We start from the raw sequence: 144,179 nt of genomic DNA, 5'->3' as shown, positions 1-144,179 counted from the left end.
TCCTCAATAACATTCTTACGGGAAATGTAAGCTTTGTGGCATTGTTTTTATAAGGAAGTGGATGAATGAGACTCCTATATCTACACATGCTAAAATAATAACATTTCTTATTTCTCAGTTTAAACTGCTTTTAGCATTGAGAGTAAGCAATTGAGTAGTTTAGATTGAGGTTACTAGGGGTTGAAAATAATGTCTGCGAATGGGACTCAGTCTCTCTAAATGCTCTTTCTTTGGATGAACACTTAAGGAAAGAAAGGTGGAATGATGCAATTGTACATTTCTTGAGTGGGACTAATTCTAAGGGAGGAACGGTTGGAGTGTGGAGGAGTGTGCAGGAGAGAACATTTACTTCTCTAAATTTCTATTATTGGTGGATGAGAAAGTCATGGATTTGAAACAGAGAACACAGAAAAGTGCCCTAAGGGCGCTTGAGACCAACTACATTTCCCTCATAAAAGAGGTTCTGAATCAGGAAAAAAAAAAAAAATCCCACAAATTTTCGTATATATTTTCTGGGTCAAGGACTCATTTAAGATTCAGATGAAAACTATGTATCTTCTCACTGGGGAAAAAAAAAACACATTCTAATGTAGCAAACATCAGCTCTCAGCCCATTCTAACCTTAGAAAATTTTTGATGATGAGGTTCTACAACAAGGGGGAAATAATTCCAGGCACTTTTATTTTCTCAGTTTGCCCATCTGCGTTAACAAGAGAGCTGGCAAGTTACAGGTACATACATATGGAAAGTATTTTGTCTAAAGAAAAGAGTGTAATAGTGTAAAAGTGACTATTAGTTTTAGAGTTGAAATGGTAACAGATATACAATGGTGGCAATAAGCCTGGGAAAGATCATTGGCAAAGGCCAGAGGAAAAAAGAGTGTATCAATGGAAACTAGTAGGGCAGGGTGGAAGGCATCCTTGGCAGTGACCATGACAGTGGTGCAGCACAGGAGGGCAGAACTTTCCTCACCTGGTTGTCTTAAACCTTTGCCTTTGTGCAGCATTGCCAGGAATTCAAGTACTAGAAGGCACAGAGAATAAAGAGTAGGTGATGGAGTTATCCCATCTCACATTTGGGACTGCAGAATGAGCTAGAGCATTCTCCCTGTAGTATGTCAATAGAAAGGAAGGTAAGAAGAATGAATCCTCTCCTAAGATTAGTTAAATGGAAGAGTGCAAACTTGAAGTCTTTAAGCCAAAATCAACTTGTTAATGCCATCTATTCTGCTAGCCCAATAGGTTTTTGTAAAATTAGTTTTCAGTATGTAAAACTAATATCTATATAAATATGTACATTTCTGGCTTCTTAAAATATATATATCAGATGACTTGACAGTGGTGGACTCCAATTTCTCCATGCAACAGTCATTCCCTCACAAGCACCAAACTTTGTTTTTCCAACACTGAGGCTCTTATCTTCAAGCTTGAGCATTGTTTCTTTCCAGTAGCCAGGTTGCCTACGTTGTTAATTTATATTACCTGCCTCACCTCTGTAGCTTTGAGTTTGTAATCCACTCCCCTCCACTCCTGAACTAATGTGTTATATTTTATTCATCTAATGTGGCAGCCATGAGGATGCACCTACAAACCTCCAATTCTAGGGAGCTTAATTGTCCACAGGTATCAACTGCTGCACTCTGAATCCACCACCATATCTTCACGAAGGCCATACTCCTTATTGGCTGCTCCCCACCAATGATTGAACACACCAGGAATCCTAAAATAGCTCCAGGACTCTCTAGTGATTTCGCTGAAGCTTCTGAACTTGCAGGGCAGACTAAGATCCTTTCCCCTAACTTTCCTTTACTATGGGTCAGACTTGCCTCCCCCAGCTTTCTCCAGCTCCCTCTCATTTTCTGTCTTAGAGGCATTTTCTCTAGTAAAACCCTTGCTTACTTAACACATCTCAATGTCTGCTTCTTGGTGAACCTAGACTAATATAAGTGGTATCAGAAGTAGGGTGATGTAAGAAAGCAGGCAATAAGATTAGGATTTGGGACTGGCTCACCCACCACCCAAAAGGTGAAGAGAGTGTCATTGTGTCTGATAAATGGGGCATGGCTAGTCACTGGCACAAAATGTCAGTGTACTTGCCAGCAATTTTACCTGTAGTGACTTGAAAATTAAAAAAGAAGAAAGAAAACAGTCCCAATGGAGACTTTCACTTGGCAGGTGAAATGATGTAGGCATTTAAAAAATTGGGGGATGGGAGGATACCTAGAAAGGCAGTGGAGTTTACTGGGTACTGCTAAATTATATCGATACCTTATGGAATGATAATGAGAGACAGAGGGCTATTTTTTTTTGCGGTACGAGGGCCTCTCACCGTTGTGGCCTCTCCCGTTGCGGAGCACAGGCTCCGGACGCACAGGCTCAGCAGCCATGGCTCATGGGCCCAGCCGCTCCGCGGCATGTGGGATCCTCCCGGACCGGGGCACGAACCCGTGTCCCCTGCATCGGCAGGCGGACTCTCAACCACTGCGCCACCAGGGAAGCCCTATAATGAATTTTTTATTTTCATATTATCTATTGCCCCTCAACCCTAATGTAAGCTTCAAAAAGACTAGGATTTTTGTCTCTACATATATTGCCATATCTCCATCCACAAGAACAGTGCCTGGTGCATGTTGGAAGATCTAATTGAATGTGATGAATGGTTATCATTATAGGCAGCAATTGTTATATATGTGAAGCAATGTAGGTAGAAGCTGGGTTGCAAAGGTGTTGCAGTGTAAATGCACATTGAGAAAATATTTAACATCATCATCATCATTGACCTCATCATTATTCCAACAACTGACATTTATTGAATGCTAATGTGCTAGATACTTTGCAGTCTGTTTTACATGCATTTTATTATTTAATCTTCCCAACTTTATGACATGGATTCTAGTATTATACTTATTTTCTCTACAGCTTAGAAACGTTAAATATCTTAATCAAGATAGAAATAATTGGCAGAGATGTTATTCTAACTGGATTTGACACTAAAGCTTCAATTCATAATTTGAACTCTCTGGGGAACACAAAAATCACAGAGAACAGTTTTAGAACTTTGTAGTAAACCAAAGAAATGGAAAAGGCCAGAGAAATATTAAAGTAACTCAGCAATAAGAAATGTAAACATTTCTTATTTTTAAAGTGTGATTTAATAAAAATGTGGATAATGTTTTTGAAAGAGATCAGAAAAAATAACACAAATTAAGATAAGAAAATTGTGTTTCTTAGACATACATAATCGTCTTTATTTAAAAAGTAGGCAACGACTTTGTTCCTCCAACAGTCTTTATAATCAGTTTTAACGGAAGCTTAATTAAGAGTTGTTACAATAATAGAGCAGAATCATCACAAAGACAGGCAATAGCAATATTCTAGGTTCAGCAAAGAAAAATAAAGGTTTTTATGGAGGCCTAGGTAATAATATATGTTCTAGAAAGCTACACTGAATTTTCGAGTCACTAGCTTTAGCCCACACTATTTAAACATACACACACACACACACACACACACACACATTCATGCACAGAATTAAATTTTATTGTGCTTTTTTGGCTTTGTCTTTTGAGGTGTAATTGAGACCCAGGTGCGGGATATCATAGAAAAGTCTGCTATCTCAGAAACAGACAGCTAAAGAGCTCAGTTACTTTAAAAACATTGAGATTTCAAGGACAGTTCTGCAGGTGAAAACTCTACAGAAAAGTAGCAAATCATAAAAGAACCACAGATATGAAAGGCCCTTGGGTCAAGGCTAAGGAACAATGGTAGATACATGTAGAGACTAATCTCTGCTAATATGGAAATAAAGGAACCGTTTCCTTTGAAAACTCTCACTGCATTTTTTGTTTCTCTCTGTACTTTCACATTTGTTAAAACCAATCTCCACTACATGAAAAATTATAGGAAACATTTACCATGCTTTGATGTGCACATATTTGAATTTGAATTTTACCACACTGCTAGCTCACTCATTGGTTTCTACACACACACACACACACACACACACACACACACACACATTAATTGAAAATCTATTGAGTAATAGATATTGTTAGGTTTTGCTGCAAATATGAACAAGAATTTTCCTTGTCCTGGAAGCCAAGTTCCAGAAACATACACAGGCGCTGAAAATTGCAATACAGTGTGAGAAGTGTATGGATCTAGGTAGAATCAGGATGAAAAACAGTTGATTTTAAAAGAAGGATTTTCATCCTATATAAATTTTCAGGAGTGAGGGATATTAAAAGATGGATGTTAGTCCTGAAAAATCTTGAGGGACTGAAAGAGCTCAGTGAGACATTCATGTGTCTAGAGCATGGGCTGCTGCAGTGAGGCCAGAGGCAGAGGATGGTATTGGAAAGTGAAGTGTTTGCATGAAGTAAAAAGGAAAACTAAGGACATTTTCAACAGGAAATGATGTAATCAGTTTGGTTATTTAGCTGACTAGTGTAGAGGCATGCAGAGTGTACTTGAGTTATTGGAGGTGGAAAGCAGAGACAGTAGTTGCTACAGGATAGATAAAGTGAGGATGCAGTCTAAACAAAGTTGTTAAAACTAGTCTCAACCAAGATGTGACCTGTTTGAGCTGTTTGTTATAAGCAGCAGTGAAATTAGGCAGATGCCATGCATGGGATTCATAAACACATTTATTGTCTGTTATTCTACCCTCTTTACCCATTTATGTTCCAGTTCTCTCAGGCATTTACGTTTGTGAGACCTGGACTAAATTTAGGAGTAACAGAGAATTAGAGAGAAGGAGCCAGTAGTCTTTTCTTTGCTGTCTCAGATAAAGCTGATTTTCCAACAGGATATTTGTGATGTTCTCATTCATCATTAATATACACATTAATTTCTTCCATAGTTTAGATAACAATATTTGAGCAATATTAAAATTATGATTGTCTGTGACTATAAGCCCTTTTTAATTATAAGGGTTTCAATGGAATTTGCTAGTTTCAGTGTTTTTTATGTCATGAAAGTTATCAATATTTCATTATATACCATGCATTTTATTCTTGGGTCATCATGGATATTGACCAATCCTACACAAGCTGTTTAGCATTTAATGGGTAAGCTACATTTTCTGGCAAACAATTACTAGAAGAAGCGCAGCGAGATGTATCACAATCAATGAGCCAATTTCAGGTCAGGCAGTAAAATCCAAATATAAGAAATCAGTGTACAATTTGAAGAAAACAATGGACAGCCTGATGCAAGTTCATTTTACGGTAGCTACTTTGTACTTCACAGTAAGAAATAGTTGAGAAGTATGGAGGTCATCACCAAAGGCATAAAATTTCATTCATCATGCACACATTTTTAGAGATATTGATTTTGATGGAAAAAAATCCATTGCATATTTTGAAACCAAAATCATCCCCAAATAGTTTACACTATCAATTCAAGACATGCAGTGAAATGATGCAAATGCTATAATTCTGTGTATGATCTCTAAATTGATAAAACAATTACCCAGTTATTTTCTGCTCTGAGACCCTCTGTAATTGCAAATGCCAATTAAACTTTTTTTTTCCAGTCTTTTTTTGCTCTTCTATTGGAAGAGAAAATGGACCCATATTTCCATTAATATTATCATCTTTAGCAAATATTTACTGACAGGTAAGGAGAGAATTAAGATGTTTTAGAAAAGGAAAAAGTTGTGTCTTTTTACCAAGCACAACCTGAAAACATTATTTCAACCTAAATTAAGTTGCTAATTGTATACATGCTTTGTTCTAATTGCAAAATCCATAATGTGAAGGAGACAATAAAAAATATAATAATTTGGAAGAAAAGGGTGAGGTAATTGGGAGCTAAGACAGTTTAGCATACAATATAACTACATCTGTGGCATATCTAAATGCTTTAAAAAGGAGGTTTAATGAGATTGACTTCTTACAGTTAAAAAACGAGTAATTTTTCAGTGGGTCATTAATATAAAACTGGTCCTTACAATTTGTTCATAAACCTTGATTATAGAGTGGTTCTTTTCTCTGTTCACTGAATAACTGATTAAATGTCTACTTCAGTTTACATTGACATGACCTAAAATAACAGAAATGTAACATTTTGAGGTTATAAAGGACTTTAAATTTTACAGCTGAAGAAGCTAACATGTAGTTTCCTGAATATCAAAACATAGCATTTATTGAAGGCTTTCTCTGTCACCAGCATTTTACATGTTCTATCTCATTTAAACATCACATCAACCTCTGATCAAGTACCATTATTATCCCCACTTTACATGGGGGAAAATAGATGTTCAGAGATAATCTACTAAAGGCCACAAAATTTAAAAGTGGCACATTTAACATTTGAATATCTGTAGTTTAACTAAAAAGCCTATATTCTTTTTTTGTGTGTGTGAAGTGTGCTACTAAGGAATGTCCTTTTTTTAATGTGTTAATTATGTTTTATTTATTGAGGTAACATTGGTTTATAACACTGTATAAATTTCACGTGTGCATGGGGCTTCCCTGGTGGCTCAGTGGTTAAGTATCTGCCTGCCAATGCAGGGGACATGGATTCGAGCCCTGGTCCGGGAAGATCCCACATGCCATGGAGCAACTAAGCCCATGCACCACAACTACTGAGCCTGCATGCCACAACTACTGAACCCCACGCACCTAGAGCCCATGTCCTTGGTAGCCCATGGTAGCCCAAGGTTACCAGGCTAAAATTTCAGACTGCTGTTTTGACTCTAAAAATACGGGTGTGATTTTCAACTACATTTCCATTATATATGAAGTCTAACAATGAGCTAATTATTTTATCACTCATAAATCTGACTCAAAATTAATTTCAAAAGCGTGCTCTAAAATATTTTAAACATGACATAAATATGTAGTCACCAACGGTGATTATTTTCTAAGTGAAAACTCACTTAATACAACTATTTTAATTCCATTTTTAAAAGTCTCATGTCTTCACCTTCTCACTTTGTCTACTTCTTCAGAAAAAAAAAATCAGAATCACAAATAAAACTATGTGATTGCTGAAGAAGTCTGATGATGTTTTTAATTAGTTGAGTGAATCATAAAAATTTGCTACATATATACATACGTATGTACATATTTATACATAGAGGTACTCTATGCATTGTTTTCCAAATGCACATAAAAATGTAAAAACCAGTGAAATGGAGTGATTCACAATTACATTTCATCAGTCTAGTTCTTTTATTGCTCATAAACTTGACTTTAAAAAATATATCAAAAAGGTACTCAAAATATTTTACATGATAACACCTTTTACATAAATATATAGGAAACAATTTACAATTTCATAAATTATAACCTAATAAAATCTAAGAATCTTAGAGCATTTTCCAGGTAAATAAATATACCTCTATTAACTAGAAGCAACAATTATTATAAGTGTGGTACCATTTTTGTAAACTAAATATTGTAAAGAGCCCATCCAAAATATGTAGAATATAATCCATAAAGAAAATAAGTCAAAAAATTCAAATAAACTTTGCAATAATCTGCCATTAAAATTGTGCAACTAGAATTGCCCATATTGTTATTTTCTTACAAGTTCCACATTTAGTTTATGAGTTAGCAGGACTCTATTTTGAGCTGGCCAAAGATATCTGTGAATTATTTATGGAATAAGCAGGCATATGACTTAAACGAGATATTTCCTCCCTATAGAATAATGTGTACCATTTATAGTACTTAAGATCAACTTCCTTTTCATATTTAACAGAATTCTTAAACAAATATACTGATGAATCTGAAACACAGCAATATGTCCTTTTTCTATAAAGGACAAGTGAGGACAGAAATAACAATTAGAATAAAATCTGTTTACAGGATCTTGACAAATAAATTATTGGAAGAGTGTATTTTCTATTGGGTAAATTTGCAACATCAGGCTTACCAATTATTTTATGGAATAGTATTTGGTTTTTCATTATGAAATCAAGGCATAAATAGATTTTTCATGAGGAAACTGTGTACAACTTAAGAAAAATGATTAGAAGCTAAAATATGTAAATGTGTGGCTAAGTCTGGGACAAATCATATTCTACTCTAAAAAGAACTAATTTGAAATACTGAGTTTTCCCCCAGCTTTATTGAGGTATGATTGACAGGTAAAATTTTATATACTTAAAGTGTAAAACCTGATGTTTTGATATACGTATACATTGTGAAATGATTACCACAATCAAATTCATTAACACATTCATCACTTTACATGGTTACTTTGTGTGTATGATGAGAACACTTAAGATCTACTCTCAGCAAATTTCTAGTATATAATACAGTATTATTAATTATTATCACCATGCTGTACTATAAATTCCTCAGAACTTATAACTGTAATTTTGTACCCTTTGACTAATATCTTCCCATGTCCTTCACCACCCAGCTGCTGGTAACCACCATTCTATTCTCTGTTTCTATTAGTTTTACTTTTCTTGGTCTAGATTCCACGTATAGGTGATACCATACAGTATTTGTCTTTTTATGTCTGTATACTTCACTTAGTATAATGCCCTCCAGCTTCATCCATGTTGTCACAGATGGCAGGATTTTCTTCTTTTTTTCACACTGAATAATATTCCATTGAGCATATATATCATGTTTTCTTTATCCATTCATCTGTCAACAGACACTCAGGTCGTTTCCATAGCTTGGCTATTGTGAATAATTCTGCAGTGAACATGGAAGTGCGTGTCTTTTCGAGATAGTGATTTTGTGATTTTGTTTCCTTTGGATACATTACTAGAAGTGGGATTGCTGGATCATATGGTAGTTCAATTTTAATTTTTTAAGGAACCTTCATATTATTTTCCATAATGGCTGTACCAATTTCTATTCCCACCAACAAAGTACAAGTCCTCCACATCCTCACCAACATTTATCTCTTGCCTTTTTGATAATAACCATCCTGACAGGTGTGAGGTGACATCTCACTGTGGTTTTTACTTGCATTTTCCTGATGATCAATAATGTTGAACACCTTTGCATGTACCTACTGGTTATTGGTGTATCTTCTTTGGGAAAACGGCATTAAGGCTAATGGGGAAAGAAATATTTTCAGACAGAAGAAATAACAATATATTTGTATACAATCCACTAGCAAGTAAAAAATCATATTGGAGATGAGAGGATTTCTGGAACAAAGGCAATGAGTATGTGACAGTAGATGGCATCTTGTGCATAAGCAGAGGGGTAGTCTTTAAATAGAAACACTATGAATACACATATGGCGACAAGCAGGAAGACTGGAGTATGAACGTGCTAATATTGGTAGATTGTTAGATGTAGTAGTGGCTTTCTGTGAAAATTCACTGATACTTGCTACAATCCTCTCAGTGAAGTAGTTAGTAAGGTGAGGATGAAGAGATGTTGAGAGTTTGAGGAGGAGAGAAAATAAATAGTCATCTAGAAGAGGAAATATGAAATGACTAGGGATACAGAGTAAGATTGCTGGGCATAATGAAGGATCCATCTGTGATTCAAAGTCATGAATTTAAAGTGAGACAAGTTAGCATAGTTGTGCTTTTTTCCCAGCCTTATGTTACACAGGTGGAAGCCTGGTATATAAGAGAATAGTTTAATTAGACAAGACTTATGTTTTGCTAAGGAAGTAAAATAAAGCAAGAATAACATAAAGTAAGGGAGTAGAGAGTATACACAAGGAATTAAAATCAGAGATCACAATTTTAAGTTGAGTGGAAGAAAAAGATATGAGGAGGGTGAAGAACAGTGAAATAATGGCCATATGAATGCAGTGAGGGTACTGGTTAGATTGAAGGAGGCTTGAGGTCTAGTTACTCGAGGTAAATAATAAAAAGAGGATGTGGTTAGAGAGTGAAATACAACAAAATTGAAATCTGGAGTGGCTGTAACTGTGGTAAGGACAGGGCCTTAGGGGTATTTCCATGGAAATATATGACTGAGGTAGGATAGAAGACAAGATAGATGAATGAGAGGTCAAAGCCAGAGAGCATCAGTTGGTGGAAAGATTATCTATTATTATTTTTTTTAATTTTTTAAAATAGCCATTCTTTTTTTTTTGATATTTATTTATTTATTTATTTGGTTGCTTGGGGTCTTAGTTGTGGCAGGCAGACTGCAAATTAAGTCACAAGAGAGTGACTGCAAAAGAAAAAATAAAATTATTGAGAAATGAATATCATATGTAACATTATAGGTTCTAACGATTGATGCAAAATTTGTGTTCTCCAATATCCATCTTAATTTAAAGCTTTGTTGTTGGATGAAAAGCTAATTTAGTTACATTATTTTGGACCTTATTTTTAAATGTTATTAAATAAAAGTTTATGACTTCGTGGAATCAATCCCCAAAAGAATTTGCTATATTTATAGTCAGTGTTCCCAATTGAAATGAAACAAAGTCTTCCCCCATGTTATAAACGGAGGGAGGGAAAAACTTCTTTTCCTAGTATGTGAGATCAGAGCAGCTTCTCAGAAGACGATACATCCCTGTATTATAAGCAGTGGCATGAGTAGGTATCAGGTACACCAATTTATGCAAGACGTTTATTAATTTTAAGAGTCAAACGTATGGTCAGTGGAGGCTCTCCTTAATGTTAACTGCTAAGGTTGTATGACATGACAACTAAGACAATAAAATCAGAGAAGATATGAGCATGATCTGAACAAGTGGTGGCATGGAGAACCAGGTACAAATTCTCTTAGAAGTAGAAACAAGGATGAGAATTTTGCGGAATGTAATTTAATGATATAACACCATATGATGATTGGAATAACAAAACTAATGTGTTCCAATAAGATATTTTGATAGAAATTTTAACAAATTAGAAATCATTCAGCAACCATGGGGATATATTTGGAAAAGAAAAATCATGAGTATTAGGATAAGCAAGGCCGGCTAAGTTACGCTGCAGTAACAAACAATCCCCAAATCTCTCTGGTTTGAGACAATAAAGGTCTGTTTCTCCCTCATGCTACATGTCCAATGCAGGTCAGCAGAGAGGCTGTTCATGGAGGTCACTTAACAGACCTATGCTGATAGAGTCTGCATCCCACACTGGTATGTTAACACCTGGAAGTTATGCATACAGTATCTGCTCACAATTTCTCAGCCAAGGCAACAAAGGCAGAGAAACGAAAGATTTGTGAATAGCCCTAATGACCACAACAAAATTATAATAAAATAATCCAGCTAAATAACAACAAATTTTCTCAAAAACTAATATACATATATGTACATATATAGTGTGTATGTGTGTGTGTGTGTATATATATATATATACACATATGTGTGTGTGTGTATATATATCTTTGAGAAAGGGAAAGACGTACTTCAACTAAGCAGGTAAAATCTCTAGTTCCTAACAAACCTATAATACTATCTTATGACTTGCACCCTCTGAAAAATCTAGAAATTGACACCAAGTAGTCCTACCCCTCTAGCTCATCATTATCAAGTGATTAAAATTGTCCCTTGCATAAAATTGAATGTAAAATACCGTATATAGGATCTCCCCAGTCAGGTGAGAAGGACTAAATCAGGCTTCCAGACCAATATTCTTCTTAGAATAATTTTAAGAACATCTTCCTGTGGCACCCCTCCCTTTTCTTTTCTTTTTCTTTCAGGTGACTCTTAATTCCTTATTAGACATAATCTGAGGGTTTGATTTCAAAAAGAAGCTGAGATCTTCCAAAAAACTTTCAAAATCTTAGTTACTTTTCTTTTCAGCAACATTATTTAGCTTCTGCTCTGTGAGGACACCTGGAAACTGTATATAGAAGTATTTTGGTCAAGCACAGCTGTACTCACAAACAGTTAGCAAAACGTTGCTATTGGGGAAGATAATGTGGGTCAACACTTCCACAACACTGATGAAGACTTTTTAGTAAAATCATGATTACTCTTTTAAAGGAAGGTTTGGTCCCAGAAGAGTTAACATATCGCTAAAAGATTCTTGATTTTGACGGGAAGGTAGGATAGAAGCCAGAAAGAAGAGCCCAATAGCTATCCAAATGTCACTGAGCTGAAGCACACAATGCTGAGAGACAAGAAGTCAATTTCCAGATGGATCTGCATGAGGCCGGAAGCTTGATGTTATAACTTTGTTTTTTCAATGCAATTTCTAGGAAAGTTGTGAAATGGCCTTCTTTTTATAGTATTGAAACTGTTGACTGTGTGTATTAAAGGAACACTTCTTTTCCATCTTTTATTTTTAACATCTTTGCATCAACCATTATCTAATTTTAAACTTGTCATGCAAAATTTCTTCAAGGATAGCTATTTTAAATCATTAGAGTTAACCCTAATATTTGGGGGTATTTTTACTTTTACCTATGTCCTATAAAAAGTATCTTAAGAGATATAACTTGCTATTTTGATGGATTCATTAGCCAAAACATTTGTGGAAACCATGTGCAGAATTAATTGCTTTATCTCTCTCAGAACAATCAAGCCATGTATGTTCATGAAAAACCTAATGAAGTTATTTTAGTAATTTTATAATCATGCCAATTATGGAAAAAGACATTTTCTGACTGTATAGAAATTTCAATGGTCTAATTAATATTTTTCTATACTTATAAGGAAATGGAATTTACTGTGAAATAAACTACATTTTAGTAAGTACAACTTAATGGTTGAACTGTAATAAATCTTTGTCTTTTTTAAAAGACTTTGTTTTTTAGAGCATTTTTAGGTTTATAGCAAAATTGAGAATGTACAGAGATTTCCTGTATACCCCTGCCTCCACACATACATAGCCCCTCCCATTATCAACATCCCCCACCAGAGTAATGAATTTGTTACAATTGATGAACCTACACTGACACATCATAGTCACCCAAAGTTCATAGTTTGCCTTAAAGTTCATTCTATGAGTTTGGATAAATATTTAATGACATGTATCCATCATACAAAGTATTTTCACTGCCCTAATGTAATAATATTTTGCATCCTCTGAAAAGTTTAGTCACAAAAAAACTTACATCTGACAATACTATTTGAAATACAAATTCCAAACTATTATTTATTTAATTAGTAGTGTTCTCTAGCATAGTAATATATAGGTTGAATATAATTCCCTGTACTATACAGTAGGTCCTTGTTGTTTATCTGCTTTATATATAGTAGTGTGTATCTGTTACTCCTAAACTCCTAATTTATCCCTCCCCACTCCCCTTTCTCCTTAGGTAACCATAAATTTGTTTTCTGTGTCTGTGAGTCTATTTCTGCTTTGTAAATAAGTTCATTTGTATCAATTTTAGATTCCACACATATAAGTTATCAGATGATATTTGTCTTTCTCTGTCTGACTTACTTCACTTAGTGTGATAATCTCTAGTTCCATCCATGTTGCTGCAAATGGCATTATTTCATTCTTTTTTATGTCTGAGTAGTATTCCATTGTGTATATATACTGCATCTTCTTTAGCCATTCATCTGTTTATGGACACTTAGGTGCTTCCATGTCTTGGCTATTGTAAATAATGCTACTGTGAACATTGGGGTGCATGTATCTTTTCAAATTAGAGTTTTTGTCTTTTCCAGGTATATGTCCAGGAGTGAAATTGCTGAATCATATGGAAAATCTATTTTTAGTTTTTTAAGGAACTTCCATACTGTTCTCCATAGTGGCTGCACCAATTTACATTCCCACCAACAGTGTAGGAGGTTTCCCTTTTCTCCACACCCTCTCCAGCACTTATTATTTATTAGTTGATGATGGCCATTCTGACTGGTATGAGGTGTTACCTAATTGTGGTTTTGATTTGCATTTCTCCAATAATTAGAGATGTTGAGCATCTTTTCATGTGTCTGTTGGTCATCTGCATGTATTCTTTGGAGAAATGTCTATTTAGGTCTTCTGCCCATTTTTTGATTGGGTTGTTTGTTTTTTTGGATATTGAGCTGTATGAGCTGTTTGTATCTTTTGGAAATCAAGCCCTTGTCAGTCATATCATTTGCAAATATTTTCTCCCACTCCATAGGTTGTATTTTCATTTTGCTTATGGTTTCCTTCGCTGTGCAAAAGCTTTTAAGTTTAATTAAGTCCCATTTGTTTATTTTTGCTTTTATTTCTGTTACTCTTGGAAACAGACCCCAAAAAATATTGCCATGATTTATGTCAAAGAATGTTCTGCCTATGTTTTTCTCTAGGAGTTTTATAGTATCCAGTCTTACATTTCATCCTTTAATTCATTTTGAGTTTATTTTTATATATGATGTTAGAGAAACTTCTAATTTAATTCTTTTACATGTAGCTGTCCAGTTTTCCCAGCACCACTTACTGAAGAGGCTGTCTTCTCTCCATTTTATATTCTTGCCTCCTTTGTTTTAGATTAACTGACCATAAGTGTGTGGGCTTATTTCTAGGCTTTCTATCCTCTTCCATTCATCTGTATGTCTTTGTGTCAGTACCATATTGTTGTTTTTTTGCTTTTTTGTGTGTGTGTGTGTGTGGTACACGGGCCTCTCACAGTTGTGGCCTCTCCCGTTGTGGAGCACAGGCTCTGGACGCACAGGCTCAGCAGCCATGGCTCATGGGCCCAGCCGCTCCGCGACATGTGGGATCTTCCCAGACCGGGGCATGAACCCATGTCCCCTGCATTGGCAAGCGGACTCTCAACCACTGCGCCACCAGGGAAGCCCCAGTACCATATTGTTTTGATTACTGTAGCTTTGTAGTATAGTCTGAGGTCAGGGGACATGATTCCTCCAGCTCTGTTCTTCTTTCTTAAGATTGTTTTGGCTCTTTTCTGTTCCCATACAAATTAAAAATTATTTTTTTCTAGTTATGTGAAAAAATGCCACTGGTAATTTGACAGGAATTGCATTGAATCTGTAGATTGCTTTGGGTAGTATGGTCATTTTAACAATATTGATTCTTCCAATCCAAGCAAGGTATATCTTTCCATCTTTTTGTGTCATCTTCAATTTCTTTCACCAGTGTCTTACAGTTTTGGAGTATAGGTATTTTGCCTCCTTAGGTAGGTTTATTCCTAAATATTTTATTAATTTTGATGTGATGATAAATGGGATTGTTTCCTTAATTTCCCTTTCTGATATTTTGTTGTTAGCATATAGAAATGCCACAAATTTCTGTATATTAGTTTTGTATCCTGTAACTTTATGGAATTCATTGATAAAACTATCACTGTTTGCAGATGACATGATACTATACATAGAAAATCCTAACGATGCCATCAAGAAACTACTAGAGCATAGTAATAATATAATAATATCAGAAGAAATGATTAAATATTAAAGCCTTTGAATAAATTGCTTCTGGAGGAAAATTATTGGTGTTACACAAGAAACCTCATGGCACTGTGCAGCCTAAGTCCATATTTATTTCAGACTTGAAGCAGAAAATTACTCTTCCTTCCAAAAGAGGTTTAAGTAACCCTTTAATTACCAGCATGAGCATAATGCTAATTATGCAGGAGAAAACAATTATTAGGTCAGAGGTAAAAATCAGTTACTAAGTGCACTTATAAGAAAGATGCTAATATATTTATTGTGTAGCCATTTGTGATAACAAGTAAAACAGGCCATTACTATTTTTACATAGACTCCTGGAGCATGTCACACTTCTGCAAAGTCTGTGAACTTTGAGCATTTGCTGTAACAAAATCAGATACAATGTTAACTCTAGGGGAATAACTGCCATGAAGTCCTGGTTACCTTGCACATATCCAAATAGGCAGAGGTTTGAATCACAGCTTATCTGAGTCTTGGCAGGATGCCTTATGATTCTTTTGGAGTACAAGAGGATAGTGCCTCTAAGGAGCTGTTATGAGGCCATTTCCTACTCACCTTTTTTCCCCTGGGAGGCAATCTACAAAACAGTTTCTCATGGTCTCTGGGTTTTGATGAAGTATGGGGCTTTCTACCCCATCCCCCTTAGAATAGTGTCAGAAATTAAACATAGCTACAGACTGTCTTTGGTTCCTCAGCAATGGTGTCTCCAACAGATCTCATTGCCATCATCCAGCCCCTTTTGTTTCAATATTATCCTTCTTAGTGTGTGGGACAAGAATCACAGGGAACTGGCACCTTTGGTTTAGTCTTCTTTCCATTGTCTATGTAAGTAGTAAATGGTATAAATCTGTAAGTGGCTCATTGTATCTTTACCAGTTGGATCAATCAAGCCTTGGGCTTGGCCTTGCCAATCTTATGTGTTAGCTTGACAGTAACAAGATCTCCAAATTGACTATGTCACATTTAAGGGCCCAACATGAGATGTCACAAGGAATATGGAAGGAGTCCAGGAGAACTGAAACAACAAAATGATAAAGATATTTTGGATGGAGATCCTGTAGTGGCCATGTAATATATTCTAGTTGATTATAACCATCACTTTAAAATAATTAAATAGAAACAAAAAGAGGGGAATATAAAAATAGCATAATTATAGAAAAAATCAGAATGCATAGTATTTCATTACATTAAGCTAGCATACAAAAGGAGTTGTTATGTGAAACTTATGTTTCAGTTATTTATGTAAGTATTCCTCTATATCTGTTAACTATGGCCACAATAATTCTATATTTTAAAAACAGCAACTAAATTTCAGCAGCATACAATAAATTTTTTTTTAGCCCACAAGTTGTGGGTTGGCTAGTTTGTCTGTTCTAGTCTAGGCTTCACTGAGTGCCTCTGCTGCTCATTCACTGGAAAGGATGGGGGTTGGCTGATCTGGGGTCAACCTGGTTTGGTTGGCTCTGCTCCATGTATCTGTCATCCTCCTCCTGGGACCAGCGTGCTGACCTGGCATGTTCTTCCCATGACAGTGGAAAGGAGGCACAATCACCCATATGTTTTTCATGCCCCTTTTTGCATTATATCTGCCAATATCTGGCCAAAGCAAGTCACTTGCTGAACCCAGATAAGGGACAGGGGAGGACAGCCTTCCCAGAGTGGGAGGGCACTGTAAAGTTGCATGGTAAAGGGTATGGATGTATAATCCTGTTACTGGAGAGAGTGAAGAGCTAGAACAAAAATCCAGTTAGCTACATTCTCTGTAGCTGAAGTTTCTCTATCTGAATATATGCTTCCATGGAGTACTGTCATGTAGATTCAATTTTCTGTATCCAAATCAAAAAGCTTTACAGTGAATCTATATGCATGTGTTAACAAAAATATTAATTGCCTGTGAGTCTGAAAAGAAAGTGTAGGATTAACTTGTCATCATATCTCAGCTTTTCTTCCAACAGGATCATGTTTTGTACTCTGTCATTTAAATGTATTTTGTATTTTGGCTATAATCTCCCCCACATTATTAAGTTAAAAAAAGTCTCCAAAAACAGGTAAAAGGCTTTAAGGAAACTAATTGAATTAAGAGCCCTAGAAAAGCTCATGTGCTAGAATAAAAACTTATATTGGAAAGTTAATTTAAAGTTGAAAGTTATAAAGATAAAGGAAAGCACATGAAAGTGGTAAACTTGGACCTACCTATGAGTAAGAAAGTTAGCAAAAATTGTAGAAATATATTTGATTCTAGAAAGCTTTACCATGATACCAGGGTACAATATAATCTTTTTGCAGTAACTAGGGAATATTGTGTGCTGTGTATCAATGGCCACAATTAGCATAGAATGCCTTCAAGCATCATGTTCAGACAGCAGAATACGTTGAACGTACTCAAAAATCTGAGGAAGGAGGAAATGGAGGAGGGAGTTGCTTTAGTGAAGGAGGTGGGTTTCAAAGGAAAAATTGGATGAATCAAGTGACCTACGAAATTTTCTAAACATGCGTCCCATGAAGAAGCCTGTAGCTTAATTGCCCCTGTGCAGAATGACGATTACCTCACCTTTTTCTTATCTCCAATCATCTTTCCCCACGCCTCAGACCACCCTGCTTCCTAAAGTCATATATAATCTTGAGCCCCTCTCCTTTGGGGAGGCAAATTTGAGACTTGTTCTCCCATTTCCTCACTTGGTTGCCTGGTGAATAAACTCTTTGCTGCAAACCTCGGCATCTCAGTTTGGCTTGCTGAGTGTCTGGCAGACAAACCTGTTTGGCAGCGCTATCAGTATTCCCTCAGACATAGCCCCCTTACGAACCAAACGCAGGCAGTCTCCTCAGCTGCCATAGATAACTTTTTCCCCACACGCAAATGCTTTTAAATCTTCCATCAGCCTAATACAGGGCATTTATAAGCATTTAAAGATAGGGTAAATTCACTGGTACTTTCCAGGGCTACATTCTTTAAAAATTCTTTAATAAGTACAGAGAATCTGCTCAGGTTATAAAACTGGAGCTCCTTACCTTAGTTCAATAATTTGGGATTTGTATGGTAGTTTCTTGAAGCTTGTTTATGCTTCAGAGACCTCATGCTCAGACAGAAAGAAAGGTTTTCAATATCCTTTAAGCTTTAAATCGGTTCCAGTGGAATTTCAACAGCACATAGCACTAACTAAAAACTAGGCTTCCAAAGATCAACAAGCAGTTTTTTCCTCTCTCTCTGGCTATGAAAAGAAGTAAACTGGAAAAAAAATGCTATGAATAAAAATTTCAAGCGTATTAAAATGTTCACATTCCCCAAGATAATTTCATTCAGAGCATTATAATTTGTATTTGACTGTTTACCTATGAGGATTTCTACTTAAAGTCTATTAACCTAAAAATCAACTTGCTGCAAACTGGGAGCAATGCTTGCTCTATCAGCAATCATTTCATTTTTAGTAAATTCCTAATAAATCAATATTTGTAATTGAAAACATTATCTAAACTCACCCAAGACTCAAGCTGATATAATGGAGGAAATATATATATGATATATATATATATATTTTGGTTGTGTCGGGTCTTAGTTGCAGCACACGGGATCTTCGTTGCAGCATGTGGGATCTTTTGTTGCAGTGTGCAGGCTTCTCTCTAGTTGTGGCACACGGGCTCCAGAGCGTGCAGGCTCAGTAGTTGCGGCTCACAGGCTTCGTTGCCCCATGGCATGTGGGGGATCTTAGTTCCCCGATCAGGGATCGAACCCCCCTGTCCCCTGCATTGTAGGGCAGATTCTTAACCACTGGACCACCAGGGAAGTCCCAACGGGGGAAATTTTTTAATGCAAGAATTTAGATTTAATGTTGAACTCCAATAAAAGAAAGTAGTCCCAACATTATTCTTCCTTTTAAGACTACTTTTGAAGGACAAAAACAATAAGTCCCATTTCTAGTTCAAGAATAAGCTTCTCCCCAAACTATATGGAAGCCTGTTAGATATATGTATTTGTTTCTTTTTATTTGTGAAAAGCTACTTAGAGTTCATCTCTCAAACCACTGAAAAAGATAGGTCCTCTTTGTCTAAAAAGAGGTTACTTTAAATGTGGCACTTGGAATAGTCCACTAGTTCCTGTGATCTAGGGCAATGAGGTGTGCCATGTTGTTTGGCTGAATAAAGCTGAGCAAAATCTGACAAATGGCAGAGGACCATACTTGGGTTCTTATGCTTATTGGATTCACTGAACCCTTTTCTTTAGTACCACAGCGAGGCAGGGTGGGGAAACATTTGTTCACAGATGAGTTGCCAGTATAGACTGTCACCTCCTATCTTACCACTGGAATCTAATGAAAACAATCTGAACTGTAATTTGATTCTTCACATTTTTCACAGTGGATGGCATTTCTTTTGCATTTTCAAAGAATATACTAACTGAACAAAAATCTAAATTAAAAGGCATATATCAAAATGTATTGAAGTTACCTGTATCTGAGACTAGATCTGCTGTTAGCCTCTGCAACTGGAGTGATGTAGCACGTAACTAACATTCAGCACCTAATTAGGCGTTTAATGAATGTCAGTGGAATTGAAAATGAGCCGCTACATTTCATCATTTTTTTAAGCATAATGATGATATAGGAAAAAAAATAGGATTTAGAGTCAGAACAACTAAGTTCAAGTGCCAGCTCTGATATTTACCAGCTTGGTGTTGTCAGAAAAGTCACTAAACCTCACCAAGTCTCAATTTTTCTCTTACATAAAATTATGATAAAAATAAGTTTCTAACAGTATTATTAGTAGGATCAAAAAAGGTAAAGAATATGAAAGTGCTTATCAAATGAGATACCCAAATACTCTCAAAGGTAGATAGAATATAAATAAAACATCAAAAACAAATTTAACTCACCAATATGATGAAAAAATTCTAATTAGTGTTACTTATACCACTGGTGTTTGCCTTCTATTGTACCCTGGAATAAGCATTACTTCAAATGACAATAACTTGGATTAAATAACTGAGTAATACTGGCACCAAAAGAGTACACTGAAATTAAATAACATAACAATATTCATAATCACTTGTCCTCTCATTGCAATTACTTTATTCATTTCCCCTTTTCTTTATTGGCAATTTTTCTATGTAATTTACTTTTGTTCTTAGGACATTAATGTATAACGAGACAAAATATTTCCATTCATTAAAGAATATGTGCTGAGGTTTGATGAAATCATGTTTGATTATGTTTAATTTTAGTTTAATTTTCATCTTGTACATTTCACCTACAGGGAAAATGGAATAATCTGAGGGAAAAAAAGAAAATGTTAATGCAATAATTTATAAAGATTTGAGGTTTGATAGCAATAAGGAAATGAATAGCAAATAAGAAAGGAGGATTTCTGGGTAGTACTAATGTCTCATAGCAACAAGAACATATAATAGCAATGAAATACATATATTTAAAAACACCATATCACATTCTACATTGTCAGAAAAATGTTAATATAGCAGTTAGTTAGGTTTGAACTAGCCAAATCCACTGTGTGTAAGAAAGAATCACTGTCTTCCTGAGTATCTTTGGCTAAGTAAATATTGTTTGTAAATAAAACCAGGAATGGAGCAAATTATGGCACTTCAAAAATCTCAAACAGCCTTTACATGTTGATCACATCTGAAGGCCATTTTAACATTTGATGTGTTGCCTAGAAATTATTTTTAAATACTGTTTATAAAATATTTCATTTCCACTGTGTAACTTATCAGGAAATAACACCTATAATTATAATCATGTTTGCATTTATTATGCTTTAATATTTTCTTCAAGAATTGTAGCTTCAGGTTGCATATGGCTGGTCTACTGTTTTTAGTGTGTGGTACTCCTGAATCTCTGCATTCACTCAATCACAAAGTCCTGCCGGTTCCACCTCCAGTATTTTTTTAACTTGTCCACTTGACTGGGCTATATGCTTTTAATCTTAACACCTTCTGCAACCCAATGCATCCTCCAAAGTTCAGCCAGAGTAAAATAATCTTTCTCCTACCATGTTCTGAGTATCATACTCCTCTTGAAGTATCCTAGCAGTTCACTGACTTCACAACTGAGTCCAGTCTTTTCAAAAGCTGTATAACCATTCCCCTCCACACAACTCAGGTCTTTTCTCTACCCATTTCCTATCACACACTCCCATGTCCCACTCCATACCAACACATGTATTCTGCTTCAATAATTCTCCATGCTCTCCTAAACCACTGAACTTCTACATATACTTTTTCCATTGTTTAAAGTGCTCTTCCTCTATTTTGTCTAGGTAATCCTCATCCATCAGATCTCAGGTTAGGTGTCACATTCTCTGGGAATACTGCAAACTAGAATGGGTTTCCTGCCTGTGTGCCCTCATCTTACCCTCACTTAGTTGCCACCATATCCCCAGTCTAGAAAAAAGATAATAAATTAGGCATTTAACAAATAGACACTGAAAAAATGGACAATGAAGGAAATGAATATTTCAGACAAAATTGTCATGTATAGTCAATCAAAATGTGGCTCTCATTACATTTTAAACAGGAATATTTATGAATCACTTTCTAAACTCACTATTTTATAGGATCACTTAGTGATAAAATAGAAAGGTGTGTACTGAAAAATTCTCAAGGTAAAAGCAGAGATTTTGAGGGGGGACCTTCAAGATGGCAGAGGAGTAACAAGTGGAGATCACCTTCCTCCCCACAAATACATAAAAAATATGTCTACAGGGTTTCCCTGGTGGCGCAGTGGTTGAGAGTCCGCCTGCCAATGCAGGGGACACGGGTTCGTGCCCTGGTCTGGGAGGATCCCACATGCCGCGGAGCTGCTGGGCCCGTGAGCCATGGCCACTGAGCCTGCGCGTCCGGAGCCTGTGCTCCGCAAGGGGAGAGGCCACAACAGTGAGAGGCCCACGTACCGCAAAAAAAAAAAAAAAAAAAAAAATATGTCTACATATGGAATAGCTCCTAAAGAACACCTACTGAACACTGGCAGAAGACCTCAGACTTCCCAAAAGGCAAGAAAATCCTCACATACCTGGGTAGGACAAAAGAAAGAAAGAAAAAAACAGAGACAGAAGAATAGGGATGGGACCTGCACCTCTGGGAGGGAGCTGTGAAGGAGGAAAAGTTTCCATGCACTAGGAAGACCCTTCACTGGTGGAGACAGGGGGTGGGTGGGGGGAAGCTTCGGAGCCACGAAGGAGGTTGCAGCATCAGGGGTGCAGAGGGCAAAGTGGAGAGATTCCTGCACAGAGGATCGCTGCCAACCAGCACTCACCAGCCTGAGAGGCTTGTCTACTCACCCACCGGGGCAGGTGGGTGCTGGGAGCTGAGGCTAGGGCTTCAGAGGTCAGATCCCAGGGAGAGGACTGGGATTGGCTGCGTGAACATAGCCTGAAGGGGGCTACTGTGCCACAGCTAGCTGCAAGGGAATCTGGGAAAAACTCTGGAACTACCAAACAGGTAAGAGACCATTGTTTTGGGTTGCACGAGGAGAGGGGATTCCTTCCCTGTCTGCCCACAGAAGACAGAGCACGGCCTAAAAGAGCTCCAGAGATGGGCGCAAGCCGCAGCTATCAGATTGGACCCCAGAGATGGGCATGAAATGCTAATGCTGCTGCTACAGCCACCAAAAATCCTGTGTGCAAACACAGGTCACAATCTACACCCACATCTTCCCCCAGGAGCCTGTGCAGCCCGCCACTGCCAGGGTCCCGTGATCCAGGGAAAAGTTCCCCGGGAGAATACACGGTGCACCTTAGGCTGTTGCAACATCACTCTGGCTTCTGCTGCCACAGACTCACCCCGCATTCCAATTATAAATACCATATCCCTGCCTCCCCCCGGCCTGAGTGAGCAAGAGCCTACTAATCAGCCGCTGCTTTAACCCCATTCTGCCTGGGTGGGAACAGAATCCTGAGGGTGACCTACACAAAGAGGTGTGGCCAAAACCAAAGCTGAACACCAAGAGCTGTGCGAACAAAGAAGAGAAAGGGAGGTATCTCAGTGCAGGCTCAGGAGCAGTGAATTAAATCCCCACAGTCAACTTGATGTACCCTGCATCTGTGGAATACCTGAATAGACAATGAATTATCTCCAAATTGAGGCAGTAGACTTGGGGTTTGCTGTCTGCCACTGATATGTTTTTGATTTTTATGTTTATCTTAGTATAGTTTTTAGTGCTTGTTATTGCTGGATTTGTTTATTGGTTTGGTTGCTCTCTTCTTTTTTTTTAATTATTATTTTTTTATTTTAATAATATTTTTATTTATTTATTTTTTTCTTTCTTTTTTTTTTCTCGCTTTTCTTCTGAGCCATGTGGCTGACAGGGTCTTGGTGCTCCGGCCTGGTGTCAGGCCTAAGACTCCGAGGTGGGAGAGCCAGGTTCAGGACATTGGACCACCAGAGACTGCCCAGCCCCACATAATGTCAGTTGGTGAGAGCTCTCCCAGAGATCTCTGTCTCAACGCTAAGACCCAGCTCCACCCAATGCCCAGAAAGCTCCAGTGCTGGATGCCCCATGCCAAACAACTAGCAAGACAGGAACACAACCACATCCATTAGCAGAGAGGGTGCCTAACATCACTAAGTTCATAGACACCCCAAAACATGCCACCAGATGTGGCCCTGCCCACCAGGAACACAAGATCCAGCCCCACCCACCAGAACACAGGCACCAGTCCCCTCCACAAGGAAACCTACACAAGCCATTGAACCAACCTCACCCACTGGGGGCAGACACCAAAAACAACAGGAACTATGAACCTGCAGCCTGCAAAAGGAGACCTCAAACACAGTACGTTAAACAAAATGAGAAGACAGAGAACTATGCAGCAGATAAAGGAACAAGGTAAAAACCCACCAGACCAAACAAAAGAAGAGAAAATAGGCAGTCTACCTGGAAAAGAATTCAGAGTAATGATAGTAAAGAGGATACAAAATCTTGGAAATAGAATGGAGAAAATACAAGAAATGTTTAACAAGGACCTAGAAGAACTAAAGAGCAAACAAACAATGAGGAAAAACAATAAATAAAATTACAAATTCTCTAGAAGGAATCAATAGCAGAATAACTGAGGAAGAAGAACAGATAAGTGACCTGGAAGGTAAAATAGTAGAAATAACTACCACAGAGCAGAATAAAGAAAATAAAATGAAAAGAATTGAGGACAGTTTCAGAGACCTCTGGGACAACATTAAACACACCAACATTCGAATTATAGGGGTCCCAGAAGAAGAAGAGAAAAAGAAATGGTCTGAGGAAATATTTGAAGTGATTATAGTTGAAAACTTCCCTAACATGGGAAAGGAAATAGTCAATCAAGTCTAGGAAGCACGGAGAGTCCCATACGGGATAAATCCAAGGAAAAACATGCCAAGACACATATTAATCAAACAATCAAAAATTAAATACAAAGAAAAATATTAAAAGCAGCAAAGGAAAAGCAACAAATAGCATACAAGGGAATCCCCATAAAGTTAACAGCTGATGTTTCAGCAGAAACTCTGCAAGCCAGAAGGGACTGGCGGGACACATTTAAAGTGATGAAAGGCAAAAACCTACAACCAAGATTACTCTCTCCAGCAAGGATCTTATTCAGATTCAATGGAGAAATTAAAACCTTTACAGACAAGCAAAAGTTAAGACAATTCAGCACCACCAAACCAGCTTTACAACAAATGCTAAAGGAACTTCTCTAGGCAGGAAACACAAGAGAAGGAAAAGACCTACAACAAACCCAAAACAATTAAGAAAATGGTAATAGGAACCTACGTATCTTTAAATGTAAATGGATTAAAAGCTCCAACCAAAAGACACAGACGGGCTGAATGGATACAAAAACAAGACCCATATATATGCTGTCTACAAGAGACCCACTTCAGACCTAGGGACACATACAGACTGAAAGTGAGGGGATGGATAATGATATTCCATGCAAATGGAAATCAAAAGAAAGCTGGAGTAGCAATTCTCATATCAGACAAAGTAGACTTTAAAATAAAGACTATTACAAGAGACAAAGAAGGACACTACATAATGATCAAGGGTTCAAGCCAAGAAGAAGATATAACAATTGTAAATATTTATGCACCCAACATAGGAGCACCTCAGTACATAAGGCAAATGCTAACAGCCATAGAAGGGGAAATTGACAGTAACACAATCATAGTAGGGGACATTAACACCCCACTTTCACCAATGGACAGATTATCCAAAATGAAAATAAATAAGGAAACACAAGCTTTAAAAGACACATTAGACCAGATAGACTTAACTTATATTTATAGGATATTCCATCCAAAAACAACAGAATACACTTTCTTCTCAAGTGCTCATGGAATATTTTCCAGGGTAGATCATATCTTGGGTCACAAAGCAAGGCTTGGTAAATTTAAGAAAATTGAAATCATATCAAATATCTTTTCTGACCACAATGCTATGAGACTAGATATCCATTACAGGAAAAAAACTGGAAAAAATACAAACACATGGAGGCTAAACAATAAGCTACCAAATAACCAAGATATATCACTGAAGAAATCAAAGAGGAAATCAAACAATACCTAGAAACAAATGACAATGAAAACATAATGACCCAAAACCTATGGGATGCAGCAAAAGCAGTTCTAAGAGAGAGGTTTATAGCAATACAGTCCTACCTCAAGAAATATGAAACATCTCAAATAAACAACCTAACCTTACACCTAAAGCAAATAGAGAAAGAAGAACAAAGAAATCCCAAAGTTAGCAGAAGGAAAGAAATCATAAAAATAAGAACAGAAATAAATGAAAATGAAAATGAAATGAAGGAAACATCAGAAAAGATCAATAAAACAAAAAGCTGGTTCTTTGAGAAGATAAACAAAACTGAAAAGCCATTAACCAGACTCTTCAAGAAAAAAAGGGAGAAGACTCAAATCAATAGAATTGCAAATGAAAAAGAAGAAGTAACCACTGACACTGCAGAAATACAAAGGATCATGAGAGATTACTACAAGCAAGTATATGCCAATAAGATGGACAACCTGGAAGAAATGGACAAATTCTTAGAAAAGCAGAACCTTCTGAGACTGAACCAGGAAGAAATAGAAAATATAAACAGACCCATCACAAGCACTGAAATTGAGACTGTGATTAAAAATCTTCCACAAACAAAAGCCCAGGACCAGATGGCTTCACAGGTGAATTCTATCAAACTTTTAGAGAAGAGCTAACACCTATCCTTCTCAAACTCTTCAAAAATTTAGCAGACGGAGGAGCACATCCAAACTCATTCTATGAGGCCACCATCACCCTGATACCAAAACCAGACAAAGCTGTCATAAAAAAGAATACTATAAGCCAATATCACTGAAGAACATAGATGCAAAAGTCCTCAGCAAAATACTAGCAAACAGAATCCAACAGCATATTAAAAGGATCATACACCATGATCAAGTGGTGTTTATCCCAGGAATGCAAGGATTCTTCAATATTTGCAAATCAATCAATGTGGTACACCATATTAAAAAATTGAAGGGTGAAAACTATATGATCATCTCAATAAATGCAGAAAAAGCTTTCAACAAACTGCAACACCTATTTATGATAAAAAACTCTCCAAAAAGTGGGCAGAGAGGGAACCTACCTCAACATAATAAAGGCCATATATGACAAACCCACAGCCAACATGGTTCTCAATGGTGAAAAACTGAAACTATTTCCACTAAGATCAGGAAGAAGACAAGGTTGCTCACTCTCACTGCTATTATTCAACATAATTTTGAAAGTTTTAGCCACAGCAATCAGAGAAGAAAAAGAAATAAAAGGAATACAAATCAGAAAAGAAGTAAACATATCACTGTTTGCAGATGACATGATACTATACATAGAGAATCTAAAGATGCTACCAGAAAACTACTAGAGCTAATCAGTGAATCTGGTCAAGCAGCAGGATACAAAATTAATGCACAGCAATCTATTGTATTTCTATTCACTAATGATGAAAAATCTGAAAGAGAAATTAAGGAAACACTCTCATTTACCATTGCAACAAAAGAATAAAATACCTAGGAATAAACCTACCTAAGGAGACAAAAGACCTTTATGTAGAAAACTATAAGACACTGATGAAAGAAATTAAAGATGATACAAACAGATGGAGAGATATACCACTTTCTTGGATTGGAAGAATCAACATTGTGAAAATGACTATACTACCCAAAGCAATCTACAGATTCAATGCAATCCCTATGATACTACCAATGGCATTTTTCACAAAACTAGAACAAAAAATTTCACAATTTGTATGTAAACACCAAAGACCCCGAATAGCCAAAGCAATCTTGAGAAAGAAAAATGGAGCTGGAGGAATCAGGCTCCCTTACTTCAGACTATACTACAAAACTATAGTAATTAGGACAGTATGGTACTGGCACAAAAACAGAAATATAGATCAATGGAACAGGATAGACAGCCCAGAGATAAACCCATGCATATATGTCACCTTATGTTTGATAAAGGAGGCAAGAATATACAATGCAGAAAAGACAGCCTCTTCAATAAGTGATGCTGGGAAAACTGTATAGCTACATGTAAAAGAATGAAATTAGATCACTCCCTAACACTGTATACAAAAATAAACTCAAAATGGATTAAAGACCTTAATGTAAGGCTGGACACTATAAAACTCTTAGAGGAAAAGATAGGCAGAACACTCTATGACATAAGTCACAGCAAGATCCTTTTTGACCCACCTTCTAGAGAAATGGAAATAAAAACAAATGGGACCTAATGAAACTTAAAAGCTTTTGCACAGCAAAGGAAACCATAAACAAGATGAACAGACAACACTCAGAATGGGAGAAAATATTTGCCAACAAAGCAACTGACGAATGATTAATCTCCAAAATATACAAGCAGCTCATGCAGCTCAATATCCAAAAAAGCAAATAACCCAATGCAAAAATGGCCAGAAAACCTAAATAGACATTTCTCCAAAGAAAATATACAGATTGCCAACAAACACATGAAAGGATGCTCAACATCACTAATCACTAGAGAAATGCAAATCAAAACTACCATGAAGTATCACCTCACACCACTCAGAATGGACATCACCAAAAAATCTACAAGCAATAAATGCTGGAGTGAGTGTGGAGAAAAAGGAACCCTCTTGCACTGTTGGTGGGAATGTCAATTGATACAACCACTATGGAGAACAGTATGGAGGTTCCTTAAAAAACTAAAACTAGAACTGCCATATGACCCAGCAATCCCACTACTGGGCATATACCCTGAGAAAACCATAATTCAAAAAGAGTCCTGTACCACAATGTTCATTGCAGCTCTATTTACAATAGCCTGGACATGGAAACAACCTAAATGTCCATTGACAGATGAATAGATAAAGAAGATGTGGCACATATATACAATGGAATATTACTCAGCCATAAAAGGAAACAAAATTGAGTTATTTGTAGTGAGGTGGATGGACCTAGAGTCTGTCATACAGAGTGAAGTAAGTCAGAAAGAGAAAAACAAATACCATATGTTAACACATATATCTGGAATCTAAAAAAAAAGAAAAGGTTCTGATGAGCCTAAGGGCATGACAGGAATAAAGACGCAGACGTAGAGAATGGACTTTAGGACACAGGGATGAGGAAGGGTAAGGTAGGATGAAGTTAGAGAGTAGCACTGACATATATATGCTACCAAATGTAAAACAGATAGCTAGTGAGAAGCAGCTGCATCGCATAGGGAGATCAGCTCGGTGCTTTATGACATCCTAGATGGGTGGGATAGGATGGATGGGAGGGAGATGCAAGAAGGAGGGAATATGGGGATATATGTATACGTATAGCTGATTCACTTTGTTATACAGCAGAAACTAACACAACATTGTAAAGCAATTATACTCCAATAAAAATGTTAATAAATAGATAAATGAGGAAAAAAGAGGAGTTTTTTTAAGGGGGAAATGGACCTCAAAATTTGTTGAATGTATAAAAGAATTGTTTATAATGCTGAATAAGCTTAGCCAACATGTTGATAGAATTTTAGTGACAAATGGCCCTTGAGGGAATAAAATAATATACATGGCTCAATGGGAAGCTAATAAAAATAACAAACATATGACTATTAAATTAGTGTTAATCTGAGTAAAGAGGAAATAAGTTGTCAAATGTCTGAACCTTGAAGCCAAACAAATATAGGATCAAATTCTAACTCTACCAGTTTTTAATTGAATGACTTTGGAGTATGAAAATTCTTTGAGCCTTAATTCTTTCATAAATAAAATGAGAATGATAGTAATGCATCCTCCCATATAAGATATGGAGAATAAACTTTTCTAAAGCACTACTATAATATCTAGCACAAAGTGGAAATGCATTCAGTGTTAGTTATATAGTTAATATTATGAAGTATAGTGGAATGAATGAGATCACTGTGAAGTATAGTCATGATAGAAGACCTCATGTAGGAAATTATTTTCATCTGGGCTTTGAAGATGGGTAACACTGAGAAAGTGATGGAGACAGGATGGGCAGGCTGGGTCCATAATTCATTCACACTTTTACTGTGGAACATATATTACAGATTAGCTTGTGCCATTGTTACTCATGAATAACAAATATTCTCTACTACATTGCAAATGTTTAGAAGAAAGGGAGCATATTTGACCAACTCTGCAAACTTCTTGGCAACTAGTATATAGTACGTTCAAAATATTTAATTGCTGTTATTAATTTAAATAGCTGTGTGAGTTACTCTAAGGAAAAGAGTCTGATTGATCATTGAGGCAACGTTAAATAGTTTGAGTGAGGTTCTATTATGGAGGACCTTCAAAACCAGGCAAAATATATACTCAGTTCTAATAAAAGTCTTAAAATAGGCCCTGAGTAACTGAGTTAAACAATAGAACTACCTAGTTTTACTAAATTAATATAAAAGATCACATAGAAGAAGAAATATGCAAGTATTGGCAGTAATATTTTAAAGAAAAATGCTGAAAGGAAGTATATACTAATATTTATTAAAATTGCCATGAAGTAAATATAATCAAAACCACATGACATAGACCAATAGATGGAAGATGTCTAAAGCCCAGACACAGATCCAAAAGTGGACTATGTTACCCACATTCTGAAAGACTGAAGGTCAGAGACTAAAGAAAATTCTTTCAGCCGGCGGAATATTAGCCATATATCTCATTGTCCACTTTATCTGCAAAGGTAGATGGCTTGAGGGAAGGAGCTGTACCAATTATTACTGGGCTGTGGCTAATTATTAGGGACTTGTAAGAAACAAGATTAAAGACTTGTGACTAGAACATTAGGGAAGAAATACTCAACAAAACACTTTCACAGTGAAGCAGACCATTAATAATCTGATGCATATGTTCACCTACTCTGGAAGTAGGTTAGCCTCCTTCCCAGCAAACTAGAGCTTGCTCAGTGGACTCATAACAAGGTGGGCAGCCATGCTGGCATGGATATAGAACACACATGGGCATAGCACCATGGAGTTCTCTTCATGAAGACTTAGCTCTCTTCCACCACTGTCACCTAGTTTTTTAGAAGTGGTGACTAAATCTAGAACCTCATCATGCTATCAAGCCTTAGTAAAATCAGCCAGCTAGAAGATGACAGATTGACTACACTGGATCTCTTCCATCATGAAGGAAGCAGTAAAAAATCTTTGAGGAAATAGACGCATTATGCTTTTGAATTTGCTTTCCTTACCCATCATGCTTCTATCTGAGCCACCATCTGTGGACTTACTAATGCATCAACATTTTGTCCCACACAACACTACTTCTAATCACCAGACAAATGACAAAAGACATAGACAAAGGGCTAATGTCCATGGGATTTATTGGTCTTATCACCCATAAAATGGTAGAAAGGCCTAGTGAAGACTTGATTATGTCCTCAGCTAGAGGACATAATATCAAGACATTGCTATCCACCAACTCTTATTAATTACTTACTCTATACTTCTAACAGAATTAGATTCTGGATAGAGGTTCCTTAGATAGGAGATTTATTCAGGCTTAACTCAGACACTGAATCTATATTTCTCAATGTAGAGTGAACCCTAAGAATAATGGGAGTAAATGGAAATAGCATCTATTGAGTACCTATTTAATAATATGTGCTGGGCATAGTGTTAGGTCTATTTTGCAGGTGAGGAGATAAGCTTATGAAAGTTGGGTCACAAATATGATGTGTGCTTGTGTACAGATAGGAACCCAGGTGTTTTTTATTCCAAAGCCCACAGTTTTCTAGTGTGCAATGCCAGAAGAAGGCTAGATAATTCCCTTACTAAAGAAATTTCTACACACTTTAAAAATATTGAAGAATAGGGGATTTTGCATGTACTTCAAAGAATGAATAGGATCTCTCAGAGTTGGGAAATTAAAGGTTTTAAGAATGAACATATCCAGGTAAAAACATTTCTTGTTTATTCCTTTGTCTGCTTAATCCTTACTTATCTTCTCTACACGCAAATGCTAAGAGAAGAATTTTATGTCTTGTACATTATTATAACCCCAACGCCTCAAACAATACATGGCACTTGACAAATACTCATGTATATATGTTATATGAATGAATGAATTAGGCAAACCTCAAATGATTTCCAGTCAACTATCTCCCACCCTGCCACAGATTCCACCCTTCTACAAATTGAGGTTCAAAGAGTAACTACGTTAAGGGGCTCTTTGGTGCATAATAGACCAACACCACCTATCTGATGTTAGTGTACAGTTGAAGGATTTCCTGTTTTGAGCAATGACTATATCTGTACATTTAGGAATATGCATTTGGGATCATGAGAGAACACTGAATATTGGGAGCCTGTGACCCTAGTACTGACTGTTCCTAATAAGCTGTGAGATCTTGAACAGGTAACTCAATGACCTGAGCTATGTATTTCTTTATCTGAGAAATGAATAGGTTTAAGCAATTGATCTCTCAAACCATCTCTGTAATCTAAAATTCAATGACTCTAAGAATTACATTGTCAATTGTTTTGTTTTTCTGATGAGTAAGATATTTTTATTTAGCCTATATTCTAACATGTAAGCACATTTGTGGAATAGGACATATTTATTTGCATCTTAGTTTTTATTTATAGTACATAGCAATAAAATATATCATATGTAAGCATAAAATATGAAAATAGAAAACATAATAGAAAATAGTACAAGACATGACATACATTTAATTTCATTGGCTAAGATTATTAACTTTACTTTTCTTCTGATTATATATTTTAGTTGCATATTTTTTAGTTTCTATCCAAAAAATTACTCTGTAACAAAACTGCTTAAGATATTCAGTTCTCCCTTAAAGATAAATTAAGAAGCAAGCTCTTTTCACTACCTCTTAGGGAATCACATAATACCTTCACTTCAACAGACAAAGAGCTTGATTACTGTTATTCAGTTACTAAATTGATAACATTTAAAGGTCCATGGCATTTAATTTTTTTAAATGAGTTAAAAATACATGGGAGATATTTTGTTTTTACTGACTTTACAAAAATCCCTGATTAACACGCCAGATGCCACAGTTCTTCAAGCCTGATGAAGGCTCCCTGGAGTTAATATCCTTTCAGCCGTTGTTGCCAAAGAACTGAAGCAGATTGTGAAGGCTGTATAATCATACGATTTTTCTCCTATTGAGGAACTACTGACACAAGAAAAATCACCTGCCTTGATGAAAACTCTTTAAAATAATAGAATTCTGAATAATGAAAAATTTTCATTGCAGGTCAGTAGTATGGTATCCTTTGACATTGTAGTTCTGAAGCCTGTATTTCAATTCCTTCTCATTGAAATGAAAATCATACATTTTATCGTCATGGAACCAAAAAGCTCCATGGCAGTCTGGCTAAAGAGAGAGATGCTTTAGTTGGTACAGGTTGTGTGTATGGATGATATAAATAAAAATGGGAGGTAAGGAAGATTAAATTGCTTGGGAAACTTTATTTTTTAATTGAATTTTCACATCCATTTAGGTTATATATTCACTAATTAAGCCTATCATAAACAATCATGGACATGAATCAGCCAGTGAAGCAGCACATTTACACCTAAATACAGAGAGAGTCACAGAAACCTATTTCACTGTGCCACTGTGGTCAAAATGGCTAACTGTGGAAGACACTGTTAATTCTCCCTTCTTCTTTACTAACATCATGATTTTAATTAGGGAAGCAATATGGCACCCTAGTGATGGATCATGATAATAAGTCATGACCATATTTTTCCCTGATTTCCCAACCTCCCCTCAAGCTAGGATGGCTATGGGATCTAGCTCTGGCCAAAAAGACCTAAAAGGAAGTCTGCTGAAGGAGTTTCTGGGAAAGCTTTTCCTTTCATGATAAAAAGAGATATATGTACCTAGCAGAACACTTTTCTCTTCAGCCATTATCCCACATCACTTTTGTATTCAAGAGAAAACAAACATGAGATTTTCCAAAGAACTACAAAGACACTGGTCCTTATATCACTCAGACCCTGAACCAACAATAGCCACCATCTACTTTTAGGAGTCTTGTTAAAAAAAATAAACTAGATATTTACCACTGCAAGATAGGTTTTCTACTACTTGCAGCCAAACGTTGGCATATTACTTTATTTATATTACTTTCTAGTTAATATACCAACTGTTCAGAATTGCGTCCCACTCTAACGATTCTTATTAACAAACCAGCATCTCTTGCCCAGATCAGCCATATGATCAGACTTATTGCCTCTAGTTTAATCCATTTGCCATCAGATGATCTTTCTATAATCTAAAATCTGTTCACCTCCTCTTTAAGACCCTTCAGTGGTTCCCCAGTTCTGTTAGGATAAAATTCAAAACCTTGTCATAACCTGAAAGATTGACACATGATTGCTTCTCCAGTTTCATTAATTCATTTATTTTTTATTAATTATTTTATTTTTAAATAAAAAAATCTAAAAAAATTTATATTATTTTAAATTTACCATATATATATATATATATATATATATATATATATATATATATATATATATATTTTAAGGCTTTAATAAATAAGGGGCCAGCACAAGCCTATCTCTATGTAGTTTCCTTTTTAATCACAATTTCCCATTGTTTGGCCCAAAGTATGTACCTTGCCCCAGATCCCATGTTAGAAGCCTTAACCAGTCAGCTGCATGGGCTCTAGTCTTAACTCATTACGTGTAGATACAAAATAAATTTCTCGTCTTCTATGTCATGGAACTCAAAATAATTTCAAAAAGAATTTAACAAACATTTCTGTAACATATAAGGATACTGAGATCTAATCTGTGGCTAATCAGTATTACAAAGCAATCATTGAGGGCCAGCCAAACCTCTATTTTCAAGTTTTTTTTTACTTGATTCTTCATTTCCCTATGAGAAACCAACAGCTTGCACATAGAATTATCCAGTTGTTCCCTTATTTAACTAGCTATAACCATAAGTTAGTAATCTTTGTTAGTATATATGGCTGCTTTTAGAATAGACATAAGTAAAGCAGTAAAACAAAAGTAAAAACATGCCACCAACACATTAAGTTGAAAGGAACAATTGCAAATCTATTTTGGTATTAATCGAAACAGATCATTCCTAGAAATGCATATTGGTAATGCCTCAGCTAACATTAAGCAGTCACAAAATGATATAGGTATCTAAAACCAATTGGCAAATATAAGATAAAGTAACCCAAACTGACATTAACACATATATTTTCAGCAATTTAAAACTATTCCATCTACACTCTTGCACTTCAGACCATGTAGAATGGTAACATTCTATACACTCAACTTGAAGATTATTTTTCTCTCACAAATTTTATATACATAGAAATATTTCAAAAATAGATTCTCAATGCAAGAAATAAATATATATTGGGTACATGTATAGAAAAAATTTAAATCTATGCAGTTATGTAGAAACATGCAGATTATCAAGCTAATGTGTATTAAAAACTCATTTTGCATACAAAATGATAAAATCTACTTCTGTTCAGCAGCTTTATCCATGAACAGATCATCCATCACAAGACCTATAAAAATCATACCAGGTCTTATACTGCCTTGTGCTTTGCAGTGGTGAAAGCTTTGTTTGCACTTGCTTTATCATTTTATCCTTACAACAAATTTGTCAATACAGATATTTTTCTCGATACAGATATTTAGAGTGGATTCCCCAAATATTTTAACTGAACTGGACAGAATAGCCTTCACACATTATGGACTTAAGTCTCTGATGTTTTTATTTAGTAGCTTTGTGTAATGTAAAATCAGTCATTGTACTCAAGCGTAGCCATGTTTGAATTCTGGTTGTGACAAGATTAGATAGATTGCCTAGCAGAGTCCTGAAATATAGCAAGCACTCAAGATGCTGCCCCACTGTCCCTCTTTCAGGTCCTCTCTCCTTCTTTTCCTTCCTTAAAGACATGTCCATGGGTTTAAGGAAAGGAAGCCTGAAAAAATAAAATGACAAGCATTTCTACTTCATGGAAAAAATGGCAAGTCTCTATAAATTTTCCTGAGTTTTCCCTAAGAATAGATTTCAGTTATTGAAAATTCATTGTGCTGAACCCATAGCCTAGTTTATAAAACCAAAAGACAAAAATAATTTACAGGTGTTTTAGTTATCTATTACTGTGTAACAAAATACCCCCCAAATTATCAGCTTACGTTGACAAACATGTATTATCTCAACTCTATTTAAGAGGGTCAGGAATTCAGGCAGGGATTAGCTGCATGGTTCTGGCTCAAAATCCCTTATGAGATTGCAGTCAAGTCAACCAAAGCTGCTATCCTCTTAAGGGGCTGAAAATCCATTTCCAAGTTCACTCATGTGACCTCTGATGGAGGTTTCAATTCTTTACCACATGGACCTCTCTACAGAAGCCTCTCCTGCTCACACAACATTATGACTTTCCCTAAAGCAAGTGGTGATTGAGAGAAAAAGACAGAAGCTCCAGTCTTTTACACCTAACCTTGTGACATACCATCATTTCTTCTAATTGCTATTGATCACAGAGACAACCCTGGTGCAATCATAAAGGTATAGATACAAAAAGGCAGAAATCATTGGGCACCATCTTAGAGGCTGGCTACCAAACTGCTATGATGCACCTCGTAAGCTGAGCCCTACTTGTCCCAATGGCCCAGACAAGGTGTGCTGAGCAAGCAGGACATTTTAGAGGCATAGGTTTTGGTTTTATAAATAGATCTTTATTGGGGTATAATTGCTTCACAATAATGTGTTACTTTGTGTTGTACAACAAAGTGAATCAGCCATATGTATACACATGTCCCCATATCCCCTCCCTCGTGAGCCTCCCTCCCATCTTCCCTATCCCACCCCTCTAGGTCATGGCAAAGCACTGAGCTGATCTCCCTGCGCTGTGCTGCTGTAAGACAGACAGAGGCATAGGATTTATTCTAACCTAAGAGTATAATGCAAAACCAGCAGAGATATCTGAAAGCTTCATTGTTGCAAAGTTGAAAGAGTAGAATAGCACAAAATGTCAGTTTAGCATTACGCCTCTCAGTTGTTACCAAGTAAGTAAATATTAAAGCAAACTTTTTATACTGTCTCATGTCCATTTAATTCTAGATACTCTTGGGGGTTCTCCAGTTTAGTCATATTTATCCTCTGGAAGAAACATCCTTTTCCTCTCTGCTCTTTAAATCTCTGAGCTACAGAATCCATCTCAGTTGTACAGAAGGATTTCCAAACAATCTTAGAATTTTTATTTTCAATGAGATAGCTTGATGAGACTCTAGCTGATATTTTTTAATAATGTTATAGTTATATTCTGGTTTTAATAATTGAGAGTAAAGAGCACACAGTAGGGCTTCCCTTGGTGGCGCAGTGATTGAGAGTCTGCCGATGCAGCGGACACGGGTTCGTGCCCCAGTCCGGGAAGATCCCACATGCCGCGGAGCGGCTGGGCCCGTGAGCCATGACCGCTGAGCCTGCGCGTCCGGAGCCTGTGCTCCGCAACGGGAGAGGCCACAACAGTGAGAGGCCCACGTACCGCAAAAAAAAAAAAAAAAAAAAAGAGCACACAGTAATTGGCACACATTAGGCATTCTAAATATTTATTGATTAAATAAATACACCCTTCTACCGCTTTTTATATAAAATAACAAAAGAAAATACGGTGATATGTTAGATATTTTTGTTAATATTGCAAAGGAAAGTGGACCTTCTAAAAAAACTATACATCAATAAATATGTATGTAAATTTTAAAAGAAGCACATACACAAGAAGCATATATTGCTGTCAAACTGAAAACTTATACTTCCAAATACCTATAATTTAAAGAAATGGAAGTTTTTTGTATCTTTTTAAAAGGTCAACATTCATAAAAATAACAAAAATCTCTTTCCTTTATGATAGCATATGTATCTAGTTTCAATGAAAATTATATCAGGACTCAAAAGCTGAAATTACGGTAATTTAAAACCACTTCAAAGATGTTATGAACTACCTCTTTTTCAGTCTTGTCTCATAGATAGTTCTATACTATAATTTATAATTCATGATTCTGGAAAGAAAATGAAAAAGTCACTTTGAGATATCATTTTAAAGGCAATTTTAAAGTGACGACTTGTTCAAAGATATGATTGAGGAATTTAAATATTCATAAATAATCTCTAGGATTTATTATTTTAAGTTTAATAACCTATACTTTAATAATAATCTGAACTATTCAAACACAATGAGTAAAAGGCTAAGAAGATGGCTAACATTCTTAGAAATATTACTTCATAATGTTATTGCTTTAAAAATGTAGACTTGGAGGGAGGTTTAAGAGAAATGTTGGGAGGTGATGATTAAACAATGCTCTTCCAACTACTGAACATTTATTTTAAAAAGTAAAGCTTTTTCTTTAGAAAATAATTGTTAGGGACAGTTTAAATGTGTAAAAAGTTAATAATCAGAAACCTCAAATAAACAGAGTCAGGAGACCAGAAGGGGGAGCTCTCACGCCCTTTAACAATAGCAGAGCCCAACAGCAAGAAGAAAGACTCTTCTTTCCAGCCAATGAAAAGCCATGGATTCTGTTTGTTACAGCCCTCCCAACTTCCTTTTCCCCTCTATAAAAGTGTTCTCCTCCCTTTGCCGTGGGGTTACTTGCACATAGCTGGCCATGGTTGCATACCATAAGCTGCAATTTTCTGCTGATCCCAAATAAACCCATCTTTGCTGGAGAAATATCTGGCAATCTATTTTAGGTCAACAATGACCAGAACAATTAAGTTTCTTAAATTAGCATAATAAACATATACCATAATAAACATAAAACAAAAGCCCAACTTCTTGAAGTTTATTCATTCATTTGCTCTGATTTATTCATTTGCATAGCAATTATCACCACCTAACCTATTATATATTTATTATTTTATTGGTGTATTTTTCATATCGACCCACTGGAATATGAACTGTACAAGAGGAGGAGTCATTAACCTCACTAACTTCTAAACCCAGATCTTAGTATAAGATCTGTAATATACACAGTTCTAAACCCAGATCTTAGAAGACTCCCAGGTTATATTAGGTACTTTATAAATATTTACTGAGTGAATGAATAAATATTTATCATGTGCCATGCACTGAACCAGGTACCAAAGATGCAGTAATGAACCATATAGACATGATCCCTCTCATGAAAGCACTTAGTTTTACTGAAGGTACAGACAAGTATATAATTACAGGAACCAAGATCACAAATATTGTGGGAGAGGAGAACAAAACAGCGGTACCAACTCTGAAATTGGAGGAAGGCTTTCTGAAATCAAAACTCAGACCTAAAAATGTTTGGAGATTAGCCAAGTTTTTAAAAGGTGAACATAAAAGAAAGAAAACTGTTCAACAGCGGCGAGCTATATGTGCAATGACCCAGAAAGGAGAGAAGGAGTGACCTGAATGAAATTCTATACAATTCTATTGTAGAGATTAAATTAAGGGTAAGAGGTATAAGTTAAGATGCTTTCAGCACAAGTAACAGAAAAATCACCTCCAAATCCTCAGCTGGGTGGGCAAACAATTAAAGTAGGACCCATTTTATTCTTTCCTCTCCTCAGATCCAGTACCTCGCCGCTGATTCACTTTTGGCAACCCAATACCTGTACTGATAGTCCTAAAGTAACTGTAAGCAGCTCTCCAAATCTACTTGCTTCCTCTTCACAGCCAGCATTAAAAAAAAAAAAAAAAAGGGAAGGTGAGTCCTATTTACAGAAAAATCCTGAAATTCACTTTGGTTGGTTCAATATAGGTCATATGAAAGCTAGGTATTAGAAGGGACTGATTTGTCTCACCCATGTCTCCTGCTCAATGCTTGGAGCCTGGTTGGAATCAATAGCCCTAAAACCATAGGGAACCAATAGAACCAAGGGTTTTTTGATATGGGAAAAGGAAAATTGAATGCATGGGCAGCTGAGCTGTTGTATTCACCATGTAACATTAGATTGTATCATAAAAGCAACTAAGAGCCATTGAATTGAGTAAAGGAAGAAGCCACTTAGATTTTCATGTTAAAAATATCCATCTTTCAATGTGAAGAACAGAATGAACAAAATCAAGACTAGAAACAGGGAAGCCAGTTAGCAGGTTGTTGCAAGGTGTTATCAGTAGGGATAGACTGACAATAAAAGATTCAAGAGATATTCAACAGTTAGAATAGGCAGACACTGGAGAAGATTTGGTTTTAAGAAGTGAAGGAGAGACCAAAGTCAAGGATGAACCCATGTGTTACAGTTGGTCAAGGGAACATGTATGGTAGTACCATAGAAACCAAGGAGGAAAAACAACTTGTAGTAGGAATGATGAGTTGGGTTTTGGATATGAGTTTGACATGTCTACATGTTATAACCTTGAAATTGTTTGAGTTCTCAGGGTCTTGCCATTTCAGAAGATGTTAAAGACGTTATGTAATTCTATAATAAACGTAAAACTATAAAATTAGATACAACATTTACTAATTATTAGCAAAGGACCCATTTCCTTTTTGTATTTAAGTTCTTGCTCCATAATTACTAAATCTTGATGCTATTTGCCAAAGCCAAAGGTTAGGAGATAAAATTAAGAGACCAGAAGCATATAATAAGTCATCTGTGTTTTCCTCTAACAAGAAACATAAATGCCTATCAAATACCACCTGCTGTAATGGTGTGGAAATCAAGTAGAATAAGAATTAGAAATATCCTGATTCAGTAAACAGAGGAGCAAGCACTGGATTAGATAATATCAAGGTCAAGTAATGACACATACAAAGAGAAAGTAAAGCAAGATTTTTAAACTTCAAGATGGAAAAACATTATTATTGCAACATGGATGCCCTAGATGCTTGTAAAAAAAGGGGGGCATCTTTGTGTAGGACAATATCTACCTGAAACATCACTTGGAGGAAGAGAGCTAGGCAGTAAGATTAGCAGCTGCAGCATGGATCTGATTCAGCAGCAGATGTGAAGCAAAACTCCTTGTTTCCAAATTTGCTAGAGGGATGTAACCTCATTAGGGAGGAAGCTGAATCTAGGTTATACAATAATGAAATAGACAAAAGCCATAGCTAAACTGAACTTCATAATAAATCGGTGAGAATTTCAAGGTAAAAGAGCAGAGAAGAAAGAAGAAAGGGGGAGGACCAGGGTGAGAAGGAGGAGGAAGATAAGAAGGTGGGGGAGGAGGAGAATGAGATGGGGGATTGGTGGGGGGAATGGTGCAAAGAGGAGAGGGAAGAGATGAGAGTGAGAGAGAATGAGAATGCAACAGAGTAACCAGAGGAGAACTTTCTTGTGGCTAAAAGGAATGTTTTAGAACAAAGAGTATTTAATATTCAATTATAAGCTATTTTCATTAGTATAGTATTAAATCCCACATTTTCAGAAAAGTCTAATACACTGAAATGTCCAATGTGGTGAGACTGAGGAGAATAAGAACAGGAACAATAGCAAGAAATGTGGTCAACCTAACAATGACCCCTTCTACCGATTCTTGGATAGATGATCACCATCTTCTCAAGAAGAAAGATAGACAGGTGTTCCAGGTTCCATATGTTATGGCAGCTTCCCCTCGACTAGCTTTAGGTTTTATTCTAAATGAATTCAAATTGAAATTATGTTTACATAACATCATTCATGTATTCAAAAATACAATCAATGGACTTGAGGACATGGGGAGGGGGAAGAATAAGCTGGGACAAAGTGAGAGAGTGGCATGGACATATATACACTACCAAATGTAAAATAGATAGCTAGTGGGAAGCAGCCGCACAGCACAGGGAGATCAGCTCAGCGCTTTGTGACCACCTAGAGAGGTGGGATAGGGAGGGTGGGAGGGAGGTGCAAGAGGGAGGGGATATGGGGATATATGTATACATATAGCTGATTCACTTTGTTATACAGCAGAAACTAACAGAACATTGTAAAGTAATTATACTCCAATAAAGATGGTAAAAATAAATAAATAAATAAATAAAAGGAAGGTAACATTTATAGAGCAAAAAAAGAAAATATAATCAAGAGCAAACTGAATGACTGCACATAGCATAAATGAGTGTTTTGACAAAGAAGCTACAGTGCAGAACTGAGAGTGACTGTGATACAAATACACATATCAGTAGGTGAATTAATTACATTAATGGCAAGTGAGCCTAATGAGGCAAGTCTAACATATTTGTTATAGTAGAATAAATCTGTACAAAGTACATGAAGTTTTAAGGACCATTTTTCTCAACATCCATTAATATTATATTTTTTAAGGACATAGGACCAAGGTCCTAAACCTAGCTCTGATGCTATATGTGTGATTTTGAGCAAAGCAGATGGCATAGTCAGAGCTCAGTTTCCTCATTTTATCTTGAGAGCTTTGATTGGATCATCACTCAAGTCCATTCTCAGCCCAAATAGACTATGGTTCTGATGCCAATTATAGTATCACCTTTTTCTAATATGTGGCATTTCTACTATAGTTGTTTTTCTTAAAAGATTTCTACTGTCATTTTTTAAAATAAGACAAAATTAAATTTGAGATGTGCCATCCCATGAATAACCTTTTTTAAAAAGCTATGCAACTTTTTTCCAGAAAAAAAGATAGTCCCAATATGACCTCTACTGAAAACAATGATCTTTTCTGGTCAGTGTCTTTTGCTTTCATCCTTCTTATTCATGGGCTTTCTACACCTTCTCAAATATGACTGTTCTCTTAGAAAAGTGAAAAAATACAATTCTCTTTATTTGCCATGACAGATCCCCATGTGATAAAACTTTGTTATAAAATCACTTTCAGGAAATTTATTAATTTACTTATTCAAAAAATATATAGTATGTAATTATCAGGAGTAAGAGCTGGTTTTAGCATGATGCAAAACATAACATATTTTCCTTGTCCAGGAAGCTCATAAATAATATCTGAACATCCAAATAATAGAAGATATTTTACAAGAAAACAGTAGCAAAGTGTAGAGGAATGGCAGGGTTTACTCTGGTTGGATCACAACACTTCTATAAATAAAACAAGAATAATAATAATTAACACAGAGAGTTGTTATGGTTATCAAATAAGATAATGTTTGTAGATCACTTGGCACATGTAATTGATTAGTAAATTATTTCATTACATCTTCTCCATAGGTCCAAATATGCCAGTTTTACAGATGAGGAAACCGAGGCTAAAATCATTAGGCTGGTAAGTGGTGGAGCTGATACTCAGACCCATCAATATGACGCCAGAGGTGATAGACTTAACTCATGTACTATAACACCTTCTAAACATATTATTACCATGCCCACAATTTCGAGCACAGGGCAGCGAAGAGTTTTATTGACAGCTAACTGTTGGATGAGACACTGAGAGACGGTAGAGCCTTGAAGACATACATTGCTGAGTAATTGGAGTAAACTAATTTTATCACTCCAGTGAACATGGTCACCTACTGGTTATTTGCATTTACACAGAGATAGCAAAATTCTTTGCAACAGATGGTGAATCTTAAGGGCTTATGCCGTATTCCAGTATGGGACGTCAGCACTAGAACGACCAAACCAGGTGAGGAATTAGACATATTCAATGGAGTAGGGCAAAACTATTACAGGCAGCAGTCAGACGCAAAAGCAGGCTGGTATAGTATTCACAAAGTAACAGTTAGGTGGCAATTCAAGCAGGTGATACCTACATAAAAGGTAATAGCAGATGTTATCAAGGCAAGTATAGAAACAGAAGCAGGAATCCCGGTGTCAGGAAAAAATGAAACCGTAATAAGAGTTAAAATATAGCAAGTACAGTGAAACTCCATCATAATACCATATGTGAGATCCAAAAAATATAACCTGTACAATGTGAAGTTAAAATATTTGAATAATGAAATGACTGGGCTAAGGCTGCTGCAGAGGATGGGAACTGATTGCCAATCACATTTTATCCAAAATTGCATTACTGTAGGCTGCACTAATCTCAGTGTTTCTCTGTGCCTACCACACACCGAGAAAAACTAAGAACTTTACTTGTACGAACTCATTTAACCATCAACAACAACTCTATAGCTAATATTATTTCCTCTTTCACGCAGATGAGAAAACTGAAATACAATGAGGTTAGTAACTTTCCCAAGATCAATCAACCAATAAAGAGCAGATCTATAATTTAAATGCATGCTGCCCAGCTCTAAAGCCCACACTTATAACTACTAGGCAATCCTGTCTCTACAGAGTCAGGTATCAACCAACTAACATCAGAGACTCGGGCAGAGGGTAACGAGGCTCATGTCACAAGGTTGGCAATCTAAAGTGTGAGATCAGAGCTCTAGTCTTTATGGCACAGTAGAAGTGAAGCAGTTAGAATAGTGTCTGGTCTCTAATAAGTGCTCAAGGAATGTTAGCTATGAAAATCATAATAACTGTTGCTGTTGTAAAAGGAGAAGAAAGGATGGGAACTTTTATAGGCTGAATTATAGCCCTCCTCCAAATTTATGTGCTGAAATCCTAGCCCCAGTACCTCAGAATGTAACTGTATCTGGAGATAGGGTCTTTAAAGAGGTAATTAAGTTAAAATAAAGTCGCTAGGGTGATCTCCAATCCAATATGACGGGTATCCTTATAAGAGGGGAAAATTTCAACACAGACGTGTACAGAACACAATACAGAGGAAGGACCATGTGAAGACACAGGGAAGTGACAGCCGATCTGTAAGTGAAGGAGAGAGGCCTCAGAAGAAACCAACCTGCTGACACTTTAATCTTAGACTTACAGCCTCCAGAACTGTGAGAAAATAAATTTCAGTTGTTTAGGCCATCCAGTCTGTGGTGCTTTGTTATGGCAGCCCCAGCAAGCTAATACAGGGACCAAAAGGGGGGAAATACAAGATAACCAGAGAATATAGTAAAAAGTCGGTGTTAAATTCAACATGAAAGAGATTGGCACAAAACTGGGGCAGGGACCCACCTAGGAGAGATGGACTTCAGGCAAGAGCTCAGATGTATGTAGGCTTTGAGGCAAAGATTAGAGCATGACTAATAGCAAAAGTAGTTAGATGCCAAGCTGCTGCTTTAAAGCTTCTTGAATGTCCTCTGCTAAGGATATTGAAGGAGCTTGGGGATGGAGCAATCTTATTTCTAAATTTTTCCAAATTAATTTTAAGCCTAAGTTTCCAATATATGTTAAGCCTAAACTAGGTTACTATGGCTGCATTTTGTCTGTAATCTTGCTTATTTCAGTGATGAATGGCCCGAAATAATGGTGACATTTTTTCTAAAAATAAGATCCAGAAATCTGTAAGACATGTAGCGAGCAAAAACCTGCTTAGAACTTCCTTTTCATCTATTAATCTGCTTTAAATAGACACTAATTTTTCTGCTGTTCACTTAGATGTTATTACTTTTTTGTAAATATCCATATATCTTTAACGTTAGGCATGTCTAGATGTGGGTAATATGCATTCGGTTGAATTGATGACATTGTTCCAGAAGAATGGTATCAATAATAGTAGCTCCCTTTCCTATTTGACCCCACACATACACACACCTACTGCATTTAATAGCAATAGAATTCAAAAAGCAAGATCTAATTAGTTAGTTAGTGAGATCATTGCTTTGCATTCTTCATTTATAATTCATATTGCATGCACACAACAGCAAAATAGCTCAAATGAACACAAGTGAACTAAAAGTCAGTTATTGATGTTATAACCAGTTACAATTTCAAGAAAGAATAAAAAGCATACAGTGTGGAGCAATTGGCATTTGAAGACATTTTGAATGTAGAGGCTTTCAGTTATCAAAGTTCAATTACAACAAGAAAAGCAGCTAAAAGACACCCTCCCTCAATTTTTGAGCATATCCCACCTTTACACGTGATTCAGTGCATGGTGTACTGATATATTTCATGGGTCTGATGGTGAGACTCGATAGAAACGAATCCCATTTGCCAAAAAGTGCTCTCCATTTCAGATTAATTAAACCTAAAAGTGATGATCATTATAACAATCAAAAGCATAGAGACCATTGCCACTGTTTCAGGATTTCTAAATAAGAAAGTATTTAGGGAATTATTTTAAGCTATACTGTTCAAACAATGATTTTAAATTAGTTGATGGGAAATTCCTATGCCTATTAGTCATCAGCAATCAAGGGAACAATAGCTGTTGTCCAGCTATGCATTCTTCATGGTGCAACTCATCTATTTATTTTCCTTTATTCCTTAGAAAAGGAAACAAAGTAAACTCTCTAATATCAACTACACATTGCCAGTTAGCATGATGTTAATGTTCAGGTTGAATCTTTGTGATAAAGAGGATCATGACATGCTCTGGGGAAGACAGTTTTGTACTTATTATTGAAGTTGACACCATCTTCGTGGGTATCTGGGCCTTTATGGGTAGCTGGGACTACAGTGGAAAAGAGCAGACTCCTCAATTTATGTCAGATCATACTGACAGCTGTTATCCTAATGCAGTCCAACATAAGGTGAGAAACATGTGGTCAAAGTTTCAAGATACTAGTTGTGTGTCATTATATACTAATGACATTTTAAATACAAAAACATTAAAAAGATTTTTTAATTTAAAGGAGTACATATTTTGGTTATTTTAATCTCAAGTTCAAATAAAATTACAGACTTTCTTTTATTCTCCTCCGGAATATGCCATACCTCTGCAGAGATATATCTAGCTTTTAGCTACAAAGGAATTATACATTTTTTTCAGGCAGTGGTTGTTATATTAAGATAAAATACGTCAGAGAATGAGGGTTTTATGTATGTATAAAAGAATAATCTTAGCCCTCAAAGACTTTCCAAGGAAAGGTATGATATGAACAACTCTCAGCATATTTTTTATTAATATGAGTTAGAGTCCTACAGATAAATTAAATATTCAACATTTTTCTGTTTGTTATACAATGTACATAACTTAAGAATAAAAGAAAAATTAGCACTATTCTACATGCTTCAAATATTTAAGTTATGTTTCCTGTAATCTTTGAGCCTTTGAGAGTGCTATTTTTAATATGAAATAATTGGAAATACTCCAAGGAAATTAACCCATCTAAATTCACTTCTAGCTTTTCTAGTGGGAAGTCTCTAAACCTAAACCCAGATTTTTCTCAGAATCTTCAAGGCCTCTACACAAATAGGGCAGATAAGAAAATTCTAGGAACTTCTATACAGACCCTGGCAGGTTCTAAGGCCAGAGCAACATCAATATAACCAATCAATTTTATTTCAGTAAAATCAACTAAGTTCTACAAAAACTTATTAAGCCCCTACTGTATATAAACACTAAGCTAAATACTGGTGCCTGGCACCCCAGAGGTTCCTTTCTTTGATAAAGAAAAAATTAAAAAGGACAGGAGACGAAGTCTACATATTCTCCAGCAAAGTCTACATTCTCTCCAGGTAAAGGTTGGGCCTTTACCCAACCAGGGTAAATCAGGGCCAGGACCTACCATTTCTGAAATTAATTTTTTAAGTCACAGTAGAGTCAGAAATCATGAATTAAATGATGAATTAAATCTCTACAAGCAGAAAATCTAAAAAACTTTCTTTTTCATTCATGGTTTAATTAATTTATATGTTCAACTAATATGTATTAATTATACATTTCTGCCAGTAACTCTTCTAAGTACTTTACATGAATTATCACAGTAATATTTTTAAAATCTTATGAGAAAGGTATTATGATATATACTTTACATTTAAGGGCTAGGACCCTAAGTTAAAATTTTGTCATGATTAATTAATCTTTCATGTGTGTGGCAATCAAGTTCCAGTCCATTCCTTCTTTGAATATTTATCAAGTGTTTGGTTCTGAGGAAACAGTAAAGAAAATGTACTCTTTCCTGCCCTCTTGGAGTTCATAATGGAGACCAGTAACTCCTTTAGATCCAGGCAAGTGGGGCCCCTGCCTCAGGCTCTGCTATTCAAGGGGCCCTAGATATTAAAGGATCTGTCTCAAAATTGTCAAAGTCCTCCTCCTGTGCCTGTGCCAGCTGAAGTCTGCAGTGATATACAGGTAGAAAGTCTCAGGCCTAGATTAGGACCTGTATAGCCCCTGGTGCCCGTGTCTCCTTTCCAGGCACTTTCCAAATTTCAATCCTATGCATGGGTTCAACCAGAGACCCCCAAGGAGCTCCAAAACTCATGCCTATGAGGTCATTTCAGGGCCCACTGGGCTGGGCCTTATTTCCTAGAGGGTGGCCTAAAAAGACAATTGCTCCCTGCAAGCCAGTGTATTATTTCTGTCACAGGATTATTTATATAAGATTGAGCTTCCAGAATGGCCTTGACAATCTGATTGATGCTCACTGACATGGGGCACATAATGAGTTCAGGGCTTTGAGCTACCAACAGCATACTGCTGACCAGCCCTTTGGCTTGAGCTCATGTGTTGGATTTATGTTGGAATCATGTGTCATATCTCATACATCTGTGTTCTGGCCACTGTGCTGCAGCATCTGAGGGTGATGACAGGCACACTTTCCTCTGTACGTTGCTCACTACTGGCACCCAGAGAATCGCTACCCCCTCCATAGGCTCTATGCCATGTATGAGGGAGCCCTCTGGGATAGTCACACTTAATCCATCTCCATTCTTATCTTAGGTATCATAATTTAGATTTTTCATGATGTTTCTGCTCTCTAGTTTTTATGTTCACTGGGTACATCTGTTCATGTGCTGATACCATCAATTGTCAAATATGATTTGCTAAATAAGCCTAGTATTTGGGAACTGAGAGCTAATAGTCAGCTTACATTACACCAAAAAATAGTTTCCAGTCTCTCAAAATTATTATTACTCCTTCCTTAATTTTCTACCTACCTAAAGAGCAGGTCCTCTAAAATCCATTTCTTATGATGTGAACATGCTTTCAGACCATATGAATTGACCCAATATGCCCTTTTCCAATAATTCATAATGAGAGAAAAGAGGGAGACAGACAGACAGACAGGTGAGCTGGGTTTTATCTATCCACCAGTAAATAACTCTATGGATTTTCTGTAACTCATCTGTCCCCACTAAACCCCACTTTGCTGCATAAGCCAGCTTGGGTTCTTACATTCATATCCAAAAGATCACTAATTCCTACCAAAGAAAACATTGTCCAGTATAGAATCCTGGTAGAAACAAATAAGCTTCCCCCTAAAAATTCCCAGTCCTGCCATCATATAATTTCAGGGTATGAATTTCATATATATATATAAAATTCCATAGGTGCCTAACAGAAGCAAATATTCAATTGAGTCCTGTAGGATTCCCACAGATAAAACTCTCATGAAAATAAGCATAAATATGCAAATTTCCATAAGATAGGAGGAAACAAACATTGTGAGTGAGAGTCAGTGGAAGCAACACATATGGTAATTACTCTCATGAATTTCAGATTATGTAATTATTAGTTTAAATATTATCAAGTGGATGTTTTAAATAATTATACAGATAAAATTGAAAATATGAGAAAGAACTCTATAGAAAACAAAACCAGGCAACTTTGGAAAAGAAGCCAAAGGACATATAAAAATTGAAAATGTAGTCATTGAAATAAAAATAAACTTTAATGACTTGGTCAAATAGTAGACCAATTGCTCAAGAGATAATTAGTTGTATAGAAATAACGAATCACTATGTTGTGTAACAGGAGCTAACATAGTGTTGTAGGTCAATTGTAATTCAAAAACAAACAAACAAGCAAACAAACTCATAGAAAAAGAGATCAGATTTTTCATCACCAGAGGTGAGGGATGGGAAAGAAGGAGAATTGGATGAAGGTAGTTAAAAGGTATAAACTTACAGTTATAAGATAAATAAGTACTAAGGATGTAATGTACAGCATGATAAATATAATTAGCACTGCTGTATGTTATATATGATAGTTGTTAAGAGAGTAAATCCTGAGTTCTCATCACAAGAAAAAAACATTTTTCCATTTCTTTAATTTTGTATCTATATGACAGAATGGATGTTCACTAAACTTATTGTGATAATCACTTCATGATGTATGTAATCAAATCATTTTGCTGTATACCTTAAATTTATACAGTGCTGTGTGTCATCTATATCTCAATAAAACTGGAAGAAATAAAAGAGATAATTAGTAAAATGGAAGTTAGAACTGGAGAAATTATCTGAAATGTAGCAGGCAGAGATAAAGAGAAAAGTTTTCTATAAAAAGATTAAGGACTCTAAAAGACAAATTGTAAAGGTATACAATGTAAAAAGTAGAGAGAGTGGGGGAGAGGCAAATTTTCAAGGAAAAAAAATAGCTAACAAATATATAGAATTGATAAAGGATATCAAAAATCAGCAATCAAGGGCTTCCCTGGTGGCGCAGTGGTTGAGAGTCCGCCTGCCGATGCAGGGGACACGGGTTCGTGCCCTGGTCTGGGAAGATCCCACATGTCGCGGAGCGGCTGGGCCCGTGAGCCATGGCTGCTGAGCCTGTGCGTCTGGAGCCTGTGCTCCGCAGCGGGAGAGGCCACAACAGTGAGAGGCCCGCGTACCGCAAAAAAAAAAAAAAAAAAAAAAAAAAAAATCAGCAATCAAGAAGTATAAAAACAATTTAGGAAAAATGAAACAAAACCGAATCCATACTTTGGTACTTCAAAATGAAATTGCAGAATGCTAAAGACAAGGAGAAGCAACCAAAGAGAGAAAACAGATTATCAAGAAAACAATAACAATTAATAGATGACAGAACTCTCAACAGCAACAAAAAAAATCATGACAAAGGAATTATACCTTTCAATATCTGAAATAAATTAAGAGAATTTTATTTATAATAAAATTATATTGTTTTATACCTAGCTAAACTATCATCTAAGTGTGCTTGAGGGGTTTTCAGACATATAAGAATTGAGGAAGTTTACCTTCAACAGACCCTCACTGGGGGAAATTATCCTAGTAATGCATTTCAGGAATAAGAAAACTGATCCCACAAACAGAGATTCAAGAAAGAGTACAACTCTGCCTGGAGCCAGCTCTGTTCTATAACAGGTATTCAAAAATCACTTGCTAAAAAGTGAACACATTATTTTAATTTACAATTTGAAATAAAAAATGGTTACTAAGTACAAATTGTTCAGGACAAGAGGAACATGACACAATCTTTTTTTAATTACCAAATTCTGGGAAAAAAACTATAGGTCAGACCAGAGAACATTTATTTTCTCCATTCTGGTTAAAAGTTTTTGGTTCCTTAATGTGGAAAAACTAGCGATTGATATGAGAACTTGTTATATATCATCTTTATATTTCTGTTTCACACACACAAAAAATGAGTCTGCAGGCACTGTCAATCCTCCCTTATCTTTTTAAGAATATTATCTGGCCACCATTTGTGTCCACATCAGTTTATAACATCTGAATGAGTATTCATTGTTAGTTTCCAATAATAAACATTCAAATCAGAGTTTTGGAAGGGTTTAATGTGTGTTAACTTTCCCCTTCCTAATTAAAGAACAAGATAATTCTAAGCAAACCTTTCTGTATTCTTGTGTAAGTCCTTGTCTAACATACTAAACAGAACAAGACAGAGAATGCTTTCATGCTTTGTATTTCTTGAATCTCTCCCATTCAATATGATTTCTCAAAGATTATGTTTGGTGTTTTTTTTCTTAAATCCTCTCACTGCCCTAGCATATAATTCAGCTAGAGTAGGTCAAGATGCAACTCATTTGAGCAGCTACAACAATTATTTCATATATTTCCTGAATGAATTGTTTTGCAGTGTGAAGATAATTTATTTTAAAGGAAAAGTTCCCTCATCTCTTGGAGATTCATTAATACTCTTCTTTCAGCTTGTTCCAAGCCTAAAATTCTCTATCTTCTTAATGAAAATATAAATGTAATTGTCCTTTTGGTATTTTTTCAACATTTTCAGATCCATAGCTCATTTAGGGTATTAGACTTCCTGACACTATTCTTAAAATGTAAGTTTCTAAAAACTTTGTACACATATTCTTTAAAATTTTTAGCTCAAGGGAAATTTTTTTTTTTTTTTTTTTTTTGCTATACGCGGGCCTCTCACTGCTGTGGCCTCTCCCTTTGTGGAGCCCAGGCTCCGGACGTGCAGGCTCAGCGGCCACGGCCCACGGGCCCAGCCGCTCCGCGGCATGTGGGATCCTCCCGGACCAGGGCACGAACCCGTGTCCCCTGCATCGGCAGGCGGACTCTCAACCACTGCGCCACCAGGGGAGCCCTCAAGGGAAATTTTATCTGCACTTTCCATGCCTTACTTTGATCCTATGTATTGTTTAAATCTTATCAAGAAAATTCTCATTTAATGTGCAGAATGGCTGGCCCCTGAAGATATCCATGCACTAATCCCTCCCCTTTTACATGAAAAAAAGGGACTTTGCAGACATAATTAAAGTTACAGACCTGAAGAAAGGGTGATTACCCTGGATGATCCATGTGTACCCAGTCTAATCACATGAGCCCTTAAAAGCAGAGAATTTTCTCCAGATGGAGTCAGAAAGATGCAGCAGAAGTCAGAGGACTCAATCTGCTGTTACTGAAAGGAGCCACATAAAAAGCAGGAGAAGGAACACAGGCAACCTCTAAAAGCAAAGACTAGCCCTTGGCTGACAGCCAGCAAGGAAATAGAAACCTTAGTCCTATAACCTCAAAGAAATGAATTTGGTCAACAACCTGAATGAGCTGGGAAGTGAAATTTTCACCAGAGCCTTCAGGTAAGACTTCAGCCCAAACAACATGTTAATTTTGACCTTCCAATGCCTTGAGCAGAGAATACAGTTTAGCCACACTGTGCCCAGACTTCTAACCCACAAACCTGTGAGGTAATAAATGGACATTGCTTTAAGCCATCAATTATGTAGTAATTTTGTTATAGCGGCAATAGAAAACCAATACACTCACAACTCTCTTCCCTTGTAGAGCTCTATCTCATGGAAGTGAGCCTATTTTCCCCTGACTTTTATGGAGTTGGCCTTCACAATATCTAGATTATAGGTCAGTGTAGGCCCAGTCTTCCCTTCATGGCACAGTAACTTACAAAATAATATTGTTTCTTTTCCTCAAGGCTTTCCATCTCTTCTATTCCACCAATTCTTTTGAAGAGAGGGTCAAAATTGGAATGGCAGTTTCTGTTCTTGCTCTCTTTACCCTTTGGGAGATGAAGTCACCAGCAAAGCAGGTCGAGAACTTGTCAGATACTCTGATTTTAGCCAACTGAGACTTCCAGCAGATGTCCAGAAAGTCCCTCAATTTGCCTCTGTGCCAGTTCTGTAGTTTGTGTCAGGAATGCATCATCCATTCCTTCCATCTGTTAGTCTGTCACCTTAAAATGTAAGGATTGTAGAGAAGCAGCATTTATGTACTTGGCTCTGAAATGCTAATGATATTTCTCCAGCACTTCTCTCCTTTTACCTTCTCACAAATGCTCCCTAGTTTGAAGTCACTTTAACATTAAATCATAGAGGCTTAGATTTTACTAGCTCATTTATCCCACATACCTGACTATGGGGCCTCAGTTCATCTTTAGTTCAATAGAACAGCACTGCCCTCCTCCAAAGGGCACAATTCTCAACCAGACTCACACAGAATAAGTCTTATCCAGCACTGAGCTTTACTCCTAGTTCACAAAGGTCGCAAGAGAAGAGCCACAATCAATGCCAAATCAAAATTTGGGATGCCCTAACCCCATCAGATTCACCTTCCTAAAATCGCTTTCACTCTGAAGTGTGTTTTAGGTTAGAGTAACCAGCACTGACAAAGACTGTTACAAATTTTACAGAGAAGCTACTTAGCTTGGGGTTCTCTCAGGCTTTATATACTATTAATCATGTAACTACAAAGGTTATGTGACTAACTTCTGTTGTCCAATACAGTCATGTCTCATAAATCCATTGTAGGTTTATTTATAATAAACAGTCCTAAAGAAACAGAAATTATCTGCTAAAAGGATACCTGGTCAGTATACAGCAGCTCCTGGAAGACCTTCATTTATCTTCCAGCTGGCAAATTTCACCAGAATATTCACAAGGAGATCTGGTCCAGTCAAAATTGCCTGCCTTGGGGGAAGTGGGAGGAAGTGAGTTACAGATTCACTTTTCTTCCAGTTCCCAATTATAGTTTAAGCCACTGCTGTCCTTTGATGATCAGAAATTTCCTTTCCTTTAAAAGAATTCTTTCTCAGGTGTCAAACATTCCACTCCCAGACCCCTACTCCTTTACAATTTGTCTTCTGAGGCCTCCTGATACCTCAATTCACCAGTAGTGCTTATCTAGCTGACACCCTAAGTACTGAAAAAGTCAAGCCTTGTTTGGATTTAATTTGTTTCATTTTCTATAGTTGATATTGTTTTCTCCAAGAAGGTCCATGAAGATGAATGGATGTAAAAATATATATACTGCCGTTAGGAAGAGAATGTACTCACATCTATGTATCAGTAACAGCCCTAATCCACTCTACAATCCAACACATTAGCATATGTCTTCCTGATGTTGGTTACTGCTGGTTCTCCTCTCCTGATTTGTATTTGCTTTTTAACTAGCTCCAGTTACTTATTTCCTTTGTGAATCCACTTCAACAACTTTTTATGACATCACTGAGGTTAAACATTACACCTTAAGCAATAATCTCATGTTTAGTTTTTTTACTACCCATATGTTAAAAATTGGTATATTATAGACATCTGAGACCATAAAGTTTATTTTTTAGCCTCTTCTAAATAATTATTTATGTTTATTAATGGCCAGTATATCTATTCTCCACAGTTTTGTTCCTTTATCTTAGAATTTGAATCTCTCCTCCCTATTCAGCTCAGTGCATTCTTGGACAAGCCATGCAGTCTGCAGGCAAAAAACAAACACATTCTCGGACTCCTGTGAGGTGAGCTAATTTCTACACCAAGGATTCTGACATTATGATTTAGACTCCAAATGCCCTTTTTCAGTACCTCTTGTAATACCTGAATTAACTTAAAAACATCACTTTTCTTTGAAGTACTTCAGTTTTCTGTTCAAAGTCACTTTGCACAGTTCTTTAAGATTTTGGGAGCCCTTCTCTGGGAATATCATTCACCTCCTTGTAAATTAGCAGGGACAATTAGCATCCAGCAGATTAGATTAAGGAGGGGCAGGCTGTCTGTTCCATCCCATTGTCAACGAGCACATCTAGCGGCTCATGTTAGGTCTGCAACCCTCAGTTGGGAGTCAATAATCAACCATAGGTACTTTCCAGGAGCTATACTGACTTCTTGGAATCAATGGCACTCAGGGGATTTATTACATTGTTACATTGTTTTTCCCAGAAATCTAGCTTTCCTATAATAGAACATGCTTATTGATTTTAGAGTTCCAGTAGAACAGTTTGTTTCTCTACTCTCCTACTTACATCACTTTTTAAAATTCTTTATCTGTGTGGCTTTGTTTTGATTTCCAAATATTTTCTCATCCTATTTCACAAAGCACATTTTCTCCTGAGTGTCTCCCTTGATGCAACAAGTAGCATATGTGGTACTAGTTAGAAATTTACACAGTTGTTCTCTTCATTCCTGAGCCATCAGTCTCCATTCTCTGAATGCTTGCTATGGATTTTTATATACTCAATTTCCTTAGACTTTTGTACTATTTCTTCTTTCTCTAGTGGTTACTCCATTGTATGAATCATGTTTGGCAAAATGAACATTTATCCTAGGATCAAAATTCCACAGACCTGATATTTTCTACAAATATGGCCCTGGGCAGGTCGAAACTATTTTGAGCACCAATTTCTCTAAAAAATGGGAATAATGATCTCTATACCTCAGAGTCGTTGTGAAGTAAAATAAGACAATACATGTGATTTTTTGAATAATAACACACTATAGAAATCCTTGCTATTCATAGTTTGGTAACCATTCATTCATTCATTCATCCATTCTTGTATTCAAAACTATATATTAAACTTTATAAAATGTCCTTTTCACTTTGGTCCAAGTCCTTGATACTTCCTTGTCTTAGAGATTTTTGCTCACCAAAAGAGGAACTATTGGAAAACCGTGCTTTTTCCTATTTTAATTAACAACGTATTTCATTAAAAATATTATATCTTCAAAGAGCATGAAAATAAAAGGAGATATTTCCCACAGACTAAAATAAATTTGGAGGGCAGAAGGTACGTTCCACCCCTAGGTACTTTAGGGCAGTAGCTGGGGAGATTGGTAAGACTCTGAAGAAATACTTGTGATATGCACCCAAAGAATAGGCACCCAGGAGCACCAATGAGTGCTGTAATGGTTAATTTTATGTGTGGACTTGACAGGCCTAAGGGATGCCCAGACAGCTGGTAAAACATTATTTCCAGGTGTTTCTGTGAGGGTATTTCCAGGAGAGATTAGAATTTGATTCAGTATACTGGGTAAAGGAGATCCCCCCTCGCCAACGTGGGTGTCATCATTCAATCCACTGGGAACCCTAATGGAAAACAGATAAAGGAAGGGCAAATTCATGCTCTTATTGAGCTGGGACATCCATCTTCTCCTGCCCTCAGATATCAAAGTTCCTGGCTCTCGGGCGTTAGATAGGACTGAATTATTCCACAGCTTTTTTGGTTCTCCAGCTTGCAGATGACATATTGTGGGACTTCTCAGCTTTCATAACCACATGAGCCAATTCCTATAATAAATCTCCTCACATTTATCTCTATGGATTCTATTAGTTCTACTTCTCTGAGGAACCCTGACTAATACAAGTACCAATCTTTCAGAGTAATTTTTAAGCATCGGAGGAGCTCCTATAGGCAGGACAAGCGAGCATTATACCTCAATCAGCACTTACACGTAGAAAATATCTTGATATTGCATTGGACTATGGAAACACTGTATACCTGGGAGAAAGGGAATTCCTAATAATGACTGAATTTATTTATAACTCAGAAAGATAGATCTAGGTGAGACTCAGATTTAGTTATTAAAAAATAAATTCTCATTTCCTCAAGTCTGGGTTTTTGACTGATTAATATATACAATAAAAATGTAACATATGTCCTACAACACTAGACTTGTTTCTTTGGCTGCATAGGCCCTCATTAGGCTAAAGTATATCAAGTGAAATAACATTATCTGACTGCTTTGAGAATCACTCCTCCTGGATTCTACAAAGAATTTCAGGATAAATTGCTAGTTTGATTACCTTTTTGCTCCTGGTTATATACTCCACAACCATATAATAGAATATTGTAGTGCCATGAAAAATAATTCTTCTGAAAACTAAAGATGGAAAATGCTGAGGATTGATTTTTAAATAGAAAACAGTAGAATTCAGAGCTGGAAAAACAGAACGATGCTAAATTTTTAGTAGAAGTGGTAGTAGTGATGGTGGTGGTATGTATGTACATATCAGGATGTGTAAGGAAAGATGATGGGGAGATGAGAAATTCACTAAAATTATGCAAAAATTATGCTTTTCTCTGAATAAAAGGATTGTGTTTAAATTCTTACTTTTTCCTTTTATTTTCCATGTTTTTAAAACTTTCAACTGTAAGAATGTATCACTTTTTATAATCAAGCAAAAACAATAAATGTTATTTTTGCAGTTCCCTTCTGACACTTTCTTATGTTATCTCCCTCCAGTTGTCAAGGAAAAATTGGTTGCCAAATACCAGGAAATTAACAGCAATTATCACCAGCTGTCTAACTGCTACCAGTAGTCACTGGACTGTAATCCACCCAGCATGAGATAGAAAACCTTGAAGGAATAAAGTCGATGATTAATCAAACTTGAAAAATTAACTTCCCGGGATAGCATATATCAAGATGGCTTACTCACTGAGCACTAGACATCATTCCCGAAAGTCCCATCCTAATGATTTCAGCAGCATTAGCTCTTCAAAACAGGTTGCTAATAGTTCACTCTACAGAAAAAGAATTTCATGTGTTTGAGATAACTTCTAAAATTCTAGCTAACAATGAAATATTTCATTGTCTGGGAGGTGAAAATAATATTTATCTGTAAGATTTTCTTTAATCAGCATTGGGTTCAAGTGCACAAAGGGCATTACTGGATTGCATACTGACTTTACAAAGATAGAGAGCTCTCATCTTTCTCTCTACACTTCCTAAAATCCAGGCAGGTAGACTACATGAGGGCATAGATATTAATTTTGAGATTTTGAGGAGAGGCAGCAATAGCACCCTTCTTTCCTACTCAAATACTGATCAAGTTAAAATATAGACAAAATGTTAAGACAGCTAGAAAATCAAAATCAGGCAGAGCACTTCCATTTGTGACCAAGGAGACATTCGTATATTGACCCAGGTTTGGCCAGACACCAACCTTGTTGGAGGTAATCCTAGCGCTGACCCTACCACAGGGGCAGAAGCTGCCTTTGCATAACTGTTAGTGGTGGAGGAGCAGAGCAGAATGTACGCTTTCTTTGGGCAGAGTTGTATTTCAGCAGTGGTTCTCAAAGTGTTTTTCCTGGACTGGCAGCATCAGCATCGCCTGGGAATTTGTTAAAAATGCAAAATCATGGGCCCACCTTAGACCTACTGAATTAAACCTCTGGAAAGGGGGACCAGAAATTTTTTTTTTTTTTTTTTTGTGGTACACGGGCCTCTCGCTGTTGTGGCCTCTCCCGTTGTGGAGCACAGGCTCCGGACGCGCAGGCTCAGTGGCCATGGCTCACGGGCCCAGCCGCTCCGCGGCATGTGGGATCCTCCCGGACCGGGTCATGAACCCGTGTCCCCTGCATCGGCAGGCAGACTCTCAACTACTGCACCACCAGGGAAGCCCAAGAAATTTTTAAAGAGCATCTTTAAGTTTTTTTTAAAACCACCTGCATTAGAGAGATAGAGAGAGAGAGAAGGGAACTAAAATACACATGCGCACTACATTTTTCCAAGCTCTCCAGTAAAATAACTCACTCCACATTTGTGGGAAGAAGTGAGTGAGGCGGATTAGGAGAGAGGCTAGGAAGGTTACACTTTTGGAACTCCGTCCAGATAGAAGGAAATATCAGGAGTAGGGAAGCAGCATCCCCCTACTAATCTTCTTTAGCCATTAATTCTCCTAACCTATTGAGTTTAAACCTTAAGCTTATGATTAAATAGGGATTTACCTGTCCCCGTTGATGGAGATTACAGGAGGATCCTGACAGTTTTCCTCTTTCATGAGGCCACTTCTCCCTTTACCAAACTTTACTTCTTTTAGTACCTTCTTGGAATCATTGGTGGACAGTGTAGATTTTGTTCCTCAAAATTTCTGAAATGATTTAAATTACAAATTAATTAAATTGGTTGAGAAAAATTTTAAAATTATGACTAATCCCTCCAAAATGAAAAGTTTAAGGCTAATCTAATTATTATGAAATAGGGATATTTACAGACTGCTTTTGATGATGAGAAAGAAAAATCTTTATTTTTAGGCCCAGAAATTTTTAAAAACTTAACTCAGAAGATTTATCTAAAAGTCTCTCAGCAGAACTTGCAAATCAAACTTGAAGAATCTACTCGCAAAATTTCAGCTAATGACCCACTTCGTCAGGCAACTACTCTTTTTTATTTAATCAGAGAAATGATCTATGGTGCAAAATACTTTTAGTAGTCCAATCATTCCTGTGATAAGTAAAATTATATAACTGTATAAAACTGCACAATGTCCAAACTGAAGGCACAGTACCATCACAAGTTGAACTTGTTGATTTTCTCCTTGTGTACAACTAATTGCAGTGGAGGATTGCTCATTTCCTGTTCCACTAGGAATTAACTCCAAGGCCATTTTGTACTTAAATCCAACAGGACCCTCTCATTTCTATTTCCCATCTCAAATAAACCCACTCGTATTGTCCAACATAAACTATCTAAGATTCTACAAATAGAAACAAATATCAAATTAGAATATTCCAATAATAGTAGCCAGTAGAGATTCCCAGATGTAAAATAAATTTTCTCTCAATTTTATATTCCAAGGAAGAAATTAAGAGACAAAAATTAAATTCAAGACATCAAAATCCAAATGAATTAAAGCCTCAAATTGAGCCATCTTGTTTTTTGTTTATTTATCTATCTATCTATCTATCTACCTATTTATTTATTTTTGCGGTACACGGACCTCTCACTGTTGTGGCCTCTCCCGTTGTGGAGCACAGGCTCCGGACGTGCAGGCTCAGCGGCCATGGCTCACGGGCCCAGCCACTCCGCGGCATGTGGGATCTTCCCGGACCGGGTCATGAACCCGTGTCCCGTGCATCGGCAGGTGGACTCTCAACCACTGCGCCACCAGGGAAGCCCTGTTTTTTTTTTTTGTTGTTGTTGTTTTAAGTAAAAGGCCCCAAAAAATAAAATTCTTCTCAAACTTTTTATCATGTTGGGTCTTAGAGAGGGTTATTGATGCTCCTATGGAATTGGGGCTCCCTCACAGCCACCAAGGAAGTGGTGTAGCTCCTTTAGGACCACAGAACATGAATCTGTCTCTCATAAGAACCATTTCAAAATCTCTGAAGAAACAACATAAGGAAATTATGCAATATGGCAGATATCTGAGAGGCTCTCTCCTAAAAAACACTCCCAGATAAAACACACTTTTTAATACATTGTTAAATTTATAGGAGCTGAGAGAAATCTCCATGTTACCCCCTCTCTGTCCAAAATAAGAAAAAACAACAGCCCATGAGCTGAAACCTGAATAGGGAGTAGCTAATGGTAAGTGAAGGTGAAAGGGGGTGTTGCTCGTATAATTGTTTAGACCAGAATACTGAACTTTGGGTCTCTGGTGAGCTCTTGCGAGCTGAAATTGAGACACCTGCATTAAATCTGGGACCTGGTTCCAGCAAACTTTCTCTCTCCCTCCAGGAGAATAATTTCAGTTCTGGTACTTAGGATTCCCACCTGTTAAAAGCAATTGGATATGAGTATGTCACCAAAGATGACCAAAACAAGAAGAATTCAGAAGGAATAACAACAAATTTAGACCTACAAAGACATCAGGATTTTTTTTCAAATTTCACATTTATTTTAATTATTAATTGTTACATGACAAACCACCCCAAAAGTTTTGGGCTTAAAATAAACCTTTTTTTAAACTTCTGTGTGTCAGGAATCTGCGAAAGTCTTAGCTGGTAGCTGCAATCACTGGGGCTGGGGGAGCTACTTCCAAGGTGCCTTCTTTATTCATATGTCTTCTGCCTCATTGATCCTTGGCTTCTCTCTCTCCAAATGGTGTCTCATCCTCCAAGTTCTGGCCACTCAGCTTGAGCTCAAGGATGGCAGTTTCATGTTAATCACACTTCTGCTATGTCTGTTGGCTTCCAAGTAGGGTTGCCATATTCAGCAAATAAAAATATAGGATGCCTACTTACATTTGAATTTCAGGTAAACAGACAATTTTTCTTTAGTATAAAATATCGTAAATATTGCCTGGGGCACACTTATACTAAAAAATTATTAACAATCTTAATCCCAAGAAGTAGTTAAATGGAAGACTTTCAAGCCATTTAAGGGCCTTGCTCAGAATTAAAACAGCGTCACTTCCAACACAGAGTATTGGTCAAAGCAGTCACAGTATTCACCCAGATTTGAGTAGAGAGATAGTCTCACTTCTTGATGAGGAAGTGGCAAGGTCACTTTGCAGAAGGGCATGTGGGATGGGATATATTATGATGGCCATCTTTGGAAAATACAGTCTAAAAAAAGAATAAGCATAAGTATGTGAGAAAAGGTTTTAAAAACACCATGTTCTAATGCTGGCCTTGTAAAATGAGTTTGGAAATATTTCCTCCTCTTCAATTTTTTGAAAGAGTGTGAGAGGATTGGTATTAATTCTTCTTTAAAAGTTTAGTTTACCAGTGAGGCCATCTGGTCCTAGACTTTTGTTTTGGAGGAAGTTTTTGATTGTTGATTCAATCTCCTTACTCATTACGGTATTGGTCTGTTCAGGTTTTTTATTTCTTTATGATTCACTCTTGGTAGGTTGTATGTTTCTAGGAATATATTAATTTCTCCTAGGTTATCCACTTTGTTGGTGTATACTTGTCCATAGGAGTCTATTTATGATTCTTTGTATTTCTGTAGTATCAGTTGTAATGTTTCATCTTTCATTTCTGATTTATCTGTTTTTCTTCTCTCTTTTTTCTTGGTCTAGCTGAGGGTTTGTCAATTTTGCTTATCTTTTTTCAAAAGTAACTTAGTTTTATTGATCTTTTCTGGGTTTTTTTCTATTCTCAATTTCATTTATTTCTGCTCTGATCTTTGTCAATTCCTTCCTTCTGCTGACCTTAGGCTTAGTTTTTTCTTTGTCTAATTCCTTGAGGTGTTAGTTTAATTGAGATCTTTCTCTTTTCTTAATTTATTACAATAAACTTCCCTTTAGAACTACTTTTGTTACTTCCCATAAGTTTTGGTATGTTGTGTTTTCATTTTTGTTTGTTTCAAGATATCTTTTGATTTCTTCTTTAACCCATTAGTTGTTTAGGGGTGTGCTGTTTAATTTCCATAAAACTCAAAACTGGATCAAAACATTTTTTTAAAAACTATATTTCAATATCATTGACAAAAGTACAGGAAGAAAGAATTAGAAAAAAATAAAGCTTTTAGGTAAGACCATAGATGGTAAAAAGAAACATAAAAAATGTGGCAAAAGAGAAAAAATATGTTAAAACAAGTCCAAAATTATCAACAATAACAATAAAATTAAATACACTGAACTTGCCAGAGATTCTCATATTGGAGAGGAAAACATTCTACCCTATATGCTCTTTATAAGATACACCTAAAATATAATAAAATGCATAGTTTTATCTAAGAGGCTGGAAAAAGTATACCAGGACAATACTAATGAAAAGAGAGCTGGGGTGATTCTCTTACTATCAGATTAATTTGACTTTAAGCCAGTGAACTTGGTTAGGGTACAGCCTGAGATGCAGGAACAAGTGAGACTTCAAATACAGCTGCTCTATCCTGTAACAGTCCAGGGGCAAGAGATCAGTCAGTCCAGGGAAGGTAGCAGCAATGACAACAAGGTCATTAGAAGACTCAGAGTCCTTCGGCTTCATTGGTCCACAACCATCGAGAGTGTTGTTCATTTTTTTTTTTTAGAGCCTAAAGCTGGGTCACCAACGTGTCCATGTTTCAGCTGACAGAACAGAGAAAAGAAGAGAGAGAAAGCAATCATCATCCTTCTAACATAAGTTGTTACATTTTTACTCCTATCTCATTGGTTAGCACTTGGGTACATGGATACAACTGGTTGCAAAGGAGGGCAGAAGAGGAACTCTCTTACTAGGAGGCTATGTGCCATCTAATTCAATAGAACAGGAAGACATAACAATTATAAAACTGAAAGCCCTTGATAAAATACCTTCAACATATGTAAGGCAAATATAGAGGATGAATCTGATGAATTGACTATTATAGTGAAGTATTTCAGTATGCCTTTCTCAATGATTCATGAGTCATGCAGAAAAAAAGTTAATAATATAGTAAGTTTGAAAAGCACAGCTAATAATCTTTATTTAATGAATACATACGGAGTTCTGCATCCACAAATTAGAAATACACATTCTTTACAAGCACTTATGACTTATTTACACAATCTACCACACACTAAAGTATAAAGCCACTCTCAACAAATTTCAAATATCACTCTTATTAGATATTTTGTGACTACAATGTTACTAAATTGGAAGTTAATATCCAAAAGATACACTTGGAATACTAAAAATACACCATTCAAAACTATGAGTCAAAGAATTTATCATAAAACTTCCTAGGAAGCTAGTTTATTTGGGGCCTAAACAAATCCATAGAAGAATTTTTGAAAACGTGTGAAAATGAATGTCTTCTCACGAGAGATTGTAGATGCTATTACACTAGACAAAACTCACATTTTAATGTATACAAGGCTCCTGAAGTATGGGGCTCAAGGAGGAAATGGAACTTAAGATATATTTAGTATAATAGATGGAGACGCAGCAATTAGATGACCTCATTTACAACTCTTAAATTTTTCAAAGAAGAGGTAGTAATAGCTTGTATTGTTTCCAAATATTACTCCTACTTTCTGTAAGTAAATTATGAATCTCATCATTGCCATAAGACTTGCAGTGCCTCCTATGGAAGAGTATACATATGTCACATTGATGTTGGGTTTGGCCACGTCACTTGCTCTGGTCCAACAGCATGTGAGCAAACGTGATATCCATCATGTCCACACAACAGCTTTAATAGCCACGCTCTTTTTTTTTTTTTTTTTTTTTTTGTGGCCATCTCTCTTACTCTTTTCCCTCTGCCATGAGAACAGCATGTTCCAAATATGCAAAGATTCTTCAGCCCGGATCCTGGAATCGAAAAGAAATGTGGGGACTTCCCTGGTGGCACAGTGGTTAGGAATCCGCCTGCCAATGCAGGGGACACAGGTTCAATCCCTGGCCCATGAAGATCCTACATGCCATGGAGCAACTAAGCCCATTCGCCACAACTCTAGAGCCCGGGAAACTCAACTACTGAGCCTGAGCTCTAGAGTCTGCTGCGAGCCACAACTACTGAGCCCACATGCTGCAACTACTGAAGCCCGTGCACCTAGAGCCCGTGCTTCACAACAAGAGGAGCCACTGCAATGAGAAGCCCGTGAACTGCAACAAAGAGTAGCCCCCGATCTCTGCAACTAGAGAAAGCCCACGTACAGCAGCAACAAAGACCCAAAGCAGCCAAAAATAATTAATTAATTAATTAATTGATTAATTAATTTTTTTAAAAAAAAAATGTGGAACAGACCCAGGTGATCTAAAGTGACTAGCAGCTAACATGTTTTTTTAAAAAAGATTTTTTTAAAACCATGGAGACTGTGGGATAGTTTACTATAGCAGCAGACTAAGGCAGACACTGTGCCTGACACCTCACTCATCATGCATAAACAGGAAGCATGAGCATATTGTTCCTAAGTATGTTAATGGTATGATGCCAAAATTCACATGCTAATGTGAGAATTTCCCTTATTGTGTGTAGATTCACAGTCATGAATCCCAGGCTTCTGGTGTAAACTAACTAGGATCCTAGTGAGACTAAACTGTGGGGGTAGAAGCTTTCCCTATTCTACTCCCCTTCACTCAAATAATTGAGGCTTTCCTAATGGCTCTTGGCAATATAATTTTGCCTGAAATAACTTCTGCTGAATGGGGAATGGTTACTTTTCTAAATTCAATAGGCTTGGGAGCAGAGGTACACTTATGTGTGTTCTACAAAGTATTTGGACTTTAAAACTGTGAGCCACTTAGAGACTTGGCATTCAATTAATTAACTTCTGAGTTCTTCTAGGGTGCAGCTGTTGAAAAAGTCCAAAATCACCCCCAAATACAGGAAATCCCCCCAAGCTCAGATGCAAAAGAGAAAGAGAGAAGGATAAACATTTGATTTTAATTTCTTTGAAATTTAACGACCAGGAACAAGAGTATTTGATATTAAACTTCAATTTCTTTACATTTTTACATTTTTGAGTTTAACATGCAAGAGGATTTAATTTCCTTGAATGTCAACTTCTCCCTGGTGATTGATAATATGAAGGGATTCATGTTGAAATTTGGGGTATCTCCATGTTGACTTCATTATCTGAATAGCTTAATGTGGTCATTTGATGCTGTCATGAACTCCTGATAGGCTATGTTGGAACAATCTGGGAAGGGAAATAGACATGGAAATGAATTTTCAATGTTTTACAAGTGTGACCTAAATGTTAATTTAATATTGAAAGTTGTCCGATTTCAGAGCCTTGTGGCGACAAAATTGTACTGCCCATCAGTGGTCTAAGAAAAATACCCAAAGGAGCTGTGGTTTATGTAGAAGAAGTGGCCTCATGAAGGTAGAAGCAGGAGTGTCATGTAGGTAATGAATTCTTCCTCCAAAGCGAACACTGGTAATCCACAGGCTTATTAGATAAACCCAGTAGACTAATAGAACAAGAGTAGCTAGATGTTAGGGGAATTGAACTCTTTTTCACACTCTTGATATTTATTTATATGTAGCAGGAGCTCCACTATCATTGCATCTCTTCACTCATTCCACCCCACCAACGATCCATGAGTGGGTGAAAAGAAATTGGGCATGTTTAACCCAGCCATTGGCTGTCCTTTCTCCCTACAGAAAGAATGTGTTCCACTCTGCTGCCCCATTCTACAAGTTGTATACAGAACTAACTGGGAATGAGTTTTTGTTTTGTTGAAATAGGCAATACTGAGGTAACAAAATCTCAGTGACTTCACGTATCAAAGTCGGCTTGGATCAGCAGCTCTCCAGAGCTACTCACTTCCAAGCAATGAGTCAGAAATCCAGTCGGCTGGGCTTCCCTGGTGGCGCAGGGTTGAGAGTCCGCCTGCCGATGCAGGGGACACGGGTTCGTGCCCCGGTCTGGGAAGATCCCACATGCCGCGGAGCGGCTGGGCCCGTGAGCCATGGCCGCTGAGCCTGCGCGTCCGGAGCCTGTGCTCCGCAACGGGAGAGGCCACAACAGTGAGAGACCTGCGTACCGCAAAAAAAAAAAAAAAAGAAATCCAGTCGGCTTATGTCTTGCCATTGTACCACTTGAGCATATGAATTTCTGGTAATGTTGCTAAGGTGAAGACAAAACATTGCACAGCAGCTTTTAGATGCTTTAACCTGGAAGTGACATACCATATATGTCATAGGGCATTGTCTAGAACTCATCACATTATTCAGTTTAACTGCAAGGGAGCTAGGGAATATTGAAAGCATGTGCAGATTTGGTAAGCAGCTGATATCTCTGCTACAGTAGATTTATAATATTCTGGTCAGCACTGTTAGTAAATTTGTTTGCCTGTAAGATATAAGACATATTTACCTATATCAAGTTTATCGGTAATGAAGACGATATTTTTTATCCCGTCTGCCCCATTTGTCTTGTTTTTTAATTGCTTCCGAATTCGGGTGGGGTAGAGATGTGATTTCTATTGCCACCTCCAGTGGCCTCAACAATGAGTACTAAACAATTAGTAAAGATAATTGATCTTTACAATTATCTGAGGATCTCAACAAAGAAAGATTACTGTAAATCAGACAAAGATTTGGGAAGTAGGTAGAACTTAACCTCAGATTTGAAAGATAAAAGAGACTTAGAGTTATAAACATTTTTAGTATCTCTTCTAAGTAAAATCAGCAAAAAATTTTCTGAAACTGTATCTTCTTAATAAAATAAAGACAAAAGAGATATGGAAAAGTCAATGAGCTAACCGAAAGGTTTTGACAGTCTAGAAATGTTAAGTCCTGCAATGTAAGGTTCCTTGCTTCCCTGTAATACGACACCATTATTTTTCTTGATGGCTTAACAAGGATGTGTTGAACGTATGCCAGATCCATGCACATACAGACATATTCCATTAAACAATGTGACAGTGAAGAGGCCTTGAATGAGATCCAATATGGCATTATGTGCTAGCAACATTTTAAGATACTCAATCTGATCCATTGTAAGTCTTCTTCTTCTAAGTCCTTTTTCTTGCAAGTGCACAAAGAAAACTGAACTTTGTCAGTTACTTTGAATGTCATGTTCTGCATTCACTGCCATAGTAATCATCCTAGTAGGTTTTCCACGAATCTTGGTAAATGCCAAGATATCTTCTTTGAAAACTGTTATCAGATAATTACCTCACTCCATTTGGCTGTTGTGAGTCTATAAATATGTCATGTATTTTTAATCATAAGTCCAGGCCTACAAGATTCCAAACTTGGTATTCTTTACTTTTGTAAATATTAATCTGATGCTTATGGGGGAAAATCAATGACTTTTTCTTCAGTGACTGATTCTCATCTAAACAAGAAGCTACAATTTACTGAAATTCAATTAATGACATTAAACTTCAATATGTATAATATACAAGAGTGAATTCCTTGAATAAATGTTTATCACATAATGATTTCCTTCATAATAAGCAGAAATAAGTTCAAGAAGCAAGATAAATTTCATTATATAGGCAGGCAATGTTTAGGGTGATTTTTGTCCTATAAATAATTTTTATTAAGCAATATGCCCTACTGTTTCACAGGACTGATTCAATATTATGTAAAAAAAAACCAATTACTTCAGATTCCAGTGCTGTGTCTGCACTGCCTTAGTCCCCATTCAAATCTTTTATATCTATATTAAAATTATTATTATTATTATTTCTTCATTATGTATTGGTCAAATGGCAAGTGATAGAAAGCCAATTTAAACCAGCATAAATAAAAGAAGAGAGGAAAAAAAAAGTAAAAGGAAGAAAGGAGAAAGGGAGGTAGAAAGAAAGGGAGGGAAGGAAGGAGGGAAGACAGGAGGGTAGAAAATTAATCGCCCACTAACTAAATGGTCTAGGAGTAAATTGTGCTCCCTTCTGGCATAAATGGATTTAGATATTCAAATATTATCAGATTCTCTCTCTCTCTCCTTGCTCTCCTTGGAAGATGGATACTAGTGGTACAGTCCCTAAGCTTGAATCTCAGTTTAACAAAAATAAAGTCCAGAAATAAAATAAGTCCACAGGAGACTCTAATTGGTCCATTTCAGATCATATTTTCAAACAAACCCATGAGTGCAACAAGAAGAATGGAATATTCTGATTGTCCAGGGTCGGAATTACCGACCCACCTCTGTTACCAGATTTAACAGAGAAGTCAGTAAAGAAAACATGGTTAATAAGCTAACAATAATATGTAACACTACTGTTTTATTTAGCATCAGGCACGCTGCTTGGTATAATCTCAAGGACTGATTAATATAATAAGCCTAACACAGAAGTACTACTCTTATTCCTCTTTTACAGGTGAGGAAACCAAGGGCAGAAGGACTGAGAAAGTGACAGAGCAATGAGGAGCAAATTCAAGACACAATTCAGGTAGTCTGACCTTACAGTACAATCATTAAATATACATGGTGGACAGATTAAAATAGATATAGATATAGATATAGATATAGATATAGATATAGATATATAGATCCTTCTACAAACTGCTTTGTCCAAAAATAATGACTCCTGAAAAATCTAAAACTCTGCCTTTACTGTATGTTCACCTTTACTGGTGAGCTTTTCCATTTTGTAATTTTCTTGTTTCTAAATATGGCCTTTTCTTTTCTGCCTAGGGAAATTCCTTTAGCGTTCATTGTAGAGCTGGTTTGGTGGTGCTGAATTCTTTTAGCTTTTGCTTATCTGTGAACATTTTGATTTCTCTGTCAAATCTGAATGACAGCCTTGCTGGGTAGAGTATTCTTGGTTGTAGGTTTTTCCCTTTCATCACTTTAAATACATTGTGCCTCTGCTTTCTGGCCTGCAGAGATTCTGCTGAAAAATCAGCTGATAACCATACTGGAGTTCCACTGTATGTTATTTGTTGCTTTTCCCTTGTTGCTTTTAATATTTTCTCTTCATCTTTAATTTTTGTCATTTGACTACAATGTGTCATGGTATATTCCTCGTGGGTTAATCCTGTATGGGACTCTCTGCACTTCCTGTACTTGGGTAACATTTTCCTTTCCCAGATTAGGGAAGTTTTCAGCTATTATCTCTTCAAATATTTTCTCAGGCACTTTCTCTCTCTCTCCTCCTTCTGGGACCCCTACAATGCAAATGTTAGTGTGCTTGATGTTGTTCCAGAGGTCTCTTAAACTGTCCTCATTTCTTTTCATTCCTTTTTCTGCTCTGCAGTAGTGATTTCCACTACTCTGTCTTTCAGCCCACTGATCCATTCTTCTGCTTCATTTATTTTACTATTGATTTCTTCTAGTGTGTTTTTCGTTTCAGTTATTGTAGTCTTCAATGATACATTGGATATGTTTGGTTGTTCTTTATATTTTGTAACTCTTTGTAAAAACTTCTAATTTCTCTCTCTGTGCATCCATTCTTCTCCCAAGTTCTTAGATCATCTTTATGATCATTACTCGAACTTTTTCTCAAGTAGATTGCCTATCTCCACATCACTTAGTTCTTCTGGGATTTTATCTTGTTCCCTCATCTGAAACATATTCCTCTGCCACCTCATTTTGTCTAAATCACCTCACACCGGTCAGAATGGCCATCAACAAAAAGTCTACAAATAATAAATGCTGGAGAGGGTGTGGAGAAAAAAGAATCCTCCTACACTGTTGGTGGGAATGTTGGTGCAGTTACTGTGCAGAACAGTATGGAGGTTCCTTAAAAAACTAAAAATAGAGTTACCATATGATCTAGCAATCCCACTCCTGGGCATTTTCCAGAGAAAACTATAATTCAAAAAGATACATGCACCCCAATGTTCATAGCAGCAATATTTACAATAGCCAAGACATGGAAGCAACCTAAGGGTCCATCAACAGATGAATGAATAAAGAAGATGTGGTACATATATACAGTGAAATATTACTCAGCCATATAAAAGAATGAAATGATGCCACTTGCAGCAACATGGATGGTCCTAGAGATTATCATACTAGGTAAGTAAGTCAGACAGAGAAAGACAAATATCATATGATACCACTTATATGTGGAATCTAAAAAGATGATACAAATGAATTTATTTACAAATCAGAAATAGATTCACAGACATAGAAAATTAACTTATGGGTACCAAAGACAAGTGAGGGAAAGGGATAAATGAGAAGTTTGGGATTAAAATATACACACTACTATATATAAAATAAACAACAAGGACCTACTGTATAGTACAGGGAACTATACTCAACATCTTGTAATAACCTGTATTGGAAAAGAATCTAAAAAAGAATATAGATAGATAGATAGATAGATAGATAGATAGATAGATAGATAGATCTGAAACTAACACAACATTGTAAATCAACTATATTTCAATAAACATTTGAAAAATAAAAACTCTAGACTTTAGACCTCCAGCTATCATGCATATTTCTTCTCTCTAATGTATGGCATACTTTACTTTGTACTTTTCCACTGGGCCCATGGGAGGAACTACTTTATATTAATCTCCTGATTTTAACCATAAAAACCACATGGAGAAAAAATCCAGTACCCCAAAGAATAAGAAATATTATTTTTTAAAATTCAGGAATGGAAGTTAATTTTATGATACATTCACTGTTGGGTTAACAGCATCCATACCCAGAAATGTTCTAAACACATCAAGCAGCTCAGCTTGACTGGCACCCCTTTGGATTCCTATCAGATATAAAACAGAGGTGTTAGGACAGTTTTGAAATCATTTTGAAAAAACTACTTTATTTGACCCCAAATACACATGCTGGGTGATTATCTGCTTTCATCCTCCACCACAAACTGCTTTTATTTTCTTTCTCAGCATTCACCAGGAAGAGAATGACCATCTATTTTTGAGATTATGTTTGAAGTTGGAAGTATATGAGCATATGTTTTTTTATGAAAAAATTAGTAGCATATAGAACAACAATTCTTCACCAGTGTGTTGTCATTTATAGCAATCTGCTATGTTGGTGAAAAAAGTGGGGGAAAAAAGAGAAAAAAATAAGAAGAGGAAATGGTGTGTGAGTCATCTAGTCTTATAGGCATTCCAATAGCATCTTTTATGGCATCCTTTATAAATCAGTCGTTGTAGATTTTTTTTTATATCTTGGAGTATAATTGCTTTACAATGTTGTGTTAGTTTCTGCTGTGCAGCAAAGTGAATCAGCTATATGTATATATATCATTGTAGATAAGTAGATGCAAAAATCTAGTTTTCATTGTAGAAATAATTATATTTCTATAAGAAATATTTATGTTTATTACTTTATATATTAAATACAAATATAAACAAAGTATATACAGACGTATATTATATATTTATTTCTATAAAGATTATTTATATATTTTGTATATATATGCATATATTCATATTATATGCATATGACTCCTTCCATAAAATAAATATAATTGATAGATATTTTATAAATATGTTGCTATGGACTAAACTGTATTCCCCCCAAATTCACATGTCATAGCCCTAACCCCCAATGTAACTGAATCTGGAAGCAAGGTCTCTAGGAGGTAATTAAGGTTAAATGAAGTCATAAGGGTGGGGCCCTGATCAGATAAAACTGTGGCCTTAAAAGAAGAGGAAGAGAGAGAGAGAGTTCTCTTTGTCTCTACTATATGAGGACACAGTGAGGAGTCAGCCAACTGTAAGCCAAAACGAGCTCTTTCACCAGAAACCAAATCAGTTGCACCTTGATCTTGGACTTCTTAGCCTCTAGAAGAATGAGAAATAAATTTCTATTTTTCAAACCACTCAGTCTATAATAATATTTTGTTATGGCAGCTCAAGCAGACTAAGATATATGTATGCATATATAATACTGGTAACAATGGTTGACATTTATTTAATGCTTACCAAATGCCCCAGGTGCTATTTTAAGCTAGTTACATGCATAATTTCATTTGCTTTCCACTACAATTTTGTGAGTTGTGCATTATTATTATAACAGTGTCATATGTTAATCAATTGTTCACATTCACATAGCTGATGCTCAGTGGAGCCAGGATTTGAACTTGTACAAGATAAATAAATAAGTTCAAGATAAACTAATAATAGAAAAATAGAAGAAAGCAGGAAAAAATGGGTGTAAATAAACTATTCACCATAAAATATATTTTTTTAAAACTGAAAGAAAGGCATTGTAGAAATTGAGACATAGAGAAAAGATATTTAATGTATATTTTTAAAATCAACCATAGGTATCACCTTATAAATTAAAAACTGGTGGTTAGATAAATTTTTAAAGGATAGAATTTTAAGTGTTTCCTTTTGAAATGTATTTTATTAACTTACTACCAACCTCCTTCAGTGCTTTACTTAAAGGTATCTTAGTGCTTTTATAAGTAAGTGCCTCCTATTTCAGCACAAATGCAAGTGTTGAATATAAATCAATGGAAAATATTATCCTGCTCAATATCATGTCTTCTATTTTTAGCATGTAAGCAGATTTCTTCTGCATAATGTTAGTGAGCACAACTTTCTTATCATTTGCTTTTCTTATCTAATGAACATACTCTTAGACTGAGTTATTTTTTTCCATTGTATAAAAATATAGTACTCATTTGAAAATCTTTAGTGGATTTTTCCAGTTCCAATGCACATACTTCAAATACACACACACACACACACACACACACCCCATTATCAGAAAATTTATAATGTTGAAAATTTATTTAGCATTTATAATATAGGGAAAGACTAATAATATAATAAGTATGTCAAACATAAACATTTCCAAAATATTGACCATATACTCAGTCCTCAAATTTTACACTAATAGTAGAATACATTGTTTAGTTAATTAAATATGCTATACAAATTTTATGGGGTTTAAAAATCTGTTTTTCTTTTCTGATATGATGAAATATGCTCAAATATGAATTCACATCTACCAGTTATCAACTGAGACCTAAAATGGTTAAGAAAAATTAAAGAAATTCACATTTAAGGAACATATATATTTGTTTTAAACTAAAAATTGAAATATTTTAATTTTATTTTGTTACTATGAAAAAGCATATCAGCTAGGACAAATTTTAGCTTCTTATGAAGAGAACTCAAAATAAATATGGCTTTTACAAAGACACAGAGAGTACCAATTATAAAAGGAAAAATTGATAATTTGGACACCAACAAAATTTTTAAACTTCTTTTCATCAAAATCCATCATTAAGAAAATGTACAGGTGAATCACAGATTGGGAGAAAATATACACAACACATGTATATGACAAATGACATAGCATATATTTATAATGTATATCTTATATACATCATATATATGTTTATCTTTTGCCTGTTTCAAAAATGAGCAGAAGATTTGAGCAGACACTTCACAAAAAAACATATACAAATGGTCAATAAGTATATGAAAAGTGTTTAACATTATTAGATATCAGGGATATACAAATCACAACCACAACAAGACATCAGTATATTTCCACCAGTGTAGTTAAAATGAAAAATATTGACAGTACCAAATGTTGGAGAGGACGTACAGCCACCAGAACCTCCAACCTTGCTGGTGGGAATACAACATAGTACAACCACTTTGGAAAACTAACAGTTTCTTTAAAAATAAAACATATTTAACCTATGGGCCAGCACTTTTCCATTCCTACATATTTGTCCAATGGGAATGAAAACATATACCTACATAAATCTATGGATAAAAGTATTCCTATTAATTATACTCATGTGAGCCCCAAGTGGGAAACATCCATTAAGAGGAGAATGATTAACTAGCTGTGATTCAATGGAATAATAACTCAGCAATAACAAGTCTAATATTGATACTCTTAATAACATGGATGGATCTCAAAAGCCTTAATCTGAATAAAAGAAGCCAGATACAAAATAATACATAGTTCATGACTATTTATATTAAATTCGAGAATCAGTGAAACTGATCTACAGTGATAGAAATCAAATCAGTGGTTGCTTCTTGTGGAGGTCAGGGAAATGATCGGGAAGATACAAAAGGAAACTTTCTTGGTTGATGGAAATGTTCTGTATCTTGATGGCGGTGTGGGTTACATGAGTGTATGTTTGTCAAAACTAATTGAACTTTACACCTGCAATCTCTGAATTTTAATGCATATAAATTATATCTCAATAAAAAATTACTTAAGGAAAGACAGATGTTTTTTTCTGTCTCTTATACAAGGAAGTCCAGGGGAATAGAATGTAGCAGTTCACTTCCACCAGAAAGCAGATTCTGAGACAGAGTTTGGTGTGTGAAGGATGTTTATTTGGGAGTTCCTTTGGGATCGACACCTGTGGAAAGGAGAAAGGGGAAGCAGGATTCAGCAGCAGAAGTATTTGAATGTAACAGAGGCCCAACAGCACCAGCTGACCCCACCAGGACCTCTCAAGCTGAAGTGTCCTATCAGAGTTGTGCCCATTGGGTAAAAGTGGCCAGACTTTTATCTATCTGCTCCAGTGAGTGATGGGATGTGAGACATTCCTGGGCGGGTGTGAGCTCAGTTGAGCTGAAGTCTCTGTATCTGAGGCAATCTCTAAAAGGACCAACAGCTGAAGGGATTTGCTGACAGCATTCCCAGCACCGGGGACAAGTCTTTTGATGAGACATCTGGGAGGCACACGGGCATACCCCATGTCCACCAGAGGTAGGGTTACCATTTTTAGCAAATGAAAAACAGAATACCTAATAATTTTTGTATAAGTATTGCATAAAACATGCTTGTAATAATACTAAAAAAAAAAGGTTTGCTGTTTATTTGGAATTCAACTTGTACTGCAGCTGGTCTCACACAGTAACTGACACTTACCTCTCATCACCATCCATTCTAGATTCCCCTTACGCTCATCTACTACCTTTGCTGGTTTATATGGTGGCACAACCCAGACCTTACCTTCATCCTAAGAGGGCTGAGCCCCTAGTCACCAAGATCTTCTCAGGTTGGGGATGCTGACCTTAGCTATTTACCCTCACAACAGACAGGAGAGTAAAAAGAGGCACCTAAGCAGATTGCCTGGGTGCCAAACATGTTCTCCCCACTTCCACTGAGTAACAACAGCTCTAACTCTTCCTGATAATTGGGGCCAGTAAGCCCTGCAAGATGGTAACTCCTCTTCCTGCCTACTGGTCCCTGGACACAAACTTCCTGAAGTGCCGTGGCAGTCATAGCTTAGAGTTCAATGCTTCTCTCATGTGTCCCCTGGTGAAAGTGTTCCCTAACATGCAGAGCTCATAGTTGTTGGTACAGGCAGCACACATCCCCAGCTGGGCCATTGGGAGTTAGAGTAAGCATGGCTGGTGCCATATAAAGGTCTTTGATTCATGACATGCACTGTGCCATGGAGTATGATGTCCCATCATTGTAAGATATCAACTCCAAGCTGGTGCCTCAGGTATGCCTCCAGCAGGACATTCCAATTCTCAGAAACTTGCTGCATGGTGCAGTGTGTGATACAACTAGTGGATCCCGTGATCATAGTCCTCATTTGCAATAAAGTGGGTCCCCTGGTTTGATGCAATGTTATGTGAGATCCTAGGCCAGAAATTAAATACTCCATAAACTCTCAAATAGTGATATTGGTTGAGGCTCTGCAGGTAGGAAAGGCAAATCATACTCAGAAAAAGTATTTTTCCTGCCAGATCAAATTGCTGGCCTTTCCTAGAAGAAGCCTCATGTAGAATGGTGTCATATTAGAGGCTCAAGAATGGTCTCTGCTGCTGTAAATTTGGACATTCATTAGCTAAATCAGACCTCATGTTGTTGGGCTCAAAAATAGCCTACAATATTGCCAAAGTGACTTTTTTTATTCATGCACCCATGGTATAGCACTAAAGTTAACCAGTATCAGGGCCTGGCTCATACCAACTGGCTGAGTTATTTCGTCTACTTGGTCTACTTGTTTAGTGCCTCATCCATGGTAGATGCTCTCTTGCAGGAATAATACATGATATAAAAATCTTTACACTTTTTTCCCACTCCTATATATCTATGAATATGCCTCTACCCCAGTCCTTTTTTGTTCCTGAGCTTCTTGTCTTCTACAGGCCCTTGACCAAAAGGCCAGGCCATTTGTCACTGCCCAGGAGTCTACATGTACTCTTATCTTGAGCCACACACATGCACTGTGCAAAGCTTCACCTATTGGGAAGATTTTCCCCTACCATGCCTTTCAAGACCACCCCTAAATGAGACTATTGTGCTGCTCTCCATTTTTTACTTGCCCCCAGATGCCAAGCCAGCACAGCTCAGGAATTTTTCTTCTCTATCAGCTGCTTATAAGGGATCCCCTTAATGGCTGTAGGGATCAGCTGAGGAAGGGGACCAGACAAGAGTGGGAGATGATGTGGGGGTCTGTGCTGCCTGCTCATGCAGATTGCTTGTGCTATGGGGTTCTGCTCATCTTCAATCTGGATTTAGCACTTCCTTCTTCTAAGATTAGTACTGGTCTTGTCTGATCTGATGACTTGATAGATCTCATATGTCTCACAATGGACAGTTCTGGATGAATGGTCACTTGATGTCTTATGGTCAGAGACTCTATCAGGGATCAAATGCATTTCAGAAACTACCTTTCAAAAGGAATATAATTATCCACTGTATATGGCATGACCTTATTTCAGAACTCCAAGAATGTTGTTTTGTGATTCCCCAACTGGGGCTTCCCACAGACTTAACAGAACATCTTTTCCCAACACAATTTCCTTAACATCCTAGGGCGTGACTGTTACAAATGTTTATACTGCTTTATTTTTTCCACATTGGTTCCTCTTGTTTAGGCTTTTAATGTCAGGCATTGTATTTGAGAAATTGTTGGTAGAAACAATTTGGATACTAAAATTATGTTACCTTCTTCTAGAGAGGATTAAGGTATACTGTTTCTAGTCTCCTAAGGGCACAGGCATATTGAGATCACCTTAGCCGAATTTCAGAGATTAACATCATTCAAGCTAAACTGCAATTCCCAGCAAGGACCTCTTTGCTTCAACTTTATCCTTACATCTATAGTGCAGCCCTTAGAAGTTCTAATGTGTAGGTAGGTTCAGAACACTAATATCTTTCTTCATATCTCTGTATGGCTGTTAAAAGCTGCACTAAGCACCTCTAGTGCCTGACACTCGGTATACGCTCAATATATTTTTGTTAAATGAGTGAATATATGAATGACTGAATGATGGATACTTAAGTACCCATAATGATAATTGTAATTGATAAACATCACTGACCAAAAAGACAACAATTGGTTCAAAACGTGTTTTTGTGTGTGTGTGGTGCATGTGTGTGTGTGACTGAATTGCAATACTGCAACAATTTTCTCTGGGGACATTCATTTCCTGAATAGCTCCTGCTTAACCCTTACTACATCCAAAGACACAAGCCTCTCCCACCATAAAACACACACATATTTCACTAAGGGATCTTAATAGTAAAAGAGTAGCAGGGTTTCCCTGGTGACGCAGTGGTTGAGAGTCCACCTGCCGATGCAGGGGACACGGGTTTGTGCCCCGGTCCGGGAAGATCCCACATGCCGTGGAGCGGCTGGCCCCGTGAGCCATGGCCGCTGAGCCTGTGCGTCCGGAGCCTGTGCTCCGCAACGGGAGAGGCCACAAACAGTGAGAGGCCCGCGTACCACAAAAAAAAAAAAAAAAAAAAAAAAGAAAGAAAGAAAGAAAAAGAATAAAAAATAATGCTCATTGGAATATTTATATAATTATCTATCAATATTGATTTTATCCATTTCATATATTCACTACAAACACAAATGTGTATGTACTTGAGAAAGACACTGTTAATATATATTTGATAGGGGGATTTTACATGTATTAAGTTTAAATTTGATGAGAATGGAAATCTTTGGACTGTGAGCATGGGTGGGTATGGCCAATCTCCACTTTGTTGCTAGAAAGTTCTAGGACCTCAGTCCAGTTACTTTGTCTTCTAGACTTAAGTTTCCTAGTCTATAAAAATGAGGATGTTTGACTGGATGACTTTTATATATCTTCTAGTTCTCAGATGGTTTTATTTTTATCAAATTATGTATTTGGACCCTTGAAACTTCTCACTGTAACAGTAGAAAATCAACCAAGTATGAGTAACCACTAACAAACTTATTTATAATCCTACTTATTTTGCAACTCAAGGACAAAATGGCACTTGCATACATCAGAAAGTCACAAAGGTGATTTTATTTTCTAAAATGTTACAGTATCATGAAAGAAAGGCACACATAATACTTCCAAAAAAAAAAAAAGCCAACAGATGTTTTTCTGGTTATCTGATTATTTCAGGTAGAAACTTCCTGTTTTCAAACAGCTTAAAATGTGATTTTGATGTGGGCAATGACATTTGTTAGAGATGTATAAAAGAAAATGGATTTTAACATATAATTTCTTTGATGTAACAAAGATTAATTTACAGTGAACTTTTAAAAATAAAAAGATTAAGGTATTCTAGTATTATATTCAGAGAATGAATAATGAAATCATGTAATGCTGTAATGGAAGATTAACTTTAATGATTTGTGAGCATTTAAATGATGATTATATTCACATAGATAGTCATATGCCACATTACTCATTCAGTCTATGACTGTAATTCAGGTTTTTATTCTGGTTATGAGGAATTCTGTACAATAACTAATTGAACCCAAGTCAAAATTTGTATATAGGGAAGAAAAACCACCCTAACACTTAAATTTTGCATTGACTACATCATAGGCAGGAAAAAAAGAAGCAAAATAAAAGTGTCTACATTACTTGTGTCTCCGTCAGTAAGTAATTGCCCTTGAACATTCTTCATTCTTTACCTAACTTAAATATCTCAACTAACCAAACATCCAAAACTCCATCAAACAAAACACCAAGAAAATACCTTCACAAGAAAGAAGAGATTGTGTTCTTAGATCTGTCCTCCTTTTCCTATGAAATTTAAAAGCACTATTCATTCATTTATGCACAAAATTTATTAGAAACTGTGACAAGAATTGCTACATGCTCACGCATTTCCTCCTCCTCCTCCTGTATAGATAGCTATGTCACATCTCCCAGACTCCTTTGCATTATGCCTAAGTGAATGGAACATGGGCAGAAGTGATAGCCTCCACCCCCAGGCTTAGAAAATAAAACCTTCCCCATATGATCCCCTTTTTAATTCTCTTCCTTTTAAAATCCTAAGCTCCATGAGGGCAGATATTGTCTTTCTTGTTCACAGGTATATTTTGGAACAAAATTTATGCTGGTAGATGGCAGATGGCACACAATAATTATTGTTACTTATTGTCTGAGTGCTTCCATGTGCCCATGTTACAGTATGAGGAAATGTCAGAAAACCAGGCCAGTTAGGTATATTGTAAAAGCCTCAAAAAGTCTTTATCACTGGGGAGCGATCAAAGTTTTTTAAACAGAAAAATAATGGATCAGATTTGTGATTTTAAAAGATGTCCTCGGCAATAATGAGATAATATCTAGTGAGGGGCAAGGCTTCAGTTGTTTTTTTTGTTTTGTTTTTTTCCTTAAATTACTATGAGACTAAAAGCCGTGCTTGGTTTTTTTGTTTGTTTGTTTTGAGTTAGAAATTTTGATATTCTTACATCTGTAGGATAGGACTTCACACGTCATGTATTTTCTAAAGCATAAATCAACTCATGCCACTCCTTTGCTCTCAAGATTCCAGTGGCTTCTCAGGACCCTTAGAAGAAAATCCAATAAAATCTATGATATAGAAGGTTCCACACATCCAGTTCCTGTCACCTCTCTGACCTCACTTCTTCCGTCTCAATCTCTTGTACAATGAGCTCCAGCCAAGCAGGAATCACAGCTCAGCCTTAAAGCAGTGAGCATAGTTCTGCCCCAGGGCCACAGTTCTTCTGTTTCTTCCTCCAGAAATGTTCCTCCTTATTGGTACTACTTAAGATACAGTTTCAACAGCTGTAATGAAGACCCACAATAAACAATGTCTTAAGCAAAATGGGTATTTAAATTATATCTCATGTAAATGTCCATATCAAGAGTTCAAGGTAAGTATACAACCCTGTAATTAATAAGGACCCATATCACCCTGCCATCCTTATAAAGTTTCTATCCACCTCTCTAAAGTGACAGTTCACAGCATCATATCTGCTTCCACCAGCAGAAAGGGAAGAAGAGCACAGGGAATGTACACACTTGCATTTTACCACATGACACAATGGTTGGACACGTTATTTCCATTACTCCTTTACTATGGAGTAATTCCTTGGATAGCTTATTTGGCACTTCCTGGTTCTACTCTCTGAGAGAGATTTCCTTATCACTGTCCTCCATGGCCCCTGGCTTTGCATTTAGAAGATTCTTCCTGGTTTATTATCTTTCATGGCTACCTCTGAAATGTGCTCAGGAGAGTATGTTCAGTGTGTTATTGAAAGGAAAATGTGTAGACTTCAATGAAATAATTACTAAGAAGAAAGCCTAGAATAGAGAAAACTCAATATCCTTTTGAAAAATTAGAAGGTATTGAAAAGAAAATAGAGAGAGATAATAAGGATAGAGGCTGAAAGTTAGGAAATAAAAAACAAAAAATGTAGAAAGGATAAATCAAAATGAAGGGTTTCTTGTTTTTGTTTTTGGGAAGACCAATAAAATGCTATACCAATCAAGTGTTTAAAAAAATCAGAAAGAAAAAATAAGTATGGAAAAAAGAAAGGAAACACACAATCACAGATAGATAAAATTATGAGTAAATACTACATATAAATATATGGCAACAAATTTCAAATTCAAATGATTGTTTTCTTGTATAAAGCTACACATACATATGTGTACATTCACAAGCTGCTACTCAAGATGACAGTGTCCTGTCTAAAACACACTCAACTCTATGCGCTTTCCCTGCTTTATTTTCCTTCATTATACTTGTCATTGCCAGATATTATGTTATATATTTATTTGTTTTTCTATTTATTATCTTCCCACAAACACAAATTTAACTTGCCTGAGGGCTGGCATTTCATTTGTCTTGCTCATCAGTTTTTCCAGTGATTAGAGCAGTTCCTAACACAGAGTAGGCATACAATGAAATACTTATTAAATCAATAAAAACCTATCCTTTGTGTTTTCTGATGCATTTTAAAAAGTGTTCTTCCCTACTAATTGACACATTGTAGAAAATAGTTCATGTGTAATTTGAAAGCCTTAATTTTGCAAAACTGCCTCCAAATTGAGACATGAAAAAAATTTAGGAATAGACTTCTTCAGTTCCCAAAGAGAGGTTAAAATCATATTTTACTTGAATTTTTCTTCCCATATATAATGTAAGTGCACTTTTCTGCACAGGCTAAAGCAAGCTGCCTCACACCCCAGATTAGAGAATTGGGCCTATTTAAGGGAAGAAAATTCATTAAATGAGAAAATTAGTATTGTAAGGTTCATTTCTTTCCAGATAAAAATAGAACTAATATTAAAATCTCATAGAAAGCATATTCCTAATAAGAATTCTACAAACATTGTTTTCAAAAGAATTCAAGGAATTTACTAGACATGGCCTTCACTATAAATAACCACTAATGCCCACAATTCAGCATTCAAATGAGTTGTTTGTAATATTTCTTTCAAAGAATTGCAGCACTTAACTTACTGAAAAGGACATTACATGAAATTGGGGAGGGGGTACTCCCCTAGTAAAATGTGTAAAATTTTCTTCCTTTCAGAATATCTAAAAATAGGATAAAAAATAGGATAAAACTGATAGACAACTTAATAGAGAATATTCACTACCCATTTACACACACAAAAAGCTGAAAACAGTTACTGTTGTTTCTAAATGAGAGATAAGGAAGATGGCTGTTTCAGGCCTTGGACAAGGCCAAACCTAATCCCTCTACTCTATCCCTCTCAAACCAATAGGTTCCAGTGCCTGGAGCAGGAGAACAAGGCTGTGGGCACCAGTGGAATCCTGAAGGACAGAGATGTATAGACGAGAGTCAAGGTAAGAGCAGCAGAGAATTGAACTGAGAATTAAAGCCAACTCTTGATTTGAAAGAGAGCCTGGCTAGGCTTTCAAAGAGAGCCTAGTCGTGGTACTGTTTGTTCCTTGGAAGATAAGCTAATTTCCCTCAAAGAACCGAGAAGCCAGATGGACAAGTTGAGTTCTCTTTGTTATTGTCACTGAAAGAGTACCAGCTTTTGAGGAGAAAAGGGAACACAGTGAACAAACTGCTTGCAAGTGAACCACTAGCCCATGAAAATAGCAACCACTGTGCCTCTCACTGTAACTATCAGTGATGTTAAGGAACTCTGGCCATTAGACAAAAGACCCAGAGACTGGAAAGTGATCCTGTATCCAAAGAGAGACAAAACAAACTTATCCTTAAATAATTTAGACTGCTCAAGTATGAATGCACTATCTTAATACCCGCTATCCTCACCTGCCCCCAAAATATTCAGGAAATTCAAGTTCAGCTCACAAACAAGTTTGGAAAAATAAAGCGTATCACAATTTCTGTTCAACATTGTACTAGCAGACATAGAGCACTAAGGCAAGAAAAGTAAATGCAAGATATAAAAAATAGAAAAATTGAAAGAAGAAACCTGAAAAATAAGAAAAGGAATATAAAATTATTTGTAGATAATATAATAGTATTTTATAAATTCCATAAAATCTACAGAAAAAAAATTTAAGCCGTAAGTAAATTTAGCAAGATTGCCATAGAAGATCATTTTTTATAAGTATTGTATTTCTATGTGCCATCATCTAACATTACAAAATAAAATATTTAAATGGTACCACTTAGATCAGCATCAAAAATCAAATACATCCATAGAATATAAAGCACCAAGAGTAATGATGTGTCAATATAGATTCATCAATTGTAAAAAAATGTACCACTCTGGAGAGGATTAGACATCAGGGAAATAAAACCTAAATGAAATACAACTGCACAAATGCCAGTATGGCTAAAATGAAAAGATCGACAATATCAAGTATTGGCAAGGTTGCAAAGCAATAGGAGCTTTCACACTCTACTGGTAGGAAGATAAATTGGCACACCACATTGGAAAACTGTTCGGTGGTATGGACTAAAGCTGCACATGAACATGCCCTATGACAATGCTATCACACTACTACATATATACCCAGAAGAAATTCACATATACGTACATCTAGAGACATATGTAAGTACATTTATAACAGCATTATTTGTGAGAACCAGAAACTGGAAACAAGTCAAATATCCATCAACAGTAAATTAGATGAGTAAATTTTAGTAAATTTATCCAATGGAAAACTAGAGAGCAATAAAAATAAACTAATAGAGAAATGTATTAACAAAACTCTAAAAGAAGTTAAAAATAATAGATTTGGTATATTATTTTATGTAATTAAAATATTATCTAATTACATAAGCCTATTATATAATGTATAAAATATTGACTATTATTATAAAATATTATGTTTACAATATTATAATTATATACACGTCAAAGATTTTTTCAACATTGGACAAAATCATCTTAAAGACCATATGAAATAATAAATGCTAAAAAAGGCAAAAAATTATGAAATAGTAAAAGTAAGGGGAGATTAGCCTGACCAATTATCTAAGTGATTATACAGCCTTACTAGATGTTAAAACTAATATAATCAAAACTATGAGCTGTTGGTATGAGAATATGCAAATAAATCAGTGAAACAAAATAGAGATCCCCCCGCACCCAACAATAGTATCTTAATTCAGTGAGAAAGAAGATAGTTTACTGAATCAGTGGTGCTGGCAAACTCCAAATCACAGCATAAAACAAACAAAAAACAAATTTATTAAAGACTTAAATGTAAAAATAAAAATATTAGAAGAAAACTTAAGAAACTGTATTTGAAACCTAGTGCCTGAAAAGACTTTTATAACCAAGACAGGAAATAGACTTTTTGCAACTTGGTATTAAAAAATCAAAAAGGAAAGAGGTGAGAAAGTATGCAATTAAGCAAGAGTTTCTCAGAATTGACACTACTGACACTGTGGGTTGGATACATCTTTATACAGGAGCCTACCTTGTCCAGCATAAGATTTTGAGCAGCATCACTGGCCTCTACCCACCAGATGCCCATAGCACTTCCCACACTTCCTATAAGTCATAACAATTGAAAATATCTTTAATCATTGCCAAATATGCATCACTGTGATAAATCTTTGTCATAGGATGTTAGCTAATCCCAAAAAGAATGCATTAGCTTGCCTGATAATATTTAGCTGGTTCAGGTGGGATATCACAGCACAGAACTACTCTAACACGAGAAAAAATGCAGAAAAATGTCCATGACATAATATTATTTTTGTATCAGAAAGGAAAAAAAAAGTGTGTGTGTGTGTGTGTGCTGTTTTTCATCCTTTATATATTTTAAAAATAGGGCTTCCCTGGTGGTGCAGTGGTTGAGAGTCTGCCTGCCGATGCAGGGGATGCAGGTTCATGCCCCAGTCTGGGAAAATCCCACATGCCACGGAGCAGCTGGGCCCGTGGGCCATGGCTGCTGAGCCTGCGCGTCCGGAGCCTGTACTCCGGGAGAGGCCACAACAGTGAGATGCCCGCGTACCGCAAAAAAAGAAAAAGAAAAAAAAAAAAGATAGATAGTAATTATTGAGTTCTTTGTTTTTAAAAGAAGAAGCATAATATGAAATGTCAAGTTAAAGTTTTGGGGTATTTTTTGGAATTCAAAAAGAGGATCATTTTGGAAGTTCAATTTTGAATAAGTAAATTGACCAGGAGTTAGTAATAACATAATAGCTAGTATGATTCTTTAATCAGTTTTTTTTTTTTTTTTTTTTTTTTTTTTGGGGTATGCGGGCCTCTCACTGTTGTGGCGTCTCCCATTGCGGAGCACAGGCTCCGGACGCGCAGGCTCAGCGGCCATGGCTCACGGGCCCAGCCGCTCCGCGGCATGTGGGATCTTCCTGGACCGGGGCACGAACCCGCGTCCCCTGCATCGGCAGGCAGACTCTCAACCACTGCGCCACCAGGGAAGCCCTCTTTAATCAGTTTTTGACACTAAACCACGACCTACATTTGGGAATAAATATTTTATGCCCTAGGGTGTCCAAAACAATCCAATTTAATCCTCCATTAAATTACGTTTCTTTCAAACAAAGGATATTTAGCTACCAAATGTTTTGATACTTTAAAAATATTTTTATAAATAAATTCACCATTTGGAAAAAACATATCTTTTATCAAGTCATGATCCCTATTTTGAATCAGAAACAATTATTACCTGAAATTATTTTAATATACCTGCCAAGTTCTATAAAAAGACATCACAACATTTGCTAACATTTCCTGTGAGCAAAAGATGTTCTTAACTTGAATGATTGCTTAAAATTGCCAACATTTTTACAGTGTCTATCATATATCATGATTTTCTCAGATAATCTCCAATTTTCAGATGAAGGAACTAAAATTAATAAAGGTTAAATAACTTGCCCAAGAACACATACTTAATAAGTAAAGGGATTGTGATTGCTACCTAGTTCTATCTGATTCTAATGTATAAATCATTGTATTAAACAAATATCATGACAACAAGCATATTAGTTAGACTCTTTGTTCTCACCCTATAGGGATGGAACAAGATCCAATACAATGAAAGTTTTAATAGAGAGGTTCCAAAACCCTCAGGAACCACTTGCTGTAGTGAATATTTGCCAACTGACTTCCCAGCATCCATTCTTCCATTCCACGTTCTCAAAAGCTACTAATTGCTTTTCGGGAAGTATACTAGCTTCTAATTGTTGCATTTAAAAAATGAACACAGGAGAAGCTCTTTCAGAATGTCAGAGAAAAAAAACCTTTCAAAATTCATTACTCCATAAAGGCAATGACAACACTATCAGAAATTGTCAGAATCTATATTTCAGAACTCCTGAAATTAAACAGAAGGCTTATAATAATCCAAGGAGCATGTATTCAAGAAAAAGGGCTGAATCTCAGTGAGGACAGTGAGTTTCACGGCCTCTTAACTTGCTTTATTCCCATGACCCTCTTTTTAGTTCCACCATAGCCTTGAAACCAGCAGACTCACACCATGGTAGGTATGCAAGCCAAATGACTAGCAGACACTGAAGGGGGAAGAATTGTTCTGAAGCTTCCTCAAAAGTCTAATTCCCAGAGAATTGTCACTATTTGACATGTCTGTCATCTCTTTGGAAAAGCCCCATTCACAGGACTCATCTGTATTTTACCTAAGCTGGCTCAGTGGAAAGAGCCCTATCCTCAGGGAGTTTGTTAAAAACAATCAAATGACAATAGATAGTAACTCAAAACCACGTGAAGAAATAAAGAACACCACTAAAGGTAATTACATAGGTAATATAAAATACAGTATATATGTATTTTTGTTTGCACTCTTTACTCCTGCTATCTGATTTAAAAGATAACATAGGGCTTCCCTGGTGGCCCAGTGGTTGAGAGTCCGCCTGCCGAAGCAGGGGACACAGGTTCGTGCCCCAGTCTGGGGCGGAGCGGCTGGTCCCGTGAGCCATGGCCGCTGAGCCTGCGCGTCCGGAGCCTGTGCTCCGTAACGGGAGAGGCCACAACAGTGAGAGGCCCGCGTACCGAAATAAATAAATAAATAAAAGATAACATAAAGCCATAATTATAAAATTTTGTTAATAGGCTTATAATATATAAGAAGTATTTTGCACGACAAGAATAGCACAAAGAAGTAGGTTGGGAAAGGCACTATTTAGGAGCAAAGTTTTAGTATAGTATTAAAATTAAGTTGTTATTAATGTGAAGCAGATTAAGATGCTAATTATAATCCCCAGGGCAACTACTAAGAAAATAACTTAAAAAATATATAGTAACAGAAACAAGGGAAGTAAAATAGAACACTAAAAGTTATCTATTTAATGGAAAAGTATATGATGACTTTTTAGATATGTTCTCTTCTACAGGTTTTACAGTTTTACATTTTACATTTAGATTTATGATTCATTTTGAGTTAATTTTTGTACAGTGTAAGGTCTAGGTCAAGGTTAATTTTTCTGCCAATCAGTGTCCGGTTGTTCCAGTGGCATTTGTTGAAAAGGTTATTCTTCCTTGAATACTTTTGCTCCTTTGTCAGAGAGAAATTGGTCATGTTTTTGTGGGTATATTTATGTTTTCTATTCTATTCTATTAGTACATGAGTTTATTCCTCCACTAATACTACACTGTCTTAATTACTGTAGCTACATGGTAAGTCTTAAAATTGAGTAATAGGATTCCTCCAACTTTATTCTTGTTTTTCAAAATAGTTCCAGCTATTTTAATTCCTTTGAACTCCACAAAATTTTAAAATAAGCTTGTCTTTATCTACAAATAGTGACATTTTTTAAGACTTTTCCTTAAAGAATGAAAAGGGAGTATAATATACATGAGTTTCAACATCTTGATGTAGAAAGTAGTGTTGTACATTAGAAAGCGCTTTAACAAAGAGCTAGTCAACTAAAGATTAAGATCTAGTTTTGTCACTTATTAGCTACCTGACTTTGGGCATATAATTTACTTTCTCTGATTTTCAGTTTCTTTATCTGGAAAGTGAGTAGGTGGGTAGTAGGCTTATAAAAAAACTGAGCTCCTTATATAATGGAATCAGTTTAAATACTATCTGTAGATTGATGGTAATCAACAATCCGTCACAGTTGCAGCTGAGGTCTGCAACAAGATACATTAAGCTTGTATCGAAATGTTTATGAAAATAACGTGAAAGTAGTAAAATTCTGAATAAAATAGATTGTGATTAGAAAATAAAGAATAGCAAGCTAGGCATGGAGAGAGGCAGATTATTCACTATTAGTGTGGTAATATTTGCATAGGGTGACCTGCTATCTCAATTTATTGAATTGAAAATGCCAGTGATTGCAACAGCACTATCAATTTTATGTTCCACCAAGAAATAAAATAATGCTATCAATTGTAATTATAAAACATCGTCTAATTTTTTTAGGTATTAAAATATGGAAACAATTGGCAACTTAAAATCAGTGAAAGAATACAATTCCTTCAAGCCTTCAAACCTGTCCTTGTAGTAAATCGGACAAACTGAAATTGTGGCTCTGCCGCATATAAGTTGTATGACCTCTGGAAAGTTATTTGATCTCTCCAAGCCTCAGTTTGTTCATCTTAAAAAAATGAGGATAATAAGAGTAAACTGCTTCAAAAAACTTTACAGATCAAAAAGTCAGTGCCTTCAAAATGCTTAATGTTGTACAGAGCTGTAACAAACAATAGCTAATTCACTGGTACTTTAAGGGTTATTATTAGAAAGAACTACTATTATTGGGCCCTGGTAGTAGATTAGTAGTTTTTCTTACTGAAAGCTGGGCATGTTTTTCCTGTTCCCTTATCTCTGTCAGAGCTCAGGACCTCAAGCATTCTTACTTCCTCAAATTTTTTGTTTTCCAGTATCTCCTAGAAATCTAGCTCTAGCCTTTAAAATCTCCAGGTAAATACCTTAACAACTTTATATCTCCTTTCAGTCTTTATTTGGAGTAACATTTAGCCTTCAGTGAATACTCAGTGTACTCTTGTATGTTTTCTTTATTGTACTTACTTAAAACCTTCATACTAAACAAGAAGTAGCTATACAAGTAGTTCATAGGAGATTGTTTATGCTAGCATTTCCTAAACCTTGCTCTTTCAACAGTTCTTGCTGTAAATACAAATACAGATTCTGGGAACACACTGCTTTAGCCGATTGGGATGGAACGCTAATATCTTCCTTTTCTGGAAGCTGGCCAATTGACCTTGCTAAATGGTCATGTCTGGTAACCCCTGGTTTAGGCCTCCCAGGATCTTCCCTGTGAAGTCCCCAGACCACCTGAATCAGATTTACCTAGATTGATAAGAACATTTCCAGGTCAGAGTGTTGGCTTCAGAGCATGTACTATATTTTTATGATTATACATGTATTAGCTTTTGCTTACATATTGTTTGTATCCCCACTGGACTGTAATTTTTCACTAATTTTCTAGCACCTTTGCTCTAAGAAGGAAAAGGTGTGGAAAGGGGATTAGAGATCGTGGCACAGATTACTCAGGAAATGTTTGTTCATAGGAATCATCTTTTGTTTGCGTACAAAGAAATCTGTAACTTATCACCATATAACTTATACAATGAGATACAATTTAATAATGTTAAGTAAGATAAGTCTGAAGGCTACTTTTCTAAAAGAGAAGCCAAAATTTATTTACTGTTTACTAATTAGTCCTTATGATAATAGAGCTTAGGAGTTAAGGCAGTTAGCTTAAAATTAGAATTGAGTACATTTTGGTCACTACCAATTACCAGCTGTGACCTTCAGTATTTTATTTAAGCTATCTAAGCCTGAGTTTGTATAGTCTTTTAAAAAGACCTATAGGATAAATATCACATGATCATCTTAATAGATGCAGAAAAAGCATTTGACAAAATTCAACACCAGTTCATGGTAAAAACTCTTGACAAAGCTGGTGTAGAAGGAACACATCTCAGCATAATAAAGGTCATTTATGACAAACTCATAGCTAAAATTACACTCAATGGTGAAAAACTGAAAGCTTTTCCTCTAAAATCAGGAAAATGACAAGGACGCCCCCTCTCGCCATTTCTATTTGACATAGTATTGGCCATAGTACTAGCGATAGCAATCAGAAAAAATAATAAATAAATAAATAAATGGCATTAAAATTGGAAAGGAAAAGGTAAAACTGTCCCTGTTTGCAGATGGCATGATACTATATACAGAAAACCCTAAAGTTTATACTAAAAAAACTATTAGAACTAATAAGTGAATTCAGCAAGGATATTACTCAGCCATAACAAAGAATAAGATTTTGCCATTTGCAACAACATGAATGAACCTGGAGGCTATTATGCTTAGTGAAGTAAGTCAGACAGAGAAAGACAAATACCATATATTTTAATGTATATGTGGAATCTAAAAAATGAAACGAATGAATATAACAAAACAGAAACAGACTCCTAGATACAGAGAACAAACTAATGGTTACCAGTAGGGAGAGGAGTCGGGGGAGGAGCAAGATAGGGGAAAGAGATTAAGAGGAACAAACTACTAGGTATAAAATAAATAAGATACAAGAATGTAATGTACAGCACAGGGAATATGACCAAATATTTATAATAACTTTAAATGGAGTATAATCTATAAAAACATCAAATCACTATGTTGTACACCTGAAACTAATGACATGGTAAATCACTATATTCAATTTTTTAAAGTAAAACAAACAATAAAAACTGTAAATGATAACTCATAGGCCTGTTTTTTTGTTTGTTTTTTTGTTTTTTTGTTTTTTTTTTCTTTTTGCGGTATGTGGGCCTCTCACTGCTGTGGCCTCTCCCGTTGTGGAGCACAGGCTCCGGACGCGCAGGCCCAGCGGCCATGGCTCACGGGCCCAGCCGCTCCGCGGCACATGGGATCCTCCCAGACCGGGGCACGAACCCGTATCCCCTGCATCGGCAGGCGGACTCTCAACCACTGCGCCACCAGGGAGGCCCAGGCCTGTTTTTAAGAATCAAATAAAATAATGTATATAAAGAACTAAACATAGTATCTGGCACATGGTAAGCTCTCAAATGTTGTCTTTTATGATTATTCATCTTGGAAATTAATATATTTAACCATGCTGAAATTAAGCATTTTGGCCTTTATCTTATTTTAATTATCAGCATTATTCATTCTAATTGCCATCACAAATATAATTGAGTGGTGGTGAAATTTCTTGGAAAAGAGTTAAAAATGCCAAGGCAATTTGAGATCACTTTTTTCATAGCTTATTTTTGAACTGTTTTTCTTTATGTACATATTATTAACAGTAGAAAATTTGAAATCACTAACAACTTTTTTTTTGCCTGGGAAATAAGAAAATTAGCCAATCTGATAATTATTGCTATTATAAATAATTTTGTTCCCATATGTATATCTGTGCTACTGTGTAAAGAAAAAGAAAAAAAATGAAGAAAAACAAAGAAGGAAAGAAAGAAATGAGGAAAACCAGTTAAGGATACCAATGACTCACTAGTGTCAGAATATATTATGAAATATTGTGGATCTGTTGTTGGGAAGATGAACTCCATTTGCAGAAGACACTTTCTCAGCATGGCCACTGCAGAGGAGATAATAACAGAAGCTTTGCATTCTCATTTTACAATATACTAAGTGGAACGAAACTCAAATAAGTGACTCAAAAATCTGCTCCTTCCACTATAAAATAATGTTTCTTAAATTCAAGAGCTTGTGTTTTAGGAGTCAGCCACTGTAGAATATTTTACCAGAGTCACTTAGTATTGATAAAATTCTCCAAAGAAGATTCATTGCTACTAAAATGTTTACAATTTATCAGATATGATGGATCCAACTATTCACCAGCTCTCTTATTTTGATTAACCTTATATCCTCCAACTAGGAATAATTTTAAGAAATTGAAACTAGTTGGCTATGTAGTTATATAAAAGCAGCAGCTCAGCTTCTATCTCATTGTGGTAGATTGTTAACACTAACCACTCCCAGTGAATCACACTTTCCAATATTCATAATCTTGTGTGGTCCCCACATCGACTCTGGGTTTAGCCATCGGACTTGCTTTGGCCAATGGATATCAGCAAATGTGACACAAGCAGAGGCTTAAGTACTTATGCATGGAGCTTCCCCTCTTGGAATGCTACCTCTACTGTGTGAGACAGAGACCAGCCTCCAGTCAGTCCTTGAGGTGAGTGCATCTACATGAGTGAACCAAAAGAAACCAGCAGAAGAACAACCCACCCAAACCACAGAATCATGAAGAATGGTTAAATTACTATATTAAGTCACTAAGTTATGGAGTTATTTGTTTGCAGCAATACATTACTGATACAAAATTTGGTAGTTTTCAGCAATACATTACTGATACAGAATTTGGTACTAGAATTGGGGAACGAAACTTGGGACATGTGACATTACTTTTGAGACTGGGCAGTGGGCAGAGGCTGCAAAGGCAGCAAAGAAATGGTATAGTTGAATGAGTCATAAGGAATCCAATGCTAGAGGCTGAAAGCATGGTGAGTTGTACTTTTGTAGTAGCAAAACAATTGGTAAATTTTGTTATCCACAGTAACTCTAAAATATAAAATATTCCTAGTGAACTTGAGGATTTAGGCTGACCAATTTCCAAGCTGAATGTTAGAATTGTCCATTAGCTTCTGTTAGCAACATATGATAAAGGGAGAGAAGAATAGCCCCAAGAAATAACTGCTTAGTGTGTGAACAGAATTTGCTGTGCCATTTTAACTAAATTTTAAGCATGGGGTTAAACGAATGCATTTAATTCTGGCCCCAAATCCTCCTGAGGTCAGGCTTGAGGTTAGGAATTCTTAAGAAGTACTTTTTTGGACTCCACCAGAACAAATCCCAAACAGACAACTATCATCAGTGTACCTTTTTGTAGTGTGTTTTTGGTTTGGGGGGTTTTATTTGTTTGTATGTTTATTTGTTTGTTTTGGGTTTACCCAATGAAGATATCACCTTTAGAGATCCTGATTTTGTGAAGGGATTTTCCTATCTAACTTCCATCCAAAGTGTGCTGTGTCTCTCCCACCAGGGCCACAGAGGTTGCATAGATGTTTCCAGGATGAGTTCTGTTTTAGTGATATTCACCTTTCTGGATTCACAGCTTTTCCATGTATGTTACCTCTGAGAATTTTTTCTTATGTTCTCATTCACTTATCGATGAATAGATACAGGGAAGGATCACTTTGGTAGGACCTGAACCTTGTATAATTTGGAGGAGACTTGTTAAGAAAAAGGATACCGAAGAATAAATACAAATTTGCTAGGACCTTAGAAGGGGCCCTGAAACTTAAACTTCAATAAACTTCATGGTAAATCTCGCTGTGGCTTATATTTTTTGAATATTTTATTTATAAATTTTAGATTGCATATGAAAAGGATTTCTCTAGGCTTCTGATGTATTATGTTACTGGAAAAGGAAGTAGAGTTACTGTTCAGTATGTATTTTCCCTGTTTGATTGTATCTCTTTGATTATAGCAGCTGGGACTGTCTAGTTGACTGATATGTCCTCAACCCTGGATGCTCAGTAAATGTTTGATGAATGAATGTTTGAATTGACAATAAATTGAACTTACTTTATTGGTAAGATATCTCAAAAAAATAATGAAATAGAACATAGGAGTACAGAATTAAATAAGTAAAGGTAAAAATTCATTCAATAACCCAACGGTAGATTATGCCAGCTAGAAAGTTGGCAGATTTGAGTCAAGAGGCAAATCTTTTGAAATCAGATTGTTCTAAAGAGGCCACCCTTAAATTCTTGGAACTATGAAGTTGGTCAATATTACACTCCCTCAACATTTCCCATCCAAATTTTCTTTCATGTTATAAGATTAGGAACTCTTGAGATTTAGTGAGAATATGCAGTTCTTTTGCAGAGGAAAATAGGCCTCTGTAGACGTGCCTCCTACCCACATCCATAACAAAGTAAGTTAGCCCTTTGTTCAGGTAAGAATATTAATTCAGGTTTTAGAATCATAGAAGAATGAGAACTTTGCCCTTTCATATCTGATGGTTAAAGTTGTCAAGAGCACTTGTTAAAGACTATCTTAAAATATAGATATATGAGAATGACAGTTTCATGAGATGGTAAGTTACCATTCATCTGAATTTGGTCAATTCTGTCTCTGTAATAAATTAGACATGGGTCACATGAAGTACCTGAACCATAACAGCTTAGTGTCCCATAGAAATGCCTTGCCTGAGTTATTTTCTATTCCTTCCTCTGATTTAATGCTCTGCTCTAAACCTTTATAAGAGGTCAAACAAAAACTCTTTATCTGACAGTGTTTTTATTCCTTTGATACGAACAAAAAGGAAGATATTATCAAATCTACAGGCTGCCCATTATGCATAAACTTCCATGATATATGTCTCACTAAATTTATTTCCAAGAAATAATTTGCCCCTGCAGAGGAATTTTTATGCCTTTGATATCAGACATGAATATTACTTAGCCCAGTATGTTTCCTTTTTTGCCTTAGCTGCCAGGAAACTAAGCCAGATTTTGTGCCCAGCAGTAGTAATGAGGTCATCTGAGAAATCTGGTGACATAAACTCCTTATGCTTCTCTAAGCTTGTCTCTCTTCTTTTTTTATTCTGTTATTGAATTTGACATAATTTAAAACTGTATATTTCATGTCTAAATCATTTGAAGGTAGGTGAGGTTCAGATAAGAAAGAAAATAATATACATTTTAAAGAGCTGTATTAGCTATTATGTCTTCTGTTAACATAAAATACAGATGGAATGTGACCTATCAGTTAAAATTTTCCTAATGTAATTCAGTTATACATCTCAGATCTTTATATTAATATTATTCATCGATCCATTCTTTCAAAAATAATGAGTACCTACAACAGGCCTATTTAAAGAAGATTGTGCCAAATACTGTGGTGGGAAAATTGTAAAGGTACTATTCAATCCCTTAAACTAAAAATCTAGTCAGAGAGATGGCAATCTAAAATTTAAGCAACACCAAAGGCATATAACTATCAGCCAAAGGTCCAACATGTTCCAGGAAATGAGCTCAGTAATTCAATCGGATCTATATGGGGTCATTATTTCCTAGTCCCCAGGGAGGTGTATACATGACACTGGAATTTATCCTCCAATCAACAAATTACACCTTTACTGGCTTGTGGCTTTATCTTTTCAGTATATTTTAAGAGTTGTTCTAATGATAGAGCCCGTTACACCTAGAGTACTAGCCTTATTAACCCAGCTTGAATTAAAAGCTTGTCTGAAAGAAAATAAGATATTAGTTGTAAAAAGAAAGACCCTAGCAGAATAAGCAAACCAAATTGATTGGCAAGTGGCCTCTCAAACTGAGGAAAGCATGATATGAGTCATTGACTCTCAATGAGGGAGAATCCAGATGGACTAGTGTTTATTCTACCATACAGTGCTTTGATCAGGGTTATAACAAATCAGCTCAATACAAGGCAGCATATAATGCAATATGCCTATGTATGGCAATATATGATAACATTTTATTGTTGTTTATTAGTTTGCATCTCTGTCTCCCCCTCACTAGATAAGGAGGGAAGAACTTTCCCCAGTCTTGCTCAGCATAGTATCCCTAATGCTTAGAACAGTGAAAGACACATAGTTGATAAATGCTATTGTTGAAAAGAATTACATGCTAAATGATTGATACAAAGAGTAAACAATGCAGCAGTCTGGAAGAAAAGAGGATTCTACTATCCCGGAGTGTCATCTTAGGTTAGAGACCCCCCACATATACAAGGATTTGAGAGTAAATAGTGCCTTGGGGAGGTAATCACAAGAAACACTGGTAAGGAGGCAGAAACATGAGATGGGGAAGAGAGGGAAGCCAAGAAGGGGTACGTTATCTAGTGGGTTCCCATAGCCAGTTCCCACTGTGATCAACTGGGGAACTCTAAGAGACGCTAGACTATAACTCAGAATTATTCCTCCTAAGAGGGGAGAAAGATGGAGTGTTTATCCTCCAACTGCCATCCAACCTTGGCTAAGGGTGGGTGCTGGGAATATTAACCACCACCTCCTCCAAGATGTGATTTCTACCCTGTGTGAACTGAGAGAGAGAGAACCAATGGTTCTTGCACTAGGATGCAGTAGGGATGCATTGAAGTAATGAGTGCAAAGGAGACATGAGTGGGGTACCAACAGTGTGTACTAAAAATGTTAACAAAATAGAGGAGTTAAAAGTAACAGTGTAAATTAGCTATTTAACTCGATGCAGCTGAAAAATGAATAGGCTTCAAATCAACAAAAGAAGAGGAAAGCAAGAGACAGAACAAGCAATGCATATTTGGGAAACCAAAGAGAAAACCAAACCTAATGGACTGGAGGATTGGTGAGAGTTAGTTTTAAAGATCCATTGGTTCCAAATCACGTGGGTCTTAAAGGTGACCAAGGACTTTGGACTTTATTTATCCTGTAAACAAAGGAAACCCTGGAAGATTTTCAAATATAAGAATAAAATGAAGAAACAGAATAACAAGGATTAATCTGTCAGCTATAAAGAGGAAGAAATGGAATATTGTGATCTTGAAGTGTTGTTGATCAAATGATATTATAAATCAGGTTTGAGGAGCCTGGATTGGAGTGGTGGAATTAAGGCAGGAAACAACAAAAAAGGTGAATAAGACATAATGGATTAACTAAAAAAAGAGCAGGAAAGAAGGAGGAGCCCAAGATTGTCAGAGTTCAAATTAGTTGGTCATGGCAATTGTGCTTTCTTGAATTCGCCCCAAATTATAAGACTAATTAAAACAAATTTTACATTGGATATTTTTTAGAAATTTTACTAAATTTGTCTGGTTTTGATATAATTTCAAAAAGTTAAAGCGTGGTTTTCACAAATCTAACAATATGACTCTGGTAATTAATTCACAAAAATGACATAATGATTAAGAAAGATGGTTCTGAAATATTTTTCTATATGTATTTATTTTTCTATATTTTAAAGTTAAGTTATCATGGAATTCTTGAATAAGATTATAAAACTCCTTATATTTACCTTTGTTTTTAATTGAGAAAACTTTTTCTTTGCAATGATATTAAGAAATATTAATTAAATACCTACACTGTGGCAAGCTCTATGCTAAGCTATAAGGTCACAAATGGATTGCTTGATTGGTTGATTAGAAAGCTAATTGTTAAACTTTTAAACACCCTCACTGAATAATTGGAAGCAACTATTTAGAAATTGCAACTAAACATTCTCAGATGCAAAACTATGAATGGCAAATGCACTATTGAATTTTTCAAATGTTATTTGGGATTGAGCAAAACAAATTGTTCTGGCTTTCCAAAATGCTCTTTAAAAACCACCTGTTGGGCTTCCCTGGTGGCGCAGTGGTTGAGAGTCCGCCTGCCGATGCAGGGGACACGGGTTCATGCCGCAGTCCGGGAAGATCCCACATGCCACGGAGCGGCTGGGCCCGTGAGCCATGGCCGCTGAGCCTGCGCGTCCGGAGCCTGTGCTCCGCAACGGGAGAGGCCACAACAGTGAGAGGCCCGCATACCGCCAAAAAAAAAAAAAAAAAAACACCTGTTGTATGCATCTGTTATAATATGTATATATTTGTACATTTTACAAGTAAATATGTACATGAAATACTTGTACATGTTATACTTTTTCCCATTTTTCCAGGTGTGCCAAGAAGTGAAACTAATAGTTTTTGCTAAACTTACGTCATCTACCTCAGAATATCTAGGGATTGTCATTTGACTATGGTTTTTGTTTTCAGTATTATTGAAAATTTTAATTTTTCATTTCTGTCTTTATAAGTTTTTATAGAAAGGTGGGGAGAAGTTGCACTGGGGGCTTCTAGCCAGATGCCATTTCAAATGTCATATAACTAGCAAGTCTTTTTCATCTGTTTTAAATCTAAGGAAAATTTTCAAATAAGGCAATCATATTAAATTTTAATTGAGGTTCATATTTGGCATTGGTGCACAGAATTATTAGGTGCCAATCTATTGTATCATAAAAATGAATATTTTAGGGCACATAAAAGACTGTGCTGTAAAACCCCTTTACATGGTGAAGGTAAGTTATTGAGTGATCCTACTGTGCTATATTATTACATTATGGACTGTTAGCCAGTAACCTAAACTATAACGTTGAGGTATTGTAATATTTTGTCTGCATGCAGGGTACAGAGCAGACACATTCATACCTCTCCCTTGACTCTATAGCTAGTCTTTCAGGTAGTAACAGATAGCATGTCTTGAAGAGACACTATTCTATACTTTATATGTATTAGCACATTTAATCCTCCAAATAACCTATCAGGAAGTTGCTAGTGTCTTAATTTTATAGATAAGAAAATTGAAACAAATAAATAAAAATAGGTTTTCCCAAAGTCACACAAAGAAGAAATGGCAGAATTAAAAGTAGATGACAGGCAGTCTCTTTCCAGAACCACATTTTCAACCCCTCTGCCTGAGCAAATGAGGTCTAACCCAGAGATTAGTAATTGGTGAAAATCATATTTGATATCCTAATATGGCTGACTCCTCCACTTACAATGGGAAAAATGTTGAAATTATGGATTCTATGAAACTTTTATTGAGGAAGAAGCAAACATTGACATTTGAATCCCTCCTTTTTCTTGTAATAATTTTGAGCTTTTTCAGGTTTACATTGTTTAGATATTCCTAGAGTTTGCTTCTTTTTCATCTTTCCTCTTTGAATCTTCCAAAGTATAGGCACACATTTGAAAAACTCAAGATTTAATTAATCTGAGCGCTAAAGTCACCACTGTAATTTCCTTCAGCACATACATTTTGAGATCCCCGAATAAACATGAAGAAATCTTTTCCCTTTCCCTAAGATCTACAGGGGTAAGTGTGTTGAACCTGAAAAGTGACAGAGGAAAAGATCCTTAAAGACCACAACAAGTAACTTTTAAATATAAAATCTATTTCCTTAATCATTTTTCCCCTCTTTAAAGGTTAGGAAATTGCTTTTGTTGGATTACCTATTTAGTAGTTATAATAACCTAAGAATATATTGATTTTCTTTCTAAAATGATATATTATGGAATGCTTCCCGAGTTTGCAACATTTAATCTCCACTCATCTATTCTATAAATCTGAACTTAAAAAAAGCTTTTTAAAAAGACATTTGAAATGAAACTAGAATAAAGTCACACTTGTTACAAGACTACATATATCTAACACCTCCGTTGGCAAGTCTTACAGTGCCATTTACTTATTTTACATCTTTTGTTTTTCTTTACAAGATAACACTTCAAATGGTTACTCAACAACAACTTATTGACAAATACTATGGCCAGGTATTTTGCTTGGGACTGAGATGAGAAGATGAGTAGAACCCACACCATGCTTCCAAAGACTGCATGTTCTCATAAAACATACAGACAAGTAAATATATGATTATAATACCCAATTGTGGTAACAAAATAATGACTCCCCAAAGCCATCCATGTCCTAATCCCAGAACCTGTGAATATATTGTCACATGGCAAAGAGGAATTAAGGTTGCAAATGAATTAAATTGCAAATTAATAAACTGACCTTAAAGTAGCGAGATTATCCAGATGGGTCCAATGTAATCACAAGGGCCCTTGAAAGTGGGAGAGGAAGGCAAAAAAGAGAGCCAATCATAAAGAGTGACTACAGAAGAAAGATAGGGAGAGATTCAAAGATGGAGAAGAAAGCCTCAATCCAAAAAATGTGGGTGGCCTTTAGAAGCTGGAAAGGACCAGGAAACAGATATCCCCCTAGAGCCTCTGGAAAGGAACACAGCTCTGCAAACACCTTGATTTTAACCCAGTGAGATCAGTATTGAACTTCTATCCTGCAGAACTATAAGACATTAAATCTGTGTTGTTTAAGCCACTAAATTTGTAGTCATTTGTTGTAGCAGCATTAGGAGACTATACACCAATGAAAAGTACTGAAACAAGAAAACCTTATATAATGTTAAAGGAAGCCTGGGGGAGAGCTCAGTCTGGAATGAAAAACATGAGTGCCCCCCAAAAGGATTACGGTAAAGACCAGAGTCTTCACATGTTCCTCTCCATGGTCTTCAAAATGCCTACACACTCAGGGCCACAGAAGCAAAAACTTGCAACTTTTGTGAAGGCCCTTATTGGATTGTTACACATTTAAGAACAAGCAGGAGAGCCAAAGCCAGGCAACTTGAGAAGTCATACTCCCTTCTTTTGGGATCCCTTTTTGGGAGATAATGGCAAAGTATGTCAGGAAATTAGACTATGGTGGTGGAAAGTGGTTTCAGTAGTAAAAGAAAGTAAGAGGTATTTTTCTTTCAGTTCAGTTAAACATGGAGAACTAGGGTCTCTTTTGGACATTTTAATTTTCCATATAGGGGTAGATATTTGACTTTGTATAATTTTTGAGTATACATCCTTTGGGCCTTAGACAAATACTAATGCAAAGCATGTAGGTACTTATGTGCTAATTCAAAGCACAGAGGTAGAGGTACACATGGCACAAATTTAATGACTCCTCAAAAGATTAAAAATAAGAGAAATAGCATGTGACTGGCCTATAGCCATACATATACTCAGTGGGTTAAAGATTATGCAGAGAAAGTGAAATGCAAGTGAAATGCCACAGTAATGCAGTAACATTTTTGTATTTGAAGAAGTCACATCTATGGGAGATCAACTACATGCCAGGTCTAGCTATAGTAAATTTCTTATAACTAGATGGTAAATAATAGTAAAGAAGGGGAAGATCTCTCTCTCTCTCTCTCTCTCTCTCAGAACTTAAATACAAGACACTGTTTTAAGGAACAAAGGGAGTAATTCCTGTGGCATGGCCCCCTCAGCAACTCAAAGAAAACACCCAAGAAAGGGCTATAGAGAGAACTGTAAACTGGCTTCCAGATGTTTTAGTCTGTAAAATTCAACTAGGCCATGATTCAGGTGTCTACTCTAGGAAAACTATGAGAGGCTTACTGTGAATAAAAAGCAAAGAAGCTAAGAGACTGCCAGTGAATTAACGGTGACAGCTATATTTTTATAAGCACCTGTGGTCACCTCTCAAAAAGAGCTATTTAGGATGTCCTGTGACTAAAGATCTAAAGACTTCTCAATTAATTGCCAGTTAAATTCCTATCTCTTCCATTAGATGAACATACTCTGAAAGCAGGGACCTCAGGTACTTTTCACCAGTGGACCTTCAGCATCAAACATATAATACCTGGCATATAATAGATGCTTAATCCATGTTTGTTGAATAAATCAAGTAATTATTTTTTTAATTTGGAAAAATATTGGAAGAAATAGAAAATTCCTTTTAGTAAAATAATAGGTGAAAAAAATCAGAATTCAGATACTCTCTGATCCCAAATGGGTTAACACACATACATAGCAAAGAAATTCAAAATGTTAGCTGCAAATATTTCTGAGTGGTGGGCTAATGAGTGTTTTGTATTGTCTCTTTTATACTTTTTCTTTGTCTTCCAAAATTTTGAAAATGAGCATGCATTACTTTTATAACCAGAATTTCTAAAGACATGTGAGTGACAAGGAGATTCCCTCATAAGAAACGTATGCCTTGACCTTAGAGTCTCATATTATTATTTTGGGTTCTTTCATCCTACATAATTTCCAGTCATTTTCTGCATAGGGAACTGGAAACCACTAGTTTATATAGAATAAAATAAGCAACCTCTTTCCAATCCTGCTTTTTTTTTTTTTCCTATCCAAGGTTCTGAACTGATACCAAAAACAAAGATTCTTATAGATTAAAGAGCAATCATCCTGAGAAGGTATTCATTCAGTTGTTTACTCACTCATTCAATCATTGATTTATGGATGCAAAATAATGCACCTTCAGTCTGTAATGTAATGACTCTGTGACTGAAAGAATCTTCCATTTTATTACTACTCTAGGGTCCCATTTATATTTGGTCCAGGATCTCAACATTTCTGGCCTAAATAATTCAATTAGTTTCCTAACTGGTCTCCCTATCTCCTGACTCTCATTCTAATCTATCCTTCATTATGTTTCTTAAAGCTTCTAGAAACACAAATCCATTACATGGCATGTTATAGGGATATTATGACCTTGGGGGTCCGAGAAACCTGGATTGGAGCCTGATTCTTCTACTTACTATATTGGTCATGAATATTATCTTTGGAGTTATATAATCTCTGTTTTTCATATCCTGTCTCTGATTCTTGCTAGCTCTGTGCCCTTGGGGAAGTTATTCAGTCACTCTAACTCTCACTTCCCTTCTTTGTAAAATGGGGCTAATCACACATACCTCATAGTGTTAACTGACGGAATGCATGAAAAGTCTTAGCTCATTGCTTAGCATCTGTATTTCCTACTGCTGCTATAACAAACTACCACAGAATTAATAGCTTAAAACAACATAAATTTATTCTCTCACAGATCTGGAGACCAGAAGTCCTAAGTCAGTTTCACTGGGCCAAAATCAATGTTTCAGCCGGACTGTGTTCCCTCTGGAGGCTGTATGGGAGAATATGTTCCTTCCCCCTTCCAGATACTGGTGGCTACTATTTCTTGGCTTGTGGCTGCATCATTCCAATCTCTACCTCCTTGGTCACATTATGTCCTCTTCTGTCTGAAATCTCCCTCTGCCTCTTTGTTACAAGGGCACTTGTGATTGAATGCATTTAGGGGCCACCATCATATTATGCAAGGTAATCTCCCCATCTCAAGAGCCTTAATTTAATTGCATCTGCAAAGTCTTTGCCATATGTGATAACATTTACAGGTTTCAGGGATTAGGACATGTACATCTTAAGGGGCATTATTCTGCCCACTATAGACCCTAGCTCATAATTAGTTCCAAGAAATGTTAATTATTATCCACATTATGAGACTTTGTGCTACCGTCTTAGTTTTAATGAGTTTCCTTATTAGTAACATGAGAATAACAATGTACTGATACCTACCCTACTACCCCAATAATGGCATAAAATATCATAATAATTGTTAAATAAATGCATTTCCCCTTCCTTAAACATCTTTATTGTGTATTGTTGAGGGTGTAAAGCAACAGGAGTACTTTTGGAATCTAAATTGATACAAACATCAGCCATTCCATTAATAGATACACACTCAACAGAAATGCATACATATTCACCAGAGGACAGGTACTAGAATGCTCAGAGAAATACTTCAAAACAGCCCCAAACTGAAAACAAGCTAAATGTCCAATAACAGTAGAGTTGATAAAATATGGTATATGTATACAATAGAATAACCTACAGAGATGGAAATAATCTACAACCATCTATAGCAATGTGAATGAGTCTTTCAGACATTAGCAAAAGAAGGCAGACATGCAAAAAGTACATATGGTGATTTCATATCTAAAAGACATAATCAAATTAATCAATGATGTTAGATGTCATGATAGTAGTTACTCTTGGAGTACTGATTGGAATGGGGGGCAAGCAGGGGCTTATGGGGTGCTTGAATGCTCTGTCTTTTGATTTTGATAGTTGTGTTGAGCTTGTAAAAATTCATCAAGCCATGCACTTATTGTATATGATCTTTACTGTAGTATATTGTACTTTAATTAAATGTTAAAATTGAAAAAATATTTTTCAAGAGTTCCCTGCCATGAAAACATTGTCTAAATTCTTTAGGTTGGCACGCAAGGCCGTTCTCAATCTCACCTCTCTCCATTCTGTTTTCCCAGCCTCGTTGCCTGCCATTTTCCCCCATCCTACAATCACAGGCTTCTAGGTACCAGTCCCTAAAATAATGCATGCCCCCTTGCACTTGTACTTCCTGTTCCCTCTTCTTAGAAGCCATTTTCCCTTCTCTTGATGAATACTACTCATTTTTAGGGCCGAGCTTAACTTCTGTCTTGTCTCCTGTCTGACTCTATGAATACTGTTCATAAATCTACCATATAACACTTATCTCATGATTTTTAAATTCTTTACGAGTTTACACATCTATATAGGAAGCTGTCATTAACATTCCAGATCCGTTAGGCAATCTACTCTCTTCCATCTGTCAAAACCCCCTTATGGATTTTTTTCTATTATAACACATTCTGTACTATAGCCATTTCTTTATGCATTCACCTTGGCCCTTATAAGGTATAGGTTGCTTAAGGACAGAGACCTTCTTATCTTCGTGTCACCTAACATTAAGTGTTCAACACATTTTTATTAGACTAAAATAAATGTTCTACTGCATTGGGAACTATTGTACAAAGGAACTGGATTATTCATTCTTGAGTCTCTGGCACATGTCTCAATGCCTGAAACATACTAGGCTCTCAACACATTTTTTGTTGCATAATGAAGTCTATGCTATTTCAAATTATGGATTATAAAATTTCTGAATGAATTCTGTTTAGTGGCCATTATGTGACTTTTGAATTGTAGCTTGCTTTGCAGAGCTTAATCAGTGGAAATTTAAGCAAGGGTGATGAGACATGCCTTTATAGATTGCGTTACTTATGAACTTAAAAATATTACCATGTCTTTGGGGAAACCTAAAATGGAAAAGTGACTCAAATCAATACAATTAATTTAACTCAATAAGCATTTGCTGAGGAACTATTTAAAGTATTCTGCTAGACATGGTGGGGATATACCATACACAAAAAATACTGTCCCTGCCCTCGTGGGATTCACTGTCCTGTGAGACAGATAAGAGAGCCAGCCTGCACAGTTCTAACCTTGAGCATCTAAAACATGGTATCCTGTGGTATAAGAGATAAAGCATAGCTACAGGAGAGAGAGCAGTGCTCATGAGGCAGATCATTTGAGCTCATTGTTGAAAGATACATAGATTTTTAACATGTGTAGCAAAGATCCTGTAGTCCAAGAGAGTAAATTATTTTCACTGTTCTGCAAGGTAACCAGAAAAGCTGTTAGTCGTTGGGGGGACAAGAAATGGAGAGGTGAGGGTGAGAAACAATATTAAAAAGTCCAATCGAGTTCAAATTGTTAAGGGTTTTAAATGACACTGAGGTATTTGTACTCTATTCTGTATGAAATTATAAATGTTAAACATTGGTTATCTTTAGTAGGAATACCACTTGATGACTGTGTGTTAGAGACTGAAGAAGGGAGACATTGGGTGCAGGGAGATACCTGAGGAGTTTGCTGCAGAAACACAAACAAGAGGCAAAGAGAGTTTGAACTACAGCAAAGATTGTGGTAGCAGGGAAAAAATTGAACTCTATTGAAAAATTAGAATTGGTAGTAATAGACAACTAACTGGTAGTGAGTGGTAATAATTGGTTAGGAAGGAAATATAAAAGTGACACCAGAAGCTAACACAACATTGTAAATCAACTATGCTTTGACAAAAAATAAAAATTAAAAAAGTGAACTTTTAAGATGACTCATATTTTTCTGACATCATTATATTGTCAGAATTATCTTATGAAATAGTTTTTTATTGAAATATAGTTGATTTACAATGTTGTGTTAGTTTCAGGTATACAGCAAGATGATTCTGTTAAACATACATATATATATTCTATATATATATTCTTTTTCAGATCCTTTTCCCTTATAGGTTATTACATAATATTGAGTATAGTTCCCTGTGCTATACAGTAGGTCCTGGTTGGTTATCTATTTTATATATAGCAATGTGTATGTGTTAATCCCAAACTCCTAATTTATCCCTCCCCCCACCTTCCCCTTTGGTAACCATAAGTTTGTTTTCTATGTCTGTGAGTTTCTGTTTTTAAATAGGTTCATTTGTACCATATTTTAGATTCCACATATAAGTGATATTGTATGATATTTGTCTTTCTCTGTCTGACTTCACTTAGTATGATAATCTCTAGGTCCATCTATGTTGCTGCAAATGGCATTGTTTCATTCATCTTTATGGCTGAGTAATATTCCATTGTATATATGTACCACATTTTGTTTATCCATTCCTCTGTCGATGGACATTTAGGTTGATTCCATGTCTTAGCTATTGTAAACAGTGCTTCAGTGAACATTGGGGTGCATTTATCTTTTCTAATTAGAGTTTTCTTCAGATGTATGCCCAGGAGTGAGACTGCAGGATCATATGGTAGCTCTATTTTTAGAGTTTTAAGGAACCTCCATCCTGTTCTCCATAATGGCTACACCAATTTACATTCCCACCAACAGTGTACCAGGGTTCCTTTTTCTCCACACCCTTTCCAGCGGAATAGTTATTTTTCATTTCACTAAAGAAGAAAAGAAAATGGTTGCTGAACATGCAACAATTTCTTGGCCAGTAAGGCGGTACAAGTCAAGCAAAATTACAGGAAGGCCGGATATGTGTAATTTCAAGCTTAACTTATCAAACCATTGAGCCAGAAACCAAGGTCCTGGACCCCTTAGTCAAAGTTACACCTTCCTGGGCTTCCCTGGTGGCGCAGTGGTTGAGAGTCTGCCTGCCGATGCAGGGGACATGGGTTCGTGCCCCGGTCCGGGAAGATCCCACATGCCGCTGAGCGGCTGGGCCTGTGAGCCATGGCCGCTGAGCCTGCACGTCCGGAGCCTGTGCTCCACAATGGGAGAGGCCACAATAGTGAGAGGCCCGCATACCGAAAAAAAAAAAAATTACACCTTCCTGCAACTTTATACCATGGAGTTATTATCAAATCATAATCAAGCACATGAGACAAAGAAATCCCACCCCAAGAGGCTTCAAATATTAACAGTGCTTTAAAGAAATTATCCAAGTGAAATGCCAACTAAATTATAAGGTTTCTCCTCCTAGTGGTTAGGCCTCTAAAAGCCATTGTAACCCATGATATTGTTGAACACCAAAATGAAAAGTATTCTTCAAATCCTGTGTTAAACATACATAATATTTGACCTTCAAATCCCCATATTAACCTCATAACAAATTCCAAAGGTCTATGGAAATAATGCATGAAGATGTGGGGATCTGAGGTCCTTGAAAATAAGGCAATTCACACCAAAGAAACAAGGAGGACTTCAGAAATGCCTTACAGAGACTGTGGAGTACTTGAGAGAAAGAAAGAACTTCAACTGAGTTCCTCCAAACTGACTTCAGGTAGTGGCAACAATCTATTTTAATTATAATCCTCATAAACCAAACCACCTCATCATGGGAGTAAAAAACAACAACAACAACACAAATACAGGATCACAATAATAGTCACAAAGAAACACAGTGTTTTCCTGCCTGCATCCATACCTATCCTTCTGGACTGTTAATAACTCCCCCACTACTACCACCATCACCACCACTGCCACTGGCATTAACATGCCTCCCATGTATTCTTGGACTCCCCACAGGATAGCTCTTCTATAATGCTCTATGGACTAGTCCTCTTAGCAAGCCTGAAGCATTTTATATTCTTCCTTTCTACTCTGACATGCTGTGGTGGCATCTCCTGTCACTGTCAAGGCTGCAGAAATCTCTACTGCTGCTGCCTGCTGATACCTCTACAGTGGCTCTCAATGCCCCATGTCTAGAGAGCTAATAACTCTAAATCTTGTCTTATTCAAAGCATTGCTAATCACTGAGGGAAACCCTAGGTCAGTCTCCTATAGCTCCATAACCTCCAAGCACCACTTCCTTGACCTAGAGCCACCTTTACAATAGCCTCAATCCTTTGGGACTGAACTGAAGTACAAGTTAAGTGGCAGATTCTCTACTTACAATCATTCTTCTCCTTCATTCTTAGCCTCTAGTACATATAATAATACTCAGTCATTGTTACACTTTTGCTATGAACCAAGCATTATGTAAGAGGCTTTAAATAGATTCTCTCATTTAACCTTCATGACAATCCTATAAACTAGATATCTTCATCTTACAGATGGAAATAACTGAGGGTTTTAGAATGATTACAGGTATTGACCAGTGGCTTAGTATCCATGTAGTCTCATGCTAGATTACACTAAACTCCCTCTCATTTCTTAGGATAAACGGATCTGATTCCTTTTTTCTACAACATGATGACCATGCAGGCAAAGAACATATCAGTCTAGAGCAGGTCCTACTTGACTCTACTGCGGCATGTGTAGAAAATTATGCCTTCACTGATCAATTGCATGGTTTGGCATAGTTATAGTTCCTATAACTATGACCAAACTGGCAGGTTTCCCTCTTTCCTGGGTGGTAAGAGATTAGGTTTGTCTTTGTAAAAAAAAAAAAATCAGTGCATCCCAGCACATTCCACAAGTAGGAGGCAAATTTCTGTTATCTCTTCTTTGACCTTCTACTCTCCAGTGGACAGACAATGTGTCTGATCATAGTGCTTCTATAAGTCTAGCAACCCCTTGTCAGTATGTCTTGCCTTCAGTACTACAGGCTAGTTTCTGGGTTTAAAATAGAAAGTAAGTATCAGTGAGCCTGGAATATGTGGAGCTTCTGTCTTCTGGAGAAAAGTCTCTGCCAGAGAGTTGACCTGCTGAATATACAACAAAAGGTGATGTTATATTGCTCAAAATAGGTGCTTCTCCTTGCTTTATACAAACTGAGTTGTTATGTGGGTCTCAGTAGCAGTTGTCTGAAGAAAAAGATCAAAATAAACACAAGGAAAAACATGAAAGAGTAGAGACAATATAAAAAACAGAAGACGATTTACCAAACAAAACCTAATATTCTCAGAGAGATAACAGAAAACAGAATATCCTTAAAGAAAGAGCAGGATGGTAGGCGAAGAAACAAATTATGGGAAAAAACTCCAATTATATATGTATTTGTATACATGTCTACCTGAGATTTCAAAATATCAAGACAATGGCTTGAAAATCATGCTAAGAATATTTCCCAAAAAGCAAAGTGAAGGAAAATAGAAGAAAAAATGAGAAAATTAAAGGATCATAGTGGTTCAACATTAGATAAAAGGTACATCAGAAAAGAAGAACAGAAAGAAAAACTTAAGAGTAACTTATAAAAAAAACCCAAAGTACTAACATAAATTTACCCAGAACTACCTGAATCTCCTAATTAAATGAACTCACAGAATATCCTGCAGAAAAGGAGAGAGATAGAGAGAGAGGGAGAGAAATAATAAAAATTATCTATGCCAAAATGCAACATTATAACATTTCAGAATATCAGGGATTAAAAAAAGACACTAAAAACTCTTTAAATGTTGACAGGTACTCAAGAAGGCATAAAAATAAGTTTTTCATTGGACTTGAATGACACTAGAAAGATATTGTAGCACAGGTTTCAGTACACTGAGAGAAAATAATTTTTAATCTAGAAATCCAGATGCCTCTAATTATCAATCAAGTCTAAAAGAATGACTTCTCCATCATTACCCCTTCTTAGGAACTTGCTAGAGGATGTGCCCTCCAGGAAAGAGAGAAATTAACAAAGGAAAGAGGAAGAGAGAATTTCCATGATGAGGTCAAAGAGATTCCCAAAGGCAGCTGTGCATCTAACCTCCTGATTAACCAGTCCAGTTGGGAGTGAAGGACTGAGTTCTCTGGGAAGATGGCCACCATGAAAACAGCAAGCTGATAGTGATTTGATGTGTTGACATTTTGGAAAATACTGTCAATGTGTTTATAACGGCTCCAGTGAAGCATAGGGACAAAACTTAAATACATAGAAAACCAGGCAAATAAGAAAAGTATTAATTCTAAGAAAATCAAGAAGTTGCATGAGAAAGGACATATAACCACTTCTTGACTCTGCATGAAAGTCCTTACTTTGTTTTTAAATGTAAACAGTAATGAATGATGTAACCAAAACTATGATATAGCCATATTAAGAAGATGAGAAAGGAGATAAGTGTATGGAGAAGAGTTATGCAACAGAGAGCTGATCTTTGTGCAACCAGAGGGTGTTAATAAATATGCAAAATTGATTTAGAGCAGTATAAGAATCTTTGGAGAGAGCAAAAAGATGAATATCTAGGGAAACAAAAACAGATATGAGTTGTAAGTGTCTGTGTCTGGGAAGCAAAATTGGGTGATAAGAAGCGATACAGAACATAATGTTTCCCTAAAAACCTCTGAGAATTACTTAATTCAACTAAGTACCTCCTTTATGTGAAAAAAAAAAACAAGTTTGTAAATCTGTAGGCTGCTATGAAGACTAATTTTACTGTTTATAACAGGTAATTCCAATTTTTTTATTCACTTAAAAAAAAATTTTAAGGCCTTAATAAATGAGTGGTGTATTTAATATTGCCTTAATTTTTTCTTACTTCCAAGATTATTTTTGACCCTCAAGAAATTTAAAATTGTAAACAAAAGATACTAAAAATTATAATGCTTCATAATAAGAGTTTATCAGGAATGGGAAAGCATCATTCGGAAGATGGCTAACTGGGGGCAGGGGCAACAAGAGGCCAAAGAATGAATACAGCAATAACATAATATTCAAATGTAGTGTTAAATTAATTAAACAAGAAGGCCATTACACTGACATGGCCTAATGCCTTAGTAGCCTATGTAAGCAAACCAAAATCTAAGCCTGAAATGCCTCAAGGTTAAGAAATTGCAACCTAAGGACGACCAATCACAAATAGGAAACTAGGCCTTACCAATCAATACAGCCACCTAAGTTGTAGTCAATCAAATAATTTCCTAGGTTTTCTAACACTTCTTCTCTATAAAAGTCCTTCCTCTGCCTACTGTGGGTGGAGTGCTCCTAACCACCTGCAGTTTGGCACTGCCAGATTCAAATCAATTTTTATTCAAATAAACTCTTAAAAATTTTAATATGCCTCAGTTTATCTTTTAGCAGTAGGCACTACCATAACGCATTACTCTGTCACTATCATTATTATCATTTTTTCTATTTGAGTACTTACCATACACCAGGCATCATACAAAACCTTTTACATACATAATTCCCACAGTAGCCTGAGACAAGATACCTTACAACAGAGGTCCCCGACCCCTGGGCCACGGACAGGTACCGGTCCGAGGCCTGTTAGGAACCGGGCCACACAGCAGGAGGTGAGCAGCGGGTGAGCCAGCGAACCTCCATCTGCCGCTCCCCATCGCTCACATTACCGCCTGAACCACCCCCCCTCAACCCCTCCATGAAGCTGGTCCTTGGTGCCAAAAAGGTTGGGGACCGCTGCCTCACAACTCCCCTCTCCCACTAGTGACCCTGTACCACACTTGTCTCCTTTTATTGTCTTCGTAGCAATTTCAACTCTCTGAGTTGATATCATCTTTTCGTTGGAGATGTCTTTTACTTGTTTATTGTCTGTCTACAATGTAAGCTTCATGAGAACAGAGACTTTGTGTTATTCATTAACTGGAACATAGTAGGTGCTAAGTAAATTTTGCATGAAAAATGAATAAGGTTGAAAAAATCAGTCTGGAGAGAGGTTAAATACCTACTTAAGATGAATATTTAAAACAGAAATATGTTCAGATATAGAAAGATATTTAAGAAAACTGAAAAAAAATGTTATGAAATCATATAAAATATTGTGTGGTGTGTGTGTATGTATATGTATATGAAATATGAAATTTGGGGAGTATATAATACAAAACAGTAACATTACATATCTCACAGTGAAAGTTAAAATTTTTCACTTTGCTTCTCCGTTTATTATAATTTTTTACATTAAATATAACTTGTATAATAAACATAGTAAAATGTTTGAAAAAAACACATGTGACAAGATACATACTCAAGATACTAAAATAACATACTCAACTAAGTCCAAGGACTAAGCTCTTTTTAACGATTCTTTTTAAGGAATGCTGAGGTGTCCAATGATGAATTTAACTCTTATGTGATCAAAATCACCTGTGAAGTTTACAACCATATGTATTATCTGGACTCAGAGGTCACAAATAGCTATGGACAATATTTGTCCCAACAGACCTTGAAATACCCAAAGGCATTCCCTGTTCATATTCCATTTTCTCCTTCAAGTCTAAATCCATTTGCTCTAAGCTTTCTTTTTTGGTTTCATTTCAGTCCTTTTAGTAGTTTGGTTTCTTTTTCGTGCTCCTCCTTATTCCCTCCACATCTCTTCTCATATATGAAACCGCCATCTCTTGGGGCATAAATGAACTGGTTAGTGTGGTCATGAAAATTCCCTTATATCCTTCCTGAATGAATCAATCTGTTTCTTTCTGAAGCTATTTTTGATGGCCCCAACTCAGTTCACCATACACTAATAGACCAAAACATAATAAAAAATTTTATCCTCACCTCATTTGATCTACAAGTAAGCTTTCATTTTCAGCTTTTACTTATTTGTATTGCTTTTTTTTTTTTGGCTTGTAATAATACAAATCTGGTTATGACTAGCTGGTGTATCACATCCTGTTAATCTATTCCATCTCTTAACAGATGTTTTTAGATAATTAAAGCAGTAGGAAACATTTACCTAATGTTATGTATTATTGCTTAATTGATAAAATTAAGTGTTTGAATGATAGAAATATGTATATAACTCAGGTAGGTGTGGGGAACACTACTATGAATTATGTTCAATTAAGAACCAAGGGTCATATAAAAATGTAACAGATGTATTTTCACAATTCACTGAAGCTTATTTTCTGATAGATACATACAACATCATATAAAAATGTAATATTCCTGAAAAAGCTGGGTGAGATGGCATCAAAATAATGTAGCAGCCTCTACTGTTATCCATGTAGAGCAGCTGTGTGATCAACTCCCCACCTGCCTTTTGGGAATGAAGCCCACTCTGGGACCAGGCATACCAGGCAATAATCAAACAGATGCAGCAGGACTCCCTCACCATGCTGAAACACAGACAGCATCACTTAAAACCAAATGAAATAGCAGCCTGGGTGAAGAGAATACTATTAAACAAGCAAAACAGAAATGACCGTCAGGTACCCTTTAGGAAGTCAGTCTTCCAGAGGCCTACCAAATAAAACAATAGAGCAAACTGAACATTTTCCTCTTTTTGGTTTCACTGAAGTAGCCGCCTCTTCTCTTCTCATTATACTCTAAGCAATTCAATCAAATACTATGTATTAAGCAACCTATGTGCATCATGCCACATATGGATATTTTCTTTCCTTGTTAAATATTATCTGAGAGAAAATTAAGTGGCTTGAGGAGAGGAGAAGACAAATAACATGTGCATTAAGAGATACAACTACTGTGTATAAAATAAGCAATGAGAATATATTGTACAACACAGTGGAAATATAGCCATTATTTTGTAATAATTTTAAATGGAGTATAATCTATAAAAACACTGAATCACTATGTTGTATACCTGAAACTCATAATATTATAAATCAACTATACATCAATAAAAAAGTAAAAATTTTAAAAATTAAACATTTAAAAAGTGTAAAAAAAGCAAAACAAAGAAAAACAAATAACATGCGAGTGTAGTAAATCTGAGGTAGACCACTAAAAGCCCCAAATAGAAAAACAAAGTCCAAATGACATTACTTCCTTCTTAGGAGCCAGAGCACATTACCAAAGTTTTTTTTTTTTTTTTCCTGCTCAGACAATGATTCTCATAATGGCCTACAGCATGTAATAACCTTTCTACTTTAGTATCCTTATGCAGAAAACTGGTATCATATATTTTATTACTTTGAGTTCATCACTAGAATGGTGAGAGGATTAATTAATTTATTCATACATATTAAATACATTTTGTAAAAGTTCTTTTGAAATTCTGCCACGAACCAGCCTTCTCATCTTTGATAATCAGTTGTTGTTTTTCAAATGGTTGTATAATATTTTAAAATTTATTTTTTCATTGATAAACAAAACTTCTGTAGGAAGATCTTGAATGCAGCTTGATTAAATCAATGCTAATTTCTACAAACAACAAATTTACTTAAATGCCTATTTTAATTTTTATTACAATAACATGTAAATTTTAGCAACTACAAATCAAGCAGTCCAGAAATTAGGTCTGATAGATTCAGTGCATTAACGGGTTTGATGCACTGTTCAGCATATTTCTTGCAGAAGGCTAATCTTTTTTCTGGTATCTCACACAGGCATACAGCTAGTGCTAAAACGAATGTGCAGTTTTCTGAGGCTTTCCCAAAGGAACAAAGCGTATCACATAGCAACATCTGCCAAGGAGAAAACAACACAGCCAGCTTCAGTTTTTCCCTCTTGTAAAGATGATTTCATCCAATTGCTGGAAATGTATGTAACATCAGTACCATTTTAAACATACTTTACTATGCAAGTCTATGGTTATTTTATTGGATTCAATAACCATTATCAAACCTTAAATTTTGCATTTCCAAAGAGTTTTCACATCTGCTTAACAACCCTGTCAGGGAAGGATTGATCATTCCAGTTTTACATATAGAAAAGCTTATATTTAAAGGAGATGGGTATCTTGCTCAAGGTCGTAAGACTGCCCTTATATAGAACGAGGACTGGATTCGCTACTAAGTTCCGTTCTCATTATACGTGCCATAGCTCATACATTTGTGCACAAAAAATAATGAATAATACAAGTATATAGCTGTGCACTAACAGCCTATTTTATAATCTACCGGGTTATATGTATTGTGAAGGGAAACACTATGTCTATTGATTGCTCTAATTTCTATGTAATCATAGTGCAGTTTGGTTTTTGTTTTATAAATGATGGTGGTTTGGAACAGCTGCAAATTGCTAATGTTCCTGGATACATTTGGCAGCAGCCTGAGGCAAGCAAATTCAAAACAAGGAAATTAAGTCCTTATAATTTATCCTAAGCACTCAACAGTATGAATAACAAAGGGATTGTGGACCCCAAACAATTTAAATAGAAATACAAGTGGAGGCTTCCCTAGTGGCGCAGTGGTTGAGAGTCAGCCTGCCGATGCAGGGGACGCGGGTTTGTGCCCCGGTCTGGGAAGATCCCACATGCCGCGGAGCGGCTGGGCCCGTGAGCCATGGCCGCTGAACCTGAGCGTCCGGAGCCTGTGCTCCGCAACGGAAGAGGCCACACAACAGCGAGAGGCCCGTGTACCGCAAAAAAAAAAAAAAAAGAAATACAAGTGGTTATTTATTTATTTATATAAAGGGACCAAGAAGTTTAGAGCATATGGTACAAGGACAATAACCAGGAGAGTCAACCTCTTACTGTAGCTGAAAAATCATGATCTTTGAAGTTAAAAAAAAAAAAAAAAAAAGAAAAGAAAAGGAAAAAGAACCACTTGAATTTGAAAGATTTCAAATTTGATATCAAGGTAAAAGATTGATAATCGGGCCAGAAGGGCATTCCAGGCAGAAAGCATGGTGTGGGAGATGGAACAGAGGCAGATGTGAGATTAATGGATCAAGGAGTTTACTTTACTCAAAAGCTGCACCCCTCTTGTTAAAAGAAACAGAAATAATAGCCAGGCAAATAGGAGATACCATTATTCTCTGATGTGCAGCTCTAGAGTACAGTGAGCTGCTTGGCATTTCACCTTTTCCTTCATTCATTGGTCTATACCATGCCTAGCCTCTCCGCAAGGCCAACTTTACCCATATATTCAGCTATTTCTACCTCATGGTTCTAAGCTATTGGTGATGAGCCATGCAAAAGGTAGAGAGCTGAGGAACTAGCACAAGAAGAAATATTTAAACTGTTAAGAATTATTCATGATACTTGTTAAAGATAGTAAGGTGGACTTTATTCAGGAGGACTATCATGATAGGCATATGGACCACCACGTTTGGGTTTTGCAGTAAGGGAGAGATATTGGGCTTAACTCTGAATAGAACAAGGGAAAATGGCAATTTGTAACCAAAAAGCAGGAGGCGGGTATCAGTGGATGGAAAACTACTAAAAGGAAATATCAAGGATTGGGGAGGATTCTGGCTGTAACAATCCAACTAGACTCTTGCTGAAGGCAAGTCAGGGTGATCAGACATCACCTGGGGAATGGTAGAGGATGAGGAACTTGATCGGATATTGAGGGTAGGAGATTCTGGCTAAACTGACTTAGCAAGATTCTTGCTAAAACTGGACAATGCAGATATGAACACAGGAGCTCAAAAATCAGGGCCTAGTTGAGAAGAGAGTTCAGAGGAGCCTGACTAAAGTTTGGTCAAGAAGAGAATCTTTGTCAGCACACATACACACACAGCCTCTCTTCATTCAGTCCACAGACACCTTCCAGTGTCGTCACACGCTAGTGCCTCCATCTTGTCACGTTCACTATCCCCCATCCCACTGCTATACCTGTATGCACTTTTGCCTGTTTTAACATTGTTCAAGGGAGCTTTTCCTGACCGTTCCAGACTAGATAACAAACCCTTCTAAATGCTTTCATCATCCCATATTTGTCTCTCACAGCAGATAGTCATTATGTAATTGTGCAATTGTAGATAGTAATTGTGTGTCAATGTGATTCTTTAATAAATATATGCCATAGTTCAATAAAATTCCTGAGTTTTTAAAAATTTATTTTATTTAAGTAATTGAAGTATAGTTGATTTACAATGTCATGCTAGTTTCTGCTGAACAATAAAGGGATTCAGTTATAGACATATATATATATTCTTTTTCATTATGGTTTATTAGAGGATATTGAATATAGTTCCCTGTGCTATACAATAGGGCCTTGTTGTTTATCCATTTTATATATAAGTTTGTATCTGCTAATCCCAAACTCCCAATCCATCCCTTTCCTACCGTCTTCCCCCTTGGCAACCACAAGTCTGTTCTCTATGTCTGTGAGTCTGTTTCTGTTTCTTGAATAAGTTCATTTATGTCATATTTTAGATTCCACATGTTAAGTGCTATATGGTATTTGTCTTTCTCTGACTTACTTCACTTAGTATGATAATCTCTACTACTGAGATATGATAGGTCCAACCATATTGCTGAAAATGGCATTATTTCATTCTTTATCCATTCATCTGTCGATGGACATTTAAATTGCTTCCATGTTTTGGCTATTGTAAATAGTGCTGCTATGAACATAAAAGTGCATGTATATTTCCCAATTATAGTTTTGTCTGGATATATGCCCAGGAGTTGGATTGCTGGATCATATGACAATTCTAATTTTAGTTTTTTGAAGACCCTTCATACAAAATTTCTGAGTTTTCATTGACTGTAAGTTCCATGAGGGACAATGAAGGGTATGTTTTGCTCAGCAGTGTAATCTAGCACCTTGCACAGAGTGGATCAATAAATACTTATTGAATAATTGAGCCTTTTCCAAGAATAATTCTCAAGTAGAGAGAAGAGTGGAAGTGTGGAGAAGAGATAAGAACAATTAAAACAGATGTACAAGAAAACCAGACTTATTCACCCACTCATACATGTAAAACTGTCCATTCAATAGCTAGTACACTGATTTTAAGTCTAGCAAATTTTAATAGTGAGTCCCTTTACCTATTTGCTTATTTACTTAAGTTCATTTATAGGGCTTGGAACATAATTTCCCTACTTTGCATGATTATAAAGTTTATAGTTGCCATATGTTAATGGGTTTACTTGTTATATGTGTTGTTTAGCCCTTAGTTAAAAATAGAACCCCAAATTATGACATTGCTTCTCTGAAAAGCATGATCTGTGATCTTCATAACTGTGATCTATATGAAAATGTGGAATCCATGTATACTCTGAAAAGAATAGCAAGAACTTGCCTATTGGAAAAAATGCAGATGATCACTACAAGGCATTGCAAAATCCTTCAGAAGCCTAAACTAGTGAAAAGATAGGTAGAAAAGATAATTTTGGAAATTAAGGGAGAGGTGTGAGACTTGGGTAACATAACTCAAAAACATGAACGTTTTTTGAGAAAGTTCTATAAATGAGTTTAAGTCTAAAAACTTTAGAAAAATAAAACTAAGAAACTAATCCAAAGGAAGTATTAAGTTCTTTTATATGCATGCTGAAGTGGCATCTTCTTAACCTAAATCACTAGTGCAAATTTGTTTAATACATGTAAGGCTTATCCTCTGAAATGGATCAAACATGCTACCTCAAAATATGTCACTTTAGCATAAGAATTACTTTGAGCTGAGGACAATTAAGAAACAATACACACAAGAGCAAATCTCTGCACTCTGCCTTTCTGCCTAAAAGTAGGAAGTAAATTTATCTTAGTAAAGGTGTTCCCCCTCCCCTCTTCCGTACAAGGAAGAGGACAATGACCCTTAAACACTGAGGACAACTCAACTCATCAGCCAGAGATGGCACCAACTCTAGTCTGTGTAACAGACCTTACTAAACAGCACATCTTCCATTGGCTTTCTTCGTATATTTACCTTCCCACAGTTTACTGCCCTGAGAAGCCCAAACCCCTTTCTCTCTATCTTGTCACCTCTCCACAATTTATTCTTTGTTAAAATGATATATAAGCTCTCAAGCCTAACCACATCTTTTCACTGTTTTTTTTCTTTTTGGAGGCCCCATGTGAATGCATAATAAACCTTTTTCTGTTAATCTATCAGTTGCCATTTTAATTTGCAGACTCCAGCTACTGAACCTAAGAAGGCAGAGCAAAAGGTTTTTTCTCCCAACAGTACACCTCCCATCTCTAGTTTTTCAACAAAAGAAATGGGTAGTTTATAAGCTGCCATCAAGTAGGGAATCCCTTAAACTGTAGACAATATTGTTTGGAAAGCATTCTAAAGAGGACTATGTCATTCATTGCATCATTCATTCATTGAAAACATATTTATTAGGCACCCACTATATATCTATATATAGATATAAAGGTTTGACTAAGATAGACATAGTTATTATCTTCATGGATCTTATATTTTAGCAGGGAGAGATAGGAATTAAGCAAAGAATTATGCAATTAATCATTTAATAACAATAGTGTTAATGCTATGGAAAATAAGTAGAGGGTTTTGTGAAAGTGTAACTACTAAGAGACCTGACCTGGAATGGGAGGAGGGGGTGACCCCTAGGGACATCCTCAAGAGAGTTATACTTCAGCTGAGTGCTGAAGAATGAGAAGGAATTAACTAATATTGTTATTTGGCCAGACAGCATCTAAATCCCTTTATTTGAAAATTTATCATTTAATGAGTTTTTGTAGGGGCAGAGTCCATGCCAGTGAAAAGAAGTTCAAAATGCCAGATACTCATTTTTGCAGAATCCTTTACAGTTAAAGTGCAGCCACATTCATATACATATATGAAAGCCTGAATTGAGAACGAGTGACACAAGATGAATGGGAAAGGGAAGGGATGTTTTCTGTAGGTATCAGCTGATGCAGCAATAATGAGTTGCTTGGGCAACAGACTTGGCAGAGTAAATAGCCACATATGGGGCTCGGCGTTGAGGACCGTGCTGTCTGCCCTGCACCAGGTCTGGAGTGATCTGGGATGTGGTTCTGGCAGCGTGGCCACAAGCTTTGTTCTCTAGAGCCCTCCCAATAATTCTGTGAGCCTCCACACATCTTTTGATATTGTTTTCCCTCCTTAAGTTAGTCAGAGTTGGGTTTTGTGGGTTACAACCAAGCAAAGGAGCGGGAGAGAATGAAGAAGAGCTCCCTGGTGGAGGCAAGTGAATGTGAACCGTCTGAGTTGCTGGCGGGGAGGATGTGAGAGACGAGGCTAGTGCAGTGGACAGCGACTGCTGACACAGGGCACTGAGGCCACGCGAGGGATTCTTTACTTTATTCTAAGAGCAATGAGGATCAGTAAAGAGCTTTAAGCAGGTAGGAGACATGATACAAATTTGCATTTTTAAAGGTTACTCAGTGATCAGAGACTTTATGCCAGAAATTATTGCAGCTAGATAAAGACTACGGCTGTGGAAATGCGGACAAGAAGTTGGATTTTTGAAATTCTATGAAGTAAAATAAATAGGCTTTGGCAAGAGGTCAGATGTGTAAGAGTGGAACATTTTACTTGCACAACAACCTGTTACTTGTTCAACAAAAGCAGATAACACATGGAGTAGTTCCAACATATGTGCATTCTCTGGCTGGGCTGATTTGCATATGTCCTACTAAACCAAATATAGTGAGTAGAAGCACATAGTTATTACACACGGCTGAGATTTTTTTCCCCATTCTCTTAACCTAAAATGATTAAATTCAGTTCTTCCACATTTCATGTTCTTCGGTAGTTTATAATATTATGTCATCTCTTCAATATCAACTTAATCTTTTTTCATGCATTTTGAAAGGGAATGAAAGCATAAATTTGTTCTAGAAATGTAGAAAAGAAATTCAGAAGCTAGATAAATAGAAGAGTTGAGATTTAGTTTGCTTGATACTTGATGTGTCACTAAACAATAAAATCCAATTATTAGTAATGAAAGAAGACAGAAATTACTTATTCATACTATCTAGTAAAAATAAGCAAAATATTCTAATAGTTGAAAGTCCTTTCATTGTCTTCTAGTGATAATGCTGCAGAACTCAGCATCTCTGTTCAATAGGTATTTGTGACTGTAATGGAGTCCAGTGCTTCATCACGTTCTGTCGCTGGGACATATTATTTTTTTTGATTTAACTCTGTGCCCTCCTCTGTGTTCCCACAGAACTCCAAGCAAAACTCTAACACACATTTGCATAGGCCATGACAGGGCTGGGTTAACGCGGTCTACCTCCAGTGCAGAAATCATGGGTCCTCTCAGTTATGATGCAGCTTTTCCAACACTCATGGGTTCAACAGCCTTAATCATTGCACTGCATGGTTCATATGTGTGTACTCTGGGCCCACATTTTTAACTCTCTATCATCCACCCTTGTTTAAAATTGATACCCTCCCTGTGCATTATGACTTCTCACCCACTATCTCTGAGTCTGACCAATGGCCTGCTTGTGCTTGTTGTTTGAGGGCATGCTTGCCTCTGGCAGCACAGTCTTGATCTGTGGTACAATTCTCTGGTACCAGTTTGTGAAGTTTCCACGCAATTTTTTTTTTTTTTTTTTTTGCGGTACGCGGGCCTCTCACTGCTGTGGCCTCTCCCGCTGCGGAGCACAGGCTCCGGACGCGCAGGCTCAGCGGCCATGGCTCAGAGGCCCAGCCGCTCCATGGCATGTGGGATCCTCCCCGACCGGGGCACAAACCCGCGTCCCCTACATTGGTAGGCAGACTCTCAACCACTGCGCCACCAGGGAAGCCCCATGCAATTATTGTTATAAGCCTTAGGAATTAAAAATTTTAATTATTATTGTTAATTAAGTTATATATACCCAGGCCACAAAGGTTAAAATGGACCAAAAACATATACTCTAAAAAGTAACATTCCATTCAGAGAGAGGGAGGGATAAACAGGTGGAGCAGAGAGGATTTCTAGGGCAGTGAAACTACTTGCAGGAAACTGAATGGTAGATACATGTCATACATTTGTCAAAACCCATAGAATGTACAATGCAAAGGGTGAGCCCTAATGTAAACTATGGACTTTAGTTAGTAGTAATGTATAAATATTGGCTCATCAATTGTAACAATTGTACCACACTAATGCCAGTTGTTAATAATAAGGGAAACTGTTGATGGGAAAGGGGGGACATGCCATATGGGAACTCTGTATACTTTCTGCTCAATTTTTTCTGTAAACCCAAAACTTCTCTAAAAAAATGTCTCATAGTTTTCCTCCCGTTCATGCCCCTGCCACCTAATTCCTTTCCCTATAGGCAATATATGTACAGAAAGTTTTATATACTCTCCATACATTAAAATATGTAATGACAGTTAGTACCAATTATAGGTGCTGCTTTTAAACTGAAAACATGGTTCACTCTAAGGAAACCTAAATGACCCTTGCCACTGTTCTTACTTCAGTTCCATCTTACCTCAGCTCCAAGTTCCGCTCTGACGCAGAGGGTTTGCTTATGTTTTGCTCCCACATGGATAAGTTTTTCCAGGCTAGAGAAGAATCCATTATTCACTTTCGCTTTTCACAATTTTTTTTGGTAGTACACATTGTAGTTAATTACATCTCAGTTTGCATAATTACTTTGATTAATGTCTGCCTATCTTTCTAGTTTCACAGACTCGTCCTTGATGATAAAGTTTTGTTCAAGTCAATGTCTTAAAAGGCATGTACTAGGCAAATATAAATGTTGTTCTTAATCATAATACAAGCAGTTTATTATACCTGTTGCACAATAACCAATCTGCTTTCCCATTTATGTTCCTGTCTGGTGTCCTCTCACAGACATTTGATCTGTGATCCCTAGATGCTAACGTCAGCACAGTGTGGACCAGGAGTTGCATCCATAGGATTCTAGAAACTGTCTTTCCTCAGTTCTTTGTACTCTAACATCATGAGGCAGGACAACTGTGTGGCCTAGTCTCAGGGAGCTCCATTCACGTAGCAACCTAGAGCACAGCTGGCCCTACATTTTGAAGCAGTCCTGGAAGTAGGTTTTCAGTAAATATCTATTATGTGAAATAAAAACTATATAGTCGGGCTTCCCTGGTGGCGCAGTGGTTGAGAGTCCGCCTGCCGATGCAGGGGACACGGGTTCGTGCCCCGGTCCGGGAAGATCCCACATGCCGCGGAGCGGCTGGGCCCGTGAGCCGTGGCCGCTGAGCCTGCGCGTCCGGAGCCTGTGCTCCGCAACGGGAGAGGCCACAACAGTGAGAGGCCCGCGTACCGCAAAAAAAAAACAAAAAAACTATATAGTCATTGTACAAACGGGCAGAAATTATTAAATGTATTCATGTTAGCTTTTTTTAAAGAGAATAACATAAAGCCTATTTGATTCATTGTGTGGCTGAGTCAACATAGCTTTTACTGTATAATATTGGCTCTTTGTTCCCAATTCTTCATTACTGCCCTCTAACAGAGTCACATCCATACCGTTTGGCATTTGATTTTGTGGTACCTTCCTTTGACATGGTACATATGTCCCCATCCCAATAACATTTGGTCTAGGTATTTGGCCTGCCTTTGCAGATGGGGTATAAGTGAAGATATACACACCACATAACATGGAGGGCTGTAAAGGTAATTGTGTCACTTGACTTGGCCTCCTAGAATTTTCAGACTCTGCCAGAAAAATGTGCCCAATGTAGCCCTTTCCCCCCTGAATCCTAGAATAGAGCATGTGGAGTAGAATTGAATCCAAACCAAAGCTGGGATTTTAGCCTACACTAGCTCAAGCAGAGGACCCCAGCCAAGATCAGCCAAACAGCAGTTGACCCGGAGACCTATGAGAGAGAAAAATAAATGTTTATTGTTGGAACCTGTTGAGATCCTTGTGGTTGCTTGTTACCAGCATTATCTCAGTGAAAACAAAGCAAAACAAAACAAAACGGAGTAGTGCCAATTTGTGTTTCAAAATTATTAGTAATAAGTAAAACATCCATGCATCCTTTCAGTGCTACCAGAAATGTTAAATAGCTGAACATTTATCTTTAATTTCAGTGAATTAAATTTTTAAGAATCTGCACATTCATTTTTAAAAGCAAGTCACTATCTCCCTGTTAATAAACTTCCTCTCCATTGTACAATTATTCAAAACCATATCATTTTGAAGAATAAGAAACATTTTGAATGATCACACAATATCCATCTTTTAAACTACTTAGTTTTATCACCAGTGAGTAAAACGTCACATAGAGCCCCAAATTTAGTGAAAACAGCAGTTTAAAACTTTCTAAATTCACATTAAATGTATTTGGTCAATACATACAAAACAAAAGAATAAAATCCAAATATAGTTGGAAGTTGTTTATCTTTGAAGGTAATTACCAGGCTTGGTGTATGTATAGAGGTGAAAGCCAAAATAACAATGACTTCCATTTACTGTGACAGGTAGTATCATAAAACATATACAGATATTATTTCTAATGTTCTTGGTACCTCTGCAGGGTAGGCACTATTACCTCCATCTTAGAGATGTGGATACTGAAGCTCAAGGAAGTGAAGCGATCTGCCTGAGAGCACACAGCCACTAAACCAGGCTTCAGACAAAAGATTTGTCTGATACCATAACCACAGTGCTACTCACACAGTGTCTTCATCTTTTAATACTCCAGATACCTAGATACTCATAAAAATGTTTGCTGAGTTGAACTGAGAAGAAATAGATATTCAGTTCTACAAGGGATAATTCAGCAAAAGCAGCCACTGTATCTCTTTGTCTAACTTTCCCCTATGCAAGAGTAAAATTATCCCCGAGAGTATCAAGCTGTGACCAATTTTGTTTTGATTTTGTGTTTGTCTATTTTTTTTTGGTAAGAAATATAGGAAACTTACTAGATCTTCAGCATCCCTACAAGAATGGCTCCTGCATTGGCCTACCTCTTAACCTAGACATTCTGCTTAATAAGAATAGTTTTGCAACCCAGCATGGAGTTATGATTTTCCAGGAGCAATCCCTTTAGACATTTAGAAGGATCTTCCTTATGATTTTTCTCTCATATTACATGCTGCCATATGGCAACAAGAATCTACCCAGCAGAGCATATGGAAAGCTTGCCATGCCTGGGAAAACATTAGAGGAAAAATATGGAAACAAGAGATGCTGCCATTGCTCATACGACTGCATAAGAAATTTGCCTGCCACTCGTGCCAAAGCATAAGTAGTTGAACGTACCTCTGATGTGTGATTTCTATTTTATGTTTAAGTCTGGCTTACCAAGCAGTACCCTGACAGTGTTACTCCCTGTTTGGATGCCAGTGGGATACAAATGTTTTCCTAGAGAAGCAGTGATCTAGCACAGCTAATCCAGAATGTTCTCTGCCTCCCATCTGGAACAGCTTCTTCTATTATTAGTCTTCATTTATATCATCATTGAATCCATTTCTCAGGATGAATACTTCCAAACCAGTCTCAATTACTTCTTCTCCCTCTCCTCCCATATCCAACTAGACACAAATCCCATGAATTTTATTTAAGAAATACACTTGAATCTGGTTTCTATTTTCCATCTTCACTACCTTTATATTTAAGCCCTTATTTCCTCCTTGGAGAATTTTGATAGCTATCTCTGTTTCCTCCCTCCTAGACCTAGTTTTTCGTCCCACCAGTCTATCTTTCAACTACTGCTGGAGTTAACATTCTAGAACATAATTCAGATCAAGTCACTTCTGTAGTTCAGAATATCTGTTGGTTTGACAGAGTAAAGAATGAGACCCATACTTCTTAGCTCAACATCTGAGGGGCTTCATGGTCCATGCCAATGAACCTCATTTTGGTGATTGCTAGACTCTGGCCACATGACTTTTGTCTCACCATTTCCTCAACCACATCAGACCCTTTTATATCTCCATGTCTCTTGCAAACTAATCATCCTGGTGGAAGGTCCTTCCCCCACCATCTTTACCTTGCCAATTGCAACTCATATGTGAAAGTATCTCCTCCAAAGAAGGTTGGTTGCTTCTTTGATGCTTCCAGAGCTCTTAGTGTATATTGTTACGTTTCTAAGTTTTAATCTCCCTCTTTGCCAACAAGTTTTATAATATCTGACCTTTAAAAAGACACTTAATAAATAATTGCTGAGTAAATGAATGACCGAATGAATGGTTCTGTGTATCTATTTTAGGATGATCCAATTTTCAACACATACAGAGTTCTATAAAATAGACTTTTGAAATTGTAAAAGGGATTAGTTTAAGGGAAAAAAACAGCGATATAAGGGGAAATGTTTACATATGCAATATCACACAATAATTTGTCACAAATAAACTTAATTTCTTAAGGGGATTCCCCAAATGCGATTTAATATCAAAACATTCTCAGGATATTCTAAGTCTTTGTCTAGGTAGTTGTGACTGGAAACGATAATCCTTTAGGATTATCACATATTTTCTCGCTGTTCTCATTTTATATGACAGTGGTCTCTATAAGTTGGCTGCTACAGATTGCTGGAATCCTTCTGAATTTCAGATTCAACTTCAAATATTATTTATTGAATGCTTACCATATATCCTACACTGTGCTTACTACCTTTACATATAGTTTTATCTTTAAGGGGCTAATTTTTTTCATTATTAGTCCTTACTAGTAATTTTTTGACATTCCAGGTCTTATTATTGCTACTACTTCTGCTGCTTCTGTGTTGCTCTTGCAACACTCTGTTATTACCTGACACTACCTTATGTTGGATGTAGTTTCCCTCAAACTCCCACCTTTCTGTTTCATTCTGCAAGCAGTCTCAAGGCTAAATGCTTTCCTCTTTGGGCTGTCTGCCCCCCCGAACATTAGTCTAAATCCTCTCAATCCTCTAGAAACTCAGGCCTGGCCACATCCCCACATGGTTCATGATGTTATCGATCATTTCATCCTTTCTGGTCTTGCTAACAACTCTGGCTATACTAGCTTAACTTGCTGCTCACTAACCATTTGGCTCACTCTATGCTTATCTGTCCCACAGGCTGCTCTGACATCATCCCCATCTCAAACATCAAAGGCTAACTGAAATGATAAATAAGCCTCAAAGCCCTTTTTAAATCTTTTAACTGCCTCCTTAATTTATATTAATCTCCCTTAGTACACAAACTGCCAAGTTTCTAATTTTCTTAGCCCATTTTCAGATAATCAACGTTGATTATCAGCCCTTAATAATTGATGAAAGTAATTGTCCCAAAGGAAGAAATTATAAACACCTCCTACATGTATTATTCATTCTTTATAGTTCTGTGTGAGACTCAAGAAAGAGAAATATATTGAGTCATACAGAGAGGAATGAAAAAAAATACCTCAAGGGCTATATCAACCTTGAGGCTGCTAAAACAACTATCACAATAAATAAATGTCATTGTCTTCTTTACCTACTGAATAAAAGTGTCTGACAAGGCTGAAAGAAGATGCTCATGGTTTATATTTAGACATTTCACTGCTGTTCAAGATACATTCTTTATTCTGAGAAAGATACCAAACAAGTAAGTTTATCAAAATTTAATATTTTCTTGACAAATATATGCAGCCCACCATTTGTGAGTACAAGTACTTTCCAAAAGTTTGCTTATAACCTGCCTATTTGGAACTTTGTTTCCCTAGAGAACTAATGTTTGTCTCTACCTGAAAAAAGTCAGTTTCACCACAGTGTGGCTAAAACAAATACTAATAGCATTGATTCAACTCTATAAAGCTCTGGTTCATATTTTTGTCATGTAAGTATATATTTCAGGTTAAAATTCAGGTGACAGAAATATGTCTCCCCGTACTAAAATACTGGTGGCAGCTAATGTCAGGGAAGATAAGGTAGCAAGCAGGTGGGCCTGGACTCCACAACATCTGACCTCTCAGAATATGCGTGACGAAGGGAACCTTATAGGTCACTCATGCCCCCAGGATTTATAAATTAAGCAACAAATTCTTGGAGTAAAAAGGCTTTCCTGATAGCACTGTGATTCTACTGAAGACACCCATACATTTGAGGAGAGAGAAGAGAGGCTTGTCTATTTGTCATTTCAAGCCAGTATTTTTTAATATTCATAAAATCAAATTGAAGTTCCAAATCCAGACAGTCCAACTTTGGAAATAGTAGATAGATAGATAGATGATAGATATATAAAGAAAAAGTGAACCATAGTTCAAGTAACCATCTTTTCATTTATCTTGCGGTCCGCGGGCCTCTCACTGTTGTGGCCTCTCCCGTTGCGGAGCACAGGCTCCGGACGCGCAGGCTCAGCGGCCATGGCTCACGGGCCCAGCCACTCCGCGGCATGTGGGATCTTATCTTCCATGACCGGGGCATGAACCCGTGTCCCCTGCATCGGCAGGCGGGCTCTCAACCACTGCGCCACCAGGGAAGCCCTCATTTATCTTTATGCTTCTAAGTCCTACTTGATTTTCAAAGCCCAACTCAACTGCTAACTCCCATCTAACTGTAAGGGGAAAGAATTATATCTGCTTTCCCTAGCATAGAGTAAGTGCATAGTAAATATTTGATTAATTAATTATTAATTAATCTCCTCCTCCAAAATCTCTTCTAATCTGTAATAATTTCTTATTCCTCTAAATTTCCACAGTGTTTTATCTATATCCTCTTCTGCTTTTTTCCATCTTCTATGTATTAATATGTTAGTTATTTATGTGCATGCCCTATGTTCCTCACATATGATTTCTTTCAAACAGGGTTTATGTATGATTAATTTTCACTTACACTAATCAGTTAATAAATAGTTTTGAAAAGAATGAGCATCTGGAAAATGTAAGCAAATCAAGTTTTTGTTTTTAAATACTGGTGCATGATGGAAACATGGTAATAAGGAGAATTTTCCACCCATGTTGCACTCTTTTCAGATTACAAAAAAATCACTGTTACAAAAGAAAGTTTTAAAAATAAAATTCTACTTCCTAAGGACAAATAAGTTCTAAAGCAGCAATTTAACCCTCCAGAGATGCTTTGATAAACATGATATCAAGACTTTTCTAAGAACTATAGAGTTTATATGTTTGCTTTTATTTTGCAATCATAGAAATGACACCTTCAGGAGTGATAATAAATCTCTGTTTCTAAAGAAATGGAAAAAGAATAAAATAAGAATTTTCCTCATCCATTATGTGTAGGAGACTGGGCTTATTACCTGTTTGTTATATCTAGTATTAAATATAAAATCAGAAGGATGCAAGAGGAAATAACTCAATGTTGGACCCTCAACTCACAGAGAAGCCAGGTGTAACTACTGGAACCATAACAAAACATGACACATGAACTTAGTAACCAAACTGCAATATAAAGTCACAATTCTATTTGTTCTTTGCTAATATAAGAACATTAAGGATGTTTCATCCAGATAAAAATTTAAGAGCAAAAAAATGTTATGAGTGTTAGGTCATTAAATTGTAGCATTACCGTGTCATACTAAACATTGTCAACTCCTCACACATACGCACACACACATACACACCAAATTGATGAGCATGAAATGTGTAACATAAAAAACACAGTTCATGATGAGAAAATATATAATTAAAATAAAATACTGTGTGGTGCACATATCTTTTGGTGTAGAAAATTTAACTTATTCTCAATCTAGGCCATTCAGAAATTGACTATCCAATTTGGGAATTATCCAGAAAACTCCCTCCTTATATTCTTTGGCACTTCTAGTAGAAACTGAAAAAGGAAAGGAATGACAGTGGGGAAAGGAAATAATTCCACTTAGTTTCTTTGCAGCAAATTTGTTCAATATTGTTAGGAGGGGAAACTGAAACTCGTAATTAAATTAGTGTTTTTGATTACCAGTGGATTTCATTTTTTCTGACTCTGAACTTAATTATCATGGATAATTGAGATCCATCTTTATGGCATTAAGAAAAAATGCTTCTCACTGGATAGTCACTTGAGGAGGGAGAAAACTGAGGAAACTGAAAGTCAGGCAATCCATCTCCAGTCCTTCCATTTCCTTCGCTGGCCCAGCGCCACCACCTTTGCTCTTCGGAGGCTGCACGGAGCTTCCTCCTGTACACAAAGTGAGAAATAGAGCATGATAAATATCATCTGTGCACTTCAGAATTGTGGGTTGCCATAGTAGCAAAGCACTTCAGGTGTACTGATGTAATGTGTCTGGAATTAGAATATTAATCTAAAGAACCTAATACTGTTTTTCTCAGATTTAAAAAAAAAAAAAAAAAAGCTTGCCAGTAGATATATAGCTGCCAGGGGCTTAGCTTAAAGTGGAAGTGTTTAGATTGACTGCCATGAAAACAATTGACAGGAAAACCTATGCACTGACAACACCCATACTAAGAGATCTATGAGAGTTTAGTTAGTTGAAGAAAATCTAAAACTGTCAAGAAAGCAACTTTATGACTCTAATCCCTGTCTTGCTGAGAAATCCTGCAATGCTTTCATCAAGGACATCATGTTTTCTCAGATGGTCTATGAACCATCGCACTCCGGTAATTATCTGCTGCTGAGTAAGGCCTTTGCATTTTATTCAAGGATGTCCCCTTAAAACTCAACCAAGATGGCTAAAACAGATTATCTTCTCATCAGTATGCTTTGAAAGTAATACATAACAAATTCCACTTACTCACTAAGTTTTTTTTCTAGGGAGACTATACCTATTTCTAGAAATTACTGTGGCATCTCCAAGGTCAAATAACATTTGTAGAATAAGTCAGTTTTTCCAGGAAAGGATAAAGATTTTGATTTCTCTGGAATTTGGTTAAAAGTAGTCTCTCTGGTTGGTGACATTGCTCTGAAAGATATTTATAATATGACTCACTTCAAGAATTTCAGGGTTTTCTTTATTGTAAAACAAAGTTTTTTTTTTTTAAAAAAGAGTATTTTATTTTATTTTAGCACTTTAAAATTACGGAGGATCATATGATTTATAACGTAACCAGAATAATTGACTAGCAAAAGCATTTCATTTCCAACCATGATAGATAATACAATTTACTGAAATTGATTGTTATTACCTCTGTATATTAGTCATTGGTGAGTTGATTAACAGCTAAATTCATAACCATTATGATTCAGATCTGTTCAAAACATTTATTAAATGCCTTTTATATGCCTACTCTAATGTAGTAGATGGTTAACTAAACTGAACTAAACATTATGTATTGAACATTATGCTAGGACTTCTACCTGATAAGGTGTAGTTCTGTTGGGCATATATTATTTCCTTTCTTCTGTTTTTCCTTCTTTCCTTCCTCCCCCCCCCCACTCCCATTCTCTCTTTCTTTCTGGCTTTCATTTGCACGTTCAGGGTAAGAAATTTGGTGTAAAATCTATTTGTCAAGCTTTGGTAAAGGATGCAAAAAATGAATGAAATCTGCCCTTAAATTTTGAGGTGTCCATGGCTGAATCCCTGTGACCTGTGAATATGGTGCCTAACATGGCAAAAGAAAAAAAAAAATCTTTGCAAATGCAATTAACATTATAAACCTTGAGATGAGGAGACTACTTTGGATTATTTGGATGGACCCAATGTAATCACATGAGTTTTCAAAAGCAGAGAAACTTTTGGCTACAGTTAGAGAGAAATGTGATGACATCAAAGAAATGGCAGTGAGAAGGATTCACCACTCTGTTGCTAGTTCTGCGATGCAGGGAGTGTTTAGGAACCAAGGGTAGTCTCCAGCTGACAGACAGCAAAGAAAAGAGATCTCAGTCCTACAACTACATGGAAATGAATTCTGAATGAGCAAGGAAATGGATCATCCCCTAGAGCCTTCAGAAATATACTGACCCCTTGAATTTAGCTCTGTGAGATTGGTACTGGCCCTCTAAAATAATAAATTAGTGTTGTTTTAAGGCACTAACTTTGTTGCACTTTGTTATAACAACAATAGAAAACTAATACAGAGGTGTTATAATCTACTGGATAACAAGAAATACAAGCACATTAAAATGTGATGTGGCAAATGTTTCGGGGTGGTATGAACAAAGCACCATGGTGTCTTATTTCCTGGGACTCTGCCATAGCAAAGTGCCACAGACTGGGTAGCCTAAACAATAGGAATTCATTACTTAGTTCTAGAAGCTAGAAGTCTAAGATCAAGGTGGTGGCAAATGTAGTTTCTTCTGAAGCCTCTCTCCTTGACTTGTAGGTGGCTGCCTTCTCACTGTGCCCTCACGTGGTGTTTCCCCTATGTGCACACATGTCTGTGTCCTAAACTAAGGAACCCAGTCATGTTAGATTAGGGTCCACCCATATAACCTCATTTTACCTTAATTACCTCTTTAAAGGTCCCAATAGTGTCACATTCTAAGGGTTAAGACTTCCACATAGGAATTTGGGAGGGACACAGTTCAGCCCACAATAGTGAGGTTACTGAGTGAGGAAAAACTTGGAGAAATTTTCATGAAGAAGATTAGATACTTGAGCAGGCTGCTATTTTTCAGGCAAAGAAGAGATAGAAGAACATTAAGCTTAGGTGGACTACCATATACAAAGGCACAGATTCTGTAAAACTATTACTCTTTCTTTGATACAAACAGTTGATGGAAGAGTTTTGGAAGAATCTAAATTCCGAAGTCAAATTCCTTCCACAGACTCTCTACCATCTGACTTCAGCCAAGGATATAACCACTGTTAACATATTATTGTATTTTCTTCCATATGATTTTAATTCATATGCAAGTATGTGTTATTTATAAAAAATGCACATTGCTGGGCTACTTGATTTTTATAATTTGAAAATACTTCTGAGATATGTTTTTATGTAATTACAGTGACTATGTAATATTCCATTTTAGGGATATACCATAATTTTCCAGTCCCATATGTATGGGTATGCTTTGCTTCTCCAAATAAAGTTTCAATAAACATTTCTTATACACCCATCTTTGTCTATAAACTGGTTTAGGAAATAGACTGAACTTCATGGATTCAAACAGAAAGATTGGTTTGTTATTGTTGTTTTGAATTGTTTTACTACTGCCTTTAACAGTGGTTCTCAAAGTAGGTCTCCGAACTATCAATATTCATATCAATATCACCTGTGTCAATGAAAATAATCAATAAACAATCAATAATAAGAATAGAAACGAGTTTTGTTTAAGCCAAACTGACGACGATAGCCTGGCAGCCAATTTCCCAGATTACTCTAAGAAACTGCTCTGGAGAAGCATGGTTTTCAGCACAGTTTTATATCCTGTCAGAATAAAGAATATTAAACAAGTCAGGGATACATTTCTTCCAGGTTCCAAAAACAGTAGACCAGCACGTACACATCGAGTCAGTGTGGCCTTGGCACCAGGGAAGTGAGCCTTATCGTCAAGGGAGTACCAGCATTGGCGTCCCAGGAAGAGAGGCATTGAATCTTTATTTTTAACATGGACAATTTTTACTTCTGGTCAGTATGCTCTTTTCTTTAATAATTAAAGCATATGTACAACATATGTTCGATAGGCCAAAAACAGGCTGTTCTAATTAGCATAACATTCAGGTTAACTCACGTAAAAGCCAGAATGACTTCCCCATATCTCAATATGGGAAAATTTCTTTTATCACCTGGAAATTTAGAAATATAAATTCTCAGGCCCCAGAGACCCTCCCAAACCTACTGAATTAAAAACTCTGGAGATGGGACCTGCAATTTGTATTTTAACAAGCCCTCCAAGTGCTTCTGATGCAGAGTAACATTTAATAATCCCTGCTGTAATACCTCTCCCATTCCTACTCCTTGAGGACTCCTCAGACAGGTCTCTTGCTTTCTCATATCATTCCATTTCACTATGTGTTTTCAGGCATTAAAATATCTCATAGAGTTTCACCAGAAAATTTGATTTCACAATCAATTCAAGGCCTGAACCATGACTTAGTACGCAGGGAAGGAGGAGATTGTCTATTCTTGCACTTTTCTTGTTTGTCATTCCCACCTCACTCTGCTACTTTTGCATCTCTCTTTCTTCTCTGAAAACCTAAGACCTGGAGACTAGTTGGGGAAAAGGAAAAACCATCTCTTAAATGATTAGTATTGTTGTAATCCAGCCATTAGGATTCTTGATGAGACAGGCATTCAAATGCGGATTTTCTGGAAGACCTCCACAGGCGTCTAATTTGCACGGTTCCACGGGAGGGGTTGGGCACTCTCTGACTGACCTCCTGTGGCTTCCCACCCCATCAAACCCCATCTTCTGCCTCTCCAGCCCCTGCCCTTGACAGTCTACTGCTCAGCCTCTTTTTGCTAGAATCCTCTTGGCCCCAGACTCTACCCTCTTGATTGATATTAGGTTGGGATGGCTCAAACCTGGTTATGTTCCATGACAATCAATTAATACACAGTAAACTCATGCATCTGTGCCATGTTGATTGTCAGGATACAGACAGTTGCTCTGCAATCCCTTCTCTCTTCCAGCTGTTAAGAGTTTGAGAGGTTCTAATATAAAGGAGAATTTTCCCTATCTGAGGTAAAATCAAACTACATGATAGATACAGGAATCCAAAAAAAAAATGGAGATGGAGATCAGATATGTGTTATTATTTTTAAAAACTTGTTTATAGGAAATGGCTTAGAACTGTGCTGGTAGAACCTGCTAATACATCACCTCAAACAAGATGGAATTACCTACCCAGTCATAGGCACAGCTGGAAAACTGTAGTTTTCTCCCCCCAGGAGCAGGTTCCTTAATCCTTGGCAGAAAAGCAGATGATAAGGCATGCTTCTGATGGACAGGCTGCCTCCCAAAGAATGGAGAGAGGGAAGGACTGAGTCTGGGTAGTCAGCTCCTTTTCCTAGACTTAACAGTTCAATTATCCTCTTTCCAAATAAAAAAATGAATGAGTAATGAAGAGAGAAGCAAGACTTTAAGCTAGCTCAACGCTGTCCAGTAGAAATACAATATGAACCACAAATGCTAGTCACATATACAATTTTAAATTTTTCAGTAACAATATTAAAAAGAAAAATTTTTTAAACTGAAGTTAATTTCATTAATGTATTTTTATTTAATCCAGTATTCCAAAATATTACCCTTTTATCATGTAATCAATATTTTAAACTGATATATAGCACTCTTTTTAAATACTAAATCTTCAAAATCCTATTTGTATTTAGCACTTTTAGCACATTTGAATTAGGACCAGCCATATTTCAAATGCTCAGTAAAGGCATGTGACTACAGGTTACCATATTGGACAGTGCAAGTCTAGTTTAACACTTTCAACATTTAAACATAACTTGAAAGGATTGTAGGCCTTCCCTACCATCAGCCAACTTTGAGATTTCAGAATTCTCCAGGCATAAAGGAGACTGGTTTCTATGATCCTAACACCTTTCACCACTACCCTTAACTCCAAATACCGCAAGTCATGAGTTATTAACTCCCCCAATTTTTTTCTATAAGAACTAAGATAAGCCTACAAATTTCTGCAGCTCAGCAGCATGCTGCTAGGAAGTATGGTCTCAGTTTCCTATCATTTGAATTCACCCTGATCAGTACAAGCAGATACACATACTGCCTACATACTGTGTCCTAAAGCTATCAACCCCTGCTAGGATATATCATTAGTCAAAAACAATTTTTGAAATACCTTAAATTATCCTGATATAAATTTATAAGCTGTAATAATAATTATATTTATAGCCTAATGCTGTGCAATCACCCTATTATACAGTCTATATAATAGGTATAATATATATAAAAGTATCAGAGCAGCCCATTTTAACACAAATACTGTATATATGACTTGTCTTAGACAATCGGAAAACATGTGATTTAAAGTAAATGTATAAATTTTGCCTGTAAAAGTCCCCTAAATTTTCAAGGAATTTAGGACTCTACATACCTTGAGGATTTAACTTCTCTTGATCTTGCTCAAAGAGAAAAAACTCCTAAGTTAGTATTATTTGGTGCACCATGTTATCATTGCCAAGATTTAAAGCTCCTACAGGCTAAAAGTGGAACATTTTCTTGTTGCAAAGCAACTTCTTTTTATCTAATTGGATCATGAGAAAAGTCTCTTTAAGGATCTTTATCTCACTTTTCTTTCATTTGCTACAGTTATATATGAACTGAAACTATATTCAACAAATTACAATTGATTTATGTGCTATGAGGCCAGAAATTAAACTTTTACACAACTAAGTATCATACATATTCAATTTACCCACATTCAAAGAGTCAGCATTCATATCAAATCTATTTTCTACCATACCCTATAACTATACACAATGATTTATTAGGGGTATTTCTGTTTTCTTAGAATTTTACATTATCATTTATTAATAACATAATGCATAAATTTGAGATGTTTGGAATATGATATGATTATTTTGAAAGTGTGATAAGATTCTCTTAGCGATGTCATAATTATCACAATCAGAACCTCATCCCAGCTGATTGTGATGAGCATGCAATCAGCAACAACAATGTAGAAACTGCCTGCTGCATCAACAAATATTGAACCTAGGTAATAAATGGCAGTTCTTCTGGAATGTCTCTGTGAGGAACTTGGCCCCTCTATATGAGCCCCTCCTGCGTGGGCTTTTGTTATTTCAGAACTTCCCTCAACTCTTGTCCCTTAGATGACTGGTACCTTGAGCAGGAACATCCCTGAAGGATACTTCAGATTACTGAATGGTGCATATTCTCTTTCTTTTTCCTCTTAGTCCTTTAGCTCAGGGACTAGACTTGCCCCCACTCTTTCCTAAATAGTTTTCAAAATAAATATCTCTGGATGGAACTCTTTCCAATAGTATGCTTCCACAACCTCCACAGTGTACCGCAGAAGCCGAGTCCCCAAAGTTCTTCATCGTTTTAAAACTCCTCTGTGATCGTTATGTTTGCCAGAAATAGTCTAAATTTGACACGTTCCTATTTAAACCAAATAACTTATTTTTAGCCCCTTCACTGGAATTACTGCTTTTGCCCTATTGTGTCCTATACTGTGTTAATTCACAATCCCCCCTCCACCTTTATTAATCATAAAATGTAGTATGGTATAGTAGTAAGGAGCACCTGGGTTCAAATTCTGACTTGGATATTTATTATCTGTGTGGCTATGGCAACATTGCTTAAACCATAAGTAACTGTTTCCTCATCTGTAAAATGAGGATAATAACAGCATCTACTTCATAGGGGGTTTTTTTGTTTGTTTTGGTTTTGGGTTTTTTTTGTGTGTGTGTGGTACATGGGCCTCTCACTGTTGTGGCCTCTCCCGTTGCGGAGCACAGGCTCCGGACGCACAGGCTCAGCGACCATGGCTCACGGGCCCAGCCTCTCCGCGGCATGTGGGATCTTCCCGGACCAGGGCACGAACCCGTATCCCCTGCATTGGCGGGCGGACTCTCAACCACTGCGCCACCAGGGAAGCCCTTCATAGGGTTTTTTGAAGGAGTAAAGGAGTTGATACTTGTAAAGCCCATAGAAAATATTTGGCATGTAGAAAGTGCTCAAAAATGTTGCTTACTGATAATCTAATACAATATGAAGCCAATCTAATATGCTATGAAAACCCCAGGATGTTAAAATAATAAAATTATTTGGATGAAATGATGCCATAGAACTAACTGGAGAAGAAGAAGGAAGAGAAAAGAGATAAGTGATCTAGGTATCCAAGACAAGAAGGATAAGAAGCAAGAGGAGATGCAATAGGTTAAAACTTTTGAAATTGTTGTTTCTGTGGATCAAATATTGATAATTTCTTATGGGTCAACCACGTAGAAAAAAGCATTAAGCAAAAGACAAGTGGAGAGATTGCTGGATAAGAATGAACACCACATTATGTTGAGACCGTACACCTGAGTGAAATAAAGAGGCAAACACCTGAAGGAAAGGATTATTCAGACAAAGAATAAAGAATTTTCAAACACCTTAAATCCAATAAACCAAATAGGGAAAGCAGGGAAAATGGTGAACTGAATTCAGGTGTGGATACCACATTTTGACTAAGTGTATGGAAGTTCTTTGCCAGACGGCAAAGCCATCATATAAGATTAAAATTAATCTTCACCGAAAAAGGTGTTGGCAGTTCAACGTTGTGATAAACTAAACTCATAAAATACAATAAGCTTTCAGGAAAAACTTATTCTTCCTAAAAGTATGTGATTCTACAACCAATTAACAGTTGGAAGAGCATCACGATTATCATATTATTTTCATGTTAAAAATAGAATCTTATGGTGTAATAGACTATTCAAGGCATAGGGTAAATCAATTTTAGCTCAATTTCCTGCACCTTAAATGTGTGACAGAAATAATTCTTTCCTTGTCTGTCTCTCCCATGGAATCCAAACTCCTTACCCTCACCTTCAGTGTCCTTCATAATTTGACCACTGCCTCCCTTTTTAACTTTATTTCCTACCTTTCTCTTTTATTTACCCCATGAGCTGGAGAGACCATATCATCTACTGTCCAAACTGAAAGCATTTTAAGAGTGAATACAGGTCACTAAAATAATTATACTAATATAAATATTTGAAATATTATTTGCTTGCCTAAAGTTTGGTTTTATTATGCTGGTGGATGTATAAAATTCTATTGAAAGATATTTTCAAAATTAAAATTCTATTTAGAAAGTAAAGATAACACAAGAGTTCAATAAAGGGGGAAACTATCTTGATTATCAGAATACTAAAAAATAGCATAAACAGCAGAAATACTACTGGTACATAGGCAAATGCTTTTAAACAGTTCCTTAGTTGTAACTGTCCCAACACCATATCACTGGTATTTTTCTAAAAAATGTATTTTTAATTATCTCATTATTTAATATTTTTATAAAATTCTCTGCAATCTTCTTCAAAACCAAATAGAGGGTTAATAAATTTGATGTTGATATCGTCAATAGAATCTTTTCTGTAATCGCAGTACTTTTCACTAAGAAAATATTCTCTCTACAGAACTGGGATAACTGATAAGCTCAAAGCAAATTCTGCTAAAAAGAGGATATTCTCAATTCTAATATTATTTAAATGAGTAAATATTTCATGGTAAATATTTGCATAAGCACATCATTTTTACCTGCAGTCAGAAAATTTATCTCTGACAAAGATTTACATGAAAAACTTATCAAGTAAGTTATCTCTATTTGTAATTGCTTTAGATGTTTTGCCAAATTTAGATCGTGCAAAATTATAGACCTTCTTAGCATTCTTGTACAGAATCTAAATTAACCAATGAAAAATGAGATCTCTATCAAAATTAACTTTTTCCAAATGCAATTCTAGAATTTCAAACTAAATCTTATATACTGTTTGAATTCCTATCATTTAATTTGTTCTCTTCTTCATTTGCTTTTTATGGATACATTTCCAAGTCTTTCTGTCTGTAAACTTTGTTTTCAATAACTGCAATTCTCCAAAAGCTTCAAAAAAATAGAGACTCTTGGCATTCTGTTTGTTGAGTATTTAAAGATTCCTCATTGATTTTCAGTGAAGTGCAACCAAGATTTAGAGAAATCACTTATTTAAAAGTTCAATATCATGGTAAGGTACATTCAATTACAGATAGTTCTTCAAAGGTTCAAACATTTCTAAACTCTGAATGATACTGGGTGATAAAATAAAAGGTACTCACTGCCATGCTGAAGTATTTACTTCTACTTGACATCAGTTTTGTCACAGACAATTGGTTACTCAGTTACTCTAAGTATGTATATATTTTAAAAGTCATAAATTTGGATGTTTGTGTGTACCATAACATATCCCAAGTACATTTCCACGTTGTAGGTTTCTTAATTTAGTTAATAGCCATCTTCTTATAACAACACTGTACTCTACCCAAAAACTTTTAGTTGCATTATCAACCCCAAAATCTTTAAATTTGGGGCTTCCCTGGTGGCGCAGTGGTTGAGAGTCCGCCTGCCGATGCAGGGGACATGGGTTCGTGCCCAGGTCTGGGAGGATCCCACATGCCGCGGAGCGGCTGGGCCCTTGAGCCATGGCTGCTGAGCCTGCGCGTCCGGAGCCTGTGCTCCGCAATGGCAGAGGCCACAACAGAGAGAGGCCTGCGTACCTCAAAAAAAAAAAAAACTTTAAATTTATTTCTTAACTTTTAAACTAAATTTACAACAGTAATTTAATAATGCTAAATATATCTCCTTTTCCAGGATGAGCTTCCAAAAGACTTACTTTGACTCCATGGAATGAGTATTTTGTTTAAACGCAAGCCATTATAAAAATTTAACTTATTTCCTATTTTAAGCATCTAATGACATTTTTGTGGAACTGGCATAATTTAACTATTTGCTAAATTCTGCTGCTGCTAATGGATCCAATTAATTAAACCTAACATATCATTTTTCTTGTATATGAAAAAGAAAATCTGGGGTTAAGAACAAGCAAAACTAACTTCATTTAATCTAAATGTGCCTTCCACAGTCTCAAGTATCTGATAAGTTTTGAAGTAGGTAATGATTTACGCTTTTTTAGAAGATTTAGGTTTTCTGGTTTCTGGTCAGATATATCATATGGCCTCCATAGTGGATAATAAATGTTGACCAACATTTTGTATAGTTTACATAGTCCTCATCAACCTTTTGAATAAGAGAGAATCAGACTGTAAGTTTTCATTATACATACACTTTTTAATCTCATTGCTACTGATATGATTTATTCCAAAATAAAAAATGACTTACCAAATAAAATAAATGGCTAGATAGATATATACCATCTGCCAAGTGACAAAAGGGTTATTGAGAGAAATCTAGAGGCACATTACAGGAGGATAATCTCTAGTGCTTCCAAGATGATCCCTTGGTGGTTGCAGAGGTCTTCAAGTGTAAATTTGCAAATATTTTACACAAAATTAACCCACAACATTGAAGACAAAATAGCCTTTGTACTCAGCCAACACTTGGAGGTGGGAGAATTTTACTAAAATTTCTGAGTATGTCTCCAGTGCCTATCATTTCTGTCACCGGTATAAGCGTGAGACATGGTCAAGAAGAACCTAAGCCTCCTGGTCCCATTGAACACTTCCAAATAGATTTCACATATGCTATGAGTTTATAGCATGTCCAGATCATTGCTTATTCTCAGCATGAGCCTTGCTAAAGAGACATGGCTCTGAAGTAGCAAAAAGTTACTTAATTTCATGTTTTCAGTGTGGGGAATTCCAACCTACTTCTCCAGTGATAAAGGTACTCAGTTTCCTGGGACTGATATTATAGAACTTTGAAAGCCTTGTTGTGTAGTTAGAAACTTTATTGTTCAGATTACACTCAATCCTTAACAAAGCAGAGAGAGGCAATGGCACATTTAAATTCAAGTGGGCAAAATTATCTGTCACTTTGACTTCACTAAGAATGTTCTCATAACAATGAGATCCATACTTTCTGAGACCCATCAATTGTCACCATATAAAGTTTTTACATGTCACTATATGAGGGTGGGTATTTCTCCTCTGATGTTCTAGTCTAACTTACATAGTCAGACATCAGCATATGGCAAACTACTTCAAAGAACTCATGCAATAATTTAGTTTTATCACCAACATGGACAAGCTGCCTTTCCTTCACATCCTCTCAAACTTTACATGATAGAACTCAGAGATTTTATCTTCTGAAAAAGAAATAAGATGGAAAATGCCTTGGAACTACTTTGGAAACAACTGTATTAGGTACTTCTAACCACTAACATAGCAATTAAAATCTGTGGTGTAGATCCTCAGATTCATGGATCTCAGCTAAAGATATGCAAAGCTTCATACTTCAATACTTGGACTGCTATTCCTTTGAGAGATTTAAAATAAAGGATTCTTAAGAATACTTCAGAAGCAGATAGTCATCAGAAGGAGACTTCATCAACCAAGGGCTTCATATCAAGAGGATAACTGTAGGATGAAGACAGCATGCACCCAAAACCTGTAGGACAAGATCTAGTTCACCAGAGCTACAGATTGTCTTGCTTTAATCTTCATGCCTCTGTTCTTTATTTTCCTGAATGATTTCTGTCCTCTGCTGGATTAAGGTTTTGAATTTTTACAAAAATATGTTTTTTTTCTTAACCGTAATACTTACAAATTTTACACTTCACATTGCTTTTTGAATCCTCATATACTCCTTGGTATGAGTCCAATCCCTGGTTGCAATCTTTTCATGATTCAAACAAAATGTACAATTGAACTGTTTGGTTTGAGTACATTTACCTCTGAGTGCCAACCAATTTCTTTAAGCATCAATCCTTTGTAAAAACACATTTGCTCTCATCAGTAATTAGACTCAAACATGACATGACTTTTTAATCTGGTAGATAACATAATAGTCCAGGTAATCAAAAATGTAAAACCCCCTATCATAAAATATCTATAATGGAAGGTTTCTGCTTCCACTGAAACAATAGCCAAGGTCCATTTGTAATAAATAGACTCTATAACCAAACTTTCACAGAGTTAAGTCTCAGAAAGAAAATAGGAAATAAATGGCTTGCATTTCACCTCTGTTACCTTTACAGACCTTACAAAGAAGGCTTAATATGTAAGCGTCTGATTCCCTGTCAGATCTAACCATTTATCTATTTAATCATGTCTCTACTTTATAATCTCCTGCCTAGCACCTAACTACTTCTGAATGGGGCTGAAACCATGCAATGAAACTGAGATACCCCATAGGGATATTATAGCCAAGACCACATCATTGGGTAGACTCGAAAGCCTGGTATTGAATTTATGGCAATAATAATAATGATAATAATAATAATGTATTGGATACTCTCAAAAAGCTGGACAGGGTCTAGTTATCTCAGTAAAGTGATGTCTGTCTTCAGGATGATCTCTGATATCACACAGGGTCCATTTTGGCTCCCTATTTCTCCCTCTTTGCAAAAGAGCTCACTTTATAACTTGATACAAGAAGGAAAAACACTGGGCCTCAATTTCAGGTTCAAAGCCTTAGTCACTCAATGGAAATTCTAGATAGCTTTGCTCTGTCCTCAGGGCTTTTCATATTATGCTTTAAAGGAGACACAGAAAGTGAGGAAGCTCCTACCTGCCATGGTTCAATGACTGACAGAGGAGCTAGACAATCTCACTAAGAACTGCATGAGATTGGAAATATGATGATTTGAAACAGAGAAGCCCTAGAGAGAATACTGACTGGCATCTTGAGGTTGTCGATATGCCATTTGAGAGGAAAAAATTGTTGTACCTTCGTCTCTACAAAATTTATGAGACCTTTAAAATTACTAAGAAGATCTGAAAAACCAGTGAAGAAATTATGCAATTAATTGATTTGGCTAATACCTCCAAATCTGGTTCTGTAGACTCTTCAGAATGAAGATGGGATCTGTTTTCTTTGTTTAATTTAGGTACTCTCGGATTTAGCCCTAGAAGTCTATAAACTCTGATTATAATTATGCTCCTCTAATTCGTCTGAGTGGTGCAGTTCAAATGTGTGATCTCCAACATCTTATACTGAAACGGAGCAGCGTAGGAAAAAACTTTTGTCTAGGAAAAACCTTAGCCAAAGAATAAGTTTAATCAGAGAAGTGAGAAAATGCAGAAACAAAGGAAAACACTCACAGGAGACCAAATAATAATAGTTTAGTCAGTAAGCATAGTCAAGGACTTTAGTTCCTCCTCAAGGGCTATAGATAATATTCTGAGCCATATCCTGTGGGCTGCCTTGTAGATACTGAAACCCCCAGCAGGTGGAAGAAGTTAACTACATGATGGCCAGGCTGTAGCCATGACTTAAGCTGCCACAATTCCAAGAATGGGCCTCAAGGAAATGGGAACAAACCGACCCTGGGACTGAAGACTAACTGTACTTAAAACAATCAAGATGGCGCTGATCAGACCATCGCATGACCAATATCAAGATGACTGTCAGAGCCAACTGTGCTGTTTCTGCATGGAGCCCCCTCCCTTCAGCAATAAAAGCTCTTGCCCACTGGTTGTAGGAGGAGGGGAGTCGGCCTCTGGAGAGGCATCCGCCCCCCCCCCATTGCCAGCAACCAAAATAAAGCAAATTTTCCTGTCCACCAAACTTGCCTCTTTATTGACTTTTGAGTGGCGAGCAGCCCGACCCCAATTTTGGTTACAATCCCCTACTCTGCAGTCACCGTCCTATCAAGTGATCCCCCAAAATGATCATATTACAAAAAGAACAAGAAAACCTGATATGTGTAGCAGTTGAACTAACTACCACCAGCAACTTGCTATGCAATCATGACTTTACAAAATGTGGTATAGATCTAGACTGATTGTTTCCCCAGATAACAATGATCTATCCTCCAGCCGGAGAGGAAGAATGACAACAAATAAGAACTGAGAATTGAAGGCATCTGTGCCACTATGACAGAAGAGACTGTAGATCACCTGTTAACCTGACTTAGCTCCAAGAAATTTTGCCGAGAGAAAAATAAAGCTGTAAACCAATAAATAACTTCACCCTTTTCTTCCTACGTACTTGCCCCAGTCCCCAGCTAATGATTGTTCTAGCTTTAGATCAGAACATCCCCACTATGATAGCTTATCATAGGGGCGGTGACGGGCGTGCCCCTCTGCTGGTTTCCCTGGTGAGGGATGAGCCAACCTGATGTCAATTTCCACTAAAACAGGTAACCGCCCCTCTCCCGGGAGTGAAGACTGCTGCCATGTCTTGTTCGCCCTCCACACACGGTGAGGTGTTGCGCCAGGACCTTGCTTCAGACAGGTAAGCTACCCCTATCCATTAAACCATTGATGTCTCTGTTGCTGACTCCGGGCTTTTTCTTCAGTCTTGAAGCTGGGCAAGTACAGGGCTTGCAGCGAGGTGCAGCCCAACAATTGGCGGAGCCAGCCGGGATACTGAGGAAGCCCCCGTGAGCGCCGAGATGTCGGGAAATACGTGTTGCAGGAAAACGGGGTGTGAGAGAATGGTCACATCCCAGGTCCCGGGTGAGTCCCTGGGACAGCCCGCCAAGTGAGGGTCCTTGGCTTCGGGCGGGAAAGAATTCAAGAGTGAGCTCATAGTTAAGTGAAAGCAGGTTTATTTAGAAAGACACATTATCCATAGGCAGAATGCAGTCTGTCTCGGAAGGTGAGAGCGGCCCTGCGCCTTGGGAGTTTAGTTTTTATGGGCTGGGCAATCTTTTACGCTAATGGGTAGGAGGAATATTCTAACTATTTTGGAGAAGGGGCAGGGATTTCCAGGAATTGGGCCGGCCTCGGAGCTGTCATGGTGCTCGTGGGTGTGTCATTTAGTATGCTAATATATTACAGTGAGCGTATAAGGAGGCTCAAGGTCTTCTGGAAGTCAAATCTTCTGCTACCTTGAGCCTAATGAGTTCTAACCAGTTTTTGTCATATCCTGTTATTCTTAATGGCTGTGTCATTCTTTTAACGGTTGTGCCTTGCCCCCCAAGGTGGGTACAAGCCCACCTTGAAATTCCTGTCTCATAAGGACAGGGAATGGAAAATTGCGGGGGCCATGCAC

At 36.5% G+C, this 144,179-nt stretch overlaps 1 long non-coding RNA gene across 1 annotated transcript; it reads left to right on the top strand.

Moving 5' to 3' along the window:
- Positions 1-68,454: 68,454 nt before the first annotated feature.
- On the top strand, positions 68,455-143,404 carry LOC308625576. The gene is made up of 3 exons (XR_014017119.1): positions 68,455-68,524; positions 81,984-82,065; positions 143,323-143,404. It is a non-coding gene; the product is annotated as an uncharacterized lncRNA (long non-coding RNA).
- The last annotated feature ends 775 nt before the right edge of the window (positions 143,405-144,179 follow it).

Source organism: Mesoplodon bidens, assembly GCF_964165515.1.
Source record: "Mesoplodon bidens genome assembly, chromosome: 11".
In the NCBI taxonomy this organism is placed as follows: domain Eukaryota; kingdom Metazoa; phylum Chordata; class Mammalia; order Artiodactyla; family Ziphiidae; genus Mesoplodon; species Mesoplodon bidens.
Note: the sequence above shows the minus strand (reverse complement) of the source record. Positions and strands in the feature narration are given on the sequence as shown.